This window comes from Eubalaena glacialis, chromosome 16, assembly GCF_028564815.1.
Source record: "Eubalaena glacialis isolate mEubGla1 chromosome 16, mEubGla1.1.hap2.+ XY, whole genome shotgun sequence".
NCBI lineage: Eukaryota > Metazoa > Chordata > Mammalia > Artiodactyla > Balaenidae > Eubalaena > Eubalaena glacialis.
Genome location: NC_083731.1, coordinates 35228107 through 35372285, shown reverse-complemented (window position 1 = coordinate 35372285; position 144179 = coordinate 35228107). Strand labels below are relative to the sequence as shown.

At 35.4% G+C, this 144179-nt stretch overlaps 1 pseudogene; it reads left to right on the top strand.

The window, feature by feature from the left end:
• The first annotated feature begins 52932 nt into the window (after window positions 1–52932).
• LOC133076346 (heterogeneous nuclear ribonucleoprotein H3-like) lies at window positions 52933–53506 on the top strand (annotated as a pseudogene).
• Window positions 53507–144179: the final 90673 nt, after the last annotated feature.

Genomic DNA, 144179 nt, shown 5'->3' with positions numbered 1-144179 from the left:
ATTGCTTAGAAGATATGGAATGTAGCAGATCTACATTTATATTTAAAAACATAATTTTTCTTTAATCTGTTAGTACTGGACTGTTGCTCTTCATAAAACAGGTAGAAAAATATAAGTGGTATATATTTGTAATTATGTCAAAATATAGTAAACTCCTGGACAGAAAAAGCCCATTCTTAATTTTTGAATCAACTCCAGCAATTTCTTAATGCCTTAAATATAATAGGCCAACTAGGATTTATTAAATTGTATTTTTTAATACACAACTTCCCAAATTTCAAATAATCAAATGCCAGGTACAGTTTATTAGAATATTTAATCATATACTTTCATTACCAAATACTGAATTTTTTATTTTAAAAACATGTTGAAGATTATTCATTGAAAGACACATATTATAATCAATCTCAGATTCCTAGATTTACACATAAATATTCCTGTAGAATATGATGATGTAAATTCTGCATGGCAAAGTATAATTATCTGATATACAGGGGTATGTTTTGCAAATATTTATTTTTATATACACTTTATCCTTGTCCAACAGAAATACTCTTCTATAAAATAAAGATTATACGATCATTTCACATAAACAAGCACATTATTCTGTCTGGTGTCAATATTAACTCCTGTCTTGTCCATTTAATCTCTGATTTATTCAGTGTTTTCCAATGGATAAATGTTCTTCCCTATGGAGACTATTTTACATTAGAAGCAAATACTAGAATTCGAAAGCCTGCAAGTCCTACATCTCACTACAGATGCAGGCATGCAAAGAGCAGAGGTTTCCATTTATGATCTCTTCATCTCCAGGAAGTTATACTGAACACATGGTCATATATAACCCTTATTTTCCTCCAAAAACTCAAATATAATATATGTTATTGTAACCTTTATAATGGATAACTGTCTTCAGGGATGTGATCACTGACAAGGAGGAATATCGCCTTCAAGGTCCAGTCTGTTTGTGTTTGTTAATTAATTTTTAAAAATATTATAAATATTACTTTTTATAATACATACAGCATTTAGGTAAGGACACTGCGTTCCCCTCTACAAAGCTCTGCTTGCCCTAATTCTTTCTGGATTGCGAGACCAGATGCTGAGCTGAGAAAATTTTCTTTCCAGCAATAGCATCTGGCTCCTTGGCAGCCTCTGCTTGCTCTTGGGCTGGCTACACTGCAGTTGTCTTCAGGTTGTGAAATGGTAAGGATGCTGATGTGATATCTTATTCACTTGGATGCTGTGCCTTTTAACTTTCTTGCGTTATCCCCTCGTGGGTGTTTTTCACACTTACAATCTTCTATGAATAAAATTTATTGGGAAAAAGATTGATACCTGATATAACTTTCAATAGCAAATTACTGAAATTATTTTTGTCTGCATAAGGTGAACCAGTCAGATGATGGCACAAATCTAATATTTCTCTTATTGTAGTTTTTAAAAACATTCTCATTGCCTTGTTCCTTGGCCTTCTCTGTATATAAATATATGTAATTTTGACTCTTTATATTTCCTCTGGTGAAGTGTATAAAATAATAATTATAATGATATTGATAACAGTAATAACTATCATTTCTAAGCCAGGGACTATACTAAGTTCTCATATTTAATTTCATTTAATTCTCACAACATTATACCATATCTATCACATTCTTCACTTGAAATTGAGAAAAAAAAATTTTAAGATCTGTAATATTTGATCAGGAGACTGACCAGGAACAAAGACAGTCATTATCAAAGGCAAAATTGTAGAAACTGGTCCTAGAGCTGGGGTATAGTGACTTTTAAATGTTTTCAATATGACAATTATACTGGTCACAGTTTGATGTCAGCCTACCTTTCTCACCTTATTGCCAGCCCTCCCCTGTGCCCTAGGCTTTAGTCTCATGAGAACAATCATGCCCAAGCATTTCAGCTGCCATCCTACATGGCATGCCCCTCCATGCCATGCCCCAGCTGCATGCCCCTCCTCACTCTCTCACTCTGATTGCATTCCTCCAAAAGCCAACTAGTTCCCAAACTGCAAATAAAGCAGAAGGATTGCTGTATATGACGAAAGTGTGGAAAAAGTCCCTTTTAGACAGGCTTAGATGGGATAATAACAGTAATAATACAACCAGATATTCACTGAGCATTTACTGCATGCCAAACATTCTGCAGTGAACTTTACATGTATTAATTTATCCATCCTCACAACACCCTATAGGATGGAGATTATTATGTGCCATATTTTATAAATAAGTAGAAAGAGACAGAATAGTTGTGTCACTGCCAATGAAAAACAGCTAGTGAACCCAGTCACCAGGCATCCAGAGCCCACCCTCTTAATACCCGTACTACGTGACTTCTCACTCTTTCCTTAGTCCCCCAGGAGAAGTGCTTAAACCTTGGCTGTAGGTAATGCAGAGTTGCTTTGTTTTTGTTTTCGTTTTTGCTTCACCAATTCACCATAGAAAATCTCTGAGATTTGTTCCAGATATTTTGTATTTTAAAACATCACAGTTTCTCTAATAGTGTGTTTTGAACATTTTCAGATGATGGAAAGTATACCAAACAGAAGTAGAATTCTTTCTCCTTCCCTCTCTGTATGAATGCATATATATATATATATATGTATATTTATGCATGCATATATATATATATATGCACACACACACAAGTATATATGTAAACACACACACCTATACTCTTTAGCTATGCCCATTATTTTGTTCTTTATCTATATGTACAGATAATAGGTAAATGCATGATTGATTGATAAATAGAAAGATAGATAAACAAATATAAAAGGGAAAGAATTCCACTTCTATTTGATATATATTTATATACCATTATTTTGTACAAGCTACTGAATATTTTTATGTTATTGAATTCCAGATAAAAGATTTTATATATGTGTCTAGAGCAACATCTGTTTATAAATAACGTTTTCCAGAAACCATTTTAAATGATATCTCTATATGCATCAAATAAATGAGAAGAAAAATTATGTTAAACTAAAAGTAGAGAGAAATTAAAATAGAAACCAATATGCCACTAAAAAACATGATTTAAAAGAAGAAAAGTGTCAGGTGAGCTCACATCAAACCTTGAGACCAAGTGTGCTAACTGCAAGCTGACACACTTACTAGAGAGACTCCAAACCACAGAGTGTGAAAATGGAAATAACAATGATTTAAATGTCTGTCAGAAGTAAAACAATTATATAAGATAGAGGGGGTTCAAAATTTCCACATAATAACTAGAATAGTAGACTATACAATTGAATATCCCTCAATAAGAACTGAGATTTTTCAAGTAAGTGGTAGAAACAATGAAGAGAGAGAGAGGTGAAGAAAATTAGGCAGACCTTTTAATGTGGGGGAGAAGCAAGGATTCCGTCTCTATTTGGTATATATTTATATGTCCTAAATGAATTTTTATCAATATAATTATCACTATTATTCTTTCCTAAATATTTAATTCTCAAAATACAATTTTCTTTTACCTTAAGTTAAACATTAATGACATTGTGGCATAAAGGAGACACAATACATGTCCATATGACCAGAACAACTACTTCGAAGGGATGACCAAGAACTGAAAAGAGGAGAAGTTCCTTGTGACACCTACAAAATGTCTAAATTATATATGAACTATGTTGCAAAAGCTATTAAATATTATTTATGCCATTGCCCTCAAGATAAAAGATTATTTTGTTATGCCAGTAATTTTATTTCCTAAAAAATAAGCCAAACTAACACTTCCTTTTGAAATATTAAAGTGATTGAGCATTTTTTTCTTGGATAGACTCTGCTGAATAATTGCCTCAGATATCCACTTAATTTTGAATAGCGTTCAGAGTCTTATTTCATGAGTTGTCTTAAATCTCAAAGAAGTGAATACCAGCGACAACTGGCAAAAAATATTTACAGCACTTAACACAGAGCTAATACCTTCAATTTACAAAGAGCCCATACAAATTTAAAAGGAAAGGATGATTGAATCAATACAAAAATCAACCAAGGATAGGAACATGTAGTTCACAAAAAAGAATAAGTGGCCCATAAATTTATGAAAAACTATTTATATTTATATGGCGGGTTTGTGTATAAAATTTATAAATATATATATATATTATATTCATTAAACTGTTACTAGGAGTAGCAAAAGAAAACAATGAAAATACCTAAAGAGCCCATCAAGAGATACCTAGATGCTTAGTTATTATATTTTATATAATGGAATACTCTGCAAACATTAGAAACTACAAGGACTGATATATGGAAAAATCTACAAAAAGTACTAAGTGAAAAATGCAAAGATCTAAGAAGTATCTCTATTTGTGCTCACATTTGTGTTTAGAAAAAACACAGATGAAACACACACCTATTCATAATACTCATATTAGGGTATGTAAATGTTTTTCTAGAAGAAATCACAATATTATAATTTGTGATGTAAATCAAGATTCCATTAAATAATACTTTTTTTCAGAAAAATTCCACAAAAGGATCAGATATATTGAAAAAAAAAAGAAGAGTTCTGAAAACTCTGAGTTATCATGTCAAAAAGCCCTGGTTCTTCCAACATAAAGTTATGTTTCAGCTAATTTGTGTATACTTAACATTATAAATAAAAAAGATATTTAGCAGCTGCTATAGACTGAATGTTTATATCCCTCTGAAATTCATATGTTAAGACTTAATCCCCAATTTGATGGTACTTGGAGGTGGGGCCTTCGGGAACTGATTAAGTCATGAGGGCAGAGCACCCCATGAATGGGATTAGTACCCTTACAAAAGAGACTACAGAGAGATCTTTTGCCCTTTCTGCCATGTGAGGACACAGCATGAAGATGGCCATCTATGAACCAGGGAGCAAGGCCTCACTAGACACCACATCTGCCAGCAACTTGATCTTAACTTCCCATTCTCCAGAACAGTGAGAAATACATTTTTATTATTTATAAGCTATTTATGTTATTCTGTTATAGCAGCCTGAATAGACTAAGGCAACACTACAAAAGAATATATGATCTCCAGGTCCAGGCAGAAGATCTCTAAATTGGGAGCTCAGGTATTCAACCAAAATTTGTCATCAACTACCTAGAGCTTTTGACTAAGAAGCAAGGTCTCTAAGACTTAGTTTATTTGCATTTTCACTGTGAATGAGGTCGATTAAACTAATCAACAAGTTCTCATTGTAATTACTGTGAGCTGGTTTAGTGAAGTCAAGTTTTCACAGATAAGAAGGATTTGGACCACCTTTGAGAGTAGATAAGATACAGATGGGCAGAGATGAGCAAGAGAACTCAGTATATGAAAAAATTTTTGCACAAGTTCAGAGTTGATAATTTTGAGAGCGTACTTAAGGAGTAGAGGATATAAAACAGGCTTGAGAGAGAGGTGTTAGAACAGTGAAATGGAGGTAGATTAGGAAGGATTTGGAATCCAACTTGACCTTAGCACAGTAATAATATAGAAATTTTGAAATGAAAGAAACCTTAGAGATTATTGAATTCAACCCTTCATTAAAGCACAAATAAAGAGAGGTTAAATAATGTACAGATTTGTCACATTATAAGTATTTTGTATCTAAGACTATAACTCCACACGTGCCAAGCCTATCTTACTGGGCACTGTATCTCTAGTCTGTCTTTGGTATGCTTGTACAAAAAGGTCACTGATTAAGTGGTTGCTGAATTAATTGCTTCATGCAAGTATTTATTGAGCATCTATTATATGCCAGGCATTGTTCTAGGATCTAGAGATTATACCATAAGCAAATCACACACAGCCTGTGTCTCATAGAGTTTATATTCTAGAAAAGAGGATAAGAAAATAAACAAATATATATAAATTCAATCAAGATGCTTGGGAAGAGCTTGGGGAAAAATTAAAGCAGGATGAGAAAGAGAGAGAAAGTTCTTGCACATGGACTCAATTTTTCACTAAGTTGGCAAGGAAAGCCTCAATGATAGGTTCATTAGATTAAAAAAACTGAAGGAAGTGAAAATACCTGAAGTAAGAATGATCCAGGCAGAAGAAATTGCAAAGCTGAGGCTGGAGTATACTTGGCATGTTCAGGAAAGAGTAAGGAAGCTACTGTGACTAGAGCCGAGTGAATGAGGAGGACAAGAGTAAAAGGAATGTTTATAAATAGAATTACTGCAGGCCCAGATCAGGCAGGACATGGGAGACCACTGTAAAACGTTAAATTTTGAATTACTTATCCAAGGTCATATAATTAGCTGATGGAATAGCTCAAAATCAGCATGCTTAATTTTCTCTGAGTTATCATTACATTTCTTTTTTTTTCTTTTTTTTTTAACATTATTACAGTATAATTGCTTTACAATGGTGTGTTAGTTTCTGCTTTATAACAAAGTGAATCAGTTATTCATATACATATCCCCATATCTCTTCCCTCTTGTATCTCCCTCCCTTCCACCCTCCCTATCCTACCCTTCTACCTGGTCACAAAGCACCGAGCTGATCTCCCTGTGCTATGCGACTGCTTCCCACTAGCTATCTAGTTTACATTTGGTAGTGTATATAAGTCCATAAATACACTACCACTCTCTCACTTTGTCCCAGCTTACCCTTCCCCCTCCCCATGTCCTCAAGTCCATTCTCTAGTAGCACGGCATCTTTATTCCCGTCTTGCCCTTAGGTTCTTCATGATCATTTTTTTTATTATTATTCCATATATATGTGTTAGCATACGGTATTTGTTTTTCTCTTTCTGACTTACTTCACTCTGTATGACAGTCTCTAAGTCCACCCACCTCACTACAAATAACTCAATTTCGTTTCGTTTTATTGCTGAGTAATATTCCATTGTATATATGTGCCACAGCTTCTTTATCCATTCATCTGCCAATGGACACTTAGGTTGCTTCCCTGTCCTGGCTATTGTAAATAGAGCTGCAATGAACATTGTGGTACATGACCCTTTTTGAATTTTGGTTTTCTCAGAGTATACGCCCAGTAGTGGGAATGCTGGGTCATATGGTAGTTCTATTTTTAGTTTTTTAAGGAACCTCCATACTGTTCTCCATAGTGGCTGTATCAATTTACATTCCCACCAACAGTGTATGAGGGTTCCCTTTTCTCCACACCCTCTCCAGCATTTATTGTTTGTAGATTTTTTGATGATGGCCATTCTCACCGGTGTGAGATGATATCTCATTATAGTTTTGATTTACATTTCTCTAATGATTTATGATGTTGAACATTCTTTCATGTGTTTGTTGGCAATCTGTATATCTTCTTTGGAGAAATGTCTATTTAGGTCTTCTGCCCATTTTTGGATTGGGTTGTTTGTTTTTTTTTGATATTGAGCTGCATGAGCTGCTTATAAATTTTGGACATTAATCCTTTGTCAGTTGCTTCATTTGCAAATATTTTCTCCCATTCTGAGGGCTGTTTTCTGTCTTCTTTATGGTTTTCTTTGCTGTGCAAAAGCTTTTAAGTTTCATTAGATGCCATTTGTTTATTTTTGTTTTTATTTCCATTTCTCTAGGAGTGGGGTCAAAAAGGATCTTGCTGTGATTTATGTCATAGAGTGTCCTGCCTATGTTTTCCTCTAAGAGTTTTATAGTGTCTGGCCTTACAATTAGGTCTTTAATCAATTTTGAGTTTATTTTTGCGTATGGTGTTAGGGAGTGTTCTAATTTCATTCTTTTACATGTAGCTGTCCAGTTTTCCCAGCACCACTTATTGAAGAGGCTGTCTTTCTCCACTGTATATTCATCCCTCCTTTATCAAAGATAAGGTGACCATATGTGTGTGGGTTTATCTCTGGGCTTTCTATCCTGTTCCATTGATCTATTTTTCTGTTTTTGTGCCAGTACCATACTGTCTTGATTACTGTAGCTTTGTAGTATAGTCTGAAGTCAGGGAGCCTGATTCCTCCAGCTCCGTTTTTCTTTCTCAAGATTGCTTTGGCTATTCAGGGTCTTTTGTGTTTCCATACAAATTGTGAAAATTTTTGTTCTAGTTCTCTAAAAAATGCCAGTGGTAGTTTCATAGGGATTGCATTGAATCTGTAGATTGCTTCGGGTAGTACAGTCATTATCACAATGTTGATTCTTCCAATCCAAGAACATGGTATATCTCTCAATCTATTTGTATCATCTTTAATATCTTTCATTAGTGTCTTATAATTTTCTGCATACACGTCTTTTTCTCCTTAGGTAGGTTTATCCCTAGATATTTTATTCTTTTTGTTGCAATGGTATATGTGAGTGTTTTCTTAATTTCACTTTCAGATGTTTCATCATTAGTGTATAGGAATGCAAGACATTTCTGTGAATTAATTTTGTATCCTACTACTTTACCAAAATCACTGATCAGCTCTAGTAGTTTCTGGTAACATCTTTAGGATTCTCTATGTATAGTATCATGTCATCTGCAAACACTGACAGATTTACTTCTTCATTTCTGATTTGGATTCCTTTTATTTCTTTTTCTTCTCTGATTGCTGTGGCTAAAACTTCCAAAACTATGTGGAATAATAGTGGTGAGAGTGGGCAACTTGTCTTGTTCCTGATCTTAGTGGAACTGGTTTCAGTTTTTCACCATTGAGGACGATGTTGCCTGTGGGTTTGTCATATATGGCCTTTATTATGTTGAGGAAAGTTCCCTCTATGCCTACTTTCTGGAGGGTTTTTATCACAAATGGGTGTTGAATTATGTTGAACGCTTTCTCTGCATCTATTGAGATGATCATATGGTTTTTCTCCTTCAATTTGTTAATATGGTATATCCCATTGATTGATTTGTGTATATTGAAGAATCCTTGCATTCCTGGGATAAATCCCACTTGATCATGGTGTATGATCTTTTACTGTGCTGTTGGATTCTGCTTGCTAGTATTTTGTTGAGAATTTTTGCATCTATGTTCATCAGTGATATTGGTCTGTAGTTTTCTTTCTTTGTGACATCTTTGTCTGGTTTTGGTATCAGGGTGATGGTGGTCTCTTAGAATGAGTTTGGCAGTGTTCCTCCCTCTGCTATATTTTGGAAGAGTTTGAGAAGGATAGGTGTTAGCTCTTCTCTAAATATTTGATAGATTTCACCTGTGAAGCCATCTGGTCCTGGGCTCTTGTTTGTTGGAAGATTTTTAATCACAGTTTCAATTTCAGTGCTTGTGATTGGTCTTTTCATATTTTCTATTTCTTCCTGGTTTAGTCTCGGCAGGTTGTGCATTTCTAAGAATCTGTCCATTTCTTCCAGGTGTCCATTTTATTGTCATATAGTTGCTTGTAGTGATCTCTCATGATCCTTTGTATTTCTGCAGTGTCAATTGTTACTTCTCCTTTTTCATTTCTAATTTTATTGATTTGAGTCTTCTCCCTTTTTTTCCTGATGAGTGTAGCTAATGGTTTATCAATTTTGTTTATCTTCTCAAAGAACCAGGTTTTAGTTTTATTGATCTTTGCTATCGTTTCCTTTATTTCTTTTTCATCTATTTCTGATCTAATATTTATGGTTTCTTTCCTTCTGCTATCTTTGGGGGTTTTTGTTCTTCTTTCTCTAATTTCTTTAGGTGTAAGGCTAGATTGTTTATTTGAGATGTTTCTTGTTTCTTAAGGTAGGATTGTATTGCTATAAACTTCCCTCTTAGAACTGCTTTTGCTGCATCTCATAGGTTTTGGGTCGTCGTGTTTTCATTGTCATTTGTTTCTAAGTACCTTTTTATTTCCCCTTTGATTTCTTCAGTGATCACTTCGTTAGTAAGTAGTGTATTGTTTAGCCTCCATGTGTTTGTATTTTTTACAGATTTTTTTCCTGTAGTTGATATCTAGTCTGATAGTGTTGTGGTCAGAAAAGATACCTGATATGATTTCAATTTTCTTAAATTTACCAAGGCTTGTTTTTTGACCCAAGATATGATCTATCCTGGAGAATGTTCCAGGAACACTTGAGAAGAAAGTGTATTCTGTTGTTTTTGGAAGGAATGTCCTATAAATATCAATTAAGTCCATCTTATTTAATGCATCATTTAGAGCTTGTGTTTCCTTATTTATTTTCATTTTGGATGATCTGTCCATTGGTGAAAGTGGGGTGTTAAAGTCCCCTACTATGATTGTTTTACTGTTGATTTCCCCTTTTATGGCTGTTAGTATTTGCCTTAAGTATTGAAGTGCTCCTATGTTGGGTGCATAAATATTTACAATTGTTATATCTTCTTCTGGGATTGATCCCTTGATCACTTTGTAGTGTCCTTCTTTGTCTCTTGTAATAGTCGTTGTTTTAAAGTTTATTTTGTCTGATATGAGAATTGCTACTCCAGCTTTCTTTTGATTTCCATTTGCTTAGAATATCTTTTTCCATCCCCTCCCTTTCAGCCTGTATGTATCCCTAAGTCTGATGTGAGTCTCTTGTAGACAGCATATATACGGGTCTTGTTTTTGTATCTATTCAGCTAGTCTATGTCTTTTGGTTGGAGCATTTAATCCATTTACATTTAAGGTAATTATCAATTTGTATGTTCCTATTACCTTTTTCTTAATTGTTTTGCTTTTGGTATTGTAGGTCTTTTCCTTCTCTTGTGTTTCCTGCCTAGAGAAGTTCCTTTAGTATTTGTTGTAAAGCTGGTTTTGTTGTGCTGAATTCTCTTAGCTTTTGTTTATCTGTAAAGGTTTTAATTTCTCCATTGAATCTGAATGAGATCCTTGCTGGGTAGAGTAATCTTTGTTGTAGGTTTTTCCCTTTCATCACTTTAAATATGTCCTGCCACTCCCTTCAGGCTTGCAGAGTTTCTGCTGAAAGTTCAGCTGTTAACCTTATGGGGATTCCCTTGTATGTTATTTGTTGCTTTTCCCTTGCTGCTTTTAATACTTTTTCTTTGTATTTAATTTTTGATAGTTTGATTAATATGTGTCTTGGCGTGTTTCTCCTTGGATTTATCCTGTATGGGACTCCCTGTGCTTCCTGGACTTGATTAACTATTTCCTTTCCCATATTAGGGAAGTTTTTGACCATAATCTCTTCAAATATTTTCTCAGTCCCTTTCTTTTTCTCCTCTTCTTCTGAGACCCCTATAATTCAAATGTTGGTGCATTTAATGTTGTCCCAGAGGTCTCTGAGACTGTCCTCACTTCTTTTCATTCTTTTTTCTTTATTCTGCTCTGCAGTAGTTATTTCCACTATTTTATCTTCCAGGTCACTTGTCCGCTCTTCTGCTTCAGTTATTCTGCTATTGATCCCTTCTAGAGAATTTTTAGTTTCATTTACTGTGTTGTTCATGATTGTTTGTTTGCTCTTTAGTTCCTCTTGGTCCTTGTTAAACGTTTCTTGTATTTTCTCCATTCTATTTCCAAGATTTTGGATCATCTTTACTATCATTATTCTGAATTCTTTTTCAGGTAGACTGCCTATTTCCTCTTCATTTGTTAGGTCTGGTGGGTTTTTGCCTTGCTCCTTCATCTGCTGTGTGTTTCTTTGTCTTCTCATTTTGCTTAACTTACTGTGTTTGGGGTCTCCTTTTTGCAGGCTGCAGGTTCGTATTTCCCGTTGTTTTTGGTGTCTACCCCCAGTGGCTAAGGGTTGTTCAGTGGGTTGTGTAGGCTTCCTGGTGGAGGGGACTAGTGCCTGTGTTCTAGTGGATGAGGCTGGATCTTGTTTTTCTGGTGGGCAGGTCCACGTCTGGTGGTGTGTTTTGTGCTGTGTGTGACCTTATTATGATTTTAGGCAGCCTCTCTGCTAATGGGTGGGGCTGTGTTCCTGTTTTGCTAGTTGTTTGGCATAGGGTGTCCAGCACTGTAGCTTGCTGGTCATTGAGTGGAGCTGGGTCTTTGTGTTGAGATGGAGATATCTGGGAGATTTTCACCATTTGATATTATGTGGAGCTGGGAGGTCTCTGGTGGACCAATGTCCTGAACTTGGCTCTCCCACCTCAGAGGCAGAGCCTTGATGCCTGGCTGAGCCACCAAGAGCCTGTCATCCACATGGCTCAGAATAAAAGGGAGAAAAAAAGAAAGCAACAAAGAAAAAGATAAAATAAAATAAAATAAAAGTTATTAAAATAAAAAACAAAAAATAATTATTAAAAAAAATTTTTAAGTAATTAAAAAGAAAGAAAGAAAGAAATAAGAGAATAACCATACCAAAAAACAAATCCACCAATGATAACAAGCTCTGAAAACTATACTAAAAACAACAACAACAACAACTGACAGACAGAACCCTAGGACAAATGGTAAAAGCAAAGCTATACAGACAAAATCACACAGAGGAGCGTACTCATACACACTCACAAAAAGAGAAAAAGGGAAAAATATATATATATCATTGCTCCCAAAGTCCACCTCCTCAATTTGGGATGGTTCGTTGTCTATTCAGGTATTCCACAGATGCAGGTACATCAAGTTGATTGTGAAGATTTAATCCGCTGCTTCTGATGCTGCTGGGAGAGATTTCCCTTTCTCTTCTTTATTCTCAGAGCTCCTGGGATTCAGCTTTGGATTTGGCCCTGCCTCTGCGTGTAGGTCGCCTGAGGGCGTCTGTTCTTCGCTCAGACAGGACTGGGTTAAAGGAGCAGGTGATTCGGGGGCTCTGGCTCACTCAGGCTGGGGGGAGGGAGGGGTACGGATGCGGGGCAAGCCTACGACGGCAGAGGCCGGCGTGACGTTGCTGCAGCCTGAGGCGCGCCGTGCGCGTGCGTTCTCCCGGGGAGGTTGTCCCTGGATCACCGGACCCTGGCAGTGGCGGGCTGCACAGGCTCCCGGGAGGGAAGGTGTGGATAGTGACCTGTGCTTGCACACAGGCTTCTTGGTGCCTGCAGCAGCAGCCTTAGCGTCTCATGCCCATCTCTGGGGTCCGCACTGATAGCCGCGGTTCGCGCCCGTCTCTGGAGCTCCTTTAAGCAGAGCTCTTAATCCCCTCTCCACACGCACCAGGAAACAAAGAGGCAAGGAAAAGTCTTTTGCCTCTTAGGCACCTCCAGACCTTTTCCAGGACTCCCTCCCGGCTAGCTGTGACGCACTAGCCCCCTTCAGGCTGTGTTCATGCAGCCAACCCCAGTCCTCTCCCTGGGATCCGACCTCCGAAGCCCGAGCCTCAGCTCCCAGCCCCCGCCCGCCCCGGCGGATGAGCAGACAAGCCTCTCAGGCTGGTGAGTGCTGGTCGGCACCGATCCTCTGTGCGGGAATCTCTCTGCTTTGCCCTCCGCACCCCTGTGGCTGCGCTCTCCTCCGCAGCTCCGAAGCTTCCCCCTCCGCCACCCGCAGTCTCCGCCCACGAAGGGGCTTCCTAGTGTGTGGAAACCTTTCCTCCTTCACAGCTCCCTCCCACTGGTGCAGGTCCCGTCCCTATTCCTTTGTCTCTGTTTTTTTCTTTTTTTCTTTTGCCCTACCCAGGTACGTGGGGAGTTCCTTGTCTTTTGGGAGGTCTGAGGTCTTCTGCCAGCATTCAGTAGGTGTTCTGTAGGAGCAGTTCCACGTGTAGATGTATTTCTAATGTATCTGTGGGGAGGAAGGTGATCTCCACGTCTTACTCTTCCGCCATCTTGAAGCTCCTCCGCTATCATTATATTTAAATAATCAAATAAATAGTAACAATGAAAATAACATTTTAGACATGTTTGTTAGTTTGTTAAATTCTTGAATATTTTGGGAAATGTTGCTTATGATGACTAGGCTCAAATTTTAGCTACTCTCTTTCTTTTCTCAAGAATGAGCCATTTCTTTACCCATCTCTTGCCTGGGCCCCTACCAGTCTTTCCCTAAAAGAATCCCAGTTTTGACTTGCTCCCGTCATGACTTAATTTCTTAAGTCTCATTCCCCCAAATTAAGAGCAACAGAATTGCTTCAAGGAAGCATAAGTTAATCTCCTGTATATAATATTAATATTTGGGGCTCTATTTAAACTTTAAAAATACTAACAAATTGAAATACAAGCTTAAAAAAGAAACCTTAATGTAAGTTGTGATCTTTGGTGAAAAAAGACAAAGAACAATGCAAAAATTATGTCTAGATTTTAAGTCAACTGAGTATACAGTTGTCTTGGTTCCAAGCCCCCTACGGATACCAAAATCCAAGAATGCTCAACCCCTTATATAAAATGGTGTAGTATTTGCATATAAACTACACACATTCTCCTGTATATTTTGTCATCTCTAGATTACTTATAATAACTAATACAATGTAAATGACATGTAAATAGTTACTGGCTGGTGTGTGACAAATTCAAGTTTTGCTTTTTGGAACTTTCAGGAATTGTTTTTTCAAATATTTTCCATCAGTGGTTCAATCAGTGAATGCAGAACCCGCAGATATGGAGGGCCGACTCTACATGTTTTCTTTGAGGCTCTATAGTTTTCATGGCCAGTTCAGTAATCATGCAAAGTACTTAGTTTGAAGAATTGATTATTAAATCATCATAAGGATGTTAATAGTACAAACAGCAAATTATAGCAATCTCTGTAATTATATGTATGGTCCGTATTAAAAATTTACATGCCTTAGTCTGATTATGCTCAGGATAAAATCTCTTTTCCTACTACCAAAGGAAAATGCAATCAAAGCTAAAATTAGTCTTACTAAATTAAACAGAAATACTTCGACTATACCATGCTATATTTCATATTTCAAGCTATATTTCATATTCAACATGCTTCACCATCTAGGTATACAATAAGAGAAACAATTCAGCTGCTACTAGAGAAACAGATGGTGAAAGGTACCTGCTGACCAAACAGGAGCAGCAGGGTGGAATCAGGGTGGGTCAGCTCATCTGGAAAGGATGTTCGCAATTGTCATTACACACATCAATTGTTTCTGATACTACTGTATGTCATGCAGTGCCCAGGGGCCGTATGGCTTTCCTTGAAACATTTAACATAAAACTGCTGAAATATAATTTTGGCCTCACACCCTGATATGAGTTGCTAAACCCCACAATAAGAAAGTAATGTTGCCAGCATTATATTATTTTAATTAAGCATCCCTCCCATCTGTAAAGATACAGGAGCATTGTTTGATATATTTCCAATTTGTCTGCTAATTTATAAAAGTAAAATGATACTACATTATTGTTATGAAGTTAATCAAGACTTCAATGGGACAGTTATGTTACTATCACGGATTTTTTATTATTTTTTCTTACTATAATGTATGTGTTCAATGAGCTGATTATGCAGTGTGACAATGATTTCACTAATTACAAAGTTATTACTGTATCTCTGATGGGAAGAAATTCCAGCTTCCTAAGTTTCAGATTTAAACATGGACATCTAATTCCCAGGGAAAATTAGCAAACCAAAATATATTTTAAAAACCCCGTAAAATATTAATTTAGATTGTATATCTATGTTTATATACCATTTTGTTCTCAGTCTTTTTGTTTGTCACACAATGCAAATTTTATTTTGCAATTATGAAATTTCAAGTGATCTATACAATTATAACTATAAATAAGTTTCCTATAAAACGTAACAATTAACATTGGGCTGCTGTACCTAAAAATACATAAAACATCTAAGAGAGGATATAGAACATATGTTATGTCTGTTATGTGTTTTTATATATATGTATATATATATATAAATTTCCATTAAAATAGAATAAGTTCACAAGTTTATATTTTAGTGTTTAAATTTTACTTGTCACATATTTCATTAAATAGCTACAAAATGCATTTTCTAGGAAATCTTATTAAAGAAAAAGCATTTGACAAGAGATTGTGGTGTGTGAGATTTTTGTTATTTGAATATTCTAGAGTGTTCACAAAATCACAGCAGTCATAGTTCAGTATTATGACAAGGGTTTGCTGTGTACTTACAACTGCTACCACAGCAAAGACAAACAGCTTTGTCCATCCTGGCTGTCCATAATATAGCAGGGTGTTGATGTGTATTTTGAAAAGCATCAAAATGCTTAAAATATATCTGCTTCACCTGTCCTGATACTTAAAATACTGACCTTTGAAGTCACTCTTTTGCTTTCAGTCACAGAAAAGTATCCTGTGGAAATCCAAATCCAAATAATTAAAGGATCAGGAAAAATCTTGGAATTTGGAATATCCCTCTAAAATCCATTCAAAATGTCTCATAAAGTTATCTGAAATAATTATAATTTATACCAATTGTCAGGGCTCAGTAAATTGAAATAAAATATTTAAAAAGTAAGAGTGAGAAAGAAGGAAAGAAAGAGGAGGTGATCTAAAAACTACAAATATATGGTTAATATAAAAACTTTGAGACAAACCAATTTCAGGAAATTTATTTCCCAGTAGTAACAAAGATTTCATAAGTTGGCTAAAATTTATTAATGAAGATTCAATAGATAAAAATAAATAAAATATAATTAAAATAGAGTATAGGAAATAATTCATGTTAATTTAAAGAAAAATACACACTTATTCAATATGTGTTTCAAATTTGATATTTATTACTTTTCATCCCCTCATCCTCACCAAATTTTGAATATAATTCCCAGAAATGCAGGGCTTTAGTCTGTTTTATATACCATCTGGTATTTGGAAAACACTCAATATTTTTTGAATGATAGTTCTTATTTTAAGCATCACACCCTAAATGTAATACTGACAAATAAAATACATAATTTACCCAATGTTTTTCCCTGTTAACATATTACTAAACCTTCTATTAATACATTGTCACTTGGTGATATGTTCAAGAAAGGAACTGTGCACTATAGACATTGCTGTGGAAAGTTCTAAGTATGTATTACACAACCATTTTCTAAGTCTATATTATACCACCATGTTCTAAGTCTATATTATGCAACTATTTACTGTCTGGTGTCCTAATTCTCCCAGAAATGGTCTTTATTTGAATTTCTGCTGAGCCGTCCCTGAAGCAGTACATCAGCATATCATTTAGTCTTTATTTGACAAAGACACACTGTTTCTTACTTTTAAAAAAATTAAGCATCACTTATTATACACCTGCATGGCACTATTTTTATGGTGTTTTACATGTCTTAAATTATTAAGTAACACAAACAACTAAGAAATTATTCTACAAAAAGTGAGAGTTTTTGGTGAGTCATCATTTCTAGTTGCATGGCTGTATCATTTAGATCCTCCTCACCATTATTTATTTTTTATCCACTTATTGTTTCATGGGCTTACATTGTAAAGTAGGATTATTAATGCCTATTAATAATACCCTATTTCTGTCCATACATTTTGCATGTTTTATGTTTGATATTTGTGCATTTATGTTGTTTGTTTAAACATAATTAAGCCAGTTTTATCGTCTTTCTTTGTTTTCGAGTTCACCTTTGGTTTTAGTTTTATTATGGTCCTGATGTTAGTGTTAAGAGTATAAAGCACTCATTGAACACCTAAAAAATTGATCAGATAACAATTTAGATAGTAAATCAATGCAACAAAATTAGAAATCATAATAAATATTAGAAGCAAATAAAAACCTTTCTACTTAGAAATGAACAAAAAAGTAAGACTACTTCTAGATTAAAAAAATAAAAGCTTGAAGAAAGGGATATTTATCAAATAACCAATCATATCACTATATATTATCATTTATCAAATATAAGCAAAATACTGCTCAGAAGAAAAATTATTATAATTTATCAGAAACCAAAAAACATTTAACAAAACTGTTTAGGGTCATAAAAGCTTGGAGTTCATCTAACTTCAAATGTCTATTTTAAAGTATAGATAAGATAATGTGTAAATATAAAAATAAAACCTTTTGGGTATTGTGATATTTTGGTAATATTTTAGATAATGTTTTAAATGCATTTTATTTTCATATATCTATAAAAAAATTTTGTAGTTGAAGTCAGCGAGATGGAGAAGTAGGCAATTCCAACCTTTCTCCCCTTAAGAAAACCATCCACAAACAAAAAATACCCTTGGGAGAGCTCAAGAGTCCATTTAGATTCTGCAGCAACACAGAGGAGCCAAAAACAAAGAAAAACCTCATACAAAGTATTGTTGGGAGACTGGTATAGCTGAGATGTCTGGAGACAGCTAAAAATAAAGAAAAAGGGCAGGGGCTATCAGTATCAGCCATGCAGAAGGTGCCACCATGGTTTCCAGTGGCCTGCTGTGTAGAGGACCCTCGCAGCCTTTACCTCTGAGGACCTCAACAGCCCTCATGACAGATGGCAGCTGTGGACTCCCCACAGCTTTCACAGCAGAGGACCCTATAGTGTTCATCTGTGTGAACTCCATCAGCTCATTTGTAGAGGACACCAGCAGCTTTTACCACTGAAATAATCAATAGTCATCATCACTACCCACCCGCAAAGAGGGAGACGTTGCCGCACCACTCTTCTCTCAAAGAAGAAGCTGCTGTTGTGACATCCAAGGACCAGGGTCATTACCTCCACAACCCTGCACATGGCTCAGACCTCCATGACTGCTCTGTGAACACCCATGCCTAGTACACCCACCAGAGCCACTGCTGCAGTGAGAATGCTCATGGACCCTGGTGTGTAGCTCTGTGTGTGCCCACATTCTGGACCCCAGCTCCATGGCTGCACCAAGGGCATTCACACTCCAGATATCAGCTCCATGGCCACTCCACAGGTGCCTGAGCATCAGACACTGACACCACTGCCACTGCAAGTGCACTTGCAAGCTCGACCCAGATCCAAGAGGAAGCTCCTCAGCCATGATAGCTTCCATGGAAGAAAAAGGCATCAGGAGGACTCCAGCAATCTTTGCCACTGAAGACCTAATAGCTTTTGCCACTGCTGCAGACGTTTGCAGTCTTAACTGTCAAGGACCCCTGCAATCTTCACTGATGCTGAGCTCACATCAGATGCACAGAGCTATAGCTGCACAAAGACTACACTGCTGCACTAGCCCTGGAGCCAGAACTGCTACACCTCACCCAGCTGTTGCTTCACACCCACCTGTAGATAAAGATCTTTTCCCACTGAAACCAGTCTGTAAAGTTTGGAAGAGGTGACTTCTGCATCAAATGTACAGACATTAAAGCAAAGCTACAGATACCTGAAAATCAAGGAAGCATGACACCATCAAAGGAATACAATAATCTTCCAGTCCAACCACAAAAAAAATGGAGATCTATGAATTGCTGGAGGAAGCTCAGAGAGCTACTAGAGAACATAGATAGACAACTCGACAATGTTAGGAAAACAATACAGAAACAAAATGAGAATTTCAACAGCTAGATAAAAATTATAAAAAAGAACCAAAAAGAAATTCTGGAGCTAAAGAATACAATGAATGTAAAGAAAAATGCAATAGAGATTGTCAACGTCAGAGTATTGATCAACCCGTAGAAAAATTCTGCAAACTCAAAGATAGGTCATTTGAAATTATCCAGTTAGAGGAACAAATAGAGAAAAGAGAATGAAAAAGAGTTGTATACCATCAAGTGAGAAATACACTCATTATGGGAGTTCTAGAAGGGGAAAGAGAGCGTCAGGAAAATTATTAAAAGAAATAATGACTGAAAACTTCCCAAAACTGGGCAGAGATACAGGCATTCAGTTATATGAAACTCATAAATCTCCAAACAGATTCAACCCAAAGAGAACTTCGCCAAGACACATTACAATAAAATTGTCGAAAATCAAAAACAGAGAAAGAAATTTGAAAGCAGCAAGAGAAAAGAAGCGCATCACATACAAGAGAACCCCCATAAGGATATCTGCAGATTTCTCAGCACTATAAGATAAGAAAATTACAGGCTAATATCTTTCACGAAGATAGATGCAGAAATCCTCAACATAACATTAGCAAACTGATTTCAGCAGCACACTAAAATCATCCTACATCACAATCAAGTTGTACTTATCCCTGGGATGCAAGGCTGGTTTAACATATGCAAATCAATAAACGTGATACACCATTTTAACAAAATGAAGAATAAAAATCATATGATCATCACAATAGACACAGAAAAAAAAATGCACAAATTCAACTTTTTTCATGATAAATATTCTCAACAAATTAAGTATAGAAGGAATGTACCTCCATGTTAAAAAGGTCATTTGTTTGTGACAAGCCTACAGCTAACATCATACTCAATGGTGAAAAGTGAAAAGTGTAAAGCTTTTCCTCTAGGATTAGGAAGAAGAGAGGATGTTTACTCTCACCACTTCTATTTAACATAGTACTGGAAGCCCTAGCCAGAGCAGTTAGGCAAAGAAAAGGCATAAAGTCCATCTTAAATGGAGAATTAAATTGTCTGTTTGAAGATGATTTGATCTTATAACAGAAAACCCTAAAGACTCTACCAAAATACTGTCAATACTAATAAACAGATTCATTAAAATGTTGGGATACAAAATCAACATACAAAAACAGTTGCATTTCTATACACTAACAACAAATTATTACTAAAAATAAAGTATTTGTTTACTTAGTAATAAATTTAACCAAGGATGTGAAAGATCTGTACACTAAAAACTATATAACATTGATTAAAGAAATTAAAGAGTGCACAAATAAATGGAAGACATCTCATGGACTGGAAAAATAAATATTGCTAAAAGGTCCACACTACCCAAAGTGATCTACAGATTCAATGTAATCCCCATTTAAATTCCAATGGCATTTTTCACAGAAATAGAAAAAAAACTTGAAACTCTAACACCATAAAACTCCTGGAGGAAAACTCCTTGACACTGTCCTGACAAAAGTTTTTTGGATTTGGCATCAAAAACACAGATAACAGAAGCAAAAATAAACAAGTGGGACTACACCAAATTAAACACCTTCCGCGCAGCAAAAGAAACAATCAGAAAACTCAAAAGGCAACCTCTAAAATGGGAGAAAATATTTGCAAATTATATCTCTTATAAGGGGTTGATATCCAAAATATATAAGGAATACATATAATATAATTGCAAAAATCAAATACCTAATTAATAAATGAGTAAAGGACCTGAATAGACATTTTTCCAAAGAAGACATACCAATGGCCAAAAGGTACTTGAGAGATGATCAACACCACTGATTTTCAGGGAAATGCAAATCAAAACCACATGAGATATCACCTCACATCTCTCAAAATGGCTGTTATCAAAAAGTCAAAAGATCATAAGTGTAGGCAAGGATGTGGAGAAAAGGGAACACTTGTGCACTGTTGGTGGGAATGTAAATTGGTACAGTCATGAAGAACAATTTGGAGGTTCCTCAAAAACTTAAAAATAGGACTACCATATGACTGAGCAAACCCCTTCCGGGTATATATCCAAAAGAAACAACATCATTATCTGGAAGAGATATTTGGACTCCCATGTTCATCACAGCATTATTCATGATATCTAAGTGTCCACCAACAGATAAATCAATTAAGAAAATGTGGTGTATATATAATGAAGTAAGCCAGACATAGAAAGACAAATACTGTATAATCTCACTTATATGTAGAATCAAAAAATAAAGAAGTTGAACTCATTAACAGAAGGTAGAATGGTAGTTACCAGGGTCTAGGCCATGGGGGTAGAGGGGTGATGTTGGTCATTAGGTACAAATTTCAGTTATATGATTAATAAATTCTGGAGACCTAGAGGGGTGATGTTGGTCATTAGGTACAAATTTCAGTTATATGATTAATAAATTCTGGAGACCTAATGTACAGCATGATGACTATAGTTAATAATAATGTGTTATATATTTGAAATTTGCTAACAGTAGATCTCAAGTGTTCTCACCACAAAAAGAAAGGGGGAGTAACTATTTGAGGTAATGAATGTGTTATTAAGTTGATTTTAGTAATCATTTCACAATATATACTATATCAACACATATATTGTACAACCTAAATATATACAATTCTTGTTTATAATAAAGAAAATCAATGAAATGAGTGGGTGAGAACCCACAAAAAGTAGAGAATGACAGAAAATATCAATGAGTAAAACTGTGAATTTGTTTTACATCCTACCTGTGACAAAATTCAACATTCCCTAATATAACAAAGACAAAATTTTAAATTAATAAAAAGAATTTTCTAGGTGACAATATATTATATACACTAACGTTGTATGTGACATAAATATTTATATCCTGTTGATAGCTTTATATATACAGATCTTCCTCAACTTACAATGGGATTACATCTGATAAACCCATCATAAGTTGAAAATATCATAAATCAAAATGCATTTAATACACTTAACCCACTGGACATCATAGCTTAGCCTAGCCCACCTTAAAGGTGCTCAGGACACTTACGTTAGCCTACACTTGGTCAAAATCACCTAACACAAAGCTTATTGTATAATAAAGTGTTGAATATCTCAGGTAATTTATTGAATGCTGTATTGAAAGTGAAAAACAAAATGGTTGTATGAGTACAGAATGGTTGTAAGTGTACTGGTTGTTTACCCTCATGATCACCTGGCTGACTTGGAGAGCTAAGGCTTGCTGCAGCTGCCAGCCATCACAAGAGAGTATATATAGTACTGCACATCACTACCCCAGGAAAATATCAAAATTCAGAATGGGAAGTATGGTTTCCACTGGAAGCCTATTGCCTTCACACAGTTGTAAAGAGAAAATCTTAAGTTAAACCATTATCTGTTGGGACCATCTCTAATTACACAATCATACAATATAACAGTTTTTAGAAGGTAATTATTCATGCTTATAACTTTTCACCTATTTATTCCATTTATTGGATTATATTTGTATACATGCTTATTGTCAATTTTTTAACTTAAAATTTTAAATTAACAGTTTTCAAAATTATGTTAATTCTACTAGTTATAATAAACTATAATTGTGACAAAACTATCTAATGTGGGTTATTATGATATAATGTTGAGTGGAATGCTTATAAGTCATCTATAACAACATAACAATGTAAATTGTCAAGAAATCTGACAATTTCAAAAAAATATATCAATATGGACCAAGATTAAAAAGCCAGAGGGGAATGAACATGAAAATAAAAGGGTGTGTACAGTTTTAATTTTTAAGGCTTTCCATATGATTATAGTATTGTTCTTTAATGAATATGAATAGATGGCTAAACAAATGATACTGTATCAGTCAAAGTTCTCCAGAGAAACAGAAAAATTTGGATATACGTGGATGTGGAAAAAAGATTTATTAAGGAAATGGCTTACATGACTATGGAGACTGGAAAGTCCAAAACCTCAAGCAGGATGGAGATCCAGGAGAGCTGATGTTCCAGTTTGAGTCTGAAGGCCGTACACGAAGAACTGAGGTTGCAGATGAAGGAAGTTCAAAGACAGTCAGCTGAAGAATTCTCTTTCTTAGGGGAGGTTTTAGTTTTGTTCTATTGAGACCTTCAACCAGTTGGATGAGGCCCACCCACATTGTAAGTACAGTCTGCCTTACTAAAAGTGCACTAATTTAAACGTTAATCTCATCCAAAACACCCTTATAGAAATACCCAGAATAATTTTTGACCAAATATCTAGGCATCTTGTGGTCCAGCCAAGTTGACACAGAAAATTAACCATCACATGTACTATTTTACCTGGCAAGGAAAATACATCCATTCATCACCCGGATAATAGGGGATCAGAAATAAGGCTTATCTAGAAGGGTCACCCTGTGGAAGATCAGGGCTGGGAAGAAAACCAAATCTTTTGGGAATATGTCAATATCAGGTCACAGGAGGGCAGTTATAGGTGTAAAAATTAGGGAATAATTTGAATGTAGTCTGAAAAATGGAATTTGGGTAGAAACAGTTTTCAAAAACTTAAACTGTGTCCAAATGCAAGATATGTTTTTGTGGAGAAGGAGGATAGATGGTCAGAGGCACACATTAGGGATCTCACAGCAGGGCTAATTTGAAGGGTAAAAATTCAGGAAAAAATCAGTCACTGGGTAACCAGAGAGGATGGTGGCTCTGAGGAAAGAGAGGGCAGATCCAAGAGCAAACTGTCACCAGTGATGTTATGAGTTACTAACCTAAATCTCCTTATCTTGCTTTTCCAGGAAATAATTGGCTAAAGGGGTAAGACAGGACTCCACCAACATATGAAAATTATGTGACCAATGTTGAAAAACCAGAGGATGCTGAATTGAGAGCCTATCGAGTCATTAGTGAGAATTCTCATCACACATTAATGCACAATAGTTTCTACATTATTGCTTTGAAGAATGAAGAAAATAACTGAATCATAAATCAATGACATGGTGATCCATTTCATTCTTTGTCTTTGAACTGTGATTAAATTCAAGGATTAAACTTACTTTGATCTGAGATAGTCTTCTTCCTTTTACCCATCTTCTAATAATGAATTAATTTTTCTCTTAGAAGTTTTGATTCCCCACAGTTGCTCAGTTAGAGATTGTCACAAGAGTCATTTTCTTCCTTCTGTTTTTCTCACTCTCATAGACAACATTGACACTGTGCTATTTTCCCAAAGATGTTATTTTAATGGACATTACACTGGTGATTTTGGCAACAACAAGGCAAACAGCAGAGTTGGGAGAGATGTAGCCGTTTCTATTGCATCTTTTGGCAGAGTTACAGACTTTAGATTTACTATCCTCAGATGCCTCATCTGACTCGTTTTTATTATTTTTACAACCCAGGAAGATGCTTTGGTGTCCATAGGCCAAACTTCAACTTGCCATAAGCCCTATCCCAAAGGTCTCTGTGCTTGGGTTTGTCCTGATCCTTGAAGCTACTGAAAACACTTTAATAAAATCATAATAAAAAAGTCCTTAAAACACAAGTGGTACACTGAAAACGCATCCTTTTCCTTGCTCCTGCTCCAATCTGTGCTTTAGGGATGCTCCCAGTGCCAAATCCGGTGCCTTTGGAGTGGGTCCCCAAAGATTTCTGAGTTTTCTATTCTATCTCTTTGAATAAATGAGACAGTTAGAATTGGCAGGACTTAGTCTTCATCCTCGGAGCCTCAGGGAATGAGAGTACCAGTCTCTTCCTGGTGTTAGCTTTTGAAGTCCTTTGTTTGTTTTGTTTTGTTTAAATATTGACGCCTTGGAATCAGAGGATGTCAGTTTGATTCCTTATACTACAATTTACTCTATAATTAAAAAAAATCATTTAGAGTCCTTAAATATATATTTCCTCAGCCACAAGGAGAAAATATTTCTTGCCTGGCTGCTGAGATGACTAAATAGCATAATAAAGGTTGAAATATGTTGAAAAATGCAAAGAAGAACATAAATGTTAAGTACTATCAACATCAATTCCATTGTGATTTATGTGTAACAGAAAAATAAGCTTAGTTTTTCTGAGGAAAGATTATTCATTAAATAATTGATTTTTGATTAATTGATTTAACAATCACCTGGTTTCCCTTTACACGTTTAATGTCATATTTTAAAACAAATCTAAAGGAAATATAGTCATTGAGGACCTCTGGTTCAAATGGGTTATTTCAAAGGATTTTATTGGGAACACTGTATATATTTGAAAAGAATAAACCATAGTTACTCACAGGTGATTGTATTCCTAATACAGAAATGTTATTCAATAGCTGGATTTGTGTCTATAGCATGTCCTCAGAAAGAAATGAGAAAAAATAAAGAAACTTTGCTGTGATTTATTTGTATATTATCGTCGTGCATATTGACACAGAAAATACTGCAAGTCAAAGAACACTTATTGATGAGCAATTTCTCATTCAGAGGGAGAACCAGAAATATGTGACCAAGAATTTTGTTATTTAATATTCATTCATTCATCCATTTAACATCTAATTCATGCTAATTCCAAGAAGGAATTGAAGTGACTGTCAACTTTCAAAAATCTCTAACGTTGTTGGGATATATGCATAGCGTTTTTATATAGTTTCTCATTTATTGAAATTCAGTCACTGTTCATTGAATTTTCAAGATATACATTGATATAATAGAGGTTCAGAGATTCATTCCCTCAGACACTACATAGTTGGCTAAGGAAAGTCAGGCCCCTTGAATTCAAAATCTACCTTTCTTCTATCACCTACCATCAGACACTGGGCACTTCAGAGACAAGGACCACAGTGTTGACCACAAATCCTTTCAGTGTTTGTCTTGGTTTTACTGGTACTAATTTGAGGATAAAAACTAAGAAGCTCAATCTCAGAACGATGGTTTTAAAGGAAAATCTTTGCTACACGGCATCCAAGTAATTAATGAAAACCCAAGTAATTAACATTCTGGAGGTAGAAAATTGAAAGCATGAGCCACAGAAAGTCATCTCTGGAAATACCAAAGACCAAGGCCGCTCATGTTCTATAAGCCTCTAATCCAACACAGTCTCTACTATAGCTGCGTGAAGGCAGGAGATGATAGGCCTGTTCAATTTCATCCCTCTAAAAGTCTAACATAGTTCTTTACACATAGGAGAAGCCAGATCAATGTATTTCTAAAATCAAATTAAATTCAAATACAACCAAATCTCAGTGACCCAGCCCTATTCTGAACTTGAATTTATTTGTCTGAAGCAAGCAGAAAAGGAAAAGTGCTTCAAAATCATGTTAAAATGTACTACATAGACAAATATCTGTTATAACATGAACAGGTTTAAATTTTACAATTTATCAGAAAAATGAAAGAAAATTGCAACAAGAAAACAAAGAAGTCTCTTTATTCAGAAAAATAAACCAAGAAAGGGGCATTGAATTCTTAAAAAAATTACCGTGGGGTCAGATAAAATACAAATGGTCTTTTATTTCTATTTATAAACCTAAGTACTCTGAATCATAGTCATTTTAATTCATAGGTCTTAAAAATATTAAAACTTTTAGTGTAGAATCAGCCACTGTTCCTATAATGTGTCTTAGAAAGTGTTAAGCATGTAATATATTTCAATAATTATCTTTTTGGCCTCTTTCACTCTACTCACTGTGCTAGGTATTGAGGAAAACTTATAAGAATAAAAATGTATTAGAAAAACGTATAGAATGATTCATTTTAAATGTAAACTCAAAAGCAATTTCAATACATTGCACAAAGAAGAATTGATTAGAACCTGTTTATGTGGATTTTGGAGAAGCAATCAAGAGGAGATGACATTTGAGTTGAATTCTGTACGATGAATATGACGGTGCCTAGTAGTAATGGAGGAGAAGAGAATCCCCAAAAGAGGAAACATTATATGATAAGGAAAAAAGATTGAAAATGCAGGTTCATTTAGGTAGCTCAGTACTCCTGGGTATTTATATACTCTATATATTTTGTGTGATAGGTAGAAGAATTCAAAAGAATGAAATCTTTGTATGGCATGTGAAGGAGCTTGGGTTTTATTCTCAATGTAATAAGGGATTCATAGTAAGGATTTCAACAGGGAAAATGATATGATTAGATTTGCGTTTCAGAAAGAAAACTGGCAGAGACAGTTTAGTTGTTTGCCAAATATGATGAAGCTGTCCGATTCTGCCAGTCTGTTTCCCTATAAATGAATGGAGTTTTCTCCACTGCATACTATGGACTTATTGTGAGCACATGTGAAACTTTTATTGCATTAAGCCACCAAAATTTAGGAATTCATCTGTTACAGTAGCTAGTGCTACCTTCATTAAGTAATATACATTGGTACCTTAAAGTTGGGCGATACTGAAATAAGAATCTGAACACATGACATTGGTTTGGTTAGTCAGTAGTTATTAGAAGGAAAAGAAAAGCTTGTATGAGAATTGTTTAATTTGGAAACAAAGTAGTAAAGGAATGATGGAGATCAGATTCTTGCAGTTTTTCAGGATTTGGAAAAAAGAATGCTTCTAGATCCCAAACAGTAAAAGATGATGTTTCTTAGTCCTTTCAGGGTACTATAACAGAATACCACAAACTGGGTGTCTTATAAAGAACAGAAATATATCTCTCACAGTTCTGGAGGCTGGGAAGTCCAAGACCAAGGTGCCAGCAGATTCAGTGTCTGGTGAGGCCCTGCTTCCTGGTTTACAGATGGTTGTCTTCTCACTGTGGCCTTACATGGCAGGAGTGAGGGAGCTCTCTGGGGTCTCTTTTATAGGGGCAATAATCCCATCCATGGGGGTTCCATCCTCATGATCTAATCACCTCCTGAAGGCCTTGCCTCTTAATACTATTACATTGAGATTAGGATTTCAACACATGAATTTTGGGGAGACACAAAGATTTCATCCACCTCCCAAAGTTATGTTATTCTCACATGCAAAACACATTAAATACATCCCAATAGCCTCCAAAATCTTAACTCTTTCCAGCATCAACTTTAAAGCCTAAAATCCAAAGCCTCATCTAAATATCATCCGAATCAGATATGGGTGAGACTCAAGGTAGGGTTCATCCTGAAGCAATTTGCTCTCCAGATGTGAACCTATGAAATAAAACGTTATGTGCTTTGAAAATACAATTGTTGGACAGGCATAGGATAGACATTCTTATTCCAAAAGAGAGATATAGGAAAGAAATAAGGGGTAACAGGTCCCAAGTAAGTCCAACTACAAGGCAAATGCCATATGAGATCTTAGCGCTCCAGAATAATCCTCTTTGGCTTGATGCTCCGCCTTTGCATCCAGGTTGAGGTCCTGCCTTCTGGACACACTAGAGGAGATGCTCTCACTGTCTGGACCCACTGGGTTAAGTGTCCTACTCCTTCAGCTTTCTGGGCAGGGATTGGGCACCAAGGCTCTGAGCAGCCTCACCCCTATGGCTTAGGGCAGAAGTCACCTAGCCTGTTGAAAACAAGGCAATCAATCATCCTCCCTTTTTAAACTGAAAACAGTAGCCCCAGTGATCTCTAAATCACCTTCTGGGTCATTATTCCCATATCGGGAAGAATGGAACCTGGCTTCTGTTGAGATGGCTGTTTAGGACCATGATTCACACCCACACTAATCTACTTAACAAATGATTTCCTGGCCACACCCTTAGCTCTTCAGGCTGTTATAATAGAATACCATAGACTGGGTGAATTATATACAACAGAAATTTATTTCTTATACTTCTGGAGGCTGGGTAGTTCAAGACTAAGTTACCAGCAGATTTGGTGTCTTGTGAGAGTCCACTTCCAGGTTCATAGATAGCTATCTTCTTGTTGTGTCCTCAAATGGCGGAAGGAGGGAGGGAGCTCTCTGTGGCCTCCTTTATAAACGGACTGATCCCATCATGTGAGATTTTTAACTACTAATTTAATTTCTTTACTTGTTACAGATGTATTCAGATTTTCTATTTCTTCTTGAGTCAGTTTTGGTAATTTGATTCTTTCTAGTAATTTTAAACTTGTTTATATTATTTCTTTATAATTATTTTCATTTCTTTAGAGTTTCTTCTTCATTCTTGATTTTCATATTTTGTGTCTTCAGTTTAGATATTTCTGGTGCATTTTTCATTTCAATATTTGCACTTTTAACACCAGAATTCCCACTGGCTTCTTTTCTATAATTTCTATGCCTTTATTGGTATTCACTCTTTGATGAGTCATTGTCATACTTCCCTTTAATTCTTTAAACATGATTTCCTTTAGTTCCCTGAACATATTATAACAGCTTCTTTAACAACTTTGTGAAGTCCAACATCTGGACTTGTATAAATAGTAGTTTATATTGATTTTTTTTCCTTATGTATGTGTCACATATTCCTGTTTCTTCACATGTCTTACAATATGTTGTTGAAAACTCAATATTTTAAGTAATATGTTGTAGCAACTCTGGATTCTGGTGCTTATCCCTACTGAATATGCAGATTCTTGTTGTTCATTAGTTTCTATTTGTATCCACTTACCTGAACTAATTCTGCAGAGTTCGCCTGTTCTGCAGTATATAACCAGTGATCTCTCTTTTTAATTTATCTATTTATTTGTTTATTTTTCTTATTAAGCTTGAGATCCTAGTGGTCACATGTGGGCTAGTATAACTTAATAGTCAAGCAATGTCTGGCCAGAGATAGTGCTTTAAACACCTTGATTCAGTAAAGTTTCCACTCTTTGTGACACATGTGTGTAAAGATTGAGCTGTAATTCATATTTCAGGCAGTTTACAAATCTGTCCCAGTTTTTACCTTTTGTTGGGCCTTGTCATGTCTTCTATGCACCTGCACGTGGCCTCACGTTCATCTGGGAACATGGAGATAACTAGAGCCCTCTCCAGTTTCTCCTAAGTTTTTGTGCATCCTTGTGAATATATATGCCCAGCCTTTGAGACCACCTAGGATATGTGGTAGCTTATCAAGCCCACTATGGCTGTCTCATTCTCCAGATCTCCTTGATAAATTCCTAGCATGTCTGCTCATCTGTTGCTTAACCCCACCAGTATCCCAGCTTCAGGTAGCTGCAGGTTTGTTGCCACCAAGATCAATAAAGTTTTCAGCAATGATCTTGGTCATGGACATTTTGTGTGCTCTGCTACTAATCAAGTTGGTGCTGTCTAGCAATAAAATTGGTAGTTTTTATGGCTTTCTCAGATCCCGGAACACTATTTCTGATAGTTTAGGAGCAGGGTTAGGGGATTTGGGGGGAGGGGGTTGGGATCTGTCTTATGCCAAAACCCCATAGATCGCCACTGTTCTTACATAAGTTTTGGTAATTTTTCGTAACTTAAATAATTTTTCACAATTTGTTGTATTTTTTTTAAATTTCAGAGAACCAAAATGGTTGTTTTTGAGAAATTTGTTCTGTTTATTGTTTTTGTGGGGAGGTATTTTGCAGATCTCCTCATTCTACCATTCTGCAAGTGTTATTTCTCGTTGACATGGTATATCACATCATGTCACCTTGCACCAAGGGACTTATTTTACAGTGAAGTTAATATGGCAGTACACTCACAACCACAGGATCCGCTGGTCTCACTACCCACCACCTTACCCTGAAGATACTTGCCTGAAAGAACAGTAGACTAAACTCCTAAAAAATGAAGAAATAATACCCTGCAAAGAAAGGGTGCTAATCTTTAGAATGAGGTATAGTCCTTAAAATATAAGCATTATGTGTCATTGTAGCCCCAAGAGATAGAATATGTGTGTCTGGAACACAAGTTGTGAAAGCAAAATTGGGCCCACGATAGGGCTGTGGTAAAAAATATTACAGACTGGGTGACTTAAAAAATAGACATTTATTTTTCACAGTTCCGGATGGTAGAAGTCTAAGATCAAGTTATGAGCAGGTTTGGTTTCTTCTAAGGACTCTGTCCTTGGCTTGCAGGTGGCCACCTTCTTGCTATGTCCTCACATAGTTTTCTCGTAGGGCACGCACATCCTTTTTATCTCTTTTTGTGTCCAAATCTCCTCTTTTTTATAAAAATACTAGTCAGATTAGATTAGGGGCCCACGCTACCAACCTCAAAATTGCCTTATCAAAGTCCTTATCCCCAAAACAGCCACATTCTGAAGTACTGGGGCTTAGGACTTCTGGGGGACCACAATTCAGCCCATAACACCCCATTTACCTATCCCTCTAAGTATCCACTTGATAATTCATGAGCCTTTTCCCTAAAACTCTAGGATCTGTGAGTCCAGACATTTTCATTCTCAGAGGAATGATCCTTCTAACAAGGGATATAGTAAGACTAAATCTAGGACTAATATAGGGTAACTTTGGGCTTCTTATGTCAGCATACAGTCTGGCAGAGATAGTTGACCCTGATTATTAGGTAGGATTGCTGTTTTATAATTAGGGGAGGAAAAAATGTATTTGATATTCAGTTGCCATTGAGGCAACTGGTGATATTCACGTGGCCAATTTTAACTGTAAGTGAGCAATTACAGCATCTACATCTGATAAATGCATGGTAACCTGAGGCCCAGGTACCAAAAATCTGCAAGATTGGGGTCTGAGTCATCCTATTTTGCCAGTCTCTAGTCCAGCAAAAGTTTTATCCAAGAGTGAGGGGAATCTGGAAGGGGGAGTAAAAAAGGGAAGCGATAGTGCTGGGTACAGCCCTGGTACTAACTGCAGCATCCATGTCAGTGGACTGTAGTTTTCCCAGTAACTCTACTATTGTAAGTTGTCTCAGGAATTTTGACCAGAGAACTCTAGGTAAGCTATGCCTGGATGATGCCCCATCCAGATTCCCTTTCTTAGTTCTGTGTTCATCGTTCATTTCTAGCTGCTGTATTAACTGCTACAAAATAGTAGACACCACTCCTTCTATGGAAAATTGTTTTTGTCTGATTGGAGCTACCTTACACCAAAAGTTATACACACCTGCCCAAACCTGAGGGAAGCTCACAGTGAGTGACTTCCTAATATGGGAGCTTAAAGGCTGAACCTCTTGCTTCAAATGTAGACAGTATAGCAGAGCAGTTTGTTCTTGTAGCCTCCCTCCTTCCACCAAGTAGGTCAGGCAAAGACTAGGCTTGACCCGAACCCACATTTTTACGTGGCACCTTCCCCTTCCTTACCTTAATCCACTCCCTCCCTTAAAGTTTTCTTGAAAAGTTCTCCCTCAATGAATTATGTGCACTCAGACCCCTGCCTCAGGCTTTGCTTCTCAGAAACTTGATCTAAGACATTACATCTGGGATGGAAGCAACAGATCTGTGGAAATAAAGGATTTGTGTTTTTAATGATACGAGGAACATCAAGTTGCATATGGGCTCAGGTGAAGGAAACAGGCACACATTGAACCTCAGTCAGGAGATGGGACACTTTCCACCTTGATTTGAGATAAGACATTTACCTGCAATTTGAGGAAAAATAAAGTTGGAAGAGTTATTCTTTATCTTCATGATAAAAGATTATGTTAATAGTACAATGAACTGTTTTTAAATAGAAAAATGATTTGTAAGTTGAATGGCATTATGCATTCTAACCAATGATTAGACATTAGAGATACTGTCACTTTTGAGATACATACATAAGTGTGTAGATTTCCTATGCTTAAATGTCACAGGTAGGCAATCTCTCTAATTTGCTTTTCAATCTGTAATTTTGAGGAAATTTTCTAAGACTTTTCATTATCTACTTTTCCATTAAACCCTGTTTAAACAACATTGTAACCTGTCTATAAATACTCTCTACATATTATATCAAATTTAGTGCTTATCAGAAAGTATTAAAACCACTGTTTGGCTGAAAATACAACCGCTATTAAGGCAAAATTCCTAATACCTCTTGCTAGTTCTTATGACTGCATATCTTATCACATCATCTACATGGGCATTGATGGAAACTGTCTAATACATACATCAAAGCAGCTAAGAGTGAGTCATAGATCTTTATTAGGCAACGTAAAAAGACCAGAGTGGTAGAATGCAGAGCAACAAAATGCGGAGTTGCTAAAGTCCATGAACAATCCGGAAATTAGTAGATGGGCAAATGTTGACACTTCAGTTCTTAATTATCCTAATTAGAGACCATCAGAACAGCAAATAATGTTTATTGAGCCTGGCAAACTGAAACATTTTCATTGTGTTTATTGTTTGTTTTGGCAGCCATGTTACTTTATTGACTCACATGCTGTGTAGTTAACAAAATCTCATAAGCTATTTTATATGAACTGTGGTTAAGTCAGGCCTCTCTCTTCCTGCCCTTGTAATATTGTTATTTTGAACCCAAACATAAGAATTTACATTTTCCATCTACCCTTTATCTTATTAATTTTGGCTAGCTGCACATGGTCAAGTCCACCTCTTAGTCGATATAATTATAAATAGTATTTCTTCATTAAATAACAGCACAGGGCACATTTCTTGTATTCAACGTTTTCACAGCCTAGAGGGAGAAGGTAACATTTAGATAGATTATCATAAAGTCATGTGCTATATAAGTTATAATGAAGTTTGGACAGAATTTTATGGAAGGTGATATTTGAATTGTCTTGTAGGATGAGAAAAATATATATAGAACAAAAAGAAAAAGAAGGAAAAGTCATTTCAAGCTGACAGATTGAGGGAACAGTCTATGCAAAGTATTCTAGGGCAAAAAAAAAAAAAAGCGTTCTGAAAATTATTGATTTTTTTGGCTGTTTTCTCTTTTTTTAATAACCAATTCAGCTAAATTATTTGACTCGACATCCCATACTGAATTATGGCTTTTTCAGTTTCTTCTACAATCAATATTATGATTGGGAAAAAAAAACTAAAAAATAACTCATCGTTACAACATTAGAGAGGTATATTAAGAAGTGAAAGTTACTCTTTCTTCCCTTGAAATACTTGATTAGGTAAACTTTATAGGAAAGGTAAATGGGTAATGCATTATTTTGGAGGAAGGGTATACTTTATAATGGGAAAGATTCTCAAAATACAGTGGCTAAAAAACTATAAGTTTTATTGTTTTATTACTCTCTCCTTAGATTTCAGAAATATACCTAGAAATGCATCCATACGTGTTTCTCTTCCTTGATCGTTCCTGGAACTAGATGTGCCCATTTAAGCTAAGAAGCAAGAACCCCTCCTTTGGGGACAGGTTTTTTCTTTACTGAATTGATGTGAACTTTCTGGGTTTGTAAGGCATCTCTGCTCCTCAAAGTTGATCAGTGGCCCAGTTTCTTTTTAAATACACCTGGGCATTGAGTTTTCGAGGTGGTAGAAACTGAGAAAGGAAGAGAGTGTGGTGAACAAAGCACATCCAAGCATCTTAAGCCGCGGACCTAGTACATTTCACATCTGTTCCTATCTCACTGTCAAGAACCTAGTCACAGGCTTCAGCTAACCCGAGTGGTAAGGAAGTGTGCTGTGACGGAGCAGTCCTGGGCCCAGATATAAATGCAGTGCCATGGAAGAAGTCAGCAGTCTCCACCACAAGTGGGGGACTCCCTCAGATGCTTTTTGTTTCCCTCACAAAAACATGCACAGTCTTCTAGAAATACAACCATTTCTATTATAAGTCCATAAACATTGGTCCATGTACTTTAAATTTCAGTTTAAAAGCAATGGCTGTCTGGTTCTCAATCTTGGTAGTAAACCTATTTTGTCTGACAAAAAGCTTCTAGAATTTTCTCTTTATTGTTAGTTTATACATTCATTTATAGTACAGTATTTATATATCTATTGATTATTTTTTCTATAGTCTTTTCATTTCCATTGAACTTTTATTATTCACTTGTAAGACTCTGGATTTTTCTTTCATACATATTTTTTATTCTCACTGATAATGCCCAATATTTTGGATTTTTGTTTTGAACTGTCAAGTACTCCCACAGGTTTTAGGCATATAGCAGCAATGAACAAAAAAGTTCCATCCCACCAAAAAAGTTCTTTCTTACAGCTTATATTACATTATGATACTGTAGATAAGAAATAATAAAAATATATTTCATGTCAGATAATATTAAGTGCTATGAAGAAATATAAATTAGGGGAGGGAAAGAAGTATGGAGAGAGAGGTAGTTACTACTATAGGGCAGTCAGTAAAGGCCTGATTGTAAAGGTGATATTGGATCAAAGACCTGAATTAGGTGAGGGAGCAACCCTTGTGGATTTTTTGGAGAAGCAAGTAAAGGAAACACCAAAGACCTAAGGCCAGGAGCATGGCTACCTGCTTTGAGGACCAGAATGAGCAAGAGGGAAGGGTAGAAGGGTGGTGGTTAGATAAGTAACAGGGGGCCAGGTGGTAGGGAGTCTTGTGGGACTTAATAAGAAGTGAGTTTACTGAGTGTGGTAAAAAGCCACTGAAATTTTTTGAACAGAACAGTGATGTGCTCTGCCTGATGTTTTAAATGGATCACTCTGAGGTGATATTGAGAACAGACTGTGGGGAGACATAGGGGAAAGCAAAGAGGCATATTAGCAGGTATGGTAACACCGGATTAAAGAATGTGTTGTCTAGTTCAAGGTATTCGCAGTGGAGATGGTAGGGATTGGTTAAACTCTGTATACATTTGGAATGCAGTGCTAAGTGGATTTGTGAATAATTGTGTATAAAATGTGAAAGACAGAGACAAGTATTCAGGCATTAAGATACAGCAACTGAAAAGTATGAGGAGCCAATTGGCAATTGGGGAAGAATATAGCCATTTTCCCCCAAGATGGAATCTATTTTATTTTGTTTTTCCTCTTGATTTGTTTACATTTCATAAATCACACTTTGGACCACCTGGACAACAGATGAGTCAATAAGTGGTGAGGTGTAGGGAGATTTTGTTTTGTTTTTTTCTCCAACCTGCCAAATAGGCTAGAACTCTGGTACTTTTCCATTTTGGAGTGGTTGTACATTAGAATTCTGGGTCAGTGTTTTTCAAATTGTGGTTCCCAGATCATCAGCCTCAACATAACCTGGGAATTTGTCAGAAATTCAAATTCAAAGGACTCTTCTCAGACCTAATGAATCAGTCTGGGGATGAAGCCCAAGAATCTTTATATTAACAAGTCATTTTGTATATGCTCAAGTTTGAGAAAAATTTCTCTAGCTCTCTGCTACTCAAAGTGTGGTTCATAGAATAGCAGCAGCATTACTTGAGAGCTTGTTAGAGATGCAAAAGCATGGTCCACTCCAGACATATTGAATTAGAATACACTTTTCAACAATATCTTTTGGTGATTTGTATGTACCTTAATATTGAAATGCACTGCCTAGGTTTTCAAGCTTCTCCAGGTGTAAGCAAGTAGCACTCAACAGCTACAGAAAAAGACAATACTTCAGTGAACAATGCAGCCTCTGTCAGCAGAAGCAGGGCTCTTCACTAAAAAAGCTTGCACCATGGTCTTTTCTATTTTTTCTCATCTAAGACATCAACTGTGGGAGAGGGAAGCCACTCCTGCCTTATTCCCTTAGAAGGCAGAAATTTCCATGTCTTATAGCTGAGTCACTCAGACAAGGAATTACATATTAGCCACAGATAGAGAGCAAGGTCAAGAATTTGCCCTTTTAGTTCTTATTGCTGAAATTTTCAACAAATCCTATCATATACTTGGGAAAATTTACCTGATTCTACAATTCATCTTGAAAAACAAAAGACTTAGACTAGCCAATATAATACTGAAAAACAAAAATGTTGGAAGACTTACACAAGCTGATTTCAAGACTTACTTTAAAGGTATCACAATTAAGAGAGCATGGCATCAGCGAAAGAACAGACACAAAGATCAATGGAACAGAATAGAGGGTCCAGAAAAACACTCACAACATCCACACAAATATAGTCAATTAAACTTTGACAAAGGAGACGAGGTAATTCAATGAAGAATGCCTAATCTTGGGAGGGAGGGGCAAGATGGCGGAAGAGTAAGACGCGGAGATCACCTTCCTCCCCACAGATACATGAGAAATACATCTACACGTGGAACTGCTCCTACAGAACATTCACTGAACGCTGGCAGAAGACGTCAGACCTCCCAAAAGGCAAGAAAATCCCCACGTACTTGGGTAGGGCAAAAGAAAAAAGAAATAACAGAGACAAAAGAATAGGGACGGGACCTGCACCAGTGGGAGGGAGCTGTGAAGGAGGAAAGGTTTCCACACACTAGGAAGCCCCTTTGTGGGCAGAGACTGCGGGTAGCAGAGGGGGGAGGCTTCGGAGCCACGGAGGAGAGCGCAGCCACAGTGGTGCGGAGGGCAAAGGGGAGAGATTCCCGCACAGAGGAGCGGTGCCGACCAGCACTCACCAGCCCGAGAGGCTTGTCTGCTCAGCCGCCGGGGCGGGCGGGGGCTGGGAGCTGAGGCGCGGGCTTCGGTCGGATCCCAGGGAGAGGACTGGGGGGAGCTGCGTGAACACAGCCTGAAGGGGTTAGCGCACCACAGCTAGCCGGGAGGGAGTCCGGGAAAAAGTCTGCAGCTGCCAAAGAGGCAAGAGACTTTTTCTTGCCTCTTTGTTTCGTGGCGTGCAAGGAGAGGGGATTCAGAGCGCCGCTTAAACGAACTCCAGAGACGGGCGCGAGCCGCGGCTATCAGCGCGGACCCCAGAGACGGGCATGAGATGCTAAGGCTGCTGCTGCCGCCACCAAAAAGCCTGTGGGCGAGCACAGGTCATTCTCCACACCGCCCCTCCCGGGAGCCTGTGAAGCCCGCCACGGCCAGGCTCCGGTAATCCGGGGACAACTTCCCCGGGAGAGCGCACGGCGCGCCTCAGGCTGCTGCAACGTCATGCCGGCCTCTGCCACCGCAGGCTCGCCCCGCCTCCTCCGTACTGCTCCCTCCTCCCGGCCTGACTGAGCCAGAGCCGCCAAATCAGCTGCTCCTTTAACCCCGTTCTGTCTGGGCGGGGAACAGACGCCCCCAGGCGACCTACATGCAGAGGCGGGTCCAAATCCAAAGCTGAACCCCGGGAGCTGTACAAACAAAGAAGAGAAAGGGAAATCTCTCCCAGCAGCCTCAGAAGCAGCGGATTAAAGCTCCACAAACAACTTGATGTGCCTGCATCTGTTGAATACCTGAATAGACAACGAATCATCCCAAATTTAGGAGGTGGACTTTGGGAGCAGGATATATTAACTTTTCCTCTTTTCCTTTTTTTGTGAGTGTATATGTGTATGCTTCTGGGTGAGATTTTGTTTGTATAGCTTTGCTCTTACCATTAGTCCTAGGGTTAGGTCCATCCGTTTTTTTTTTTTTTTTTTTTAACTTAAAAAAATTTTTTTCCCCTAATAAATGTTTTCTTAATAATTTTTTCCTTATTTTTAGTATAAAAAATTAATAAATCTATTTTTAAAAATTAAAAAAATTTTTTTCTTAATAATTTATTCTTAATAATTTTTTTTCTTATTTTTTATTATAATTGCTTTATTTTATTTTATTTTATCCTCTTTCTTTCTTTCTTTCCATTTTTTCTCCCTTTTATTCTGAGCCGTGTGGATGAAAGGCTCTTGGTGCTCCAGCCAGGCATCAGGGCTGTGCCTCTGAGGTGGGAGAGCCAACTTCAGTGTCTTGTGGACACTGGTCCACAAGAGACCTCCCAGCTCCACGTAATACCAAATGGCGAAAATCTCTCAGAGATCTACATCTCAACATCAAGACCCAGCTTCACTCAACGACCAGCAAGCTACAGTGCTGGACACCCTATGCCAAACAACTAGCAAGACAGGAACACAGCCCCATCCATTAACAGAGAGGCTGCCTAAAATCATAATAAGGCCACAGACACCCCAAAACACACCACCAGACGTGGACGAGCCCACCAGAAAGACAACATCCAGCCTCATCCACCAGAACACAGGCACTAGTTCCCTCCACCAGGAAACCTACACAACCCACTGAACCAACCTTAGCCACTGGGGACAGATACCAAAAACAACGGGAACTACGAACCTGCAGCCTGTGAAAAGGATACCCCAAACACAGTAAGATAAGCAAAATGAGAAGACAGAAAAACACACAGCAGATGAAGGAGCAGGGTCAAAACACACCAGACCTAACAAATGAAGAGGAAATAGGTAGTCTACCTGAAAAAGAATTCAGAATAATGATAGTAAGGATGATCCAAAATCTTGGAAATAGAATAGACAAAATGCAAGAAACATTTAACAAGGACGTAGAAGAACTAAAGAGGAACCAAGCAACGATGAAAAGCACAATAAATGAAATTAAAAATACTCTAGATGGGATCAATAGCAGAATAACTGAGGCAGAAGAACGGATAAGTGACCTGGAAGATAAAATGGTGGAAATAACTACTGCAGAGCGAAATAAAGAAAAAAGAATGAAAAGAACTGAGGACAGTCTCAGAGACCTCTGGGACAACATTAAACGCACCAACATTCAAATTATAGGGGTCCCAGAAGAAGAAGAGAAAAAGAAAGGGACTGAGAAAATATTTGAAGAGATTATAGTTGAAAACTTCCATAATATGGGAAAGGAAATAGTTAATCAAGTCCTGGAAGCACAGAGAGTCCCATACAGGATAAATCCATGGAGAAATACACCAAGACACATATTAATCAAACTATCAAAAATTAAATATAAAGAAAACATATTAAAAGCAGCAAGGGAAAAACAACAAATAACACACAAGGGCATCCCCATAAGGTTAACAGCTGATCTTTCAGCAGAAACTCTGCAAGCCAGAAAGGAGTGGCAGGATATAATTAAAGTGATGAAGGAGAAAAACCTACAAGCAAGATTACTCTACCCAGCAAGGATCTCATTCAGATTTGATGGAGAAATTAAAACCTTTACAGACAAGCAAAAGCTGAGAGAGTTCAGCACCACCAAACCAGCTTTACAACAAATGCTAAAGGAACACAAGAGACACAAGAGAAGGAAAACACCTACAATAACAAACCCAAAACATTTAAGAAAATGGGAATAGGAACATACATATCGATAATTACCTTAAGTGTAAATGGATTACATGCTCCCACCAAAAGACACAGACTGGCTGAATGGATACAAACACAAGACCCATATATATGCTGTCTACAAGAGACTCACTTCAGACCTAGAAACACATACAGACTGAAAGTGAGGGGATGGAAAAAGATATTCCATGCAAATGGAAATCAAAAGAAAGCTGGAGTAGCAATTCTCATATCAGACAAAATAGACTTTAAAATAAAGACTATTACAAGGGACAAAGAAGGACACTATATAATGATCAAGGGATCGATCCAAGAGGAAGGTATAACAATTGTAAATATTTATGCACCCAACATAGGAGCACCTCAATACATAAGGCAAATACTAACAGCCATAAAAGGGGAAATTGACAGCAACACAATCATAGTAGGGGACTTTAACACCCCACTTTCACCAATGGACAGATCATCCAAAATGAAAATCAATAAGGAAACACAAGCTTTAAATGATACATTAAACAAGATGGACTTAATTGATATTTATAGGACATTCCACCCCAAAAAAACAGAATACACATTTTTATCAAGTGCTCATGGAACATTCTCCAGGATAGATCATATCTTGGATCGCAAATCAAGCCTTGGTAAATTTTAAAAAATTGAAATCGTATCAAGTATCTTTTCCGACCACAACGCTATGAGACTAGATATCAATTACAGGAAAAGATCTGTAAAAAATACAAACACATGGAGGCTACACAATACACTACTTAATAACGAAGTGATCACTGAAGAAATCAAAAGGGAAATCAAAAAATACCTAGAAACAAATGACAATGGAGACACGACAATCCAAAACCTATGGGATGCAGCAAAAGCAGTTCTAAGAGGGAAGTTTATAGCAATACAAGGCTACATCAAGAAACAGGAAACATCTTGAATAAACAACCTAACCTTGCACCTAAAGCAGTTAGAGAAAGAAGAACAAAAAAACCCCAAAGCTAGCAGAAGGAAAGAAATCATAAAGATCAGATCAGAAATAAATGAAAAAGAAATGAAGGAAACAATAGCAAAAATCAATGAAACTAAAAGCTGGTTCTTTGAGAAGATAAACAAAATTGATAAACCATTAGCCAGACTCATCAAGAGAAAAAGGGAGAAGACTCAAATTAATAGAATTAGAAATGAAAAAGGAGCAGTAACCACTGACACTGCAGAAATACAAATGATCATGAGAGATTACTACAAGCAACTCTATGCCAATAAAATGGACAACCTGGAAGAAATGGACAGATTCTTAGAAATGCACAACCTGCCGAGACTGAACCAGGAAGAAATAGAAAATATGAACAGACCAATCACAAGCACTGAAATTGAAACTGTGATTAAAAATCTTCCAACACACAAAAGCCCAGGACCAAATGGCTTCACAGGCGAATTCTACCAAACATTTACAGAAGAGCTAACACCTATCCTTCTCAAACTCTTCCAAAATATTGCAGAGGGAGGAACACTCCCCAACTCATTCTACGAGGCCACCATCACCCTGATACCAAAACCAGACAAAGATGTCACAAAGAAAGAAAACTACAGGCCAATATGAATGATGAACATAGATGCAAAAATCCTCAACAAAATACTAGCAAACAGAATCCAACAGCACATGAAAAGGATTATACACCATGATCAAGTGGGGTTTATTCCAGGAATGCAAGGATTCTTCAATATACGCAAATCAATCAACGTGATACATCATATTAACAAATTGAAGGAGAAAAACCATATGATCATCTCAATAGATGCAGAGAAAGCTTTCGACAAAATTCAACACCCATTTAAGATAAAAGCTCTGCAGAAAGTAGGCATAGAGGGAACTTTCCTCAACATAATAAAGGCCATATATGACAAACCCACAGCCAATATTGTCCTCAATGGTGAAAAACTGAAACCATTTCCACTAAGATCAGGAACAAGACAAGGTTGCCCACTCTCACCACTATTATTCAACGTAGTTTTGGAAGTGTTAGCCACAGCAATCAGAGAAGAAAAAGAAATAAAAGGAATCCAAATCGGAAAAGAAGAAGTAAAGCTGTCACTGTTTGCAGATGACATGATACTATACATAGAGAATCCTAAAGATGCTACCAGAAAACTACTAGAGCTAATCAATGAATTTGGTAAAGTAGCAGGATACAAAATTAATGCACAGAAATCTCTTGCATTCCTTTATGATGAAAAATTCCTAATGATGAAAAATCTGAAAGTGAAATTAAGAAAACACTCCCGTTTACCATTGCAACAAAAAGAATACAATATCTAGGAATAAACCTACCTAAGGAGACAAAAGACCTGTATGCAGAAAATTATAGGACACTGATGAAAGAAATTAAAGATGATACAAATAGATGGAGAGATATACCATGTTCTTGGATTGGAAGAATCAACATTGTGAAAATGACTCTGCTACCCAAAGCAATCTACAGATTCAATGCAATCCCTGTCAAACTAACACTGGCATTTTTCACAGAACTAGAACAAAAAATTTCACAATTTGTATGGAAACACAAAAGACCCCGAATAGCCAACGCAATCTTGAGAACGAAAAATGGAGCTGGAGGAATCAGGCTCCCTGACTTCAGACTATATTACAAAGCTACAGTAATCAAGACAGTTTGGTACTGGCAGAAAAACAGAAATATAGATCAATGGAACAGGATAGAAAGCCCAGAGATAAGCCCACGCACATATGGTCACCTTATCTTTGATAAAGGAGGCAAGCATATACAGTGGAGAAAAGACAGCCTCTTCAATAAGTGGCGCTGGGAAAATTGGACAGGTACATGTAAAAGTATGAAATTAGAACACTCCCTGACACCATACACAAAAATAAACTCAAAATGGATTAAGGACCTAAGTGTAAGGCCAGACGCTATCAAACTCTTAGAGGAAAATATAGGCAGAACACTCTATGACATAAATCACAGCAAGATCCTTTTTGACCCAGCTCCTAGAGAAATGGAAATAAAAACACAAATAAACAAATGGGACCTAATGAAACTTAAAAGCTTTTGCACAGCAAAGGAAACCATAAACAAGACCAAAAGACAACCCTCAGAATGGGAGAAAATATTTGCAAATGAAGCAACTGACAAAAGATTAATCTCCAAGATTTACAAGCAGCTCATGCAGCTCAATAACAAAAAAACGAACAACCCAATCCAAAAATGGGCAGAAGATCTAAACAGACATTTCTCCAAAGAAGATATACAGATTGCCAACAGACACATGAAAGAATGCTCAACATCATTAATCATTAGAGAAATGCAAATCAAAACTACAATGAGGTATCATCTCACACCGGTCAGAATGGCCATCATCAAAAAATCTAGAAACAATAAATGCTGGAGAGAGTGTGGAGAAAAGGGAACACTCTTGCACTGTTGGTGGGAATGTAAATTGATACAGCCACTATGGAGAACAGTATGGAGGTTCCTTAAAAAACTAAAAATAGAACTACCATATGACCCAGCAATCCCACTACTGGGCATATACCCTGAGAAAACCATAATTCAGAAAGAGTCATGTACCAAAATATTCATTGCAGCTCTGTTTACAATAGCCAGGACATGGAAGCAACCTAGGTGTCCATCATCAGATGAATGGATAAAGAAGATGTGGCACATATATACAATGGAATATTACTCAGCCATAAAAAGAAATGAAATGGAGGTATTTGTAATGAGGTGGATGGAGTTAGAGTCTGTCATACAGAGTGAAGTAAGTCAGAAAGAGAAAAAGAAATACAGTATGCTAACACATATATATGGAATCTAAGGAAAAAAAAAAAAAAAAAGGTCATGAAGAACCTAGTGGCTAGATGGGAATAAAGACACAGACCTACTAGAGAATGGACTTGAGGATATGGGGAGGGGGAGGGGTGAGATGTGACAGGGTGAGAGAGTGTCATGGACATATATACACTACCAAATGTAAAATAGATAGCTAGTGGGAAGCAGCTGCATAGCACAGGGAGATCAGCTCGGTGCTTTGTGACCACCTAGAGGGGTGGGATAGGGAGGGTGGGAGGGAGGGAGATGCAAAAGGGAAGAGTTATGGGAACATATGTATATGTATAACTGATTCACTTTGTTATAAAGCAGAAGCTAACACACCATTGTAAAGCAATTATACTTCAATAAAGATGTTTTGAAAAAAAGAAGAAAAAAGAATGCCTAATCTTTTCAACAAGTGGTGCTGTAATAATTGGAAGTCCACATGCAAAAATAAATAAATGTTACAATTTTCAAAAAAGTTATTAAAAATGGATAACGGACCTAAATGTTAAATCAAATACTACCAAACTTCTGGAGGAAAACATAGGAGAACTTCTAGGTGACCATGAGACTGGCGATGAGTTTCAGAGACTGTTATGGGTTATATTGAGTCCCCCCAAATTCATGTTAAAGTCCTAATCCTCAGCACCTCAGAATATGGTCTTATTTAAAAATAAGGGTGTGGAAAATACAATTGTTTAAGTAAAGATGATGTCACTCTGGAATAAGGTGAGCCCCTAATTCAATAGGATCGGTCTCCTTAAATAAAGGGAAAATTTGGACACAAGGAGAATGCCAAGTGAAGATGGGAGTTAAGCCACCACAAGCTGAAGAACTACCAGAAACTAGGAGAGAGGCCTGGAGCACATACTTTCTGAGGAAGTATGGCCCTACTGACCCCTTGATCTTGGATATCTAGACTCTAGAACTGTGACACAATACATTTTGTTGTTAAAGCCACTCAGGTTGTGGTACATTGTTAGAACAGGCCTAGCAAAATAAAACAGATGCAACACCAAAGTCACCATCTGTGAAAGAAAACGTTGATCACTTATATTTATTTAAATTAAAAACTTCTTTTCAGCAAAAGCCTGTTAAGAAAAACAAAATACAACCACAGACTGTGAGAAAATATTTCAAAATCATATGTTTGATAAAAGAATGTATACAAATTATATAAGCAACTCTTAAAACACAAGAAGATAAACAACTTAATTTAAAAATGCACAACTGATCTAACACATACGTTACCAAAGAAGACATATAGATGGGAAGTAAGAATATGAAAAGATGTGCAATATAATTTGTTATTAATAATTGCAAATTAAAACAACAATGAAATACCCCTGTATATTGATTACAATGACAAAATCCAAGAAACTACAATTCCAATGGCTGACAAAAATGTGGTGCAAGAGGAACCCACATTCATTACTGGTGCCAATAAAAAATATACAGCCACTTTGGAAGACAGCTTGTCAGTTTCTTAAAAAACTAATTATAGTCTTACCATACACTCCAACAATCACTGTTCTAGATATTTATCCAACAGATCTGATAACTAATGTCCACATAAATATCTGCATACAAATGCATATAGCAACTTTATACATAATTGCTTGAAACTTTCACAATATCCAGTATGTCAAAGGAACCCAGGAGCTAACTGTGAGAGCTTCCAAGGGCCAAAGCTGGAAGAATTTGAGCAATAAAATAATGCATTGTTAGATTATAACCCAAAGTATAAAATAAATATGCATGAGTCCATACTGATATAAATAAATGATTGAATAAATAACTAAGTGGAGGAAAATGGATATATCTACCATGCAGAAGAATTTCAGATAATTTATGTAGATATTCTGCCTTCAAGGAAGTAGAGCATAACTTCCCTATGCTTAATCGTGGGCTGTGCATGGTGAATTTCTTCCAACAGTAGAAATTCATGGAAAGGCGCAAGTTTTGGTTGATAAAGGCTGTCTCTTCATAGCTGAGAACTCTGACAAACACAGCCTCAGCCAGGAGATCAAGGTTAACATAAACAATGATAAATCACGCTTGTATTATGTACTCTTGATATGATGTGATGGTATTAGCACTTTGCCCCTGTGGTCTTCCTTCCAAACACACATAGTTATTGTCTAATCATGAGAAAAACATTAAACAAATCCCAATTGTGGGATATTCTACAAACACCTAACCAACACTCCTCCAAACTGTCAAGGTCATCAAAAACAAGGAAAATCTGAGAAACTTGTTTAGTCAAGAGGAGCCTAAAAGTCATGACTACTGAATGTAATGTGGTGTCATGAATGAGATCCTAGAACAGAAAAAGAACATTTGGTACAAGCTAAGGAAATCAGAATAAATTATGAACTTTAGTTCATAATAGTGTGTCACTATTAGTTCATTTATTGTAACAAATGCACCAAAATAACACAAAATGTTAATAATAGTGGAACTGGGTATGTAGGGTGTGTAGAAACTCTGTACTATTTCCCCAATTTTCCTGTAACACTAATACTGCTTTAATATAAAATACTTATGTTTTATAATGTTATAAAATGTATGAGTCATTAATTTTGAAAAGTCATAATATGTTTTATTACCATATGTATGGGTGTTTTTAGGTATTATATTCACTTTTATTTCTTGAGTTTCTCCTCATATTGGCCAATTAAGATTTTCTTGGACTATTTAAAAAATCAACCTGAAAGTCAAAGCTTCAATTAAAAATGCACAGTCACAATAGTTAAACAGAATGGTGTACACAATAATCAGCTGTTTTAGAGATATCAGATTGTGCGCTGTATTCATGTTTAACTCCTCAAGTGCAATAACATTTTTTAATTGATAAACTTCATTTTTTAGAACATTTTTAGGTTCACTGCAATAACTTTTAGATATAATTTTGCAACTGAAGAGAGTCAATAACAGTTGCTTGCTTGGTTGATTATATGATAACTATTTTGTTCCCTACTATGTAACACTTACCAATAAATGCCAATAGTAATTGCAACAAAAACTTTTGCTTTTAAAGCTGGGTAAAAGGCAGAAGTAATCATGTAATCATCTTGTAATTATATGGTACTTACTATGCAATTACATAGTAAATACATTGTAAATTCGAAATAATTACATGGTTATTTGCATTATGCATAGTATCTAATCCAATTTTGACACATAAAACAGTGGTAGCATCCAAAGGGTTACCCAAATTTCTCCCACCTACACCACAGGATCAGGAATAATGGAAGTAATTAAAGGAAGTCCTTGAACAAATGCATGATAGTATATGATTGGAAACTATCCATTCATATTTATGACATAGGTAGAATTATAAATTAGTGCAGAATGGGATTAGCAATTAGACTATAAATTATCAATTAAAATTTATGCTAACAGTGATTTTGGTGTTGGTGATAGCAAATGATATTTTATCAAAAACAATTAAATGAAGACTCTTTAGAAAAAAAAAATTGCTATAATGGCATCATGTGTCTTATAATGGTTGATAAAGGGCCGTCATTTTGCAATTTTAATCATCAAGATAGTAATTTTAACAGAAACATTTGAATGTATTTAGTAATATTTACAGAAGCTTGTAATATGAGTCCCTAAAGTGTTTATGCCCCTAAAGGAATATTTTGGCTTTTGAAAATAGAAACAAAGTAGTTATCTTTAAAAGTAAGTTGCTTGAGAGACTGACTTCTTCTGGAATTGCGGAATAAGAAGCACAATAGACTCTCTACCCAACAAAACAACCATTTATATACAGAAAATTTTATTTAAAAAAAACTAATTTAAGTCTCTGTAAATTATCCTAAGGGCATACAGCAAGTGGAAAAATATTCATTCAATAAAATCTACTAAATTTTAAGTAATAAGAGTGAGAGTCTGTGGCATCTGAGCCACAACCCATTGCCTCCCCACACTCAGAAAACTTCATTGTACAGGGCTCCCTCTCCTTCTGGTTCCCAGTCTAAGAAATTATATTGTCACAAGATGGCTAGACTCCTGGTATTTCTCATTTCCCCCAACTCTACATTGCTGAAGCTGTATCTTGGGCCCACATGGCCAAGAGGGCCAAGGCTCCCTTCTATCACCAAGTTCCCACTCTCTCAGCAAAAGCACAGGCACCCGAATACTGGGCCCCATTCATCCCCACCCCACCTTGCTTCTAGGGTGGAGGTTCTGGGGAAGGGAAAAGCCAAGAAGACCTGGTCTTAGAGCAAGGGTGTAACTCCAGGAGAAATGGGTCATTGTCCCTGGTCCCAGATCTTGTGCAGTTATGCAAAGGTTATACCCTGTAGGGTATAAGACACACTATAGGACAAAAAAACTTCCCAGTCCTGCCTGAGGAATTGATTTTATTTGGAAGAATGTGAAGAATCCTGTGCCTGTGAGAGAAAAGGGAGATGTCACAAACAGCAGTGATCTTGGTTGAGAGAAGCTAGAAGGGTGCACATAGCTTTACCAGTAGCAAAAAGTTGAGATCGTGGAGCAGTCACAAGTTTAACAGAGAGAACCAGGGATCACGTCTAACCCCAGGGTACAGCAACACTCTGCTCACACTTCAGGTTGAACCAACCAAGGAGCAATCAGAGCAGAAGAGAAGACAGAAATTAAAACATTCCCCAAGTCACACACAAAGCTAAGGGCAGAAGCCTCACGGAAACTAGGGGCTTAAGCACGACCTCTAACCAAACATTGGCTGGACAGTAAACTACTATGACAAAAAGTAATTATTAATAAGCCAGGTTTAAAAATAAAATCACACCCATCCTAGGCAGACTGGAAAACTGTGTGAATGCCCAAGTGGTCTAAAAAGTGATCATACAGGGAAAATCCATGCTACTACTTCTGGAATGAATGAGGTCAGGTCGGGGTGCAAACATGTAAACTCTTTGAACTGTGGAAGCAGCCTCTAACCATACATGCATTGAATTGCAAAAGGCAAATGTCTAACAGGCCAAGGGGACTTAAGCACATCTTTTCACCAATAAGTGACTTATGCCGACCCGGGACAATTTCTGGGTAATCAGGTAAAAAAGATAAAAACCACCTGAGCTGCGTTGTCAGAGACAGCACATTGCAATGGAAATAGACTTCATAGAGTTAGTTCCACCAACTTACTAAGCAAATAAATAGTAATTAAACAAACAACAGCAACCCTCAGGGGCAGGGAGAGTTAAGATCTTGAATCGTTACAATATATTATCTAAAATGTCCAATTTTCAAGAAAAGTTATGAGGCATGCCCAAAAAGAGGAAAATGTGACATGTACACGTGGAAAAAAAGGCAATTCAATGAGGAAACAATAGTGTTTTCAACAAATGGTGCTGAGACAATATCTACATGCAAAAGAATGAATTCGGACTCCTACCTCACAGCATAAAAGAGAAAAATTCACTCAAAATGGATTGTAGATCTAAATGTAAAAGATAACAGTATAAAACCTTTAGAGGAATATGTAAGTTCTTATGACCTTGGATTAGATAATGATTTCTTATTTAGACAATGATTTCTTAGATATAATACCAAGCACACAAAAAGACAGATAGTGCAATTTAAACCCAGGCAGATGATTTGAATAGTCATTTCTCAACAAGGATGTGAAATGGTTAATAAGCTCACGAAAAGATGCACAACAATGTTAGCTATTAGGGAAATGCAAATCAAAACCACAGTGATTTAACAGTTCACATCTACTAGGATAGCTACAATCAAAAAGACAGATAAAACATATTGTCAAGGATGTAACAAAATTAGAACTTTCATACATTGTCAGTAAGAATGTAAAATGGTGCAGCCACTTGGAAAACAGTTTGGCAGTTTCATAAAAGTTAAGCATAAATTTACCATATGATCCAGTAATTCCACACCTAGACTACATAAGAGAAATGAAAATGTATGTCCATATAAAGATTTTTACATGAATGATCATAGTAACAATATTTGTAATAGCCTAAAAGTGGAAACAATGCATACATCCCTCAGCTGATGAATGTATAAAAAGTTGTGGTTATCCCTACAATGGAATAGTATTTGACAATAAAGAATGAATAAAATATTGATACATGTTGCAGCATGGATGAACCTCTAAAATAAAGTGCTAAATGAAAGAAGCCAGATGCAAAAGACCCCGTTTTGTATGGTTTTATTTATGTGAAGTGTCCAGAAAAAGTAAATCTTTAGAGACAGTAAGTATATTAGTAATTCCAACTCTGGGACTGGAGTTGGAAACAGGGAGTGACTGCAGTGGGCACCAGGTATCTTTTTGGGGTAATGGAAATCTTCTAAAATTAGAACATGGTAAAGTTTGCACAACTCTGTCAGTAAAAAAAAATATATATTTAATAAAAATCAATGACTCGTACTCTTAAACCAAGTGAATTTATGGTACATATTTGATACTTCAATAAATTTTTTTTTAAAGTAGTTTCCTTGGTAAATAACCATAGTTATTATATATCATATCTCAAGTCAGAGATACTCACGCTAAATATAGAATGACATAGATATATATACCCCCTCTTTGCTTCCCACTTCATCACACCTTCTCTCAATTATTTGGGAAATATTGGGTAACAGTCACCATAGCAAACTGAAACTAAGAATTGTAATCCTATATTCTGATCTATTCTAAGCAATAGGAACAAATCCTTTTTAAATATATTAAAAGGATATGCAAATTTTATATTTTTGTTTGATTTTTCTCATAGATGTTAGATAAATTTCCAAGTGTCATGAGAATTGTTACCTCAAATTTAATTTTTTTTTATTCTTAGAGAGAATTCTGCACTTAATTCTAGTAAGCAATGTGATCTAATATCAACTTTTAGTGAATTTTTGCTGCTATCTTAAAAATACATCTTGCATAATGTATTATAATATGGATTGAATCAAAAGGCGTAATGTTAACATCCAACCCTGTTGTTTATTCAAGTCAATCTACTTATATATACAAATCTGATATTTACTTCTTAAAATATTTAACAGGCATAAGTGCCCATAAATCAGCTATGACAATCATTGTTAAAGCAATCAATAGTAAGGAATATGCATTAATTCAAATAATATTGACAGGCTCATGAACCTGCATCAGTCTTCCGTGAAGTAAGAAAAATGAGACATCTTCCAAAAAATCAATATTTTCCTTTTTATGTCATTTACTTGAAGATTATCAATAACACATTACTTTTTTACCTTATGTGTCAGGGTTCTAATTTTTAAATACAGGCATCTTTACATTTCACTGTAAAATGATAATCTACAAGAAACTGAGAGGCTAAAAATCATTTGATGGAAATATTTTTTGAAGTTTAATCATTGCTTAAAAACAAGTATATGTATATATACTTACACTTATACATATATATATATATACACTTAAACATACATATACATGTACTGTTGATGTATTTTTGTGTGCTGTAGCATAGGAAAGCTCTGTGTTGTTTTTAAATGCTCCTTCGTTTCATTCTAAAGGTAAATTGCGTGAAAGAAATAGCAGAAATATAAACACACATCTTTTTTAACCCTTGTGAACTGAGATGTTACACAGGTACGTACTTAGGTAAAAATACAAAATGTGAAATTACCACACTCATTCATCAAAAAAGAAACATTTTAATTGGTTATAGGTGGAAAATATCTACTTGACAGTCAGTTTCTCACTTTTCATGTAAGTGCTTTGCTGCTTGGATGCCTAATCTTGTTTAGTGTAAGAAAAGTAATTTGACATGAAAGTACCTAGATGGCTGCCGAAAATTAATTGCCAATTAAAAAAGAAAAATGTTTGTGCTACTCTATAAACAAGCCAACATATAAACCTTTCAGTCTTGTTGCTTTATTTATGTCTTTATAGATCTGGTTTCAAACTATTTGCATACAATTTACAAATTCATATTATAATTCTCCAGTATATTTATGATTTTATAGTTGTATATATTTTCCTCCATGAGAAATATTTATTTCTGTCTGCTTCTGTTTCTTATTAGTTTAACAAAAACATCACATTGCATTTGATAGTTTATCTTCTTTAGAATAAGACATTTTTATTTGTAAAGGAGAAAGAAAATATTTTACCACCCCAAAGAGGCACAAATGAGTACCTGCGTGTATGCACACACAACACACCACACACACCACACACCACACACACACACACACACACACAGAAATCCAACTTTAGAAAATGCTCTGTACCCTTCAGTTCTATGTTGGTCTCCAAAATATTGAGGACAACAATTTTTAGAGATAAGAGGAAGAGCTTTCTCATATGAAGGAAACTTTCTTTGAGAAATTAATGGATTCTGCTTAAGTTCCAGTACTTGAGTTCTTGTAAACTATTGTTCGTTTGGAAATCTAAATTGGCAAAAAGGAAAGATATTCGAATTCTTTGTTCTCTCCTCTAATAGGATAATTTGAGATTAAAGACAAAATCTGGAGCCACATAGTAAGAGAAAATCAAATGAAGAGAGCAAAATACCAATGTTCTAAAAATGTTAGAAGGGAAACCAATAAAATATATATATGTGTGTATATATATACTATATATATTTATATATGAAGGATGGAGAAATATTGAAGAAATAATGATGCTTGAGCCTAGATATGAGTAAGTTAGATGATCCCAGTAGTATAAAATATAAAATATTATAAAAAATAAAAGACAAGACTCAATCCAGTTTTCTACAACATTGAGTTATGTGACACACAGGAGTTCAAAACCTGTGCAACCTGATTGCTTCACTGACTTCACAAGTCCAACTATATTCTCTCTTAGTAAAGAATTGCAATTTTATTCTTTAAAATAATTGTCAAAGACCATTTTACATTTGTATCAAAATTTTGTAGGGTTGTATATCTCATTAACACTATCCTGCTTACTATCTGTCATATTTTCATACTTCCTATTTTAAAATTTCGGCAGCTTTTTCTGGCTATGTAAAATTACCAGTGAGATGAAAGGGGTAGTTTGTTCCAGCTCAAATATTCATCAAAGCTATAATACTGTGCCGGGCGTGGGCGATGGATGACGAAAATAATATATTTGTTTTATCTCTGGCATCTGTCCTGGCTTTTTCTTCCCTAATACCCTGGTTATGGAGGTTGTGATGACTATGGTGGCTATAATAATTCTGGTTATGGGCATGATGGCTTGGATGATAGAATGAGAGATGGAAGAGGTATGGGAGTTCCAGGCTATGGTGGAGCTGCTGATGTAAGTTCAGATTTTCATGGTGGTCATATTGTATATACGAGAAGATTACATTTTCGTTCAACTGAAAATGACATTGCTAATTTCTTCCCAGTACTAAATCCAATACTAGTTTATACTGATATTGGAGCTGATAGCAGAGCAACCAGAGAAGCAGATGTACAGTTTATGACACATGAAGTTACAGTAGCTTTCCATGTCTAAAGATATGAATAACATACAACATCAATACATTGAATTCTTCTTGAATTCTAGTCCTGAGGTGGCTTTGGAATGGGAGGTTCTGGAATGGGATGCAGAGACGGAATGTATAAAAAGGGAGATTATGTATCTGTTGGGAGAATGGGAATGATGAACAATTTACAATGGAAGATACAGTATTCCTGATAGCTTAGGTGGTGGTGGATGCAATGGAGGTTACCATGGGCAAGACGGCAGGAATGAGGTGAATGGTGTGTGATGTACCGAAGCATAACCACCGATGTACAGAGTTCTGACCACAGCATCTGGTCTACTAAGCTTTCTTACAGATTTAACTTCTTTTGTATTTTAGGAACTTTATACTGACTGAAGGAATATGTTTTCAAAATATTATTTGAAAAAGCAACAGATTGTGATGAAAAAAATTTTTCTGTAGGTTTTAATTATTGCATACTTTGACTTAAAAGTAAAATTTCATATTAAAAAAAATAAAAGAAGTATGTTGTATGGCCCTCATTACTTCTAAACTGAACTACTGTAAAAGCAGTCAAGAATATATATCTTAATATTTGTTGATTTCCTACTGTATGTTCTATACTCTGAAAGGTACATTTACCTAGATGATCTCATTACTCTTCTGCAAGGTAGATATTAATAGCTCTAATAATGTGAACAAGAACATAATAAGTCCTCTCTAAATACAATATTACTTTGCTGTTGCATTCATGGGTCTTCAGAACAGTTTCTTATCTATATCTCCAGTTTTAGTTTTATTTTAAAAATATTTTAAAATAATGCTGCCGCTGAAATAATTGCTTACCATTCCCCAAACAAGTCTCAGTAGAACATCTGCTCCAATAATCAATTTTACTTAAAACACTGGGCCGAGTGAAAACTAATGTCTTCATCATATTATAATATATTAGTAATAAATTGTTGCTATATGCTATAAATACATATTTATATATTATTAAATAATGCAAAATTGCATATATTTTTGAACTAAATAAGAAACTTCAAATAAATTTCTAGCTTCAGTTGGCATTTTCTAGATAGATGAAGAAGGGTCAGGACATGGTTAATTGTTTACAAGACCTCTGCTTTCAGGCAGATGGAGTTATGTGTTCCAGTTGCAGGATATATGGTGTCCCAGTTCTATCACTTCATATCTGTGCAATGGCACCTATATTTACACAACCTTATCTGCAGCACTGAGAATAACTTCTCATTCATAAGCGTTCTTTAAATATTACCTGAATGAATGAATACTTGAATGGAAAATACTTATTTGATTAATATTGCTGTCCATTACTAGATTCTAAGCTTCTTGAATGGAGTAGTAATGAATAGTAATGTTCACTGTTTTATTGCATTTTGGGGATTCAGTTGGAACTTGGCATATCAGGCACCATGTAAGTGAGAAAAAATATATACACATGCACACACTTACAGAGAAACACCTAGGTCTTTATCTTTTACCATGTTCATTTTTTGCTTTTAGAACTATTTCCAATATTTGTTTGTTAAAAGGCTGCAAGTTATCCTACTCCCTATATGGTTTATCATCCCACTAACATAATTACCATCCAAGTAGGAAGCCCATTGTATACTCCTTTGACCCCATCATGCCCTGCAGAATAGATATTTCAGGATATTGATTGATCTAAAAGCAAAATAAGTTCATAGCCAGTATGAATTCATCTAGAAGAATTTTCACATGTTTGACATTTAACAAAATTATGATATACATTAAATCTTGATGAAGTATATGTTTTCAACCTTCTCACAAGAGCACATGTAACAGAAAGAAGTCTGTGATTAATATTTGAAAACTTTTGTCTATGTCCTGAATCTGCTACCATAAACTGTGTGTCCATGTGAGAATCACTTAAATTCTCTCATTCTGCTTCTACCTTTGAACTTGCAGAATATAATATTTGACCTACCAATGCATCTGGGTTGGTGTGAGGAAGAAATGAGACCATGTGTGATAAAATGCTTTGTGAATTATAATGCACAGTGTCCATATGCTGCTCTGTTACTTGGTGGTTCCTGGCTAGGCATGTTCCAGTCAGTTTGACCAGTTGTTCTAACAGATTTGAAAATCTGAGCATCAAACAAAAGATATAAAGCTAAAATGGGTTGCTTTAGACATCTTTGCGTTTAGTCTTTCTAACGATTGACATATTATCTAATGTAGCAATGGGAGCAAAGTCTCTCTTGGTCATCAACTCCAAAAGTTTTCATTCCATATAGAAAAGAGAAACTTTCTCCAAAGGTGCTCTACAATTCCTACTCACTACTATGCTAGATTAGTTAGCATAGATTCATGCTAACGATCAATTGATCACATGCTTATATGAAGTCTCTTTTTGTATATTTGCTGCTGTTCTATAAAGGTTTCTACTATGAATGAAGATGTAATAACAAATTGTTATAACAAAATGTTAAAAACATTTTAAAGACATGTTTCAAAACCAAAAAATTACTATTGTTGTGGTGATGACAGATTTTTTTTTTTTAGATTTATTTAATTAATTAATTAATTTATTTTTTGGCTGCATTGGGTCTTCGTTGCTGCACGCGGGCTTTCTCTAGTTGCGGCAAGCGGGGGCTACTGTTCGTTGCGGTGCGAGGGCTTCTTATTGACGTGGCTTCTCTTGTTGCCGAGCACAGGCTCTAGGCGCGCAGGCTTCAGTAGTTGTGGCATGCGGGCTTCAGTAGTTATGGCTTGCCAGCTCTAGAGCACAGGCTCAGTAGTTGTGGCGCATGGACTTAGTTGCTCTGCGGCATGTGGGATCTTCCCGGACCAGGGCACGAACTCGTGTCCCCTGTGTTGGCAGGCGGATTTTTAACCACTGCACCACCAGGGAAGCCCCAGATATTTTTAAGGTGCTTATTTCTTAGTTCATTAGAGTAATGCATATACTGGAGACTTAACTGCCTTTGAAAAATTAGGAACTTAAAAATATACAGATGGCAAGCCTCCATTTTTAAAAATAGCTTTGAGGTTGTACTCAGTTTTCTGTATTTTTTTACTGTTCCATAATTGATTCTGATGGCTTAGTGTCAAACACAGATTTTGTGTGTGCGTGTGTATTATTTGAAAATGATAATTATACATAAAACACATTATTTTGATGCTTATTTTTACAAATTTACTTTTGTAAAGCTTTTTCCCTTAGACAAATAAATTTGGAGAATGCAACATGCTAGCAAAAGGAGTAAATGTTTTAAATCCACAGAAGTATAAATGATTTGTAACTTTTAAAAAAATGACACATTTAAATTTTACTTCATGAAAATATAGTAACTTTATTTAGATGTATCAATAATATATTTAGGCCATCACATACCCTTTGACAAGCAGTTGGGCTGAGGTAGCAGTAGACATTAAAATATTTCAAGAACTTTTGTATTTCTCAGATATCAACCATTAATGGGTGGTTGAATATTTTACATATGTTATTTTAACTATCTCAAAATAGACAGTAAAATTCAATTTAAAACATTAAAACTATCTTTCCCTACTAAATAAACCATAGGTGTCCCCTATACTTCTGACACTAATGTAATTATTATTAGCTTGCAATTCTTATCTGAGACAGTTATATAGATAAAGTAAGCCCTGAGTAACATTAAATCGGCCTATTTGACATTCCTATCAGTAATGACCCTTACATGGCTGTTTTGTTGTAGAATACGGTATGATTAAGTAATAGCAGGTGGGTCCTTACTGACATTAGTTATTTACAAGTCACTTATCCTTATTTTATCTGAGCTCTTTAGGTCATACATAATGAATATTTATTAACCTTTTGCAAATTCTCGAGATATATATATATGTATACATATATATATCTTAATATATATAAATATTTGTAGACTCCAGCTATCACAAAAAATACGTTACAATGAGGTTATTTCAGAAAATTGAAGTCTTTTATGTAACCACAAATAAGTTTCATTCAGAGACATTTTTCTCAAAATGTTATTTGAAAATTAGAGTTTTATCTATTGACAGAGTGGGTTTCTAAAAAAAGAAAATTTCTCCTTATCTAAGGAACATTTCCCATTGGAACAAACTTTAACATGTTACTTTTCTTATCAGTTTATAATTTGATTCCTCATTGTTCTTTATATGTAAAATGGAGCTACTAATATTCTCTTCTTGATTATTTTATAGTATTATTGTAGTAATACTTTTAAATATGAAGGGGCATATGAAAACAGTTTGGAAATAAACTGTTTCTACTTTGAATTGGAAGATTCGAAGATTTTCATTGTAGAACTTGAAGCAATCACCCAGGAACTGGATTAGCAATTTTAACAGCTTCATTTTAACAGATATTGTTAGTGAATTCCCCCTTTTAATTAGGAGGTCTTAAGGTTGCAATTTAGTTTCCCTGCTTAGGGAGCTATAATTCAGACACAGGTTTTAGTTCTCATATGCGTATGACTGAGGTGAAGAGAAATGTCACACAGATTCCAAGTAAGGAGCTAGATTTGAGCACTGAAAGTCACACCCAGTTTGGGAGAAAAATTTCTGAAAAATTCCTTATTTGGAGCAACGTAGGAGCTAATTCCCACGAAAACTCAGAAATCTGCACCTAAATAAATATTTGGGATGTCCAGTGGTCTGGGGCATAACAACATATTCTGCATAAAAAGAGTTCTAAAATCTCAGTGGTCTACAACACACACATTTCTTTCTCGCACCCTGTGGAGTGGATGTAATGTCTCTGTTTCAGGCTGTAGATCAGGCTCAGATCAGCTCTTCATAGCTTTCATTTCAGGACTAAAGCTGAAGAAGCAATCGCTATTTATGATGTTTTTATTTTTCAACGTGCGGAGCAGGATAGCTAGAGGGCAAGGCAAATCAGGCAAGTCCATACAAGCATATTTAAAGCGAGCTTACCTTCCACTGGACAAAACAAGTTACGTGGCCAAGCCCAAAGTCAACGAGCCTGGGAATTTTGGCAAGAGCGAAGGTAAAGAGAGAATTCTAAACACTACCGCAATACCGTTATCCCCTTAAAGGTGAAAGACAAGTTGGTGCACTTGTATACTCCTAAGGACAAAGAAAAAGTCAAAATACTTGTGGTAAGTCTTTTAGGATCTCAGAGGCAACATATACATTACATTTGATGCTATGACTTTAAAACAATCTGAAACTGCCATCTTTCAGCGGGGTCATTGTTGAGAGAAAATTCTCTAGGAGTCTTTTGAATTTCTTTACTTCCTGTAAGCAAGGCACTGACTGCCCTTTGTTCCAGGATAACCTTTCAAAGGATTTTTGTATAACAAACAATGTTGGAAGTTAGAGATACTGTTTCTCTCTTACATATATCTTACATTAATTTAAAATATCCTTCTTATTATTTATTACTTTTCAGAATTATATATGTCCAATCAAGCTTGTTAATTATGTTGTTCTTACAGATTTTTTTGTCTGCTTGACCTATCAACTACTGAAGAGAGGTACATTAAAATGATCTACTCTGATGGTACATTTGCCTGTTTTTCCTTGTGATTATATCTCTTTTTGAGCTATATGTTTTAAGGATACATCACTAGGTTCATAAAAGTTTAGAACTGTAATATCTTCCTGTTGAAATAAATGTTTTTGCTATTTAGTGACTTGCTTTATAATAATGCTCTTTTTATTAGCCTTTTGCGGCAAAATTTCTGCAGCCTCTGCTCACAAATTGACTCGTCTGGTTCTAAGTTTCTTGTTGGAAAGTGGTATAAACAAACACTGCAGGTGGCTCACAAAACCTCAGGCAGATATTTCTTTTATAGCTGAGGTCACAACAGTGACAATGTAATCCAGAAGTCTGAAGTTGTGATGATAGCTTCTTGATTCCCCAGATTTCAGAAGTGATAGAGCTTGGAGCTCCTTTGGGAAGTCAATTCGGAGACATTGTTCTGGCAGTCATTCCCAGATTCTATACTATATCACCCAACAATTTTAAACACCTAAATAATTCCCTCTGTTAAATTTCTTTCTTTTTAAACTATCTAGAGTAGATTCTGTCACTGAAACTCACATAATACAGTAACTGGTAACACCACTCTAGTGATTGGAATCTGGGCTTGATGCCTGGTGGGTCTTGAAAACAGCATATTCATTTATTTCCAGGTAGAGTACCAGTAGTTTGTACATGAAAATTGCAAATAAGTTGCCTAAATTTTCCCTCTTGATTCCCCTTTGGCAGACCAAATGCATGCTGCCAAACCACCGTGCTGAGAATGAAGAATGTAGTAAGACCATGAGAGTGAATGACTGTTTCATCCACTGGAAAGTTTAAAGCTGCTATAACAGGATAGGCTTTAAATCTTAAGTTCTTGACTAAAGGCATAGTAGAAAGAAGGAAGTTTCTATGACTGCCCTAAAAGACAATCAGAGCCAGATGCTCTGGGTTGAGAAAATACAGTATATTCAGAGAGCCTTCTGTTATCTTAAATACTAATTGGAGCACACATTGGAAAAGAATTAAAGGCTGATATTGAGAATATTGATAGTTTAAAGGATTTACCTGATTCAGCTTGCCTTCAACCCCCCACCCCACCTGTCAGCGCCTGTAGGGCCTTCACCAGAGTCAGATGTCAGCGTGCCATGTCCCAGGGGACCCGACATTTACACATCATGAGAAACGCAAGATTAGGCTAATACACATTGGCAAAAAATTTCAAAATATTGTGTGACAGCCATTGATAGAATACAAGACCATAAAAGAAAACACATAGATTTGGATTGGTTGAATTTATTGATGTGAAAATATATGTCAGACCTCTATGCTGTCCAATAGAAATGTAATGTGAACTCTATATATGTAATTTGACTTTTCTAGTAGCCACGTAAAAAGTAAAAAACAATAGGGAAATGAATTTTAGTATTATGTTTTATCTATCCAATGTATACAAAATACTCTCATTTCCAAATAGAATCAATATAAAATATTAAACATATATTTTACATTGTTTTTACTACCTCTTCAAAATCCAGCATGATTTTCCACTTACAGCATATCTCAATTCAAATGGTAAGTTTTCATCAGAAATATTTGATTTGTTTAAATATAATAAAACTTATAGTTGAGGAAGTAGAATCGTATCCCCCAAGATTTTCCAAATATACTTAAAAGTTTCATAACAGAATCAAATACCAAAATATTATTTTCCATTAGTATTTACATAAATTTTAACAAAACTAGTTCATCATTATTGCAAGAATTGTTTTGACTTTGAAGCAAAAGCATATAATTTTCAAAATTACTTCTATCCAAGTTAAATAAATTCAATAATTCTTGTATCAAAATAACATTATTATTGATTTGTATAATGAAAAATTTTAATTTCAATATAAATCTGTGTACCAGCCTAGCTAAGACACAAATAAGCTCTTCCTTTTCTTGGAACTTTAAATTTAGCTTGTTCATGAGCAGTATGATGTTGGTGAAATATGTAAATCACACTGCCCTTTTTTCTTTGATGATTCAGTATATAGAAAGCATTTCTTTTGTTCCAAGAAAATCTTGACTTTTAATGAATAGTACAATAAATTACAGTACATTTTTAATAGGTTTTAAAAGCTCTATTTTTTCTTCCCCTTTGCTTTCTTTTTCCAAGAGGAAAGAGAAGGGGAAAAAAGGTGCAATTTGTAGTGACTGGCAAAAACCTCCATATATTCACACAATTTTATTTTTATTTTTAAATAAATTATTTAATTTAATAAAATAAATTCCTGTTTTTAAATTTGCAACGATAATTTTAAAAGCTCTCATGTGAGAATCTTCTTTTCAAGTGAAAGATTGGGATAAAAAGTGAGATAGGGGATAACTAAACTGTCTCAAAATGAAGAGATGTCTCAGTCAAAAACTAATATTACCCAGCAGAACTTCTATAAGTGTTCAAAAATCTAGCATTTTTTACTTAAGGAGTTGGGATCGAGTCAACAAGTCCCAGATCAGTCCTTCTATATTAAAAAGAGACAAAGGGAGAGTCTAATGAGATTAAACTCATAGCCACAGAGATGATGAGAGCCAGAGACCTAGGTCTGTAAGCAGCAACTCCCTTTGTTTCACGTTGAATACCCTCATCTAGTTATTAGTTCTTCCTCCAGTAATCTGTCAAACAATGAGGGACTGGAGTTTTAAAAGGTGCATGGCCACAGAAAGCGAGCTAGTGCTGAGCCAGTGAAAAGGTGAGATAATGAGATTGACATTGCTGACATCGAAAACCTGGTGAGAGAAAGATTAGTTTACAATCAAATTACTCTCATATTCACTTACAGCCAAATAAGTAAAGAGGCCACCTGTATTTTCCCCACGAGTAATGGCACGGACACGATTATCATAAACACATGTTTTAGGCAGAAAGGCATCCAGTGGAAGTTGCTAGACATACGGGTTGTTTGAGGCTAGGCAAGATTCTCCTAAATAAATGATTCACCCATAGTAATGACGCTAAGTCATTATTGAGTTTCAGTTTATATCTACTTTCATTTTTTCCAATCTGTTGCAGTGCAATTGAAGTGGCGGTATATTGTGTTGTTATTCTAAAATATTGTTTTAAGTACATAATTCTACTCCATTTGTGCCAGGAAAATGCCCAAACACCTTCATTAGAAATAAAGCAAATCTGTTCAACAGTACTCTGAACAGCAGGCACTATATGCTTTATTGAACAGAAAAGCTTTAACAAACCTTATCTTGTACAATATGCATTCTGCCTATGTCTGTTTATGTTCTCAAACTTTCTGAAAATGTGGGCGCAACAACAAAGTAGTGTTTAGCGATGCTCCTGTCTTGGCCAGGTGGTTGATTGCATGGTTGGGCATCTTTTTTGCAGGTGGTATACAAAATCATATACACCAGCTTCTCAGCCTACTGAGTGATACTTTGCTAAATGACACAGCCCCAGCCATACATAACAACGTATAATGATGCTACACTGATATCTTCACTAGATTCATTTAGCTCTGAAAAGAATTCTCTAAGAAAGACATTTCTGTGCCTTCATTTCTGTTTCATGCTGGGTAATGTTGGCAAGAATTATTCATGGCACATGTGAACAATTCAAAAAACAATATTGTAAAAAAACAAGGCAGCTTTGCAGAGGTGCGCTATCCGCTTGATGACTTGGCACGCTGCCCCTGGTGCTTGGCATGGCACCCTGGCGGCTGGCACAAGGGATGCTATATATCCCTGCCATTGGGCCTCTGCTACGCTACTTGCTGTGCACGATCAATATCGACCAACTGCATAAACAACCGGATGAACCTTGTATCTGAGGGATAGCAAATAGCATTTGAATCATTTTACATAAATCTGAAAATGTAATCGCGGTTGACATTCCTATTAGTATTATATCTGAGCGCGATGATCATAATTGAGTAACATTAAATTTAATTTATTGAACAGCAGTCCACTGCCCGCTTTACTGTAACTATGATCTGTGTAATGAAACCAGCAGTACAAAAAATTCTCTCAGTTTGTACACTTCCTGGACAGCAGCCAAAGTATTTATTGCTATTTATGCAATTAATGGCTATATTGATTCTTTTTTTTCCCCTAGTAAATAGTAAAGTTGTGCTATGTTTTCTTAGCTCTTCAAGGTTTGTTTCAGCTGTAATTAATGTGACTAGAAGACTAATACTCAATTGTTCTTAGTAACTGGTTTTCGTGTCTGCAACATTTGCAACTTACACATTGGTTTCTGGTTTGAGATGATTAAATTGATAGTGGCTCTATTGCCAAAATAGTCCCATATGCTGAAGTATGATTTATTAATGTTCAAAAATCAGAAGGTAAAACTTCACTAGCCAAAAGGCTGTGGTGGTTAATCATCTGTTCTTCCAGCTAATTCCATAATCCTCAATGTGACAATCAATTTATCATGCTGAAATAGCAAATTCACATAAATCATATTTCCAAGTTCTACATGCAGTCAATAAAATACATTGCATATTTCCCATAAATTACGTGATATAATGTTAGTTTATTTTTCAAATTAAAAACTTTAACTATCCTATGTCTTTATCCATTGTGCCTATAAAGTAATGAGCCTCATATTGACGTATCTAGAAAATCACAGCATGCACAGGAAAGAAGGTTTGAAGTCTTCTGACTTGAGAAGAACTCATAGGAATAACAGATACTCCATCTCCTCTAAGATAACCAAATGTTTGAATATCATTTCCTACTTTGTTCTCATTCCTTACTGGCTAGAATTCAAATATCTTTCTTAGTATATTTCCCAACTTGGAAGAGGGAGGTATAAGGAGGAAGGTCAGAATTAGCATCCTTTTGCATATGCTTGCTACTGAAGCAATTAGAATAATCTGCATCCCAGTGTGCATGCAATTGTATTTTTCTTTTCTTTCAGTCCCACCCATCGCCCTAATATCAGGGGGTTAGAGTGAACACTTTACAACTCCTTTCTTTCTTTTTAAACTTCTTCTCTAAAATCTGTTTAGTGTCCATAATAAGAACTTAAATGTGGTAATATAGAGTTCCAAGCCACCTCAGTTGGTCACATGATTCATAACCATGGTTTCCTTCTCCACGTAACAGAATTGTGGAGAGAAGAGACTGTTTCTACATTTAGTAGATACAATCCTTAAATTCTTAAATATGAAGTTTGGATGAGTCAGTCTAAATTTACTCTATTTTATAAATCAAAATAAATGTATTAAATTATGCAGCATTTCAGAACAGATAGTTCTTCCTACAGGAGGATCTGTCCAAACATACTTAGGGCTAGGAAATTCAGCAGGAAGAACATGATATTTAATGAAAATAGTCTGAATCGTGAGTTTATTCCCCTCCTTTTTCTGTTTTCTGTCTGCTATTTCTGATAAACCCGTTGTAGTATCGTACCTTGCTTTTGAATTTTAGATCAACTGTCATCCTTCTAAACACAGCACATCACTTGAGTGATCTGACCCTAATTCATCATCTACTTCAATGTCCTGGTGGTCCTTGGGTCTGACACATAATTCTTCTTGTTGGGAGGAGAGCCCATGACTCAGTTTCTGCCAATTTCCTTTATGAAAAAAGCAATGCAGCACCTGCCATACATAGTCTGATTTTGTTGAAAATAAAAAGAAGGAAGACATTTCAGAGTCATATGTGGAATCGTGAGTATAATTAACATATTTTGTGGTAGCACATTGCCATTCAACAAGTTGTGCCTTTCTCGAAATGTAATTACTAATACTTATATAAGAGAAATAACATTTTTTTCTGGAAAAGGACATTTGTCTTAAAGTTAGACTACCTTTAAGGCTCAAAAACATTCTGTTGCAAGGGTAACATTTAGTTCAGTCTATTTCTACACTGTATAAAAACTGGGAAAAGAAGACGGTTTAGGGGCAAAAACCAGGCACAGACTGACAGACCAGAGCTGAAGCACTTGATGGGCACACTGGGATACAGGATCTAACTTCATAAGGAGCAGGAGGATGGAGACATTCTATCTTAGCTTGAGATGTAGCATAAGCTGATTCATAGTATCACTGAGCTAGAAAAGGCCAGGAACACAAACTCCTTATCACAGGATGGACTAACTCTACAACACTGCATGTTGTAAAGCAGTATCAGAGCTGGGGTGGAACCATTCCCCCCCATTCACAGATTCCTGCTCTTCTGGGCAGGCAAGGTTTTCATAATTATGATTTCCTGTGAATATGGGTAAGAAAGGCTAGGATATGCATATCTGAACCTCTTTCTTGTTCACAACATTTCAGTGGCTCCTGATAACATTAATCCTGAAAAATAAAGATCTGGGATTTCAATCATAGCACAAAGTAGGGGGAGGGAGTGGAGCTGCATTGGAGCCTGGGTTCTATATTTTACCAGAAATAAGTTAATGTTATTCTGAAATAAATTGTGATAATGTAATACACATATTGTAATTGCTAGAGGAACCACTAAAAATTAAGTCAAAATTATGTAGTTAAAATAATCAACAGAAGAATAAATTATTACAATAAAAAGATTTAATAACAAAATAAGACAATAGAGAAGCTAAGAGGAACAACAAAGACGCAGAACAAATTGAAAACAAATACTAAAATGGTAGATGTAAATTCAACAATATAAATTAACTAAAAAGACAGAGATTTTCAGATCAGATAAAAACCAAGACTCAACTATATGATGTTTGCAAAATACATACCATAGATTCAGAAGCACCAGTAAGTTGAAAGTAAAAAGGATGGCTAGATATAGAGATAGAGATAGAGATAGATATGTGATATATAGCCAAGAACGTCCATAGTAGAGCTGGAGTCACTATATTAATATGGGATAAAATAGACTTTAGGACAAGAAATATTACTATAGATAAAGAGTGACATTTCATAATGACAAAAGGATAAACCCATGAAGAACATATAGATGTTTATGCACCTAACAACTGAGCCCAAAATATTTGAAGCAAAAGCTGATAGAATTGAAAGTAGAAATAGGAAATTCATCAATATTCCTCACTCTAAATAGTTTAGAAAACACCTAGACAAAACTAGGCAAAAATCAGCAAGGATATAGAAGACTGAACAACATTATTAACCAAATTGATAAACTGTAAAAACTGATATTTTAAAACAATTCACCCAAAGACTGCAGGATATAAATTCTTTTAGTTGTGTATGACATATTCAACTGGATAGCCTACATGTTGGACAACATAACAAGTGTGGATATATTTTAAAAGACTGAAATTGTATAAAATATGTTTTACCAACCAGAATTAAATTAAACAGCTTCTACAAAAGGAGAAAGTAAGTAAAATCCAGTATTCTACTTTAATTTTTCCCCAAAAACTATATTTGTGAGTAAATTACAAGCCAATTTGCTGAAAGTGGATGTTTATTTCACCTTAAGGAGGTATTACAGGGAGAAGCTAAAATGGTAGGCTGGTTAGAAAAGAGAAGGAATTTTTATGTAGAGTAATGTGGGAAGACACAGCGGCATAATTTTGAAATTTGAGGCTTCAAGGACTATTGTGCCAACACTACTCACCTAAACTTCTGCACCCAGAATTGTTCTTTTGTGCACTTTGCCTCTTTGCAAGTCTCTAAATTCCACAGGGAACATTGACCTATACAATAAGATTTTTGATTGGAATAACTATAAATTAAGGAGAAAAGTTTGTCTCTAATTAGTGGTTGAGGTTCCATTGACTTACATATACCTTATATATAATGTTAGAAACGCAAAAGATTTTTCTAAAGATCTAATATATATAAAAAACTATTTCAAAGATTTTTGATTCATTGTTATTTAATATAGATGACTATACTGAAATTGGAAATCAGGAAGCTGTTAGACAGATGTTGAGTATTTGCAAATATTAAAAAATAAAATATGTACATGTGAGGAAAAATGTAATGCAGCAGGCCTGTTTTATTCTGTTCTTGCTTATCCCTGTAGCCATGGTGATCACACTTCATCAAACTCTGAGAAGTAGTCAACTGGAATTTTCCTATAGTTACTGGCGGATGATGCTATTCTATTTACCCAAAGCGGTACATCAAGATGGACCAGGGTGTTAGCTGTTCAGAGTGAACATAAAGATTCAGGGCTGTGCCTGTGATGACTGGATTGGGGTTTGCACCATGGCTGGTCACATGGTAGGTAGGTGACCAGCTCCTTTTAAGAAATTTGAACCCAAAGACTAAGCAGGCTTTCTTGGGCAAGGACAACTCACACAATTCCCTGCATTTTGATGGTGGAGAAAAAGTTACATCTTTGGAGGAAGGACAAGAAAGCCCATGTTTGACTACTTCAGTCTTTGCCTATGTATCTTTTCCTGGATGTTCCTTTATTGTATCTTTTCTATAATAAATATGAGTTATGAGTATTATTATTATTTTGAGTATTATTATTTTGAGTATTATTGTTATTTTGAGTAACATAAGTTTTACAAGCTAGTGGGGCCATGGGACCACTGAGACAGTAAATTTCATAATTTCATAAATTGTTTATTATAATTAGAATGATATAGTAGAATATATATACTTCATAGAATTATTCCTAGTTAATTTTTCTTTCAAAACCATTAAAACACTCATATGACATACTTAGAGTAGCTGAATTCACAGATACAGAAAGTAGGATGGGGGTTGCCAGGGACTGGGGAGAGGGGGGTCACAGGGAGTTGTTGTAAAATGGATACAGAGTTTCAGTTTTGCAAGACAAAAGAAGTTCTATGGATATATGGTGGCAACGGTTGCACAGCAATGTGAATATACTTAATGCCACTGATATGTATGCTGAAAAATGCTTATAATGGTAAATTTCATGTAATCTATATTTTATCACAATTTTAAAAAATACTTTATTATTTAAAAATTAACAATATTTTAATATCATAATGCTTAACATTGGTTGGAGTCACTGAATAAATATCTTTTCTTTCCTGTATTTAATCACTTTTACTTCAATTCCAATGACTGATTAGCTAAGGTCCTATATGTTAACTAATGTGTTTGAATAATTAAAACTTTCCAAGAATAAATAGTTCACCCTTTCTCAGTCCTACTCTGTCTCCCCTACTTCAGGCCTACATCTACTTCCTGAGGATGCTTTCTAACTGCCCCCTACATCACATGTCCCTATGAGACCAGAGGGTCTGGTTAAGTCCATGTCCCTTTCTTGTTTAAATAACTCCTTTGACTCCTCAAAGCCAATTGTAATCTATTCTAATCCCCATAGTCTAGTCTTCAAAAATCATTATTATCTGGCCTTATGTTACTATTTTTTCCTTCTGTGAAATATTCTATTTCCAGTCCTGAACTTCTCACTGTTACCCAAGCATGCTATTCTCAATTTATGCCTCCAAGACTTCCTCTGAATCTCTGTAGAGAATTAATTTTTCCCTATTTAATGATGTGAGAGAAGGTAATATTTGACAGGGTACATTAATGTACCAGACCTGCTTCAACTGTCACCTCCTCTGTGAAGCCCTCCTTACACTAGTTTCTTCCAGAATTAGCACTGATTTGCACACTATCTTCCAAAAGCTTGTGGTTTATTCTTCCTTTAAAGTACTATAACAGCTGCATGATTATTCTCATTTTTTTTTTCTTTAACCTTACAAAAGGAGGATTATTCTTTTCCACCAGGTTGTTGTTAGCCTTGGTCATGTTATTTGGTCTGGCCAGTAAAATATAAGTGGAATTGACATGTATCCCTTCCAGGCAGAAAGTTTAAAGTCAAAAATATTCCACAGAGAGGCTGTTCCTTTAGCTCAAGTTCCATAGTGAAAATGACCTAGAGGAAAACCACAGCCTTAGTTGTGGAGATGACAACCTTAGTTGTTATAAACCACTACGATTTGGGGGCCATTTGTTATGACTTAGATACAAGTCTTATCAATGTTCTGTTTTATTTATTTGTTTATATGGCCGGCTTTTCACACTAAACCATGAGCTTCAGAGTATCAGAAATTGTTTTTTATTTTTGTTATTTCAGTGCCTAGCACTTTGTTCATAGATATTAAATACATTTTTTTTTTTGTATGAGTGGACAAATAGATGAAAGAAGGGATAAAGCTTTGGAGTGACTTCAGTCATTAGTGTTCTGTTCAATTATGTGGAGTTATTTTTCACTGCATCAGAAATGTTGCTTACTCAGTATTCATATATAAGAGTGTTTTCATCAACTGGTTTGTTGGGTTAATGATTTGGTCATTCCTTGAAGAGACAGTGATTTAACCTAATAGAGATCAAAGCTACTGATGTTGCCTGAATTTAGATTGGATAAGTATTGTACCTTTCTAGTGTGTGTTTCACCATTTTGTTTATGGAGTGTGAAATATATAGCCTTGTGCTGTTTCTGCACCCTTCAGCCATGCATAGCCAACAATATACTGTACGCCCCATTTCTGCTAACCTTGGCAAATTAGCAGAGGTATTTGGGTAATCAGGCAGTTGAGTGTTTGTGTATTTTATCACTTTTTATGAAAAGGGAAATGTGTTAAGGAGGATTAAACAGAAGGATAACTATAAGTGGCTTGTATCTAGAAAACTGCTGTGGTAAAAAGAAAAAAAATAAAAGTGATGTCAATTACTTTATTAAAATATTGAATTTCATTCATAAGATGATAGGACAAAACCAAAATTATACAGGTTTTTTTTCTTTTTGTCACTGAGAGAGAAGAGAAATATTTGTTTCCCTTTTGTCTTTTATATTTGAGAGCACTGGACCACATTTAATTCCCTGTGACTAGCTATCTGTATTTTTTTAGCTAAGATTGCAGTCCTTTGAGAACAAAGTTGACAGTTTTGAGCTGACAAAGAATCATTATAATCAGTGCTGAAGATATGAAATCACAATGAGAAAGAATTCATGTTTACAGTAGAAGGGACCACACGCTGTGATAGTTTGCATTAGAAACTCAGCAGGTGTAGTATGCAAAACTGAATCACAGTAGAGGGTTTGAAGACCTCATGATATGAAAAGGTCATTTTTGTTCAAGCAACTGTCTGCTGTGTTAACATGAAAATAAAATATTTCTGCCGAACTCTGTAGAAGATAACACATTGTATATCCATGAACTCAAAGTTTCCATAGTGTTTGTGCAAAATTATATTAATTATTTACCTTAATGTTAACATCATTCGAGTGCTAGATACAAAAGAAGTTGATGAAAAGCATTATAGATGACATTACATATGTGTAAGAAAGAAAAGAATAAATTATAAACGGTAGATCTTAAAAATATATAAGAAAACAAAATCACTCAAGCGTTCTTCAGTTGTGAAGGGGTGGACCGGGCTATAGATATGAAGGTGTGACAAAGTTTAAAAGAGAGAGTAAAGCCCTATGTTCAAGTGATAACAACTCACCATAACCATTAGGATGTATCGAATGTAATGGCATCATTTAAATTCTACTCTTCTTACCTGGCAAAGGGAAAGCGGTTGTGTAAGGAAACTTAGATTAGTTGTCCCTAAAAAAAAAATCATCAAGTAAATAAATTGTCATTCTGTTTGAAATTTGAGTAATATTTCTTTTTTTTAATTTTTATTTTATATTGGAGTGCAGTTGAGTAACAATGCCGTATTAGTTTCAGGTGTACAGCAAAGTGATTCAGTTATTCATATACATGTATCTATTCTTTTTTAAATTCTTTTCCCATTTAGGTTATTACAGAATATTGAGCAGAGTTCCCTGTGCTATACAGTAGGTCCTTGTTGGTTATCTACTTTAAATATAGCAGTAATATTTTTCTTCTTGTCTTTCACTCATTCATTGTTCATCAATGATTTATAAAAGACTTGCTATACCCAGGCACTAGAGAATCATAGAGGTATAGAACATGATCTCTCCTTCTGAGGAACTGACAGACTAATGAAAGGGATGAACATATAAACATAACTACAGCAATGTCATTAGAGACATAGGAGCCACGAAGAAGAGATCACCTAACCCTGCCGGAGCCGCCAAAGATTCACAGAGGTGCTGGCATTAGAGTGGAGGATTTTTCTGTGGGTCCTTGCTCACCAGGTAAAGAAATGGGTCATTTACAGCTGAGAGAACATTACATAAAATGCATAGAGAAAGCAGTAAGCAGTTTATCGAAACTGGCTTTCAGAGTGTGTGTGGAAATGACTACATGGAAACAGAAGAGTAGGTGGAAGCCAGATGACAATTTTTATTCTGTTCAATGAAAAGTAATGGTAGGGTATTAAGCAGGGAAGCGATATTAACAGGTTTTCCATTTTTAAGAATTTGAAAGATTTTTCCGAGGAAACTAAAAATTGCAGGTAAAAAGAGCACCGGAAACCTCATACTCTCATTTTCTCCACTGCTAACATTTTCAGTCTTGAAAGTACTTCAGAAATATTCCTTTTAAAGTTCAGTTGCCTAACAACAGCTTGAAAGTATTATTATTCTTTCACTAACATATCCTGTGCAATACTGATTCAAGCCAAGGTAAAACTAATAGTGAAATATCCAGTACTAACCTTTTGGGAAGGTTGGTAATTTCCAGGTAACTAAAGTCCAAAAAACACCACCAGTGCATAGCTTAGATTATCTGTAAGATACTTAACACGCCGGTCTCAGTAGAAAGATGAAGAGGTATAGAGAGAAATGGCCTTGAATTATTCCTGGGCCATTCTAATTCTTTAGCCCACTGTCCCTAAAAAACTACATGTCATCCTGTAGTGTTGGACACTCAGGGATCTTTTGCCATCTTTCCTCTTGCACCTGTTGCTTTGGATCAGTTTTTAAATCAAATTCCCAGCTTTGTTAACTCTTATTATTTTAGGTGGACTACAAAGTCCATTTAAAAAGGCTCCACGGGCCAAATGATGTCCTTCAATATTTGTAAGATTATTCTAGAGCTGCTTTTACCTCTTTTATCCATTAGTGAGTCTAAGTTCTCAGTCTAGCTGTATTTCTGAAAATTACAATATCCACTTAGATACGAAACACTGCACTCTCCTCAACCCTACCTCTTGAATATCAGATTATTTACTCTCCTGGGCCAATGCTATATGTCCTTATTAAATAATTTGGCATATAATACTTTTTCCAGATTAAAAATCTAATAAAAAAATTTGAAGATTTTCACAACTTGGTGGGGGAAAATTTACGAGCAAGAGAAAATATAAACACTTCTTATAGTAATAACACAATTATTAAGATTTGACAGTTTTAACCATATGGAAGACATTATGAATGGAAATCACAAATTCACTTTTCAAACTTCTCCTTTCTTGTAGTTTTCAGTTTGACATAGTTCCTTAATCCATTCCCAAACATTCAGTTAAAGCATTAACACATTACAGTAAAGTGAAGGACAACATTAATTTCAACCTTCTGTTTTTCTCTCTCTTAATGAAAGTGAATTCAGTTTTATTTAATGAGAAATTAATACTTTTACCATATTCAAAACTAGTTTGAAGTTCTTATAAAGCATACTTTCTAATATTCAAGCAGATTTTTAAAAAGACAATTGATCTATGGCTTCATTAGATAATTCCAAGATCAGTATATTTGAACTGGAAATATGGTTGAAAAGGAGACACAGTATGGCTGCCTGCTTTTATTAACATATGTGAATTTCATACTTTTTTTCATTCCTTCATTCAACATCCATTTGACACTCAGGAGTCAAACATTATGCCAGGTACTTCTTGAGAAAGTTCACTCTAGTAAAGAAGGATACAGATGAACACAAATACCTCTAATAAAATCTTATAGGTGAATACTAGGATATTGTGGGAGCACCGTTAGTTCTTTTTTCCATATAGTCTAATAGGAAATAAAAGCTTAAAAATAACTAGAAAATAAATTATTACACTTGTGGTAATACCAAAAGGAGAAATACAAAGTATTAGTAAATCATTTTAAAGAGAACCAATTAAATAATGTATAAGTTGCATTGTATAATTCACAACAAAATTTTGTATATGACATCTCTCTTTTTTTCCTAATTGTTGATACTCTTAAGTGTCAGATGCTCTATGACCTAACAATCACTGGTGTAGGTGTTAATAATCATTATCGCATTTCATTCCTACTGCAGATCTCTGACGTAGCCATTACTATAGCCGTGTTACTGATGACCAAATGCAAGATTAGAAAAATTAAACAATTTGTGAAAATTCACTTAAGTATTGGTATTAAAACAGAGATCCAAATCCAAAATTTTCTGACTCTAAACCTCATTCTCTTCCCACTGATTGTAAAGTGAACAAGGTAGAGATTATTCTTCTTCTATTTACAAATGAGGAAACAGATTTAGACTAATTAGTTTGTCCAAAGTAAATTAGAAGGTACGTATGAAACCTGGCTTTCTGACTTAGCATTTAAAGACTTTTCATTTCAACTCATCAGCTCTACTGATTTTTCTGTGTTGTATGTTAGCATTTTAAGTAAACTAATGAGGTGAATAAAAGTTGACATACATTTTCTTACTTAGTTTACCTGAATGCAAAGTAATGAAATTTCCTAGCATTTAATGTATTTATCACATTATGCACATTTGAAAATTTCCACTCTACTTCTATAGAACAAATGAACAGAACTAAGAACAACTCCCTTACTCACAAAAATGAATAACTAATAATGAGTTTTTATTCATAACACTTCACAATTGATACCAAGCTATCATGAAACCACTTTCCAATAACTGATTTATTTTCAAACCCAAGTTATTGGGTTTCATGAAGAGCAAATGGAGTTTTAACCTAGATTTAAAATTTTTGAAAATCGGAAGTCAGAGCACAGTATAACTAGGTGGGTATCCATATAAAGGGTCAGCCTGGTGAGGAATATCAGAGCCCAAGAAGAGTAAAAGGCATGCCCACAGGGGGACATGGTCTGGAGTGCTGGTGCCCAAGGGGTGTTAGAAGAGTGTCCTCACAGCCAGAAGACCCAGGGCAGAATCCAAGAACAGTAATGAGAACAGGTACTGAAGAGCCATGGTGGCATTTAAATAAATAATGATAGTAATGATTGCAACCTTTGAATTGAAAAAGGAAACCTAAAGTCCACTCTCAACAATAAATAAATAAATGAATAAATTGAAAATTTGCTGACAGATGTGATAATTGCATAGTTCTAAGTACTCCTTACAAAACTCTTATGAATTACCAGAGGAACAATAGTAAATTCACAGTTCGAGAAGCCTGGAAGACAGTACCATACTCAGTCAGAGTGAATATCATCAGTAGTGGCGAAAATCAAAATCATTCTCCATCTGATAAATGCAATGGGAAGAACCATCGTATCACTTCTGTGGTATTCTGTCAAATGCACTGTACCTAAATCTAATCATGTGGACATTTAAGACAAACCCACATTGAAGGGCATTCTAATCTGCCTGCAATCTTCAAAAGTGTTTAAGGTCATGAAAGTCAGTAGAAGACCAAGCAACTTACAAAATAAAGTCAACTAAAGATATATGGCAGTTAAATGGAGCATGTGATTTTGAATTTTATTAGGTTTCATCTGCTGCCATATAAACTACCACAAACTTAGTGGCTTAGAGCGCCTTAAATTTATTATCTTCTTTAGGTCAGAATTCCAACACAGGTTCATCCCAGCCAAAGTCAAGGTATTGGCAATGCTTGTTCCTTTTTGAAGGCTCTAGGGGAGGATCCAGTTCCTTGTTCATTCAGTTGTTGGCAGAATGTAGTTCCTTACACACAGCCGCCTACATCTCAGAATCAGCAACTTGTTGTGGTCAAAGTTAAATCCTTCTCCTGCTGCCATCTCTTACTCTCTGACCACAGCTGGAAAAGGTTCTCCACTGTTAAGGATTCGTGAGATTAGGTTGAGTTTACCTGGGTCGTTCAGGTTAATATTCTTGTTGTAGGGAAAATTGAGGAGAGAGAGGATGGTCATGTCCCAGGTCTTGGGTGAGTCCCTAGGATGGGCCATGTCAAGTGAGGGTCCTTGGCTTGGCACAGGGAAGAATTCAAGAGCAAGTCATAGTAAAGTGAAAGCAGGTTTATTTAGAGAGATACACATTCTATAGACAGAGTGTGGGCTCTCTGGGAAGGCAAGAGGCAGCCCCAGGGCATGAGGTCTTCTCAGAAAGTGAGAGTGTCCCAAGGTGTGGGAGTGGTTAGTTTTTATGGGCTGGGTAATTTCAGAGGAATATTCTAACTCGCTTGGAGAAGGGGTGGGGATTTCCAGGAATTGGGGCACCATCCACTTTTTGGCCTTTTATGGTCGGACTCAGAACTGTCCTGGTGCCTATGGGGGTGTCATTTAGTATGCTAAGGCATTACAATGAGCGTATAATGAGGCTCAGGGTCTACTGGAAGTAGAATTTTCTGCTATCTTGGGCCTAGGAAGTTCTAATTGGTTTTTGTGGTACCCTGTTCTTCTTAATGGTTGTGTCATTCTTTTAATGGCTGTGCCCTGTCCCCTTCCTTCCTGTCTCATTCTCACCTCAAGTTCCCTAACCTTAATCACATTTTGCTTCATTTTGCTATGTAAGGAAACATAGTCACAGGTTCCAGCCATTACCCAGAACATCTTTGAAGGCAGGTGTGTGTGGGGTGGGAGGCAGAGGGGAATTCTTTTCACTACAGGCATCTTCTTGCTCTAAAGAACATTATTGGGTAAATTGGCAAGAATATAGGCAGTTTAAAAATTTTAAGCAAGTCCCACTGATATTGAGTGACTGTGGTCAAATAGATAGCCTTCTGAGGGATACACCAAGATGACTTGATCTTTGTAAGGGACAGGAGAGTACCAGAGATCAGTTTTACCTCATGTCCATATTTTTGTAATATGAGCTTAAGCAGCAGTGAGCCAGCTAAGCTGTTTATTGACACTAACTGCTAGCTTATATTTTTAGAACTTTTTAGATTCATTTTATCCAACTGTTATACAATAAGTTTTGTTGTGGAAAGGTAAGATAAGAATAACTATAGCCACTCATTCTTATCTCTTATGCTGAGATTTCAATTAAAATTCTATATCTCAATTAGGGCATTTACACAGCAGACTTGGCTTACAAAATTCCTGTAAGAAGGTATATTAAATTTGGGGGAAAGTTTTAGTTGGTTTCTTTTATTTAATGTCATACCTATATTAGAGAAGAGTAAACAGAGTAGACTGTTTTTGTTTTTTACAATTTGCTTTAGCTATTTACGTTGGAAATTCATTTACAGGCAAGAACGGTTTCACTAATCCCAATTTTCACTGTATTTTGCCAACTGAAATAGAAATCAGGTCCAAAACCCCAGAAGAATAAAGTAATTAACCTGAATATCACATTGAATCAGCTTTGTTAATACAAGTGCCCTGTAAATAATGCATGATTTCTTAAAAGAGATCAAACCAACAATGAGTAAAGTAGACTATTACCCATTTATAGATGTGTAAGTTGGTGGGTCTGTCTGTGAGTGTTTGTTTGCATGTGGGGTGTGTGTGCGTGTATTTGTCTATACAGCAAAAGTCATAAAAGTTTATATGCTGATAAATACTATAAACGTCTAATTTGGGGACTTGAAGAGGCTTCCTCATAATTGCTTCAAATCATTAACAAAGAGAAATTAAATAAAACATCTAATGTTATAAAAATAACTTGCTATTCACCAGGAAAAGAGAAATGATTAGGACAATTTGCTTTCTACATTCTAATTTGTATCTTAATTTCTGCTTAAGTATAATAATATACAAACCATTCATTAATTTTTAATGTGTTGATTACACACTTTGCCTGTTTCATTTTTTTAATTTATTTTTAAAATATTTATTTATTTATTTTTGGCTGCGTTGGGTCTTTGTTGCTGCACGCAGGCTTTCTCTAGTTGCGGCGAGCGGGGGGCTACTCTTCGTTGCGGTGCGCGGGCTTCTCATTGCAGTGGCTTCTCTTGTTGCGGAGCATGGGCTCTAGGCGCGCGGGCTTCAGTAGTTGTGGCTCGCAGGCTGAGTTGCTCCACAGCATGTGGGATCTTCCCAGACCAGGGCTCGAACCCGTGTCCCCTGCATTGGCAGGCGGATTCTTAACCACTGTGCCACGAGGGAAGCCCACTTTGCCTGTTTTAGCTTTTAAATATTTTACAAGAGATTTTGTTCCAAAAATAATCATTTCAGAAGCCATATTAGAATCACTGAAAATAGAGTCAAAAGTAAATTTCAAAGAGATAAAGTGATTTACTTGATGTTATGTTTAATAAACACCTGAATTGATAAGAGCATTTTTAGAATTCCAACCCTATATTTTTTTCCACTAAATCGTAAAATTGTGAAGCAAAAACTGAGTACAGAAACTATAACCAAGCTTTTTGTATGACTAGTAATTAAGCTAATTTAGAAAATGCATTTTCTTTCTAAATGGTCAACTTTTTTGACAATTTTTGCTAGCATGATTTCATTGAAATTTTGACTATAGTGTATTTTAAGTTTTTAAAAGTTTTGCTCTCTTATTTACTTTCTCTGATGGAAATCATAAAGAATGATAAAATCACAAGTTTTGTAAAGACGAGTGGAAAATCTAGTTATATTTTGCTCATATTTCATGATCTTGTTATCAGTTGGTGCCACTAAGGTAATCATATTAGTGCTATTAAGAGAAAAAAGTCCTTTGATAGCTTTTCGGTCCTAGGTATCATTTGAATAATCCTTAACAAAGAAAGCATTCTCTAGTAGCAAATAACAGAGTTACCTTAATTCATTCTGTTGGGACTCAAGAGACTTAAAGGATTAATGTGTAATCTTAGCTCACAATTGACTGATCAGGCAAATAACAATTTTAACAAATATTTGCAAGACATAAAGTCAATTTATCACCAAGGAAATAATTTTAAACTGCACCAATTCCTTTTTGCCATTTCCCCCTCAGATATTTTACAATTCAGAAGTAAGAAAATTAGAGGTAAAATTTAGGAAGAAAACGGGAGGATTTAGAATGTCTAGGTTGATACATACAAACAAAAAAAACTAGGAATGGTGAGAGAGTGATAGAGAAGAAAATATGACAATGTGGGAAGGAAAGGTCAGCCAAATGTACAAAAGAATTTGGAAGTATAAGAAGAGATTATGAGAAATATTTCTGGAGGTTATAAGTTAAATTCCTTAATTTTTTGTAGGTGTTGCAGGGTTGTGTTGGATTTGCTTTAAGATTAGACACTTTCTTAACCATCCTCCATTTCCCTGATTTGTTATCATTCTCAATATCCTCTGTGAATCAAACTCATGGATACTAATGGCACAATGGACCCTTTTGTCTAGTTGGTCACTCCCTAGTTTACACACATGGTTTTGCCACCAATGTTGAGTAATGAGCTCAATATTTTGGTTGTATTTGTCCTTGAAGGTATAACTTAATTAATCATTATGTAAACAGCAATAACAACATGTAAGAGAAAGAGCATTTTTTGTTTTTATGGAAATTATATTGACTGCTCTGGATTAATACAAATAAAGTTAAGTTTCCTAAAATAATTGCACTTGAGTTAGGTGTAGACAAGCTAATTGTAAAAAATTGGAAGTTACTGTAAATCTTCTAATTATAGCGCTTTGTAGGTTTACTTAATTTATTGATCCACATGAAAGAAATGGAAACTGAAAATCTAAGGTAATGAATTATGAGTACCTTTTATGCGTGAGAGATGACAAGGAAATACAATCAACAGACTTATACAAAAATAAAATAATTTGGCCTTAAATCAAAGAGGGGCAAAAGGATTAACATTTATATTTTGTAATTAAAAGAAAATGCATAAGTTGTTATGCACATCTTTTATGATATTCTGATATAACCAAAGGTGTTGATGAAAGACCTAATGCTGTTTCAATACTGGTACTAATGATGTCCAATATGCCATTAAAGGGTTTCTTCTTCTACTACTACTATTGTTGTTGTTGTTATTATTATTATTTGGTGGCTGGGTGAGTGGGAAACTCTGCAAAGACTGAGCCAAGTAGACACCAACATTTGGGTGGTATATATATTTTTAGCATTTTATGAATGACCCCTCCACCATTCTTAATGGCAAGAAATTCATAAAGATACATTTCTATCCTTGTAATCAGAGTGGACCAACACCATTGTCATCACCTGGGAATCAGGTTCAAGCTCTGACTTACTGAATCAAAATCTGTATTTTAAAAAGACTGCCCCTAAGTGATTTGTCTTAGCTTAAAGTTTGAAAAGTCATGGGCCTAGAGTTTTCTGAGTGAGCATAAGTAACTGATAGCATTTCAGTTATAAATGTCCAGTTTTGAAAAGATTTGAAGGCAAGATTGGAATAATGAATCTATGAGAACATAATTAATTCATATTGTATAAATTGTATGAAACTGGGGTGGATATGATTCCAAGGAAAAAGGTCAACTCTAAGGGAAAAGATGATTTACAGAGTTTGTCTTTGAGCTTAATATATATCATATCCCCAAAGATCCTAATTGAGAGTAAATATTGTTAAGGATATTAAATTCTTAGTAATTTTCTTGCTTTTTGGAGAATTGATTTGAATATACAGTTGGTCACAACACGATATAAACATATTTATTTGTTGAAATAATAGAAGTACAATTGCAATATTTATTTGCAACAACAGAAACATTAATATTTAAAGCCATTGTTTGCCTCTGTCTGCTGCTGATAACTGTTTTCCTTAAAAGCACTGCAAAAGACATTTTGAACAGATGGTGGCTGGTTTTCTCTATCCTGCATCCCCTCACAACTGCCACCGAGCCTCACCATTCATTAATCTTCCATAGACTTCCAGTAGCAAAGCAACTAAATTACACACATACACACACTGAGGCCAGCATTTCTGTCAGGCTTAAAATTAAACTGAAGAGCACTGTGCCAAGTCTTTTAACCAAACTTCACTATAAAACAGTTAGAAAAATAAACATTTAACTTTGAGGCTGCTCCAGGAATGTCCAGTCTTAAATGGGAAATTCTGGCTGGTCATTACATCTTAGACAGTCTCTATGCATTGTGTGTCTCAAAAATTTTGGAATGGAATTAAACCCTCAAAACATCTGGTTTGAATTCACCTTGACTCAGAACTGTTCTAATAGAGAGCTATTTCCTTAATCTTTGAAATAAGTAAAAGAACCAAAAATCACAAACAATAATGCTTTCACCAAAATGATCACTTGCTGTGATATCACCTACATATAAAATAATACTACATATTCTTAAATTAGTCTTGGAACATATTATCCACACTACATGTTTTCTAATGAAAGAAGTGGGTTTATCAAATATTTAAAATACTCTCTATATTTTAAATATATAGTCTTACCTTACAAGGGTAAATAATGTACATTTTCCAGGCAACTATGTTTATGGTAATTTTAACATTTTGATATAATTTCAAATTTAAACAAAAGTTGCAAGAATAGTACAGAGTTTCTGCCCTTTTTACCCAGATTCACCTAACTGTTTACATTTTACCCAAATTGCTTTATTACTATTTGTCTGTATATTTTTGATATATGCATTTTATTTTTTAATACTGTTTGATTAAGTTGGAAACATGGTGACCTATATCTCTAAATTCTCCCATGTATATTTCCTAAGACCAAAGATTTTTTTTTTTACATGACGATAGTACAATTTTCAAAATTAAGAGATATAATATTGACGCAATGTTATACCTAAACTTTACTCCATATCCAAATTTAATGTCATCAGCTTGTCCAAATAATGTCTTTAGAGCTATTTTTCTCTCCTGATTTAAGATCAGATTCAGCATCTCACAGCGCATTTAGTTGACATGTCTCTGGGTTCATTCACTCTGGAAAAGTTCTTCAGTTGTAACTCAACAGTCCTGACCTTCACATTTTTGAAGATTGCAGGAAGTTGTTTCATAGAACGACCCTCAGTTTGGATTTATATAACTTTTTCTCATGAATTTTGGGTATTTCTCAGTGTATCATATCCAGAGGCACATGATGTTGATTTTTCCTGTTAGTGATGATACTAACTTTGATTACTTAGTTAAGGTGGTGTTCACCATATCCTCAATGAAAAGTTACTATTTTTTCTTTGTGATTAATTTCAGGCAACTTTTGAAACACATTTAAATGTCATTGAAAATATTAGGAAAATTAAAATCATATTTACAAAACACCAAATTTCGATAATTATAATGTTCTGGTTATCAGCTTTTCATTTTTACAAAAAGTATACTTAATCACACTAGAATATAAAAAAATCAAATGTTGTATGTGGCAACATCTTTTTGACTGTGAGAGTTTTTTTTTTAAGTCAAATGGCAAACTACAAAAGAGAAAAAACAGTTTGAAATTAAATAAAATTTCTTTTATATATTTTTATATTTGGGGATCACTTCTTCAAAACCATATTTTTGACTTAAGGTAAAAAGAAAAAAAATGAATCCAAATTAGAAAGGAAGAAGTAAAACTGTCACTGCAGATGACATGATGCTATACATAGAAAATCCTACAGATGCCACCAAAAAGACAACTAGAACTCATCAATGAATTCAGTAAAGTTTCAGGATACAAAATTAATGTACAGAAATTTGTTGCATTTCTATACACTAACAACAAACCATAAGAAAGAGAAATTAAAAACCAATCCTATTTACAATGGTATCAAAAAGAATAAAATACCTAAGAATAAATCTAACTTACAAGGTAAAAACCTGTATTTGAAAACCTTAAGGTACTGATGAAAGAAATTGAAGACAACACAAACAGTTGGAAGATATATTGTGTTCTTGGATTGGAAGAATCAATATTATTAAAATGACCATATACCCAAGGCAAACTACAGATTCAGTGTAGTACCTATCAAATTACCAAAGGCATTTTTCACAGAACTAGAACAAAAAATTTTTTAATTTGTATGGAAACACAAAAGACCTTGAATAGCCAAAACAATCTTGAGAAAGAAGAGTGGAGCTGGAATAATCAAGCTCTCTGACTTCAGACTATACTACAAATCTACAATAATCAAAACAGTATGTTACTGGCACAAAAACAGACAAATAGATCAATGGAACAGGATAGAAAGCCCAGAAATAACCCCACGGACTTATGGTCAATTAATCTATGACAAAGGAGGCAAGACTATACAATGGAAAAAAGACTGTCTCTTCAGTAAGTGGTGCTGGGAAAACTGGACAACTAAAGGAATGAAGTTAGAACATTCTCTAACACCACACACAAAAGTAAACTCAAAATGGATTAAAGACCTACATGTAAGGCCAGATACTGTAAAACTCCTATAGGAAAACATAGGAAGAACACTCTTTGACATAAATCGCAGCAAAATTTTTTTGGATCTGTCTCCTAGAGTAATGGAAATAAAAACAAAAATAAACAAATGTGCCTTAATTAAACTTAAAAGCTTTTGCATAGCAAAGGAAATCATAAACAAAATGAAAAGACAACCTAGGGACTGGGAGAAAATAGTTCCAAATGATGTTACCAACAAGGGATTTATTTCCAAAATATACAAACAGCTCATACAACTTAATATCAAAAAAAAAAACCCAAACAACCCAATCCAAAAATGGGCAGAAGACCTAAATAGACATTTCTCCAAAGAAGATATACAGATTGCCAACAAACACATGAAAGAATGCTCAACATCATTAATCATTAGAGAAATGCAAATCAAAACTACAATGAGATATCATCTCACACCAGTCAGAATGGCCATCATCAAAAAATCTAGAAACAATAAATGCTGGAGAGGGTGTGGAAAAAAGGGAACCCTCTTGCACTGTTGGTGGGAATGTAAAATGGTGTAGCCGCTATGGAGAATAGTATGGAGGTTCCTTAAAAAACTAAAAATAGAATTACCATATGATCCTTCAATCCCATTCCTGGGCATATATCTGGAGAAAACTCAAATTTGGAAAGATACATGCACCTTGATGTTCATAGCAGCACTATTTACAATAGCCAAAACATGGAAGCAACCTAAATGTCCATCAACAGATGAATGGATAAAGAATATGTGGTATATATATAGTGGAATATTACTCAGCCATGAAAAAGAATGAAATAATGCCACTTGCAGCATGATAGATGGACCTAAAGATTATCATATTAAGTGAAGTAAGCCAAACAAAGACAAATATTATATGATATCACTTATATGTGAAATCTAAAAAATGTTACAAATGAACTTATTTACAAAACAGAAATAGACTCACAGACATAGAAAACGAACCTATGATTACCAAAGAGGATAACAAGGTTGAGGGGGGGAGAGATAAATTAGGAGTTTGGGATTAGCATATACAAACTTCTATGTATAAAACAGATAAACAACAAGGACCTACTGTATAGCACAGAGAACTATATTCAATATCTTGTAATAACTTTAATGGAAAAGTATCTGAAAAAGAATATAGATAGATGGATGGATAGATAGAGAGAGAGAGAGAGAGAGAGAGAGAGAGAGAGACAGATAACTGAATCACTTTGCTGTACACCTGAAACTAACACAACATTGTAAATTACCTATACTTCAATTAAAAAAAGGTTAAAAATATCAAGTCCTTAAACAAATTTGTATTGTCTTTTTCTTAGAAAAATAGTTTAAATATTGATTAGAGAAATTTTGACTAATTTAATTGTTAGCATCAAATTCAAATTTGTGTTTGTAATTTAGAGCCAAAGCTATCTTTTAGATGCACCAACTTTAGTAGAGAATTAGCATTAATGATAATCTCCCCAATCTCCGTAATTATAATAATTATAATAATTATGGAGATTTCTACCACTGGACTAAAAAGCCCAGGTTATTACATGCTGATATTCTTCCACTGCTCTTCATATACCTTTTCATTACATATTAACTACGTATCTGTTATAAAATCATGTTAAATAGCTCTTTTATGGGGCTTATGGCTTTAAATATTCAAAATATTATATTTTCACATTAAGCAGTTTTTTCCTGTAGGAAAGTATTTCATGGTTCTTCATAGAAAGGGGCAGATAAACTAACATTTATTATCTACTTTGTATCAGTCTCTGTGTTAAAGGCTTTTTACAACATAAATATTTTTAAAGGTTATCTGTGGACATAATGAGTACATTTGAAGATAAAGAAATGGGAGCTTGCACCTAAGGTGTGTTTATAATTTGGTTTTACTCTGCACGGTTTTATTTTAGAGAACAAGTGGTGTAAGACCAAAAGAAATCTACTAAGATGAGGAAATGAATAGTTTGTTTTTAAGAAAAAAATCTTACACTAGAGAGGAAGTGGTTGTGAGTATAGCACAGGATCAGCCCAGATATTGAACAGACTGGTGGATATGTTTTAGATGAGGTTGCGCAGAAAAGGATGGGTGAAAAGTGAAAGAGTTTTTCACAAAAACCTTTGAGACACTGAGAACTTAAGTACCTGAGTAGTACTTATATCAGCAAAATGTGAAAATGAAAAACTTTGCACAGGTTTGTGTGCTTCTGAAATGGGTTGTGGACAACCAAGGAAAAGATAGTCATTAGCACTGTGGTGATGCCTTTACAAACAATGCCTCAACAGTACTTCAGTGCTCTCATCACTGGTTATCTCCACTTATTTAGTCCATAAAGAGTTTAGAGACAAAATCACACAGCAGGCACTACACTAGGCGCCAAAGTTCTAGCATTGAATAAAACTTCTAAGACGAGACATTAGGTTTTGATTATGTATTGCAAAGTTCAAAGTGGTCCATGCTAAAAGCTGATTGTATATTTATTGGATAAATGATATACGAACACAGCTTAATGACCCGTGTCTTTGGCTGAAGTTGACGGAGTAGGAAGTTGGCCACATTGAATGTAAATTGTGAAAATCTATAATCTAATGTCATCTGAGATTTCCTAAAAGCATATATATACATATAGAGATAGCTATTGATATAAGAATCGGTAATGCTTCATGCCTATCCATGTGGCAAAAAGGCCATCTCTGAAATTTAGATACTAGAAATAAAAAAGCAAAAAGTGTAAATTGATATTTCTATAAGATTTCCAACTTCACCCTACATTGCTCTATCTTTAGCCAAAGAGTACATGTTCAGCAGCAATATTATGCAATAAACATCACTCAGTGTACAACTTCCTGTTGCTGTTGTAACAAGTTGCCACAAACTTAGTGGCTCAGATCAATGCAAATGTATGGTCTTACTGTCCTAGGAAACATAAATCTGAAATGGGTCTCACTGGGCTAAAATCAAGTTGTTTGTAGGGTTGTGTTCTGTTCTGGAGGCTCTCACAGACAATCTGCTCTCTCTTCCAGCTTCTAGAAGCCACCCACATTCTTTGGCTTGTGGTCCCCTTTTATCTTCAAAGTTAGCAATAGCATCTTAAGTCTTTCTCACACTGCCTCACTGTAACATACTTCTGCCTCCTCTTCCGCTTTCAAGGGCCCTGTGATTACACTGGGCCCAAGTGGGTAAACCAGGATGATCTCCCTACTTTAAAGTCTGGTGATCAGCAATCTTAATTTTATCAGCTACTTTAATTCTTTTTTTTGCCATGAAGCCTAATATATTCACAGGTTCTGAGGATTAGGACGTGACCATCTTTGGGTTGGGGAGGGAGTCACTGGTCTGCCTTATCACACATATGTTGCTTAGTTGGCATAGAGAGTACTAACTTGCTAAGAGATTCAGATTGCAAGTTTCATTCTGCACTTAAAAAAATGAAATTTTCTCTTGTTATTTTTCAGATCGTTTATAGACTTAAATTACAATATTATGAAATTTTATATTGTCTATAGAGCTCCTTTCAGATATTCCTACAGAACTGTTTTCCTCGGGATAAAATTATCAATGTATTCAAATAAAGTAAAGCCTATGGGAATTTTTGCCTATTGCAACAGAAAATATCATAATAATCCATTAATAAATCCCAATTAAATTGCAAATTAATAGATGATGTACAAGTCTCTTAAACCATTTGAATTGCTAGAACAGCTCAATGGGTGGCCTATAACAAGAGAAATTTATTTGTCACAGCTCTGGAGGCTGGGTAGTCCACCAAGATCAAGGTGCTGGCAGATGTGGTGTGTGGTGAGGGCCCACTTCTGGTTTATAGACAGTCTTCTTTTACTTTGTCCTCATATGGCAGAAGGGGGGAGGGAACTTTCTGGGGCCTCCTTTATAAGAGCCTTAATCTCATACATGAAGGCTTCATCCTCATGACCTAATTACCTTCCAAAGGCCCCACCTCCAAATACCAACAATTTGGAGACTAGGTTTCAACATGTGAACTTTGGGTGATACAAACATTCAGTCTATAACAACAAACCACATCAAATATTTTCTTAAAACTGGGATGTTTCTAAGACATTTATAATTAAGATGTTAGTTTGGACAACTTATCCCTCAAGGTCTGCATAAAGTTCAACAACATTTTAACTCCAAATATTGTAGTAAGTGTACAGCCATCCCAATTGTCATTCAAATTCTTAGAAGCCGGGAGATAGGGAAAGAGAGGTGGTCTCTGATCTCTTGGTCACCGTGGCTCCTGCCTCCTGCTTCAACCAAAGAAATGTTGCTTGGAAATTGTTTCCCCATTCTGCCATTTTTTATTATTTGTGAATATGAGTGTACATACACAGAGAAACAAAAAACTCAAAAAATTCTCTCTCTATATATCCTATATATGTATGTATATATACACATAAACACTTTACTGAAGATTGAAAAGGGGAGAATAGCTAATATATACATATACAAAATTTATATTATATATATGATAATCAGACCTGTTGGTGTATAGCATGCAATCAATAACTACTTTTAAATTTATTTCAATTCTGCAAGCTCATTAAATTGGTTAATAATTTGATTTTTAGTTGATCAGAATTTAGTGTGTTAGAATGATTGCCTCTGAACCAAGATAGACCTGGTCTGACATCCTGGCTCTGACCCTCTGGCTCCATAATGACTCTGGTCCTTCTCGCTTTCCAGTGTCCAGCTGCCCATCCGGAAACTCAGACCCTGCTCAGGCTATGTCATCAATAGGTATACATCCAGCAGGCTGGCAGGGGAGATTGATAGGCCACTGGAGCCTCCATCTCTATAGGGTCTGATTGATGAGAGTGATCTGGAGTAACTTTTCCTCATCTGTAAAATGGGAATACTTAATCTTGTATGGGTTTCCTCAGGAATCAATGAAGTAGCTCCTGGAAATTGACTAGCAAATATAGAATTCTCGCTATAAAGTCTCTCTTTTTTTGGTCAAAGATTGTGGGTACTGTTTTTTGTTATTGTTTGCAAATAACCCCATAATATTGTTTTTATTGTTACAAGACATTCAACTGTGAACCCAACGTTTTATGCTTCACTCTTAAAAAAATAAACCTAGGATTCGTCAAATTATTTAAATGTGCGTGTACTATATAGAGAGAATTGTAAATAGTGTGAATCAAGCCTAAAGTCATACAAGTTACTGGAGCTGGAAGGTAGGGGGACTGTTAATTGGGAACACTATTGTTATAGCTTAGATGGTTTTTGATACACACCTGCTGTGAATCTTGGTTTTGCCTGTCTTGCCAACCTAACAATTTGTGCTTACCTAACTAATGAAATTCCAGGGTTCTTACAGATAACACTGGGTACACGTGGCTCAGAAGGATTCTTATGACAAATAGGCCTTTGGGATCCACAAACAGGATGATACATTCCTTAAAATGATAAGATTCCTTGGGGCAGTTATTGACAGCTGCTATGCGTACATGCATGGGCTAATTGCCAATTAAATGACCCATATTGGGTGGTGCAGAAAAACTTGGGAGAAAGATCACACCCCATTGAGCTATTTTGGCATCTTAAATAGTCAGTAAACTACCTTTAATTTTAGAAAATGCATTATGGTATGCCAAATAATACAAAGTTCAATAAATTTTTTACCACAGTAGAGCTGGAATGTTTCCTTGACTCTGCAAAAATGGACTGGTCAAAAACAGTAATAATCTTTTATTTAAAATGATCTGTCTGGTTAAGCCTGACAATTTGGGTCAATGACCTATATAACATTATAAGTGGTGAATTACAGTGTGTGGGTGTGTGTGTGTGAGAAAGAAAGAGAAAGAGAGAGAGAGAAATACTTTAATTAGTTCTTTCAGATTTTAAACAGCTAAAATATGAGGTTAATTTTTTTTAAAAAACTAACTTGAGTGTAACTTTACAATATTATTTCTAGTTGGTAATGTTAATTAATAAAACTGAAGCACATTAGCTGTAGGCAATTCAACATGAAACAAAGGAAAACATTGAAATTATACTTACCAATTTTATATTTTAAAGACTATTGGCTTGTTTTGAATGCAGGTACCCTATAAAGCAGGATGTCAATGCTTTGGAAGAAATCCTGAAACAGTGGCATTTAATTAGAAGATTTAGGAAAGATTAGCTTGAAGATGTCAGAAAGAAGTAGTGGAGGGTGCAGCATGATTGGATCTACTTTATAAATTTCATATGCTATCCTCCTTTAGAAAAAGCTTAATATTTCTCTCTCTCACCCAGAATCTTATAGGTTTTGTTTAAAAGAATTATAAAATAGGATCAGAAGAAAAAGAATATAAATAAAATGTTATCTCACTTAGGGCATACTGATATTACTATTCTTGGCAAAATATATATAAATACACACACACACACACACACACGGATGGCAGGAAAAGTTGCATGAGTAAAATACATTGAATTTATCCCTAAATTTTAACATCAACTAATTTCAATGTTCAATTGTGTGTTGAAAATAATTATAGGTTACAAGTTTGAAGAAATCGAAAATCATATATTACAAGATTATACTGAAAATAAATGACATTACACAGTTGACAAAAAATTAAAGTGAGAGGCTAATTGTAAACAAGACTAAAATCTGTTTAATTGTGGGAAAATGGAGAAAATTTAAAAGGCAAGCCAGGGATGCTCGCCACACTGATCACACCCCAGGAGCCCAGTGTTTATCACCATCTAGGCATTTTCAAACCGTGCACAGTAATGGAAAACATTGCAGGCGAGTCACAAACTGAGATCAAGACTGTAAACAAATAGAAATACAACTTGAAGGAAAATGTGTTAGAGAAAGGTTTTAATTATTCAAAAATATTTAGAGCTGGTTAATCAAACCTAGAAAATATTACAATGTAAAGACATTTGCTGAACAAAAGTAGAATAATTGGGAACTTATTTACAGAACTTTTTATCTACAACATCTATGTTAATAAAACAAATTATACTTAAATTTGTTTTGCAATATATTTATCCTTTAACAATTGCTAAAATAGTACATTAGTTACATATTTAGAATTAGGTATCTCAATTATAATATATTTTTATTTTTTGGTGAAATTAAAAATTATATTAGACATTGAATATGGTCAAGCAAAGTAGGAGGAAAGGACCTAAGGGATGGGTTACAGGCATGGAATTATACAATCTAAACCTGGGAGGAGAAAGGTATGAATATAGACAGAGAAAGTGTGACACAGTTCAAAATGTGCTTTGAAATAGGATAAATTTCTCAGGGGGGAATTACTATTAGAAAAACATTAATTCCCTCAAAATTGATTGTAAATTTAAGAGAAATCTTCAAGATTGGGACTGAAAAACAGTATTATCTCGGTTAAAATGCAAATGTGAGTTTATATTAATGGATAATTTGGAATGCAACTAAGTGGCTTTTTTTTTTTTTTTACTTTAAAATATAAAGAACTATTTTAAGCTCAGCGTGAAGATAAAATCTCATATGTAAGAGGGAGAGAGGAAGTTATTGCCTTCCTCCATCTACTTTCTTCTCTCATTCCCCTAGATCCTTTTAAATAAATCTCCACCTTTCTTGGAAATGAGCCAAGTCTATTTTGGAGGAGGAGCATGGTGACTGTATGTTGATAGGTTATATTCATATCTCTCTTCCTCCTCACTTGTTTGCTATCTCCTTGGTAAACTATAGTCTCCTGATTAGAAAGATGACTGGATTTAGGTTTCAAGTTATAAGAAGTTATAAATTGAGGGAATTGAGAGATTATAAGAGAAGGGATCTATCTAAATGGTAAAGCTCTAGTTTCTGTGCATGATGGGGAATGTAAAAGTGGTAGTAAAAGAGTATTCAGTCATTCAGTCTGATCAGGGAAGCAGATATTGATGGTGATGGTCAAGTAAACTATGACGAGTTTATCGGAATGAAGACAGCAAAATAAACATATTGTACAGAATGTGTGAAACTTCTTGTACAAAATTATTTATTTTCCTTTTCTTTGTTTGAAATGTATCTGTAAAAGATTTCCCATTGTCAAAAAAGATGCATGTATAGTAATTAGGACTTCATTCCTCTATGTTTTCTTCCCTTATCTTACTGTCATTGTCCTGAAATATTATTTTAGAAAATTGATCAGGTAACATGTTTCATATGACTTACTCTGGATATATCTAAGCTCTTCTGCACATCTAAACTTAGATGGCGATGGTCAAATGAGGGAACATATGGGTTATGCCTTTTTTAAAGCAGTTTTCTTTCGGAACTGTCAGCATGTTGTTGAAATGTGGAATGGTAACTCTGGGTGGCCTATGAACAGTCAACAATATGTATTTAAAAGTTGCACTACTGCTAAATGGGTGTATTACCCAGTTACTCATACACTACTTTTTTGCACGGCTGGTCCTGTACCAGAACCATTTTCTTTTACTGTTACTTGCTTTTTAAACTTTGTTTAAAAGAAAATCCGATTACAGCACAATTTGCCTCAAATCCATTCAAAACTGTATGTTTGTTTTCCAGTTATAATTTACCACACCCCCCAATTTTTATTCAAGCAGTATGTCTGGAGAGTCCATGATGTGCCAGACAATGCTGTAAACACTGGAAACACCAAAGAGAAGAGGGTAGACAGCAGCTCTGCTCTTATGCAGATTATATTTCAAAGGCAGAGACAAACAATATGAAGGAAATGAATAAACTGGTAAAATATTTGAAGTGGAAATAGTACTATGAAGAAAAGTGAAATAGATTAAGTGATACAGTGGAGTAATGTAAGAGACTCTGACATACTAAAAATTGTTCAGTCTGTCCTATGCATTGTCTTCGTTCTTCCTATCCTTATTGATAATCCTGAATTGCCCAATAAGTGGCTACTAAGCCACAAGAATAATTTCCCCCTATTTGGGAACCATCTTTATTTATTTTATTTTATTTATTTATTTTTTTAAATCGACCTTTTCATTCTTTTTAAGATTTTTTTTTGATGTGGACAATTTTTAAAGTCTTTATTGAATTTGTTACAATATTGCTTCTGTTTTATGTTTTGGTTTTTTGACCACGAGGCATGTGGAATCTTAACTCCCTGACCAGGGATCAAACCTGCACCCCCTGCACTGGAAGGTGAAGTCTTAACCACTGGACCGCCAGGGAAGTCGGGAACCATCTTTAAATAGTTGTTTCCCAAACTTGCGAAACTTCATCTGACCACTCATGCTAAAGCTATGTAAAAATTCTGTCCTTCTTCTTCAAAGTAAAACACCTCTTTGAAGTTGTTCTCATGCGCCAGCATTGTAAATAAAAGATTATGCCTAAAAGTATGACATGAAAGTAAATAGATAAATTAAAGTGGAATTCTAAAATCATTCAAAGAATTTAACTGAAGTCAGGAAATGGGAAACAGAGGAACAAAAATCAGAGGAGACAGAGAACAGCAGTAAAATTGTAGACCTAAATCTTACTTTACAAGAATCTACATTTAATGTTATCATATAAACACTCCAATTACAAGGCAAAGATTACCAAAAAGATTAAAAAAGTAAGACCCAACTATATGCTGTGTGCAGGGCCACTTTAATTAAAAAGTTACACATAAGTTGAAAATAAGTAGGAAGGATAAATACATAGTTGGCAAACACTAAATTTAGGACAACTTTAGTGGTTATATTAATATCAGAAAATATATTTCAAGATAAAAATTATTACTAGAGATAAAAAGAAACATTTCATAAAGGCAAATGGTAATTCATAAGGATGAAGCAACAATTATGATGCATAAGTTCTGTGCCTAATAATAGAGCCTGAAAATACATGAAACAAAAACTCACAAAATAGATAATTTCCCAATTATAACAGCATATTTTAACACACCTCTCTCAGCAATTGACAGAACAACTATATAAAGAATCAGCAAATATACAAATTACCTAAACCACACTATTAAGCACCTTGTATTAACTGATATTTATGGAACTTTGCTCAATAACCAACAACTGCAAAATACAAATTATTTTCAAGTAAATATGTGTACATGGTTCATTCACCAAAGAAACTGTATGCTGAACATTAAAATAAGTTGCAGTAAACTTAAAATTATTGGCATCATACACAGTCTATTCTCTGACTGCAATAGAACCAAATTAGAAACCAATATCAATTAAGATATGTGGAACTCCCCTCAAAATTTGTTTTGAAAATTTAACAACATACTTATAAATAATATGTGAGTTAAGAAAAGAAATCACAAAGAAAATAATAAAGACTAGATTATAATAAATATAAACTATATTAAAAGTTGTGGACTGCAGCTAAAACAGTACCAAGAGGGAAATTTATAGCTTGGAAAGGTAATATTTAAAAAGAAAAAAAAAGATCTGAGCTCAATAATCTAAAACTCCCTTAGGGGACTTACCTGGTGGTGCAGTGGTGAAGAATCCACCTGCCAATGCAGGGGACAGGGGTTCGATCCCTGGTCCAGGAAGATCTCACATGCTGTGGAGCAACTAAGCCCATGCACCACAACTACTGAGCCTGCACTCTAGAGCCCGAGAGCCACAACTACTGAGTCCACGTGACACAACTACTGAAGCCCGCGTGCCTAGATCCTGTGCTCCGCAACAAGAGAAGCCACCGCAATGAGAAGCTCGCACACTGCAACGAAGAGTAGCCCCCGCTTGCCACAACTAGAGAAAGCCCACACGCAGCAACAGACCCAATGCAGCCAAAAATAAATAAATAAATAAATTTATTTTTAAAATAAATTTAAAAAATAAAACTCCCTTAGGAAGCTAAACAAAACAAAACAACAAAAAACAACTAGGGTCAAAATAAAGCCAAAATAATAGATGAAACTAAATATTTAAAAGCAGAATATGAGATAAATATAGGTAAAATTAACAATGCCAAAAACTAGATATTTAAAAAGATTAAAAAATTTGTAAACTCCTAACTAGAATGATCAAGGAAAGAAGAATAAAAAATACAAATATCAATTTTGAGACAGGGGTCACTACTGCAGATCCTAAAAAACATGAAAATGATAGTAATGGAATAGTGTGAATAAATTTAGGCTAACACATTTTAAAACTTAGAAGATATGTACAAATTCCTTGAGAAATAAATCTTGCCAAAACTGGCAAAGATGAAACAGACTATCTGAATATCCCTAAATCCATGGAAGAAATGAATTCATTATATTTTTGCATAAAAACACAACCAAAACACACACACAAAAACTGCAAAACTAAAAAAATAAACTCTAAGCCTTGATGGCTTTTCTAGAAACACATTCCCTGGATGACTCAGAAGTTCATGTATACAGCAAATGTTTGGGGAAAAGGTGAGGGCTTGGCAGCTATTAAAGAGGAGAATCTGGCAGTGCCCTTTCTTCCCTATGCATGTTTCTGATATGAAAGAGGCATGTGTTAGGAGAAGGTCATCATGTGAGTGAAGTATAAAGAATCTGGGCTATGAACACAGTTGAACATTCAGATGACTCCAATCTTAGCCACTATCTAATCGAACTGTTTTGGAGACTCCAATAGACTAGCTGTGCTGTCAAGCCATAGAACTATGGAAGCTAAAACTAATTTTTTTTTAAATATACTTTTGTTTTCTTTTCTTGGGAAGAAAAGAGATCTGACAACTTGAACAGAATTTCTTACCAGGAAAGGAGTATTTCCATCACAAAAACCTAGAATATGTAGTATTAACTTTGGGACCTTGTCAAGAGCTTAGACCTAAAGGCCTTCAAGAAGAGGATTAAAGATTGAAGGACAATAAGGAAACTGTTATTGGAATCTGGCAAAAGGAAGACAGATGTCACATATGGCAGAAAAGTTGTCAAATTCTGGAAAATAGAAATATACCTAATGAACTAATGAATTTGGTCAAGGAAATTTCCACTCAGTGTGTTGAAAGTGCCAATGGATTTCTTTTAGCTGTATGTGATAAAGGATGACTACAGAGAGATGAACTAAAAAAGGAGATGTTCAATTTCCAGTCATACCTAGAGGAAACATTTCTGAGTTAAAACTTGGTGGGTTCAAAATTAAAACTTTCTCATCCCTAGTCCTTCCTTGAAAAAGAATCTCAACTTAAGAAAGGACCTCATCCTTCAAGACCCTTTGTTAATCTCTCAAAAAATTGTATGGCAGTGCCTAACAGATCTGCAAAAAGAGAGAAAAAGATTTCTAAGAATCTTAAGGACATTGTTCCACAGTACCCTAATTCTCAGTTTAAGGTAGAGAGAGATCTATCCTCAAAAGAGATTTCTGATGATCACTTCTGTCTGATTGGATTAAAATGTAATACACAGGAGACCCAAGAAATGTTTAAAGGAATTATATCAACTTGGTCTGAAAGTGACAGAGCCAGTTCAAAATGAAAATAGACCCTTTAGGCCCTAGAACTTCTAGGACCTAAAATAAGCCCTAGAACTTCTAGGGCCTAAAATAGGCCAGAAAATAGGATAAGAAAGCTACTCAGCAGTGAACATGGTTACTTTTTTATAGAAAAGAAAGAATGACTCAGAAAGTGGAGCTGAGAGCTCAGCAGATGCAGCTAAAGAGCCACAGAGAACCATTTCCAGGAACAAGGCTGTGCCTTAATCAGGAAACCAGTGATATGGACATGGCAGGATTTTAGAAATGTTATGGACTATTAATAGCTGTGTGGTCTCCCTTGCCCTTTTTTTTTTTTTTTCTTCTTTTGAATGAGTGTCTATTGAAGTTTTCCTAGCCAAACCGTATAATTGCATGTTGTGTGTGGAAGGCAGATAACTTTATTTTATGAAGTTTTCAGGTCACAAAGAGTCATATCCAAGGAATTAAACCCAAGGAACTGCACCAAAAAAGTTCAACCCACACTTGGACCAATTTAGATGATAAGTTCCCAGGCTAGAATTTAATGACATAATGGGATGAGACTTTGGGGTATCATAGGAGATGTTGAGTGCATTCAGAAAGTAGGAGGAATGTAAGTAACTTGTGGTCAGGGGTAGCTGCAAATTCTTTAGCATCCTTCCCTTTCAGAGACAGAATATGGTTCTGGGCTTGTTTATGTTTAAGCCAACAGAACATCGTGGAAGTAATGATGTGTCCATTCCTGGCTTATGCCTATAAAAGGATCGACAACATCTGTTTCTTCCTCTTGGAAGACAGCTACCATGTTGAACTACTTTGAGACCCCCATACTCAGAAGACCAACCTAGTCAAGTAACAGAGATCTTACAAGGAAAACACTGAGATATCAGACATGTGAGTGAAGCCTTCCTAGACTTTCCAGCCTAGAAGCTAAAATTAAGAACTGAGGTCCCAGAGGAATATCTCCAAATGACCATACCAGCTCTTTGAGTCACCTCAGGTTAGTTTCTAGGCATCATGGAACTGAGACAAGCAATCCCCATATACTCTTTCTGAATTCTGGAAAAAATTAAAAGGTGTGGTTAAACAAGTGAGAGGTGGGAGTTTATGAGGGGACATGTGCCTGAAAGGAAATTGGAGATGCCACTGAACAGAACTTGGCCAACATCAGAATTTATCCATAAGAATACTCTGTTTTTCCTAACAGGTTTTAAATTTCAAGTAAATAATCTGTAAACTTTTAGTTCCAGGATAGTAGCCAAAAAAGGCTACATCTATTTCTTGAAGGGGAGGAAAGGAAATTGCATTCATTTTTCTTCTACCAAATGTATTTTTATTCCGATTTCTAGATTTTTGTTTAGTACAAAAAGTTGTCTCATTTTAATATGACCCTGTCTAATCACCGCATTAAGGAAAAAAACTAACAAGGTTGGTTTAAGATCTATCAGCATACCTGGTTCCAGTAATCCAACTAATCATTACAACCTGATTAGATATTCTTTTTCACATTACAATTGCTCCTAAGCATTAGTAGTTTCTCATGCAATGTGGATGGAAAATCATCACACTCATTTCTAGCGCATGAGTTTTCATAGAGTTCTTGGCACTGTACAAGTGTTTTAATTAGGCATGTTTTCTCATGGGAAAGCATGATAAAGTAATGCAAAATACAGAGTACACGAGGAGTACATATGAAAGGTACAATACATAAATAGGAGAAAAGGTTACAGGGGACCAAAGGGATTTCTTAGTAATTGGTTTTCTAATAATCACAAAGGGAATTCTAGAGAAAATTTCACGAATTGTGTCCTGAAGGAGTGAATAAGAATGTTTTTCCTTTAAATTCTGGAAATATCCATGGCTATTTGATACCATCGGTGAAATTTCAGATAATTATTTGCCAGTCTGGATAAATGGTTTGCAATGTAATTGTAGGTTGATGGAGACTTTTTTTTCTTTTTCTCTGCTGAAAACATACTTTCTTCCAACCAGAGTTTTCACATTTGTGGAAATTACGCATGTAATTTCAATGTCAGATGTAAAAATTGTCAAAATCTCTCTTTATTAAAAATAAATTAATTACTACATAATTTTAAAAATAAAAGCACTATACTTATTAACATGCAATGAAATGAAGTTAAATATCACCCGGGGAAGAATGCATTCACATTTCTGTTCATACTTTCTATTTCATTTCTCAAATACCACTTCTACTTCAGTTAATTACAACAGAGTTTGTCCTAATCTCTCTGTTTTACCAGATGGAGAATACATATACTGTATTTAATATTTTTCCTTAAAAATTCTGTTTTTTCTTTACTAAATTATTATTCTTCCTTACATCTTACAGGTGTGATTTAGTTTATCTTAGATAACTAAATAAGTAGAACTTCAGATAATTATTAGTGCTTTAATAAGTCAATAAATTGGTAAACACAACTTTATTTTTTATGTGCATCTAAATTTGATCCAGATAAGAAATAACTATTATAATATTCAAATATATAACAAGCAGATTTCTTCATTGAAGCTATTGACTTCTTTCATCACCATTTCATAAGTTGTTTTATACCTTCATTAATTAATCATGATATACAATACCTATAAACTATATTATTGGAGAATAGGACAAAATATCAATAAATTCAAAGATATATACCATTTTTTAAAAATTTTAACATTCTTAAGCTTTATATATGTATCTGATTGTAAAATTTATGCATGATGACTCTATTTCCAGATAATTAAAAATGATATTTTTAATTGTCTGGAGAAGAGATGCTTTCCACTACTGTATAGTCTTCATTTCTCTAATGAATATTGTGTAAGCAGACTGAGGAAATTTTGTCAGGTAGGCTAGAACAAGCGATGAAGATTCAATTATTTTTCAATTATATTCTCTCAAAAATGTACAATGAGAAGGACTGAGAAGAAAAATTAAAACCAACATAATTTTTACACAAACTTTCTTCTCTCAGAAAAATGTAGAATCTGAGAATACCTTTAAGCTAAAGAAGATCAGAAAAGTGTGCTATATAAGTTGTGCTTTTTTTTTTTCCTTTCTTTCTTTTTTTTAATACTGACTTGTCATACTATACAAAGACAGTTCAAAGAAAAGAGAACCTGCCAATATCTGGTTCCCAGTTTGTAAAGGAGAGTGCACTATTTTGGGGATCCAGGTGAATGATGACAATGGGAATTTATTTGTGTTAATCTTAAGTGGATAAGGATATTAAACTTGCATTTTTTGTGTGTAAAAACCAGCAATTTATAAATATGTCTCATGAAGAGAGGATATTGTCAAAATACATCATTTTTTACATATTTATATCACATTTTTTATTTTCTCATATAATCTTATAATTGGTCTCCAACTCTACTCAGTAGCAACATTCCTCACAAAAAAAAAATCTTCACGAAGGATCAACTGGACTCATTTCTTCCCATGCAAACCATTGAAAAGGCATATATTCAGAATTCAGGGTTATTTTCTATGTGAAGTAAATGTTTATCTTCCTGTGACTTCTACACATTTCTTCTGGGATCAAACAAAATAAGTTTTAAGTCCTTTTTCATATTGTATGTATTTAAATATTGAAGACGATTATGATGCCTGTCTCTAGGTGTAACATACTCAATTATTTTTATCATTTGTGAAGTGACGTGCTTTGGTTACCAATGCAACTTATAAAAAAATATGCAATCTATAAATACTTGTTGAACAAAACAGAGAATGAAGTATTTTGTGTGGGGGAAGATAAGGAGTTAGAAAGATTAAATATATGACCTAAAGCTTTGAGCCTTGAAGGAGGCAGAACATAGTTGTAGACTCGGATCTTGCCACTGTACTCTGCTGGCTTTCCTCCACGTAAGGCTGGACTTTAAATACTGTTCATGTCAGAAGATAGGAAACATGTTGCCAAGGAGTCTACTGAAGCATAACCATGATGTCTTCTTTCTTTGCCCCATGAAACTATGTTATTTTTATAGTAATTTAGATTTAAAAATCATTTTCTCATACACTATTTCATTCATAGTAGAAAGATTCTAGAGTACAGGAATTTGATTCATAATCTTATTTTGTAAAGTAAATACAGGTATATATCTCTATACCAGCATGCCTATACTGTATTAACAAAGAACATATTCACATTTTTTTAACAACAGTGTGAATAATCATATGTATTGAAATCCAGATGGTAATTGAAAGAATTATCTGTTACTGTATGTGATCTCAATTTTAGGCACTTTTTTAAAAGAAGACATTGAAGCATGACACCCCCTTTTTCTGCCTTTGCTTTCTGTATGGGTTATGTAGGCAAAGAGTGCTTAGCAGAGCAGTGGCTTGTTCACAGGGGAATAGGGAGTTTAATGAATCATACATACTTTATTTGAAAAATATCAATAACCATTCACTGGTCTATTTTTGCATAAACTGAATAAAAATCCCCATGTAAATGGTGCACAGCTTTTTTTATGAATCATGCGCTATTTTTTAGTACAATGTTAAATCATCTTAAAACATGTAGTTTTACCTGCCAAGCCTAAGATAAATTTCCATCAGTGATTAAAGACTAGTTCCATTCCCTATAATCCTTGTCAATTATATGAATAGGCAGTAATGGAACACTTTATTTTCTCTGGTTATTAAAACACAAAATAGTAATGCAAATGCACTGTACAATGTCTCCTTACTAGATTGGCAGTGTAATTTATTTAATCAAATACAGAAGTCAAAGACAGAGAAGCAGGAGTTAGCCTCAAAGTCTATGCGGGACAAAAATGTATTCAGTTAAGAAATGCCCACAAAAGATCAGAATGCAAATTTTAAGTCTTTCAGAGATCTCTCTCAGCCTAACAGTTGCACGTAATTTCTATTCTATGAACATTTCAATTTCATTGGTAAGGCTGCAACTTCTTAATTTCTCCTCCAACACAGACCATTCACGTTTATTCTAAAGGAAGAACGTGTATCCTTAATATCGATGGCTACAGGGACCGTTCATTTTAAGTTTTTAAGTCACAAAGAATAGAAATGAGTCAGATTTGAATTCATAGTGAAAAGTAAATAAAATGCATATAGCAGTGTCACAAGCAGAAGATATGGAGCCCTTACCTTTTGAATGGGGCTTATGAGGAAGGAGGGAGTGAATCAGGTTTTGTTAAAACTGGGTAATGTTGCTGCCATTATCTCCATGATTCTCATGACCGGAGCTTTGAGTGAAATTTTAATAAAATTAACACTACTTTCTTGATTTATTTTTTTTTTCTTTTCTTCTTAATCTTCTCTTCAAGATTAAACTCATCAGCACTTGACAAAAACTGCAAATAACAGCCAGATGCAGGAGTTGGTTTTATCTTTTTATGCAAGTATGTGGTGCTAATTAGTGCAAATTGATTAAACTTTAATTGCCTGATCCATGGCTAATTAATATTTATAAGATGAATGAGCAGGAAAACCAGACATTTATTAAAACACTTTAATGATTTTTCATATGTTTTGACAAAGCAAAGCAAATAGATGTTATGAGTACGGATGTGCTAGACTAGGGGACTGTATCTGTTGCCTTCTTCTACCTGTGAATGCCCTGAAAATGTACATTAACTTTTAAACACATAGGTTGTAAACTTATTTTTCTTTAGGGTGTTTTTTCAAATTATTTTCAAACATTTTTGGTATGAGGTCAGCACATCATGTGTGACACCAATTATTGCAGTGATATATATTATTAGCACGAGTAAAATTATATGTTTGACTAGTATTATATTTTGTGTATTCATGTATTGTAATAATATGTTAATACAGTATACAATTGTAGATTTTGTAAGCAATGAAATACATGCCAAAATTTGTTATTTCTAAGATTTTAATGTTTTGGAAAAATAATGAATATCAATTAAGAGCACTAATTATTTAAATTTGCAAATTAAATAGACTTGATATGTTTCTACTTAACTACCTGATGCCTAAAGTTGTAATTCAGGACTTATTCTTAGTTGTGCAAAATTAATTTTACACTGTGAAAGATGTTAACATGTGAGGTGCACATTGTTTTAAAGAAGAATATAAATATTTGCTTCTAAAAATGTTATTTTATGCTTGACTACTAAAGGAACTTCTATATATAATGATTTATTATAATAGAGGCTTATTTAGAAATTAAATGTCTTTGGTCATTATCTTGATAATACAGTATTCCCGTCTTGTCCATGAGGGTTACGTTCCAAGACCCCCAGTGGATGCCTGAAACTGTGGGTAGTACCAAACCTCATATATTCTATGTTTTTTCCTATATGTACATATCTCTGATAAAGTTTAATTTATAAATTAGGCATAGTAAGAGATAAACAACATAACAAATAATAAAATAATTATAACAATATCCTGTATTAAAAGTTATGTGACTGTGGTCTCTCTCAAAATATCTTATTGTACAAATTTCATATCTATTCCATCTTAACTAAGCACTTATTGTGCACTGTAGCCATAACTTTTACAGTCTGAGGTGCAACAGCAAAACTAGCGTGGATTTCTTTTTCCTTCTTCACAATTACATGGATAGGAGATTCATTCTTATCATAGATCTTAGCAACATAAGCATACAATTTCTTTATTAAGTCAAGAACTTTCACATTTTACTTAAAGGGAGCACTGTATAGCTCCTCTTTGGCATATCCAAATTGCCAACATCACTACCCTTGTGCTTTGGGGCCATTATTAAATAAAATAAGGGTCGCTTGAACACAAGCACTGCAATACCAAGACAGTCAAGCCCATAACCCAGAAGGCTACTAAGCGGCTAATGGGTGAGATGCTTTGGACAAAAGGTTGATTCAAGCCCAGGGTAGGATGGAGTGGAATGGCAGCAGGTTTCATCATGTTACTCAGAAGGATGCCCAATTTAAAATTTAAGAATTTTTTATTTCTGGAATTTTCCATTTAATATTTTCAGATTGCACTTGACTGCAGGCAACTGAAACTGCAGAAAGCAAAACCACAAATAAGGGGGGACTAATGTATTTTACAATTAATTCACACAATCAATATACCTTTAGTGAAAAGCTTTTATCAAAGAAAAATGTTTTGAAAAATTGTTTATGAATGTTTATTTCCCATATCTTATATTTAAATTCTATACTTAATTCTCAACCATATCAAACCAGACAATATTTCATATTTTCTTGCATATGTACCTCCACACATTCCACTATTTTAAACAATTCTAATGAACTCAATATTTGGTAAAATGTTATTTACTGTAGTCTTAACAAAAATGATTCAATGATCTTCTATATTGAATAGTTTAAAAATGTCAAAATAATCAATTACGTAATTGTTACTCACTTTTAAGTTGAGGTGTAATCAATTCTAAATATAAAAGTTAGCCCCTCTTCCTTTTTTTCGGTTCTCCCATCCTAAAATATTTCAGATTGTATTAAAGTTATATTAGCAGTTGTGATGGTTTTTTGATGTGTCCACTTGGCTAGTCTGTAGTCCACAATTTACTTAATCACACTGTGATCTCGGTGTCATTATGAAGGTATTTTGAAGATGTGATTAAAGTTCATCATCAGTTGATAATCAGTAAATATGATCATAATTGTAAATGAGATAATCCTAGATATTCTGGCTGGACCTTACCCAAACAATTGAAAAGCCTTAAGGTTTCCAAGTTGAAGAAGATATTTTACCTCTGAAACGCAGCTTCAGCCAGGGCCCAAGAGTTCCAGTCTGCCCTTTTTACACCTAGCCCTACAGATTTGGGACTGACTTAGCTGTCTTCCCAATCATGTAAGCTAATTCCTTACCATAATTCTTTTAATATATATTTCCTACTGGTTCTGTTTTTTTGTGGAACTCTGACTGATACAACAATCAATATATTTTATAACTTCAGTAAGAAATCAGGGGAACAGATATGTGTGCAAATAATCACAAAACAATGAGATTAGTACTAAGCAGGTATGGACCAAGTCACACAGGGATATAAAGAATGCTCTAAAATGGGCAGAAAGACAGTGTGCGTGGCGTAAGACTAGCATTTACACTTCGAGTGAGTAGTGGACAAGTAGAGTTGAGTAGAGCATTTCTGGCAGAGAGAACAAAGGTACCAGTGCATGAAACAAATGGAGAATAACATTCCTGTATTGATATTATGTATATTTCTTGAGGAAAAAGATAGTTTATGGAGTCTGCAACTATAGGCTTAGTTCAGATGACAAGGTGCCTGTATAACAAATGTTTGTGGACCTGTTTCTAGAAGGGTTATGATGATTAGATATATTTAAAAGGGGAAAGACAAAATCAGACTTATGTTTAGGAAGATCATTCTGGAAGAACTATGAAGGAAGGACTGACTAGATAAAGAAGGATGAGTTAAGTGGGTTTTTGGTTTGTTTGTTTGTTTTACTTTTTTAAAAAGCTATAGAGATACTAAAGTTTCAAACCAAGATAATGACCATGGGGATAGATGGTAAAGAATGAATTTGAGAGACATCAGTTAGTAGGACTAATTAAATGTGGGCAGTGAAGTTGGAGAGAAAAACTTCAACTCCTAGTGTTCTGATTTGGGCAATTATATAGATTATGTTTTGCATCAAGACAGAAAATATTAAGGAATAAAACAACATTATAGAAAAAAGATGATTACGTTAACTGCTGAAAGCTTTAACTTTTACCAGCTTAGAGATTTTCAACTGGAGATTTCTAAAAGAAAGTTCAGGAGCTCAGAAATAAGGGTTATATTGGGACATGAATTTGAGGTTCATGTAATAGAATGGCTGAAGATATGTAGACATAACAGTGATTTCTAATGGTGTAAATGTGTATCAGAAAAATGAATGGACAGATGAGTTTATTTTGACTCCAAACTAAGTATTCATGTTAAATACAATTTCAAGTCTACTGCATTTCTCTCAGACCATGTATTAGGATTGAAACCAATTAATTTTATTACACTTTAAAATTTAAACCAAACTACCTGTGTTCCTTTTTTATTATTATAATATTCAAAACAGGTGACCAGGTAAGACAATTCTTTTTCATGTATTCAATATTCATCCATAACAAGGTTAATAAATTCACTCATTTTTTATTCAACTAATATTTAGCATCTAACATGTACTAAGCTGTGCTAGACACCAAGCATAAAATGGAGAATAAAAACCTACACATGTGATGCTTTCAGGACACTTTCGTCTAAATATTTGAAAAAAATCAACCTCTGACTACAGAAAATAGGTAGGCATTTTAATTGTAAATAATAATTTTAATGTTAAAATATTTTCTATACTATATCTATCCTGCCGTCATCTAGTGGGAAATTGTAGATTTCAGCCAAAGCTCTTTTGTCACAAAACCTCAGCTAAAGGAAATAATGGAGGACCTCAAAGAAGAAAGATTCTCACTTTAAGGAAGTGGATTGGAGTGGACAGGCATGGATTTCAGATAAGGAATTCAGACTTTCCTCTGTTCTTGATAACATGGGACCTTAAACATGAAACTTAACTCTCTAGTCCTCAATTCCCTCTGTCTTCATGTTGAGAATAAGACCTATCTCATTCTGGTTTTGTGAGAAGCAAATTAAATAAAAGGTATAACCCAGGACAATGTTTCATTTTTACTTGATAATCAGCTGCAAAGATTACATAATGAGGAGGAGAAGGCAGAAGAGGAGGAATAGCAGAGGCAACGAAAGGAAGAGCCCCAGGGACTATGTCTCAGAAAGTCAAGAGCATCCGTGTATCTACCAAGAGAGACATAAATATACTGAAAAGATATGACATGACTCACAGAAATGAACGCTGAGAGATCCCATGTAGATGAGGATCTAGTTTCTCAGGTAAGGTCAGAATCTACTTAACCATCTGCTGAGTTTTCTTCTGATAAAGGTGACTAGTCCAGATTTTGATAAAACACTTCTCACTTTTTCTAGAGCTCCTGGTTGGAGAAGCAAGGTTCCTTTATAATTATTCTGAGCATTTCGGGCAGAGCATCCCTTATTTGCTCTACTGGCCTGAATTCTTCACTTTGGCAATACTTGAGTCTGTTGTAATACCTCTAAACATTTACCACTCAGAGTGTGGTCCAGTGACCAGCAACATGGCATCACCTAGGAGCTCGTTAGAAAGTCAGAACCTCAAGTTTCCCCCCCAGGTCTACTGGATCTGATTAACATGTTAACAAACCCAGGAGCTGATTTGTATACACATCGAAGTTTGAGAAGCACTGTCTAAGCAACTTTTATTTCTACCTCGCCAAACATCTCTGTTTAAGGCCAATGACATCATGCCATACAACTTGTTTAATTTATTCCCTAGCTAGATGCTTCCCTGATATAGATACATCCAATTCGGGTGAGAAGGCTGAGGCGTCTTCAAGTGCTATATATATTAAAAAATTCAGGTTGTGCCTCATCAAAGAAAATGAATGACTTGCCAAAGAGGTTTAAAATATCCAATTGTATTGACACAATCTCTCTAAAATTTCTGAAGATTACACAAAAACAATAAAAGATAATTTAATTGTTTAATCCTTATAATTATTCTAAGTTGCAAATGTATTTTAGGCTCTCTCTCTCTTTTTTTTTTTTAGTAGGAACATTTTTTTTTATTGGAGTATAATTGCTTTAAAGTGTTGTGTTGGTTTCTGCTGTACAGTGACGTGAATCAGCTATATGTATACATATATCCCCTCCCACTTGGACCCCCCCCATCCCATCCATCTAGGTCATCACAGAGCACTGAGCTGAGCTCCCTGTGCTATACAGCAGGTTCCCACTAGCTATCTATTATACACATGGTAGTGTATTTATGTCAAGACTAATCTCCCAATTCATCCCACCCTCTCTGTTCCCCCACTGTGTCCACATGTCTGTTCTCTTCGTCTGCCTTTCTATTCTTGCTCTGCAAAAAGGTTCATCTGTACCATTTTTCTAGATTCCACATATATGCGTTAATATACGATATTTGTTTTTCTCTTTCTGACTTACTTCACTCTGTATGACAGACTCTAGGTCCATCCACATCTCTACAAATGACCCAATTTCATTTCTTTTTATGGCTGAGTAATATTCCATTATATATATGTACCACATCTTCTTTATCCATTCATCTGTCGATGGACATTTAGGTTGTTTCCATGTCCTGGCTATTGTAAATAGTGCTGCAATGAACATTGGGGTACATGTGTCATTTTGAATTATGGTTTTCTCAGGGTATATGCTCAGTAGTGGGATGTCTTGGTCATATAATAGTTCAATTTTTCATTTTTTAAGGAATCTCCATACTGTTCTCCACAATGGCTGTATCAGTTTACATTCCCACCAAAAGTGCAAGAGGGTTCCCTTTTCTCCACACCCTCTCCAGCATTTATTGTTTGTAGATTTGTTTATGACTGCCATTCTGACTGGTGTGAGGTGATACCTATCAGGCTCCCCCAACTTCAGACTATACTACAAAGCTACAGTAATCAAGACAGTATGGTACTGGCACAAAAACAGATCGATGGTACAAGATAGGAAGCCTAGAGATAAACCCACGCACCTATGGTAACCTAATCTATGACAAAGGAGGGAAGAATATACAATGGAGGTAAGACAGCCTCTTCAATAAATGGTGCTGGGAAAACTGGACAACTACATGTAAAAGAATGAAAGTAGAACACTACCTAACACCATACACAAAAATGAACTCAAAATGGATTAAAGACCTAAATGTAAGACTAGACAATATAAAACTCTTAGAGGAAAACACAGGGAAAACACTCATTGACATAAATCACAGCAAGATCTTTTATGACCCACCTCCTAGAGTAATGAAAATAAAAACAAAAGTAAGTGAATGGGACCTAATTAAACTTAAAAGCTTTTGCACAGCAAAGGAAACCATAAACAAGATGAAAAGACAACTCACACAATGGGAGAAAATATTTGCAAATGAAGCAACAGACAAAGCAGCTCAATATCAAAAAACAAACAACCCAATCAAAAAATGGGCAGAAGACCTAAATAGACATTTCAGCAAAGAAGACATACAGATGGCTAAGAGGCACATGAAACGATGCTCAACAGCACTAATTATTAGGCTTTACATTTTAAAAGTAATGTTCAACCTAGTAGAGATTAAACCTAGGATCCCCCAATAAATAAAAAGAAATAATTCATGCTTTCTAACAAATCAGAAAATAAATAAAAAGGTAAGTGTCATAGTATGAAACAAGGCATATGTCAAGCAACGATGTGAATTTAGTTCATTGTACTGCTACTTTCTTCATCATACAAGGACTTTCCATCATTAACCTACATTATCTCTGAAATTGCTTCTAAATCTGTGCATTACATTTCTAGAAGTTACAAACACTTAAAGAGGAATATTTCATTTTGACAATGGCTTGATGTTTGACTTACTGATTTGTACTTGTAATTTCAAAAACTGTGAAAAACCATCATGAATTGACAATTGCATTAATTAGTTGAAGACTCCTCTTCCCTTAACTCTATCTGATTAGTAGCATTTTCATATTCTTTTATGCATGCCCTGAGTTTGTGCATCACTACTTCATTCTCACCATAAAATGTAGGTAATTTTTTACTTTGTGTGATTTTACATATGGAGAGATAAGTAGTAGACTTGACAATGACTGTAATTTTAGTAATGTTTCATTGATTTGCACAGGGAGTATCATCATAGCAAGAGATGGGAGGTCTGTTCTTGCTATCTAATGCCGTGTAACAAACTGCTCTATAACACGGTGGTTTAAAACAACATCAACATTTATTTTGAACAGGAATCTGCAATTTGAGTAGAGCTTGGTCAGGAGAGCTCAATTCTGTTTCAACTGGCATCAAGTGAGGTGGCTCAAATTCTATGTTCTAGAATCATCTGAATGTTCATTGATTTACATTTCTGTTAGTTGGTACTGGTTGTTGGTTGGCTGGATGTTGGCTAGGACCTTAGCTGGGCAGTTGGTTGGAACCTTTATACATGACCTCTGCACATGGCTGAGGCTTCCTTGCAGCAGTATGATACCTAAGGTCTAGGTTCCATGAACGAGAGTGGAGAGAGAGAGAGACTATCATCATTTATGATCCAGGATTGAAAGTCGCATAACACCACTTTATTGCATTCTATTCAATGAGGCAACCACAAAGTCCTGTCCAGTTGCAAGGGGAGACTAGTCTTCTTGTTGGGGCAGTAACAAGGTTTTGGAAGAATATGTGAAAAGAGAATATTGCTGTGGCTATTTTTGAAAAATATAAATTTCACAGGGGCAAATTCCACTTCTTACTCTAAGCCAAAGTAGAGCCTTTTACAAAAGAGTTTAACCTTCCTCCTCTATCCGATAGCAGGAGAGAATTCACACACACACTGGTCCTCAGTCTTCATTAAAGACACTAAACTCACAGCATAGACTCAAAACTTTTCATAATCAATAATACTAAGGTTTCTATGGTAGATGGTTACACTGATGGCTTCCAGTGTCTGGTGTGTAGACCTCACCCACATTGATTCTGGACTTGGGCATGTAACTTAATGTGATCAGTGAGATATTACAGTTGTGAGCCAATCAGAGACTTGAAAAGTATTTGCACATTGGGCCTTGCCTTCTCTTGCTGCTGGGAACCCTTCTGTCATGGATTTTAAAAAAGCCTAGGCTAGTATGTCAGAGGATGAGAGAGGATATGGAGAGAAAGGTCCCACAATTTTCCATTCTAGTCAAGGTCCAAATGTATGAGTAAGTGCAATCGAACCCAACACAAATTCCTGACCCCCAGGATCATGAGCAAATAAATGGCAAATAAACGGTGTGTCAAGCTGAGAGGTTAAACACTACATTACAGTAGAGTAGATAATACCAGACACTGTGTGACAGAAACAACATACAATGTACAAAAAAGAGGATTCCTTTGTCATTCAACCAATATTGTGGAGTGTTTCCACTATATACAGTGCTAGGAAATGGCAGTTAAAATAGGTGCAATCTTGGAACTAAAAAATTTCAGATTATTTTCCTGATCAGTCTATAGGGATACTGATATTAGAAGCTCTTATCCCAGAAATCAGTTATGGCTTTCTTGCTCCTCAGAGATTTAGGTTAGCTTTTACAACCTCCAAATTTACAAACCGGGAGAATCCCGAGTCTGCCACAGCATTCTGAAAACTACACGCAGTTTATACTTTCTTTGGGCTCTTTGCTTCCCCGAAGACCCCCATGTTGCCCACATGTGCCACCTCGGCTTGCCTCCAACTAGATGCAAAACTTAGCCCCTTCTTTTTTCTCTGCACACAGTCCACATATTTCAATCATTTCATGATTTTAATAACTTTATTAAATATCTGAAGGTCATAGGGAAGAATAATACTTCAGAGCATAAAGTCTTTAGCGATTAAGCCGGTTCCATTGCCTCACTGCACACTTTTTCTTTTCACTTCTTTTCCATGTACTTCCTCTTCTTCTTCCTGATAAATGCCAAATATCTCCCTTATTCTAATCCCTCAGGATCTCACCTTCAATTGCCAAACACTTATAATCCTTTTTAAAAATAGATTATCCTTATACAAGGAATCTAGTGACAGTTATTTAGGAACATATTCTCTCTTATTTCATAAGACCAGAAACTAGCTTAAAACTCTTCTCATCACCTCAGGGTAGAAATAGCTTTAGCTAGACAAATTCATTTAGCAAAGCAAAATAAATAAAGAGACTTGGGTTGGGGTAAAGGCATGAGTCCCAGGGGCCAAAGACATAGATGCTCAAATAAAAAAAAAAAAAAATGGCAAAAAATTTGCAAGATCCTGTTTTCCTCCTTCCAGTGGAAATTATTAATCCTTCTGTGTGCTTTCATTGGGACAATCAAGGCAAACACAGCGGGTCACGTAGGTGGAAAACAAGATCCATGCTGAGCCAATCAGATTCCCCGGACACTTTTCCCTAAAGCTAACAAGTAAAACTGTCTGTTAACTTTGGAATACGGACCTACATCTGTGGGCTTGGGGCTCAGCAGCTATTTTTCACATTGTATGGAGAGAGTCGTACTTGGACAGGGAAAAATGAGGTCAGCATGCAAAGAGGAGAGATAAGGAAAGCTGAGATTTGGGAGAGAGAGAGAGAGATCATTATTTTTGTACAGATCCCCTTCAGATTTTGCAAGTATGTGATCCAGTGAAATGTCTATTTTTGTAAGAACTAGAACGAGTTGAGCTCTGTAACTTAACTAACAAAAGTGCTTACTCTTGTAGCCATAGACAGTTCATGTTTAGTGTACAGGATCAAGGAAAGATTCCCTGGACAAGTAAAGAGAAACACACAAGGTGTTCCTACTGCATGCAGTACCTAAGAAGTGGGTTCCAAGTATATACAGAGAACTCTAAGGCTTGAAGCTGTGACCCTGACGACTTAGGTAATCTCAGCAGGTTGTAAACTCACATCCACCTCAAGCCAACATTTGCATGACTTGGTGTTGTTTCCAATTCACATAGTATTAAGCAGGTTCACTTTCAGTTAGAATTCGTTTCCCATCAGATTTCTAAAAAAGAATTTAGGAATGGAAACTTTGATATCGGGCTTGGGTTAATTCATATTTGAATAAAAACTAAGAGCAACAGCTTCTGACAGTTTTAAAAATCATTATATCGCTCTATCAATCCCTATCCCAAAGTCATTCTTTGCAAATTTTTAAAACCTTATTTTCTTGTATCTATCAACTGTCAACATTTACAGAAATAGCAGTACGAAATAGCATTTGCTACACCAACAAACAGCCCGAAGGTTTTAGTGGCTTATAGCAGCAAGCGCTTGTTTCTTGCTCGTGTCCTATTAGAGCTGTGTTTTTAGGAGATAGGCTGGCTGCTGTTGGATTTGGCTGGGGTCCATCAGGCTTGACTGGACTGTATTCACCTGAGCTCTGCTATTCTTGGTTTGGCTTCATGTGTGCTCACATTCCATTAGCCAAGGGGAGTCAGATGACCAAGCTCAACAGCAGTGGAATAGACAAGCATTCTCTGCCTAGAGATAAGACAATGCAAAGTTCCATGACAAAGGTGTGAAGATATAAACTACTTACAGAGAAGAAGAGAAGTGATGGGAAAATAATATAATCTACAACAGAAATTGAAGGGTTGCAGAGGTGAGGTCGGATGGGGAAGCTGACAACTTAGATCTATTTTTATAGACCCAGAGGACATCAAGAGTTGGCAATTAGAAATCTAACCCAAATTTTGATACCTACAGATAGAAAGAGCAAGTGAATGGGAGGTACCCAGGAAATATGAAGTAGCCGTGTCATTTTCACAAGAAGATGAATCATGTACTCGAACCCTGTTCCCCAGGGTATTCTAGGTAGTCACTGGGAGGTAATCTTTAACTGCGTTAACTAATCCATGTTTATAAACCTGCACATGCTTATAGTCTCTTTCCCCTTACATTCTTCAGTGTCTTAAAATATCCCCCTGCTCCCCTGCTAGTCACTTAACACTACTGTCAAATTCAGCATAGCAGTGGATTGTCAGCATAATAAAATAAACATTTAGGAAAGCAGACATTTTAAAGTAGACAAGTAGGTCTCTGCAGAGTAAGAGCAGACATTTCTTGCTTACTTGATGCTTTTTTTTTAAGTATGTTAAAATTATTTGGAAAGAACATCAGATATTTCGAAATTTTCATTTTTGAAAAAATGGAAAGGTACAAGTTCATTCTAGGGATTTGAATAATTTTGAGCCTATGCAAAGAGCTTTATTCATTGAATTTTCTTTTTGCCTTCTAAACTCAGCTTTACTTTTAAGTATCTGTAGGAAAATGTCATGATAGCTTTCAAGTTCACTCAGATGAAACATGCAAATAAAATCTTCCTTTCTCTCCTGATCTTATATCCCAGCTCTGCTTTATTCTTCTCCTTTCCATCATTCACCCAGACTTCAATGGAGAAGTTCATTGAGGATCAAACAATCCAGCTGTTGTTTTCAACTTTTGCTATTTTAATGTTTATTTTCCAAATCATTCCCTATTTTTCTTCTAAAAATATACTGCCAAATCATTATTTTTTTTGGAGCAACTCTAATGCTTTCTGTTGCTAGATATCTGATCCAAATCCAATATTTTTCTTGGCAGTTAGTGAACATAATAATAAGTAGGGATTTTTTTTCTCTCTACATTTAGAGTTGGGGAAAAAAGACACAGTTCACAATTAAAACAAATTTAAATACTGAGGGAAATTCACACCTTAACATACATTCACAAACATTGCTCAAAGGGAGAACAACATGTTAAAGGGATGCTGTTAATGTATATTTGCACCTAGGTTTCTCCTTCTCAATATCTTTTTCTTTTTTTGAATATATTTTGTGATTTAAGTAAAGATGTGCTTTACACAGCTTATTTTCTTTATTTTTAAAATATTTGTCAAAATGATAGTATGCACATAGAAAACAAAAAGTTTCAATGTTTAGGATGACAGTGAAAAGTGAAAGAAGATTATTTCATTCCACTCTGCCATTTTAATCCTGAAACCCATCTTTTAATGACTCCTGGCCTTGTTTTTTTTTTCCTTGTTTTTTTTTATAACATTAGAAAACATTTTTATATATCTGTTCACTGATTTATCGACTTAGGTCATATTTATGGCCCAAAGAACAGAGATTTAGATCACTTAAACTATCCCCACCATCTTTTTCTAATTTCTAATAAATCTATTAATATTTTCCGTTTTTCTGAAATTTTAATTTTTCAAGACTTTAAAAAATTTTTCTTGTTTCCTCTAAAATAAAATTTCTTATCTCCCTCAAATTAAATATATTGAGGATGTTTATGTTTCTACCTTTCCCTCAACCTTTTCTTTCTCCATCTATTTCCCAAATTCTGTCCACCAGCCATTTACATCTACATTATCAAGACTGATATTTTCACTTCACTTTTTGTCAATCATTAACTATCAAGTTTGTTTATAATAGTGTGTCTAAAAAGTCAAGGAACATATGATTTTTAAAGAGTATATCAGTTCCATTTTCAAATTATATGGTTACATTCAACACTCAGGCATTATTTTCGGTGAAGTTTCTCTGCATTTTAAGCAATGGCTTTCGTTGTTAACTTAAAAACTCAAAAAGTTGGGAAATATGGGACAATATTTTTGTCTGTAATTTTATTTTAAGATTAACAATATTAACCTTTCTTCAGGTGAACCATTTAATTATTACTTTAAACTTAAAGGAGCTTCACCTCATGGGTTCTAGATAAATTTGTTATTTTGGAGCCAAATACGTACCGTTAGATGACTTAAATAACCCCCCAGGCAATGAATAAATAGTTTTATAGAAAAGCCTCCAAAACAAACCAATGAAACATGAAGTCCTGTTGCAAAATTAATAGTTAATTAAAATTAATAGGATATAATTTTTAATAGAGTCTACATGAATTTGGTGATGAACAGTTTATCAGAGAAAAACCTGACCTGTCAAAATGTAGTTTTCTGCCTAAGTGCAAAGTTTATATTTTGTTTCAACCCCAAAAATAACTCGATTCTCCATACCAAAATAAGCTTACAACAGAGAATGCAGATGTATGTTTGAGTAAAAATATTAGAGAGAGAGAGAGAAATAATTCTTAGATTAGCATATAAATTTTAGCAGGCATTTACTGAGCACATGAGAAGAAACAAATCTCCAAAGATATTAAAAAACAAAGTCTTATTATTTAAAATAAACTTTGAAGTTATTTTAGCCATAAATATGAATAATCTGCAAATAGTAATAAGTGCTCTTAAGCAAGAAACTGTTATTTAATCATCTACTCTTTCAACAAATATTTACCCTGAAGTAAAAGAGCACACATGCCTCTGCCCTCGTGCACTTTACACTTAGTGAGGCAGACGAGTAATTATGAAATAAATAAGGAAAATTCATAGTGTGTCAGATGGTGATAAATGTTATGAAGAAAATACAATGCAAGAAAGTAGATGGGAAAGGAGTGCACTTTGAATAAGGTGGTAAAAGTAGGTATTACTTGAGAAGAGACACTTGAAAAAAGTCCTTAAGGAAATGAGGGAATAAGTTAAGGCAGGTGAGAGAATCGCCTGCAAGGCAGAGGGAACAGCCAGTGTGATGGCCCTGAGGCAGATGCATGCCAAAACTGTCTAAAGAAAGGCAGGATCAGGGTAGCTAAATGTACATTGTGGCAGCTTGGGTATTTTCCCTCACTATTTGCCCCATATTTCTCACCACATTAATTTAGGCTATGCACAGTGTAACCAAGAATAACTTAAGGGCATTGTAAGGATTTGACTGTCCCTCTAAATGACATGGAAAGCCCTTGATAGTTTTGAGCAGAGGAGAAACCTGGTCTGTCTTACATATTAAAAAGTTTGCTAGCTTTGAACAGGGACACCAATTAGAAGATCATTGCAATAGTCAAGTTGAAAGATGTTGTTAACTTGCATCAGTGTAGCAACATCCAAGGTTGTAAATGGTTGGATTCTGCATATATTTTGAAGGTAGAGACAGTATGATTTTCTGACAGGTTAAATGTGGGGTATAGAGAGAAAACTCAAGGATGATTCAAACATTGTTGTCAGCAACTGGAAGAATGGAGCTACCATTTTCTTAGATGTGAGAGATTATGGATGAGACCTCTCACTCCTATGCTAGAAAGATAGATCAGGTGTTAAATTTTGGTCATGCTAATATGGAGATATAGCAAACTGCATAGTGATGGCAAGTAAGTAATTAAATATACAATTCTAGAGTCCAGGTCAGTAGTCTAGGCTGGGAATATCAATGTATGGAGCATAATTAAAACCATGAGAAATAATCAGATCACCAAGGCAATGCAGCCAAATAAAGCAGAGAAAAGCTCTGAGTTACTCCAAATGTTTAAGGTCAAGGAGAAGTGTTTACTAAGGAAGAAGGAACCAGGAGTATGTGGTATCTGGGAAGCCATAGAGATTTTTAAAAATGTATTAATGAAGAAAGAGTGATCAACTGTATCAAAGACTGATGGTCAGTAAGATAAATCAGACCACTGATTACCATGACAAGAGTATTTTCAGTGAAGTAGTTGGGACAAAAGCTTGATTGGAATATGGAATAGGACAAAACAGATTGGTTATGGAAATTATAAACAACTTTTTTGAGGAAATTTGCTGTGAAAAATAGCAGAGAAGTAGGATAGTAGCTAGAGGAGGGTGCGGAGTTACAAGAGATTTTGCTTTGGAGTTGAAATTTTAGTATCTTTGGATTATAATGAGGATGATCCAATAAAGAGGGAAAATGTATGATTATTCAGCATAGAGATGGAAGATTGCTGGAGCAATGTCGCTAGAAAAGACAAGAGGGGATGGGATTTGCTGCGTCAGGGACGCCATCATGTGAAGGACAACTATGAAACACAGGGATGAAGAATAGCAGAGTCTGTATAATGAGTGATCCAGACAAGAGCTTATTACAGACTTACGTGAATGTTCAGTTCCACATAATGGTTTACGATTACTCCTTTGTAGTACAGAGCAGATATATAACAAAAGCCACTTTTTAATATTACTTCTAGTTGAACTTCCTGTGGTCAGGTTAATGCACTGAAAATAGATATATAATTATCAGTGGGAGATATAAATGCAGTTTCTCCTAACTGATCCTCTTTTTAATTTGTAAAACTCAGTTTGTAAATGACCCTTTAAAGACAGTATTTTGGGTTGAGTTAAACGTGTCTCATGAAATACAATGAAATGTTGTAACATGAAAGTTGTTACAGTGACATGCTATGCCATGCTGTTGTCATGCCAAGCAAGTAGCCTCCCACCCACTGATGGTCCACATTATTGAATGTTGGACAGGGAAACGAGTTTCAGTATAAACAAATCAGAGACTGAATTTTTTCAAAGTGTGTGTGTGTGTGCACGCACACATATGTGCATTTATGCTATTTCAGATATTAATGTGCAGAGGGCAAAAAATTCTTGTTCTTTGCTTTCCCCATCTGTCCTCTATAGTGGAGAGACGTTCTAAAGATAGGAGATTTCACAGAGTCCTCAAAAGAATAAGGAAATTTTCATATTCACTTTCTGTAGACTGAATAGAGAATTCTCTCAGACCCAGGCAAATAGAGATTCCCTATGTGTGTGTGGGTAAATTTGAATGCATGCAGACATCAGACAAATTTCCTGAAGCTGTCAAAGTAAGGGAAATCTTAAATTAGTAGATTTTCTGAGAGAATACTGAACAGTTTTCAAAATATAACCATTGTCTACATTAGGAAGACTCCAGTTTTCTAACTACATTGTTTTCACAACAAAAATCTAGCACGGCAATTGAAGCAGGAGGAACCGAAGTTATAGTGAAAAGAAACCAGTAGTGCTTTAATTCCATAAATTGTCTTTCTTCTTTTTCTGCTAATTCTCAGTTAAGCTCAATATTTCATCAAACACTGGTAGAGCCTTTATCCTGTGTCAGATCCCAAAAATAGACAAAGGAAAAGAAACAAGGCTGTCCTCAAGCTACCTACATTTCAGTGGGGAAAGCCTGGAAACAGTTTCTCATACTCTTGGGTGACAGATGTAGTTGGACAGAGTAAGTGTTCAGAGTCAAGAGGAAATGGGAAAATAAGAGGTGTGATCTCTACAAAACTTATTATCAGGATGAAGATACAAGTCTTCCTTTGAGAAATGCCCCAATCCATCCCCCATCCCCCCACCAAAAGCAACACAATGTGTATTCAGTTGTCACTGCAGAGAACGCTCCATTTATTCAAAGTAGGGTCAGAATGGGAGCAGCTAGCAGTGGCTCTGATTCTTTCACAGGATAAAGTATGCAGTCATTTCACAAGGTTCTCCAGGATCTGTTGTCAGTTCCTCGGACCTAAACTCTCCCAGCCTCATTCACTCTGCTCCAGCCACACTGGCTTCTGGCTGCCAAGCCTTCCAAGCACATTTCTTGGTTAGAGCCCTTGGCAATCTGTTCCTGTTTCCTGGAAGGCGCTTGTCCCAGATTATACATAGCTCCTCTCCTCACCTGCCCCAAGTCTTTGCTCAAATCCCTTTACAAAGAGCCTTTTCTGACCACCCTTCTTTAAATTGCTGCCATGCCCCCTGCCCCACTGGGGAAACTCTTTACACTGATCTAGTCACGTTTTAACCTACTACTACATGTTTCGTCACTTATAATGATTCAACCTACTATATCACTTTGTAAATTATGTTTTTATGTGTTTCCTCTCATTAGTCTAAGCTCCACAAGGATAGGAGTTTCTCTCCAGTATATTTGTTGGTGCACCCCTAGTGCTCAGAACGGTGCCAAGCACATAACAGGACATGATCAATTTGTTAAATGAATAAACGCTGTAAAAACATTCTTTCTGCCTTCTTATGTTAGTTGGTGAGAAACTCATTCTTCTCATGAGCATGTGACCAATGGTGCCATGTGTTGTTATTTTAATCACGGTGAATTTAAAAGTGGTGTAAACCGTGCAATACCCAGAGGTGAAAAAACAATGTCAAAACCTTATCAAACTGCTATGGAAAATATGTTTTAATCGTAGTAACTAACAGCTACTCTGTTATAACAATCAGCACAGAAGGATATTTATTATATTTACTATAAATATTTTCTCTCCCTGCATTAATTCATAACATAACTGGTTGTAGGGAAGAAAATTGAGACAGAAGCCAGGGTAAAATTCATGTATTCAGCAGATTTTTGAGTACCAAGTAGGTGCCAAGCAGTGTTTTGTCATAAGGACTAAAGTGGTGAGTAAGAAATACCTATAAGGAATGTGTTCTTACGGCCTTTACATTCTGTGTGTTCCATGTTCTCTTTTGCTCTTGATTTTGTAAAAGAGATTGCTGTGCCAGTATTCAAGGCCAGGTCTGAGATCATGCATTTGGACGGCTCTGAGAAAGACAATGCCTAGCAAAACCACAAGGGGTGTGAGTAATAAGCAATATGGTGTTTAGTAAAAATTAAACAATGTTTTGAGCTCAGGATTTCCTTCCATACCTGCTATTCACATCAGTACTGATCGCAGAACAAGACTTGAGCCTATAAGACAAAGGAAAGTAGAGACACCTGCTGGAGTGACAGGGTGAGGAAACAGGAAGGAGCTGGTGACAAAGACTATGACATTTCATCTAAGGTCACAGAAAGCAAATGGTCAGAAATGTGAATAGACAAGAAAGTTCTGACTGCTAATCAAGAGCCTTAATAATTGGATATTACTAGTGCTTTTATTATAAAATATAAAAGGGTAATAAAGAACAATTTAATACTTGGAGTATGTAATTCAAAATTATCAAGTGTTAATTGAAAATCCATTATTTTTAGCTACTAACAATTAAAGCAATTATGGGAGAGTTCAATCTCCACTACAACATATTTTTTGAGGTAAAAGATACTGAAAAGGGTATTTTCCTTTTTCAAAAAAAATTAAATCTCCTACGTAAATTAGAAGACAAACATTTAGGCCTCAAGAAGCCCAGTCATTTTCGATAGATTGGATTTATTTATTTTCTAAGAGATGTAACAATGAGATAGATCTATGAGGAATGGAGGATGAGGCCCCTGAGGTCATGGTGGACGTGTTTTCTCAGTTTGCCCATGCTGTGCTAAAAAGCTGTTGTCTAAGGCAAAGGCAGCAGAAGAAAATGCATTAAAAAAAAAAAAAAAGGGCTCCTGTGAATTTATGAGAAGTGCATCACAGAGACAAATATTTCAGCCATGCAATTCCATTCGGCCTTTTCAGCTGTGTGTCCATAGCAAGTCAACGGCTAAATTGAAAAATCAATTCCAATTTAAATTATTGGAATAAAGAACACCAGGAGTCAGAGATAAAATGGCTTTGTTCTCTGAGATCCTTTTTAATTGGAAAGTTATTTCTTCAGGGTATTCTAATGGTTCTGAGGGAAGATTGCAAAATAAAGTTGATCGGCTGGGGGAAGGTTAATAGCTAATGTGCTTTCCTTGCTGTTCAGCCGCCTCCTGTCTTTATGACATCCCCCATCATATCTGGAAGGACTGAAGATTCTAAATCATTTGATACATGCAAGGACTGTATTTTCTTTTAGTCTTTCAAAAACAGTCCTGAGGCTGGAACCTTGGCAGAACTTAATTTCTCTTTCAGCCTTTCTAACCGGACTCACTTTTGCTTACAAATGTCACAGGACCTTTGTCTTCTTTCTTTTCTTTCTTCTTCTTCTTCTTTTTTTTTTAATTCTCCTGATGGGGATGTTTCTCTAACAATGGAGTGGTAATTAATGGAAATAAAAGATACCTGAAGAGGATGCTAGTAAAAGCTCTGTTCTTCAATGACGGAAAAAGAAAGAAAACACTTTGCTGGCCTGTATTAAACACAGGGAAAAAAAATAGTTATAGACTTAGTAGATGGAGAACAAAGGTACAAAGACAGGGCAAAGGAAAAAAAATGGTAGATATAGAAAATGTGAATAAATATTATTATCAAAAAGTTAATATTGAATGCATTGAGAAACCGAAAGTCATATTTAGAAAGCTTCAAACAAAAGTTAAAAACTAAAATTTAATTACACATTTAATAACCTTCGCTCTGCCTGTAGAAAATTGTTTGGGGCAGCTGTAGATTAAAAACCTTAAATGAGCATTTAATTTGAAATTAATAAAACAGTTATGGTATGTGTTAGGAAAAGTTACTGAGGTTTGCTTAGTATATTTAATTACTGTAAAAGAGATAAATCTCATTGCCAGGTAATGAACTCAGAAATGCAGATACAGTAAATATGTACTTACATTCTTGTTATTAATGCATTAAATTTGTGAGAATATTTAGGAATTTAATTAGCATTTAATAAGATAGCTATAGCAAATTACAGTAGCTAGATGGTAAATGTAAATTAATATTTTTACTATCTAATTGATATTAACTAATTAATTACTGTTTATTACATGGCAGCTAGATTTATCTTTTATGGTGTTATTAAATCTCAATTAAAATGCTCTTTTAAGAGGGAGAATTCAATTAAAAATAATATTCTATAAGAATTTCATAACTCCCTTCTCCTCAGGACTTGAGGTACAAAATGTTTCAAATCAAATAACCAAGGTGGCTTAGAAAGGAACCCAGTTGGAACTGTGCTTGAGTTGTTCAAGCAATTCCAGACATTTCCAAGTAAGAAGGACTAATTTATTGAAAGTCATATTTTTTTTACTATTAAAGTTATAAGCATGCATAGGCCTAGAAAGACCCTAACTTGAAAATCTCTCTCCACAGTTAATGATACTGGGTTCACAAATTATTTCTTCAAGAAAAGTGACTATGTGTTATTAAAATAAAAATGCTATTTATTATTGTTATTTCTCCCTTGGTGTGACTTAATATATCAGTTACAACATGGCAATTAATTGGGAGCAGATTTTGCTAGAGGGAGGTTAAGTAACATCATGAATTCAATAAGGGGTCAATAATCAAACGTATTAGACTGGAGGAAAAAGAAAATGAAAGAGAAGGAAATATACAAGTTGAAATTTTATTTTTCTATCAGGGTCTGGTGGCTCCTGTCAATTCCTAGAATGTAGTGTGCTCTCAATAGATGTTTTCTGAATGGAATCCATTAAATCTCCCATATCTGTCACCACATAATTCCTGCAGCAACTTTACAGTTATTTTGAAATCTAATCTGAGACAGTATAGAGTAGAGGTTAATTATCCCCACAATTTTAAATTCTGACTCTACCTCATTCAAGGTGTGACACCTTTGAAAAATCATATTACTATTACCATTACTATATATTACTATTCTGTGCCTTGGTATCCTCTATAATTACAGATGATAGAGCCCATCTGAGGATTATCATGAGGGCTAATGGAGTTAATAAAAGTAAGGCACTTGACAACAATACCTAGCACATAGCAATAACTCAATGAATGCTGATTGTTATTATAACCTCCAATTTTAAAGGGATGGTGTTCTCTACAATTTGGAGCTGGAGAAGATACATTATGTTCTAGCACACTAAAAACAATTGGAGAACAAATTAGCTTATTTTTACCTAGTTTTCTCCCCTTAAATAATTAATCTCAGTTGTTGTAAATATTTATCATTACCCACAAGTCATTTTTTGGCAAATCTATAAATACTATGTGATTTTAATCTTTTTCTCATGAATCAATCCTTGAAGATCCTTTGTCATTTTTGTTCCTACAATCTTCAAGCATAATGAAGATATTAAATAAAACCTATCTTACATTGATTCTTGCTTCACTCTACTTGATATCTAGCATCTCAGCTCAATAAATAGCCATTCATCATTATTTTTTTAGTCAGTGTTGGGTCTTGTGACAATATTCTTGCCTAAGCTAAGTGAAATTAATTTTCAGTTAATATTGCCCAGAATTATTTTTAAAACACAAACATTACACTGCTTTTAATGCTAACAACTCATGTTTACCTCCAATATGTGAAATTTGCTCATAAATTTATTACTCAAAAATTACGTGTTTATAATATAACTTATAAAATATATTTTTTATACTCAATTACTGTTTTTTTCTGAAACAATGAGCTTAAAATCAGGAGAAACAAATTCTGATAACAGCCACCTTAGGCACACCATTTATATAATCTTAGCTTACTTTTACACTTCTGTAAGAAAGGCTTTGATAGAATAACCTTTTTAAAAAACCTCTAAATCTAGAATGTTATTTAATTATACTCAAATGATAAAATTCTCTATTACTTGTGTTTTGCTTAGCATTTTTTTTTTTGCTTGGCACTTCAAAAGGTTGTGGGTTTTTTTCCCCAGAAATGAACATGTAGAAGGAATAAACTTTTAATATAAAAACCATTAGCCAAAAATTTAAATTAAATGGGTGATGCTGTCTCCTGTTCTGTGAGGTATAGCAATGAGGATATTAATATACTCACGATTAAAAGAATAAAAAGCAGTAAAAATAATGGATGGAAAAGGCAAGTCCATGGAAGTGTGGTATCTTGTTTTTTTGATTCTTCATCAGTCTCAGCTGATTCAACCTTGGTCTTTAGATGCATAAGACTAAGCTCTGTGGCAGTAAACAACTAAAGGAGAAATGACAGTGGATTTGACAGATGTGCAGAAAAAAATGACTTATGCAAGAGGAAAAAGAGTAAAGATGAGAAGGAGAAAAAAAAAAAAAAACATTTGATCAGAGAAGCTACTGGGGGAAAAAAGAGGGGGGAAAAGTGGATACAGGATACAAGAGTTCTTTGAATGTTGAGATGTGTGTTTGAAATTGACTGAAAGCCGCGTGGGGAGGACATTGATTTTCATCGCTAATATTTTTAATGGATCCAATCAGAGTTTGACACAGAGGAAAAAGATAGAACTAAAAACAATGAGCTAATCGCTTTGAGGATCACCTAAAACAGCTGCAAGAAGAAGGGTTCAGTAGACAAGGAGAAACCGAAGTCACCAATAATGGCAGAATTGTCTAAGAGGGGACAAAATTGAATGTTTAACTTAGCGTGGCTCCTTTGACTACAAGGTCTTACTCCCATAGGACAGGAAGTAAAGAGGTACTCAAGGATTCACTTGGCTCACAGCATGTGATGAACCACATTTTTGGATGTATTCCTCAAATTGTTCTCATTCTGCTCTTGCCTTTTGTATGTACCTGCTCATCTATTCCTATTCTTGTTCTGTCCTTTAGGTTCAATGCATGATAATGTTATAACTGCTTCAACCTCAAATTCTCCCAATCTTCTGGTTCTTCACCTTAGCTCTGCTGCTTCGGTGCCCCTCAAAGGATAGTCCCCATTTTTACACAACTCTTGAACACCTGTCATGCTAGTATATCAAAGAGGAAATGGAAAACACTATTTTATAATGCCTTGACTTGCCAGCCACAGAAAGCCTTCCATATTTCACATGATACCAGTGGTGGCAGCATTAAAGAAGGAAAATGCTGGAGAAATAAATACATGGCATTATTCAGACAACACCTATTGCAGAGAAACAGGCAATATCATATTCCTAACTGGAGATTAAGCTCTGAGTGGGTATTCAGATATATTGTGCAGGAGGAATGGCACAGAGCGTCCTTTCAAAGATACGTGAGGGCTTCCCTGGTGGCGCAGTGGTTGAGAGTCTGCCTGCTAATGCAGGGGACACGGGTTCGAGCCCTGGCCTGGGAAGATCCCACATGCCGCGGAACAACTGGGCCCATGAGCCACAACTACTGAGCCTGCGCGTCTGGAGCCTGTGCTCTGCAACAAGAGAGGCCGCGATAGTGAGAGGCCCGCACACCGCGATGAAGAGTGGCCCGCGCTTGCCGCAACTAGAGAAAGCCCTCGCGCAGAAATGAAGACCCAACACAGCCAAAAATAAAAATATGAAAATAAATAAATAAATAAATAAAAGATTACTATAAGAAAAAAAGAAATAGGCTGCATTAAAAAAATAAATTATAAACAAGATACATGAAAACAACCACTCCCTCACTGCTCTGTCCATGCTACTTACATGTCACAGATGTGCCTCTTACCAGTTCTGTATGACTAGCATGCAACATCCATTATTGGACCCACAAGAGTGAGCAAGTGGTGAAATGCATCTATTCTCCAGCCCCCATTCTCAGAACATTGACATAATTCTGTTTGAGGGAGGAACAGTCATCTAGGTTAACAAAGGCATGAGTCTCTTACATAGACTCATGTGACCAGGGTGCCAGATCCTCACCATGCCTTCTCTCCCTTTGCTTTTCCTTCTCTTTTCCCTTTTCAATTTACTTTTCTTTTCTTCCTTTTTCTTTTCTTGCTTATTATTCTGTCTCCAAAGAGCTGCTGTCACCTGTCCCATCCTCTCCAGTGCCTCTGCCACAGCCCCCTCAGGCATCCCTACTCTCACCTGGACAGTGACAGCTGCCTCCCATCTGGCTTCTCCCCCATGACCAGTCCTTACACACATCTTTAGACACTGGAGTGTACTCTGAGGCTTAAGAGATTGGCTCAAGAGACTTGGACTCAAATCAAAGCTTGGCCACTGGCCTAGCTGGATGACCTTCAACAAGTTATTTAATCCCTCTGAGCCTTAGTTTGCTAACCTGTAAATTGGGGATGGCAACCCGGGTTGTTGTAAGGATTCAATTATACTTGATTAATATGAACTTAATACTGTTCTGGCATGGTAGCTGCTACTGTAATTTTCTTTTTTTAAATTTTATTGATGTATAGTTGATATACAATGTTGTGTTAATTTCTTCTGTACAGCAAAGTGACTTGGTTATGTATATATAAAACCGAGAAAAAAAATATATATATATATACACATTTTTTTCACATTCTTTCCCATTATGGCTTGTCACCAGATATTGAATATAGTTCCCTGGGTTATACAGTAGGTAATACATAGATTTTTAAATCTAGGAACAGTACAATTTTATTCACTTTATATTTTAATGGAATTCCTAGTTGCTTACTTGCTGTGGTTTTGAGATTGCAACCAAGGGACCAAGGGATTCCAGAGAGACAGTATTAGCCAGTGCCATTTGAAACTGATGAATAAAGTCCAGAAAAATACAGTGTGGGTAGGCTGCAGCAGTGGCTAAGCAAACCACAGAACTATGGGGAAAAGCTTACCATGGCACTCGGACAAGATACCAGAGCTGAACGTCAGAGCCTGGGTTTGCTTTGAGGGTTGAAGATAGATATAAGACTTCTGACTGCTAGAAAGGAGTTTTGTATCTGAGAGTAGGTCAAGTGGGAACACCATGGTATCCGGGGAATAAGTTTAGGGCTACTAAAACTGTGCACTTCATACATAGTATCTTTCTAAGCATTTGGAGACACGGAGAAGAGTTTTACCCTACCTCAAACTTTAAAACCCTTGGAGATCTTAACAGATCATTCTGTTAAGAAAGACAATATGGAAACCAGTTTCCTTTTGGTGAGATACTAGCAGGTGATAGAAAATGAGAAATCAGGTAAGGGAATTTTAACTTGAAAACTAAATTAGGCCTTAAATATCTATTTACATAATCGAAGGAGAGATTACATTTTTACCAAATTCATCCATTTTGTTACTCTTCAGTAGCCAAACAGTTGTGCAGTATGACGCTGTGTAAAGGCACTGGGAGAGTAGTGGTGCTGTTTCTTGGGCGTCCCTCACATTCTAAATTTGAATGCGTCCTTTATTATAAAATGCATAATTGATTTGAAAATAGTTGGAACAGAGGAAGAAAATAGAAAAGGTATTTCTCTGAGTTAAAGAAATACAGAAGTTATACCAAATGGAAGTTTTTTAGAGCACTGGTTCTGAAAATTTGCTGTGAATCCCTAAGTGACACACAGGAAACTGGGATGGGAGGGATTGCCTTTACCCTGTCATTTTACAAAGTTTTACAGAATATTCTGGTACAGATGAAACTTTGAGGAACATTGAATTAAAGAGAAAATGCTGTACAAATAACAAAATAAATACACTTACCTCTATTTACTTTTGTTTATAATAAGGTACACTTTCAACGCAACATTTGTGTGACCATTCATCTTGTCGGAGTGATCAATTTTGTTTGGAAATCAAGTTTTCAGCCTCTAGGTAAATGAACATAAATACAGTGTTTCACTTCAATTTTGAGATACTGCTTAATAGCAAGCATCATATTAACTCTAACTAGAATAGTTATAATATTAAAAAATGCATTTCTCAAAACCATAACATCTTTAGGTATGATTATTTTTAAGAATGTATATATTAGAATTCTGCTAAGGTATTTCACCTTTTAATCCTCTTTCAAAAATTTTAATAATAAATCTTTATCTAATATTCTTTTTTAAGAATATATTTAAGATATTTTTTATTCTATACTTGACACGTACATGTAACTTACCCATTAATATTAGTGGAAATAAAAATGTATGTGCATTCATTGATAGGACAATAAAATTCTTCATATCATATTTTCAAATATAAAATTATAACTTCTGAAAATGTATTTGATCTGAGCAGAAAAGCAGCCTAATGAGTAACATTTGATTGATAATACATTGCAATTCATAATTGATACAATCTTAGACCTGCCAGTGCAACAAAAGGTCACTTCGAAATTTGATGGGGGTTAGAGAATGGGATAAGTTGAAAATTATATTGTATCATATAAAGAAAGGAGATACTGACAAAAATCTACTAATTCATATTAAATTAAAAATATCTTGAAAAGCATAGTAATTAACAGCAAGTTCCCAGAACTTGACATTCCACACAAATGTCACTCCCCAGGGTATTACACAGGAATTAGAGTGTCCTTTCACTGTCAGACTGATATATACCACTGAACAAGTGCTGGGGAAAAAGTCAGATTCTTGGTGATGTTTGGGCTTTAAATCGTAGATTACCCCACTTACTCCTGTTTCTGTCTTAAAAAAATAATTCTAAATCTTACTCCTTTCTTTTTATATCTTGAAGATATTATGTATTCATGCATTTTCCTTTGCATTAAAATAAATCAAAGTATTGGAGAAGAGCTAAAAATGTTTTTGCAAAGCTCTCTGGGGAATGAGGCAGAGTTTAAAGTGATATCTTTATCCTATTTGAGCACAATATTTTACCCTCCGGGAAGAAAAAAATTTCCTCATGAATTTGTACGAACATCGTCCCCTAAAACCTCCAACATTTTTTCAACCTAATACTACATCCAGCCACCTGTACAGAGAGAGACAGAGCATCAATCTACAGACAGCCCCAACAGTCACATAAAAACCAACCTAGAGAATGAAGGCTGGGTCTGTTAAACTAGTGCTTAATACCTAAATTCTTTATGATCATGATCAATGTTTATCATTCTCAGTCACCCTTTCCTCTTTCTTATTATTTCCTCTTTCCTCTCTTATTAGTGATGAACTCTTGACTACATATTAGCAAAAGAAAACAAGCAAACACCAAAAAAACTCCTGTGTTTGAAACAAACATGTAGATAGTGGAGCCATTGGTCTAAGACACCATCGCCGCTGAATGCATGGGGACTCAAGCTCGTATTTACACTACTACTTTGTTTTGTTGTTGCCAAAACAAAGACATCCCTATCATAATTTACTCATTATCCTTCATCCCATAATACTTCATGCATCTGTTCCTTTGATCCAAGCTCTCCACTTTTGCCTCCCTCTCGCACTCTACTGTTGTATTCCCTGAACTCTGGATCTGTGTTCTTTCTACCCTTCTCATTTTAAAACTCTTTGAAAACTATCACATCTTAGTGGAAATAAAACCGCTTCCTTGTATGCTTCTTAAATGGAAGCTTTCTTCTTTACATTTGGTCTGAAAATGGTATTACTGTCATCTCTTCTGTTTACTGTCCCAGATCATGAAAATCTTATGAAATCCCAGTCTTATGAAAATCCCTGCCCTTTTTGTATGGAGAAAAGGGAACACTCCTACACTGTTGGTGGGAATATAAACTTGTGCAGCCACTATGGAGAACAGTATAGAGGTTCCTTAAAAAACTAAAAATAGAGTTACCGTATGATCTAGCAATCGTACTCCTGGGCATACATCCAGAGAAACTCTAATTTGAAAAGATACATGCACCCCAATGTTCATAACAGCACTATTTACAATAGTCAAGACATGGAACCTAAACGTCCATCAACAGATGAGTGGATAAAGAAGGTGTAATGTATATGTATGCAATGGAATATTACTCAGCCATAAAAAAGAATGAAATAATGCCATTTGCAACAAGGATGGACCTAGAGATTATCATACTGAGTGAAGTAAGTCAGATAAAGAAAGACATCATATGATATCATTTATATGTGAAATCTAAAAAATGATGCAAATGAACTTATTTACAAAACAGAAACAGACTCACAGACATAGATAACCAACTTATGGTTACCAAAGGGGAAAGGTGGGGAGGGATAAATTAGGAGTTTGGCATTAGCAGATACAGACTACTATATATAAAATAGATAAACAACGAGGTCCTACTATATAACACAGGTAACTATATTCAATATCTTATAATAGCCTATAATGAAAAAAAATAAGAAAGAATATGTATAATTAAATCACTTCGCAGTACACCAGAAACTAACACAGCATTGTAAATCAACTGTATTTCAATTAAAAAAAGAAAATTCATACTCTTTTGAACTTCAGTTTATTAGGCTCTTTCACAATTCCCCCTCTTCATTGCCGTCATCTATGGACTATGTTATCCACATCCAATTCATTGAAAATAATTGTGATTGTTCTCCCTAACTCTTGATATCATCATGAAGATCTTCCAAGGCCATGATAAATAAATACCCATTTGCCTGAACCGTCTCTGGTGGTGTAGTGTCAGGATTCAGCACTCTCCCATTTGCCTGATCTCTCAGCTCCTTGCCTTCATCATCTCTAGGGACTTTACTTTCATTCCATCTATTTATTCCAAAGGATTTATTCACCACTATGACTAATCAATACAGTCTGCATTCTCTTTAAACCACATCCCTGTCCCTTTCCCCCACTCAATCATTCTCTAATCTGAGAAGCTATCAGATGGAAACTCCCTCATCTTACCTCCAAAAATCTACAAGACCCCTCTGCAATTACACTAATTTTCTATGTCTTCCTTTTTTTGTTTGTTTTTTTTTTCAATTTAAGAATTATCCCTTTTCCTAACAAAGACAAAACCCTTCATATTCATTCTAGACGCCAGATCTTACTATCTTATCCTATCCTAACCTATCCTCATCTTTATCTCTTCACTCTTCTATATTTTCAACTGCTCATTTTTTATGGATCCTTCCCGCCAGCATTTAAACATTATTTTGATCATCACACATAAAGCTCTTATGACTGTTCTACCTCTATTATAAAATCTAACCAGTTGTTGACTATATACACTGTTTTCTCTTCATCTCTCCTTCATTCTTCAATAAATTCCTATCTTGATTTGATTGCCAATATTTCATTAAAATCTGCTGTGGCTAAAATCCCTATAGACTTTTTTTTATGCTAAGATCACTGAACAATATTTTTTATATCTCATTTGAACCTGACCACTCAGCAATATTCTATATAGTTAACTTTCCCTCTTTCTTGAAGATACCCTTATCTTGACTTCTATGACACATTCAGATGGTATTCCCTTTTTTTTTTTTTTTTTTTTTTTTTTTACTTTTTGGCTGCACTATGCAGCTTGCAGGATCCTAGTTCCCTGATTAAGGATCGAAACCGCACCCTCAGCAGTGAAGGCATGGAGTCCTAACCACTGGACCACCAGGGAATTCCCTCAGCTGGTACCCTTTAAGTCACCACTTGCCCTACCTTTGCCAGTCTCCTTCGTTACTCATTTTCTTCTACCTATTCCCTTAAAATTACTCAGGTTTCATTCCATGACTCTATTCCTTCTTAGTTTTCATAATCTACACAGTAACCTCATTACTCCTCAAATTTGTATATTATCTACACATCAACAATTCAAAATATTTTAATTCTAAACTAAACTTTCCTTTTGAACTTTGGATTAATACGTACAACTGATTGCTTGATATCTCTTTATCTTGCATCTCAATTGATCATAGATAAAAATAAATTACTGATCTTCCACTTGAAATCTGCTGATTCTCCATGTTTATTTTTAATAATCTCAAAAATTGTCATGTGACGTGTCATACCAAAAAAACCAAGAGACAATTGAGACAATACTCTTTCTTCCCAATGCCACCTATCAAGCCCTATAAATTCTACTTTCAAAATACAGTACAAGTCATTCATTTCTTCCCGTCTCCTTTCGTATCACTTTTGATCTACCTGAAATCATTTATTTCTTGATTATTACAAGGTCCTTCCAACTTTAATCCACATTTCTCTTTTGCTTCTTCTAATGCAGGCAACTATTCTAATCCAGCATATAGATATAGCTATACATGGGTATATCCCACTTTACTTATACTTGTAGAAAGTGAAAATATAATTGCACCATTTATGAATTCTCACAAACTTTTACATGCTCATAGAGTAAGCAACCATATCAAAAAACAGAACATTACTGACACTGGGGATGCCCCCTTTGAACTAGCTTTAATAGATTACCCTCTCTCCTAATTTCTAACAGCATGGAATAATTTTGCCTGTCTTATCATTTACCATTTTTTATATATAGCCTTTCATTGCTAAATTTGAAATCATTTTCCCAAAAAATGAAATTTTGACACCTAAGGTTTGTGATTCCTGAAATAAAAACTAAGGATACAACTTCTAGATGCTCCCCACAATCACATATTATCTATTTATGAAAAAGAAATGTAAGCCAATGAGTAAGAGTGAGAAGTAAATAAAATAAAAATACAAAAAAAAAAAGAAAATATGACTCAATAATTGGAAAACACTTCTTAGACTTAAAGCTATGCTTTAAGTCTCATTGGGCATTACTTGATTCTTGTTTTGTCATTTATTATATTAATTTAAAAGCAGAAAGTGAAAATTAGTTTGTCTTATGTCATCCATGTCTACTATGGGATTATATGTCAGTATCAATTTAGTTTTAATTTAACTTACAAGTGTTCCAGTTTTTCTTTCTTTTTTACCACAATGACAATTAAAGAAGCTATATATAAAATAGCTTTTGAAAGAAGAGATTGAGTAAGTCACAATTTGAACATTTCTGGGGTAGTGATATTAATAAAAATTATGACAAAGGCTTTATAGAGAATTAGTATGGACCAACTACAGATTTTCTGTCCACTTTCTCACGAACTTACACTTTTATGTCTATTATTCAAAATCCTTCTTCTATTGAGATGGTTTAACACACTCCCCAATGGCAAAATTGGGGGATTATCTCAAGTTATACTTGAAAGGTGGAGTAGACTATAAATATCTATTTACATAATTTAGAGGCCAGGCAAAGATTTTAATTTTAGCAAATTCATTCAATTCTGGGTAATTTCACTTTATCAAGGCTTTCCTAACTAAATGGTTTTTGTACTTTGGCACAGCAAGAAGGCCCTGGACAAAAAGGAGTATCAGAGCTGAAATGCAGTTATCATGTCATTCACTGACCTAAACCCCTGACTGAACACTGAAATGTATTTGCAAATTTTCCTGTGAAAAGGAAGAGCTATAAAACTAAATGAAATGGGCAGTCTCAGGTGCCACCTACTACCAGGAAGATAGAGTCTGAAATATGAGTCCACCCAAGTTAAGTGTCTGCTTTCATGAAAATCAAAACTTCTTAGAGACACATAACAAAAATCATATTTTCTACAGTGTGTCATTTATATTGCTCAAAATATATTTTAAAAATTAATGAAGACATGAAGAAATAGGAAACTGTGACTCAAAGGCAAGGAAAAAAGCAGTAAAGATAAAACAACCCTGAGAGGGACAGCTTCAAGATGGCGGAAGAGTAGACGTGGAGATCACCTTCCTCCCCACAAATACATCAGAAATACATCTACATGTGGAACAACTCCTACAGAACACCTACTGAAAGCTGGCAGAAGACCTCAGACCTCCCAAAAGGCAAGAAACTCCACACGTACTTGGGTAGGGCAAAAGAAAAAAAGAAAAAAACAGAGACAAAGGAATAGGGACGGGACCTGCACCAGTGGGAGGGAGCTGTGAAGGAGGAAAGGTTTCCACACACTAGGAAGCCCCTTCGTGGGTGGAGACTGCGGGTGGCAGAGGGGGGAAGCTTCGGAGCCACAGAGGAGAGCGCAGCCACAGGGGTGCGGAGGGCAAAGCAGAGAGATTCCCGCACAGAGGATCAGTGCCAAGCAGCACTCACCAGACCGAGAGGCTTGTTTGCTCACCTGCCGGGATGGGCGGGGGCTGGGAGCTGAGGCTCGGGCTTCGGAGGTCGGATCCCAGGGAGAGGACTGGGGTTGGCTGTGTGAACACAGCCTGAAGGGGCTAGTGCACCACGGCTAGCCGGGAGGGAGTCCGGGAAAAAGTCTGGAGCTGCCGAAGGGGCAAGAGACATTTTCTGGCCTCTTTGTTTCCTGGTGCGCGAGGAGAGAGGATTAAGGGCGTCGCTTAAAGGAGCTCCAGAGACGGGCACGAGCCACGGTTATCAGCGCGGACCACAGAGACGGGCATGAGACGCTAAGACTGCTGCTGCCGCCACCAAGAAGCCTGTGTGCGAGCACACGTCACTCTCCACACCGCCCCTCCCGGGAGCCTGTGCAGCCCACCACTGCCAGGCTCCCGTGATCCAGGGACAACTTCCCCGGGAGAATGCACAGCGCGCCTCAGGCTGCTGCAACGTCACGCTGGCCTCTGCCGCCGCAGGCTCGCCCCGCATTCCGTACCCCTCCCTCCCCACAGCTTGAGTGAGCCAGAGCCCCCGAATCAGCTGCTCCTTTAACCCCGTCCTGTCTGAGCAAAGAACAGACGCCCTCAGGCTACCTACACGACCTACTCGCATAGGCGGGGCCAAATCCTAAGTTGAACCCTAGGAGCTGTGCGAACAAAGAAGAGAAAGGGAAATCTCTCCCAGCAGCCTCAGGAGCAGCGGATTAAATCTCCACAATCAACTTAATGTACCCTGCGTCTGTGGAATACCTGAATAGACAATGAATCATCCCAAATTCAGGAGGTAGACATTGGGAGCAACGATATATATATATATTTTTTCCCTTTTTCTCTTTCTGTGAGTGTGTATGTGTATGCTTCTGTGTGTGATTTTGTCTGTATACCTTTGCTTTTACCATTTGGCCTAGGGTTCTGTCTGTCTGTTTTTTGTTGTTTTTTTTTTAAAGTATAGCTTTTAGCACTTGTTATCATTGGTGGATTTGTTTTTTTAGTTTGGTTGCTCTCTTCTTTCATTCTTTTTTTTAATTTCTTTTAAAAAATTCTTTTTTTAATAATTATATTTTACTTTTTATTTTAATAACTTTATTTTATTTTATTTTATCTTCTTTCTTTCTTTCTTTCTTTTTTCTCCCTTTTATTCTGAGCCATGTGGACGACAGGCTCTTGGTGCTCCAGCCAGGCATCAGGGCTGTGCCTCTGAGGTGGGAGAGCCAAGTTCAGGACACTGGTCCACAAGAGACCTCCCAGCTCCACGCAATATCAAATGGCAAAAATCTCCCAGAGATCTCCATCTAAACGCCAAGACCCAGCTCCACTCAACGACCAGCAAGCTACAGTGCTGGACACCCTATGCCAAACAACTAGCAAGACAGGAACACAGCCCCATCCATTAGCAGAGAAGCTGTCTAAAATCATAATAAGGTCACAGACACCCCAAAACACACCACCAGACATGGACCTGCCCACCAGAAAGATAAGATCCAGCCTCATCCACCAGAACACAGGCACTAATCCCCTCCACCAGGAAGCCTACATAACCCACTGAACCAACCTTAGCCACTGAGGACAGACACCAAAAACAACGGGAACTACAAACCTGCAGCCTGCGAAAAGGAGACCCCAAACACAGTAAGTTAAGCAAAATGAGAAGACAGAGAAACACACAACAGATGAAAGAGCAAGGTAAAACCCCACCAGACCTAACAAATGAAGAGGAAATAGGTAGTCTACCTGAAAAAGAATTCAGAATAATGATAGTAAAGATGATCCAACATCTTGGAAATAGAATGGAGGAAATACAAGAAATGTTTAACAAGGACCTAGAAGAACTAAAGAGCAAACAAAGAGTGATGAACAACACAATAAATGAAATTAAAAATTCTCTAGAAGGGATCAATAGCAGAATAACTGAGGCAGAAAAATGGATAAGTGACCTGGAAGATAAAGTAGTGGAAATAACTACTGCAGAGCAGAATAAAGAAAAAAGAATGAAAATAATTGAGGACAGTCTCAGAGACCACTGGGAAAACATTAAACGCAACAACATTTGAATTATAGGGGCCCCAGAAGAAGAAGAGAAAAAGAAAGGGACTGAGAAAATATTTGAAGAGATTATAGTTGAAAACTTCCCTAATATGGGAAAGGAAATAGTTAAGTCCTGGAAGCACAGAGAGTCCCATACAGGATAAATCCAAGGAGAAACATGCCAAGACACATATTAATCAAACTATCAAAAATTAAATACAAAGAAAACATATTGAAAGCAGCAAGTGAAAAATAACAAATAACATACAAGGGAATCCCCATAAGGATAGCAGGTGATCTTTCAGCAGAAACTCTGCAAGCTGGAAGGGAGTGGCAGGACATATTTAAAGTGATGAAGGAGAAAAACTACAACCAAGATTACTTTACCCAGCAAGGATCTCATTCAGATTTGACGGAGAAATTAAAACCTTTACAGACAAGCAAAAGCTAAAAGAATTCAGCACCACCAAACCAGCTTTACAACAAATGCCAAAGGAGCTTCTCTAGTCAGGAAACACGAGAGAAGGAAAAGACCTACAATAACAAACCCAAAACGACTAAGAAAATGGTAATAGGAACATACATATCGATAATTACCTTAAATGTAGATGGATTAAATGCTCCAATCAAAAGACATAGACTGACTGAATGGATACAAAACAAGACCATATATATGCTGTCTACAAGAGACCCACTTCACACCTAGGGACACATACAGACTGAAAGTGAGGGGACGGAAAAAGATATTCCATGCAAATGGAAATCAAAATAAAGCTGGATTAGCAATTCTCATATCAGACAAAATAGACTTTAAAACAAAGACTATTACAAGAGACAAAGAAGGACATTACATAATGATCAAGGGATCAATCCAAGAAGAAGATATAACAATTGTAAATATTTATGCACCCAACATAGGAGCATCTAAATACATAAGGCAAATAATAACAGCCATAAGAGAGAAAATCAACAGTAACACAATCATAGTAGGGGACTTTAACACCACACCTTCACCAATGGACAGATCATCCAAAATGAAAATAAATAAGGAAACACAAGCTTTAAATGATACATTAAACAACATGGACTTAATTGATATTTACAGGACATTCCATACAAAAACAACAGAATACACATTCTTCTCAAGTGCTCATGGAACATTCTCCAGGATAGATCATATCTTGCATCACAAATCAAGCCTTGGTAAATTTAAGAAAATTTAAATAAATAATCTCTTTATTATGTAGAGGGAACTTTCCTCAACATAATAAAGGCCATATATGACAAACCCACAGCCAACATTGTCCTCAATGGTGAAAAACTGAAACCATTTCCACTAAGATCAGGAAAAAGACAAGGTTGCCAACTCTCACAAATATTATTCCACATAGTGTTGGAAGTTTTAGCCACAGCAATCAGAGAAGAAAAAGAAATAAAGGGAATCCAAATCAGAAAAGAAGATGTAAAGCTGTCACTCTTTGCAGATGACAAGATACTATACATAGAGAATCCTAAAAATGCTACCAGAAAACTACTACAGCTAATCAATGAATTTGGTAAAGTAGCAGCATACAAAATTAATGCACGTAAATCTCTTGCATTCACATACACTGATGATGAAACATCTGAAAGTGAAATTAAGAACACACTCCCATTTACCATTGCAACAAAAAGAATAAAATATCTAGGAATAAACCTACCTAAGGAGACAAAAGACCTGTATGCAGAAAATTATAAGACACTGATGAAAGAAATTAAAGATGATACAAATAGATGGAGAGATATACCATGTTCTTGGATTGGAAGAATCAACATTGTGAAAATGACTATACCACCCAAAGCAATCTACAGATTCAGTGCAATCCCTATGAAATTACCACTGGCATTTTTCACAGAACTAGAACAAAAAATTTCACAACTTGTATGGAAACACAAAAGACCCCAAATAGCCAAAGCAATCTTGAGAAAGAAAAACAGAGCAGGAGGAATCAGGCTCTCAGACTTCAGACTATACTACAAAGCTACAGTAATCAAGACAGTATGGTACTGGCACAAAAACAGAAATATAGACCAATGGAACAGGATAGAAGCCCAGAGAAAAACCCATGCACATATGGTCACCTTATCTTTGATAAAGGAGGCAAGCATATACAGTGGAGAAAAGGCAGCTTCTTCAATAAGTGGTGCTGGGAAAACTGGACAGCTACATGTAAAAGAATGAAATTAGAACACTCCCTGACACCATACACAAAAATAAACTCAAAATGGATTAAAGACCTAAATGTAAGGCCAGACACCATCAAACTCTTAGAGGAAAGCATAGGCAGAACATTCTATGACATAAATCACAGCAAGATCCTTTTTGACCCACCTCCTAGAGAAATGGAAATAAAACCAAAAATAAACAAATGGGACCTAATGAAACTTAAAAGCTTTTGCACAGCAAAGGAAACCATAAACAAGATGAAAAGACAACCCTCAGAATGGGAGAAAATATTTGCAAATGAAACAACTGACAGAGGATTAACCTCCAAAATTTACAAGTAGCTCATGCAGCTCAATATCAAAAAAACAAACAACCCAATCCAAAAATGGGCAGAAGACCTAAATAGACATTTCTCTAAAGAAGATATACAGATTGCCAACAAACACATGAAAGAATGCTTAACATCATTAATCATTAGAGAAATGCAAATCAAAACTACAATGAGATATCATCTCACACCAGTCAGAATGGCCATCATCAAAAAATCTACAAACAATAAATGATGGAGAGCGTGTGGAGAAAAGAGAACCCTCTTGCACTGTTGGTGGGAATGTAAATTGATACAGCCACTATGGAGAACAGTATGGAGGTTCCTTAAAAAACTAAAAATAGAACTATAATATGACCCAGCAATCCCACTACTGGGAATATACCCTGAGAAAACCATAATTCAAAAAGAGTCATGTACCACAATGTTCATTGCAGCTCTATTTACAACAGCCAGGACATGGAAGCAACCTAAATGTCCATCAACAGATGAATGGATAAAGAAGATTGGCACATATATACAATGGAATATTACTCTGCCATAAAAAGAAATGAAATTGAGTTATTTGTAGTGAGGTGGATGGACTTAGAGTCTGTCATACAGAGTGAAGTAAATCAGAAAGAGAAAAGCAGATACCATATGCTAACACATATATATGGAATCTAAAAAAAAAAAAATGGTCATGAAGAACCTAGGGGCAAGACGGGAATAGAGACACAGACCTACTAGAGAATGGACTTGAGGATACGGGGAAGGGAAGGGTAAGGTAGGACGAAGTGAGAGAGTGGCATGGATATATATACACTACCAAACGTAAAATAGATAACTAGTGGGAAGCAGCCACATAGCACAAGGAGATCAGCTCTGTGCTTTGTGACCACCTAGATGGGTGGGACAGGGAGGGTGGGAGGGAGGGAGATGCAAGAGGGAAGAGATATGGGGACATATGTATATGTATAACTGATTCACTTTGTTATAAAGCAGAAACTAACACACTATTGTAAAGCAATTATACTCCAATAAAGATGTTAAAAAAAAAAAGAAGAAAAGAATACTAGTCCTGGGCTTCCCTGGTGGCGCAGTGGTTAAGAATCCGCCTGCCAAGGCAGGGGACGCAGATTCGAGCCCTGGTCCGGGAAGATCCCACATGCTGAGGAGCAAATAAGCCTGTGTGCCTCAACTACTGAAGCCCACGCGCCTAGAGCTCGTGCTCTGCAAGAAGAGAAGCCACCGCAATAAGAAGCCTGCACACCACAACGAAAGAGTAGCCCCCGCTCGCTGCAACTAGAGAAAGCCTGCGCACAGCAATGAAGACCCAACGCACCCAAGAATAAATAAATAAATGAATACATTAAAAAGAAAAAAACCCTGAGATTTCCCTGATACTGAATTTTATAGAAAATAGGTTAAATTATCTAGTTTTATATATCATAGCATAAAGGAAAATTGACAATAATTAATGAAGTGTCCATCAATAGATTAAGGAATAAACAAAATGTGATATATACATGCAATGGAATATTACTTGGTCATAAAATAGAAGAGGTATGTGCAACAACATTGATGAAACTCAAAAACTTTATGCTCTATGAAAGAAACCAGACACAAAGGGACAGGTATTGCATTATTCTATTTATATTAAATATCTGGAATAGTTAAACCCATAGAGACAAAAAGCAGGTTAATGGTCTCTCCAGGGGCTGGAGAGAGGGAGGAATAGGGAGTTACTGTTCAATGAGCTCAAGGCTTTCTTTTAGAGTGATGGAAATATTTTGGAACTAGATAGAGGAGGTAGCTGCACAACAATCTGAATGTACTGAATACTACTTAATTTTACACTAAAGTGGATAATTTTATGTTATATGAATATCACATCAGTTAAAAAATGTAAAACAGCAATTAAAAGCTTCTGCTCACCAAAACAACATCATTCAGAAAATCCAAACACAAGCCATGGTCTGGAAAAAAAATATTTGCCATGTAAATATGTCAAAGAGTTTCCATCTTAGATAAAATATGTCTATGGCAATTATAATATTGCTATAAAAGACAGACAGCCCAATTTTTTAAAAGACTGGGTAAAACACTTGAATAGACACTTCAGAAAATAAAATGTATGACAGCCAAAAATTGCATGAAGAAATGATCAAATAATTAGTCATCAGGGAACTGCAAATTCAAACCATGAGTTACCACAACACGCCAATAAGAATGGCTAAAATTAAAAGACTGACAACACCAAACACTGGCAAGAACGTGGAGTAGTGCAAATTTTCATATGTTGTTGATAAGAATAAAGAAGAACTAGCACTATGCAAAATGGCTGGCAGTTCTCTTATAAAAAATAAATAATACTCCCCGATGGCCCAACAATTCCACGCCTAGGTTTCTATCTAAGAAAATTTAATGCCACACATATAAAAAACAAATAAGCAAACAAAAAATACTTGACAGAGAATGTTCATAACAACTATATTCAAATGCCTCAAAACTGTAAAGAACCCTAACGCCCCTTGGGAAGAGAATGGATAACCAAATATAAATGTTTGTATATTCACACAATGGAATACCACCTAGCAATAAAAATAACCAATCTTCAAATACACACAATAATATGGGTGAATCTCCAAATGATATGCCAAGTAAAAGGAGAAAAAACTTTACCTAGAACAGTATATACCGTAGGATTCCACTTATATGAATTTCTAGAGCAGGCATAACTAATCTATGGCAAAGAAAAATCATAGCAACAAATGCCTCTATGGAGATGTAGGTTAATATTAACTGGAAAGAGGCAGGAGGGAACTTCCTTGGGTAATAATAAGAATTTACACCCAGAAGAGGTTCAGGTTACACAGGCTATGCATTTGTTAAACATTTTATTAACCTGAGGAACTCACTGCTAATGAGAAGGCAAAATGTTGTAAACACTTATGTGAAATATTTCATAATGTTGAAAAAATATTTATGCTATGATCCACTAAATAATTGCGTTTCCAAATATAGAACCATAAAAATACATCTTATATGCGCCAAGATATATGTAAAAAAGAATATTCAGAGAAACATTGTTTATAATTGTCTGAAACTGGAAACAATTTTAATGGCCATCAGTAATAGAATAAATAAATAAATTGTGCTACACAGTGAAAAATATAGCAAAGTAAATGAATCAACTAGAACTACACCCAACAACGTTGATGACTCTTACAAATGCAATTTTGAAAGGGTAAATCAAGACATGAAATATAATTACAATGTGATTCCACTTTTACAAGTTCTGAGAACAGGCAAAACTAAACCATATTATTTAAGGATATGTTCATAAATGCTAAAACTATTTTTTTGAAGGAAGCAAAAATTTTCATGTAAAGTCCAATGCATTGGTGGAAAGGAATTAACTGAGACAAAAATACAGACTGTGGGAAAGCTACCGAACTGTACATAATTTCTTAATTATTCACCTTCTTGATATTTACTTGGATTAGTGTTGTGTGTATAAAATTTTAATCTACGACACTCATTTTAAAGTGAAAATCTTGGCAAAACACTTTTGTTACTTCTACAAACTTGTATTAACCATCTGCTTTTTGGAGACCACATGAGTATAATGTTAGCCTGTGGTTTAATATATGATATATATAATATGTATATTATATATATTTTATATATATTATGTTGTTTAATATATACAACATATATATAGGCTTATATATTTTCCAATATATATGTCAATTGCTACAATACATATCATCATATAAACTATTAAGATAATACTTAAATATAAAAAATCAAATAAGTATTTTACTATTCAGTGGACTAATCTATGAGACTTTTGTGCATGAGATGGAAGAAAGTAATTTTTGCCTTCTCAGCAAATTCGTTTTCTCAGGTTATACAGTAATTATGATCATGTACTGAAGCTCCTTTTAATACAGCTTGGTTTGCCTACTTTGAATATATCTGGCAATAAAGTGTTTTAAAATGTGAAATGGAAGAAATCAAGTATGATTTTGAATGCTTGGTATTTCTGACTCCATCACCAATGTTAAAATTTTAAAGGAGGTGGACTGGGGAGCTTTCCACTATTGTTTGCTTTTCACAGGAAGAGTACCTGAAAATAAACCTTCATATCTACTAGTTTGGTGCCTCAAGTCTATTCTTGAACTGATGGCTGTTTGACATTCCATGATGAATGGTATGTGGTCAGCTATTTCAGATTTTTCCATTACTAAAATTACATTTGTAATGTAAGGATGGGTTATTATTAGCTAAAGCTTTTATTTCCTGGGATTAGGTAAAATGAAAGGGTTATTTCTGTTGATACACCCCATTTCACATTGCAATGCAACTATTCAATTGAAAACACCCTTAGATTTCTATTTGAATGGTCAAGGAATGACTGATAATGTGTTATTGGCCTTTAAAGGGCCAGTGTCACTAATAGCCAAAACAAAATTATTCATTTAATAATTCTATAGAATTATTAATTCTGTAGAGAGCTATTTAGATTTTTTCTCAAAATTTTCCTGCAATATTACTGAAAGACTTCAAGACATTTAACAAATATGTGAAATAGAAGCACTGTATTATCTTTGGATAATGTCAGATGAAATTTTATATTCATATCTAAAAATAATACTTGCTGGGACTTCCCTGGTGGCACAGTGGTTAAGAATCTGCCTGCCAATTCAGGGGACACGGGTTTGAGCCCTGGTCCGGGAAGATCCCACATACTGCGGAGCAACTAAGCCCACGCGCCACAACTACTGAGCCTGTGCTCTAGAGCCCGCGAGCCACAACTACTGAGCCCGTGTGCCACAACTACTGAAGCCCGCGTGCCTAGAGCCCACACTCCACAACGAGAGAAGCCACCGCAATGAGAAGCCCATGCACCGCAACAAAGAGTAGCCCCTGCTCGCCGTAACTAGAGAAAAGCACATGCGCAGCAACGAAGACACAACGCAGCCAAAAATAAATAAATAAATTTTTAAAATAATAATAATACTTGCTTACAACATTGGTAAGATGTGTTTTTTATTAATCATTCAGCAATTATCTATGTTTAGGAATACTTATAAGCATGTGTCAGCGTTGGGATACACTACCTTATATAATATCATGTTGCTTGCCATTGTTTGAGAAAGGATACAACTGATTCAGGAAATACCAAGGGATTTTTCATGGTAGTAAAAATGTAGCAACACAGTTTATGGTGAAGATAGTTTATGAGAACAAGAGTTATTCCTCTGCGAGTGAACAAACCTTTAGTTCTACACCTGCCATATTTAGCACAAATAATTGGACCCACATGATGTCGATATTATTACAAATCATCATGTTCCTACTGTTGTAGATAGTATTATGCAAATATAATAAAATATAAATTTCTGAAAAGAGAAAAAATGCTGCAATTTCTCTGAATCATAATAAACTGGATATATAGAATTACTACTAAACCTAGCACTTCTAAAGGAAGTAGTTATAATATATATTTATTTAATAATTTAATTAAATGATAACCTTAAGTGACATTCAGACAAGTCATAAAACATATATGAAGTGTGAAGAGTATACCCACAGTCATAGAAGTAGTTGAATATATGCTATATTCTTATATTTAAAATCAACTTTTTAAACAGTTGGGCGAATATATGAATGTAGCTAGAAAATATAATATCTAGAAACTATTCAATAACCCTAAATTTTCTGACAATAGTAATGAAGAAAATTATTTCATAATAGCAAATCTGCATGTATAATGAATATAAAATGAAGCTCAGTTGCTGCATTGCTTCTCATATTTAAAACGATTAAAAATTCAATCAGGAAAAATGCATTGATAAGAGAAAGTTAACATAAGGATAAAATAGTAACTTGTTAAACATCATCCTAAATAACTATAAATGCAAGTGAGGAGACCAAGTCTTCATCTCATGATTTTTTCCTTTTTTCTGTTTAAGTGTTGATTTGGCCTCTGAAAATGAGAGTTTAACTTGGAAACGCGATGGAGAAGTCTTTCTTACGAGAACGGTGACAACTGTGCTTCTACTGTGCCTATCTAGTGCATCTGTCCTTTCCGGCTCCTGTCTATAACATGTGCTGGTTTCCTGCAGCTACTCTGCAAAGTTTGCTCTTGTAACCCATGTAGATAGAGGAAGAAAGAAAAAAAAAATCCCTTTTTAAGGAGTGTTAGCACCCAAGTCACCTAGTCTTTCTATGTGGATAACATGACTCTCCTGTTTTTCTCTTCAGTTTCTCCATATGAGAATTACAACCTCAGAAACCTGCAGAGGGTTTAGATTTTCCGCTAACCCCACTGCAGGCCACTGAGTTCTGCAGTTTCCTCTTTCTCAAATCTTTCTCTCTTTCCTCTTTGGCTGAGGAAAAATAACTTTATGCACCTCTCTTTGACTCCTCATTTTCTCTTAGTAGAAATTAGCTAGCCCAGGATTTTAAGTACAGAAATGAGCATATTTTACAGTATGAATTTTATGTTTCCTGGTGTTTTTTAATGATATGCTAATTTGAGTCTCCTGTATTGCTTTGAATGAGAGGCTACAGCTTTAATGGTGACCCCTATTCTTCTAATCTGTTCTTTAATTGAAGTAGAGACCTAAAAAACCTACATAAATGCAGAGGCAGATTGGGGAATGGAATTTCTTCTTTCCTTAGGTAGTGTTAAGTTATTCACATATTTAGACAGTTACCTAGGCAATAAGCCCATATGGGCTACTATTTAAATATTATTTGATAGTCCTTGGGGCTGATGCAGACTCCCCCTTGCCTCCAAAATAATATTAACCATCTCTATTTCCTTTGACAACAACATGGGAACAAAGCCCAGTAGCTGCTTTAACTATGCCTCTTCAGAACAAAGGTTAAGGTATTCTAGGAATGGAAAAAAATTGTATTGAGGATTGCACGTGGAGTAATTCTTTTTTATGTCTTTTTAATCTCTCCTTACGTTCTAAATGAGAATAGGTGAGGACTAGCAATGAACATAGACTACGTGCCTAGTTGGGTTCCTATCTAGCTGACTGTAACCCACAGGCCACACCATTATCCATCACTTTGCCTCAAGTACTATAGAAGACATTGTTTCCCCTATAATTATTACCTCACAACGTCATACAATGAAAAGTGAACAACCTAACAAAATGAATTATAAGAAATTAAAACATATTATTATACGTTTAAACTATGTAAAACTACTGTTTTAAACTATGTTCAACATTGTACTGTTCATACTTTTCTCCTTAGAGCTTCTTTAGTAATAGGAAGGGCAATTTAAATGCAAAATGCCTTTTTTTTTTTCAAAGAGGGCGTAAACCTATAAATGCATCATTGCACACGTGGATGAACCTTTCATAAAAATGGAAAGTGAGTAATGAGGTGCATCTATCTCCCCAATATGATTACTTATGAAATTCTATGGCAGGCACATTCATCTATGATTAAATAATTCTCAACAGTTCTCTGCCAAATTTTGAAAAATATTACACTTGGGTTTTATTTGTGAATGTTTTTATTCCAGATTCTATGAACTCAAATATTTCTCTTATCACCTCTTACTATTTACTTTCATAAATAATAACTAATATGAAGTGTGACAGTGCTCAAAAGTACTTTGCCTATTTTGAGAGATTAATATAGCTTGGATTTTTAATATCTCCCCCCCAAAATTGATTTATCATTTGAGATAATATTCTTAAATGTATATACACTATACCTAACATCCTTGATATTTATTTATATATATATTTATAGGTAGATGATAGATACATAGATATTCAGAAAGTTCATGGGGATGTTCTTTACTCTTGAGACATAGACTGACCGTGGTTATAGCAAAGTGTCCACTAGGGAGAGCTGCCTTACAGCATACCACAGCTAACAGCACAGCCACACTTGATAACTCTCCATCATCAGTAACAGTAATGGAAAAAATAACAGTAGATTTCCCAACCAGGTAAAGTTAATAATAATATCTTCCCAACATTCCATATCACTGTGTGATTATTTATGATTCACAGGTATCTGGAACAACATAAATCATCAACTTAGGAGTTTGCTACCATTTCAATATGGAAAGAACCCTGTTCCAAACCATTTTTTATTGTCCAAATCCTGTCTCCTCTTTGGCTGAGGAAAAATAACTTTATGATAATATTCCCGATTATAAGAAAAAACAAATCACCATGTGCATCGCACTGAATATTATAAAAAGTTGTTATTTAAAATAAAATAGATTTATGTAAAGAAGAAATAACAGTGAAAAGCAAAGCATTGCTTTTATTTTTTTTATTTTTTTTTATTTTTAAAATTTCATTTATTTATTTATTTATTTATTTTTGGCTGTGTTGGGTCTTCGTTTCTGTGCGAGGGCTTTCTCTAGTTGCGGCAAGCGGGGGCCACTCTTCATCGCGGTGCGCGGGCCTCTCACTATCGTGGCCTTTCTTGTTGCGGAGCACAGGCTCCAGACCCGCAGGCTCAGCAATTGTGGCTCACGGGCCTAGTCGCTCCGCGGCATGTGGGATCTTCCCAGACCAGGGCTCGAACCCGCGTCCCCTGCATTGGCAGGCAGACTCCCAACCACT